Source organism: Acomys russatus, chromosome 14 (genome assembly GCF_903995435.1).
Source record: "Acomys russatus chromosome 14, mAcoRus1.1, whole genome shotgun sequence".
Lineage (NCBI taxonomy): Eukaryota > Metazoa > Chordata > Mammalia > Rodentia > Muridae > Acomys > Acomys russatus.
The window spans coordinates 5,229,113-5,373,291 of record NC_067150.1 but is presented as its reverse complement, the minus strand read 5'-3'; the positions used below and the strand labels follow the sequence as shown (position 1 = coordinate 5,373,291).

Here is a 144,179-nt window from a genome sequence, read left to right as displayed (position 1 = left end):
AGGTGCAGTGAGATTAGGCACCTCCCCTCATATTAAGGCCGGACGGGGTCCCAAAGCAGGCAAATGTGCAGAACAAGCATTTGTATCATCCCCCAAAGCCCGATGGCCTTGTTATTAAGGAATAAGAAGGCTCCAGGGGGACACTACAGACTGCATAGCTGGCCAAGTTCAGCACCGCTAGAGGGCTGCTACATGCACAGCCCAATTATATTTCCACACATTCTAGTTATTGTTACTTAAGCTCTGTGCTCTTGTCATCTCTAAGGTAGGAAAAGCAATCCCCACATCCCGGGTTTCCTGAGGGTGACATGAAACAACACTGCGTTCTTATGAGCAAAGCACCCAGAAAGAGATAGAACCATCCAGCCGATATCCACTGTGTCACTAGTTGTGTCCTCCTGTGACACTGACTTCAGCTGCACCAAGGGTGGGCTCAGCAACATGTGTCTGTAACCCCAGCACTCTGGAGGCTGGGGCAGGAGGATTACAAGTTTGAAGTATAGTTTGTGGTACTTAGACCTTGTCCCAGAGGAACAAAATAAATTCAATCACATCAAATTATCTGGGCCCTTATGTACATCTTTTTCTATTCTTTTTTTTTTTTTTTTGGTTTTTTGAGACAGGGTTTCTCTGTGTAGCCTTGGCCATCCTGGACTCACTTTGTAGACCAGGCTGGCCTCGAACTCACAGCGATCCGCCTACCTCTGCTTCCCGGCTCTTTTTCTATTCTTATTTTCATATCTACAGAAGAAATAAATGTTATTTCTTACCAGATTATGCTATTCCAAATTTTTAATAATTTCATATTAATTATGAAAAATGTTCCCAGTGTTTGCCGGGCTGACTGCATCAGTTCTTGCATGAGTTAACATGTAACATTTCTATTACTCCCCACCCCATTTACATTGTTTCCGATTCTATCTGGAGCTACATCCTTAAGTAGCTGCTTCAGCATGTCTGCACAGAAGACATTTTGTGGATACAGCTTGTGGAGACAGGGTCTCACCTGTAGTCCAAGCCTGGCCTCAGTCTCCCAGCTGCAGACATACACCCACATGCATTTCTTGAGAATTATTTCCAGGGAATCCATTTTAATGCTGTGACCATGGTGCAGAGGAAAGCTGAGTACCCCTGGCTGGCTGGCTGTGAGCTGAGCCTTCTCACAATGTCACTGTTGGTGACTATGGCCTCACATCAGGGTCATGAGCTTAATCACTCTCACTGTTGAATATCTGAATATCAAATGACTTCGAACAGCAGTGGATATGGGTTTGCCATCTTTTTTTTTTTTTTTTTAACCATTTCAGGGGAACTCATTTGAATTAATTTGTTCAGACAGCCCTGTGCCTTATACGTTCATGCCTTATCTGTCATCATTTAAATTTAAAAAGTGTGTGTGTTTGTGTGCATGTGTGTTTGTGCATGTGTGTGTGTGTGTGTGTGTGTGTGAGTGTATGTGTGTATGCATATGTATTTCTGTGCATGCATGTGTGCATGGGTGTATGTATGAGTTTGTGAATGTGTGTGTACATGTGTGTGTGTGTGTACATGTGTGTATGTGTGAATGTATGTGTATGAGTGTATGTATGTAAGTGCATGTATATGTGCATGTGTGTTTCTGTGCATACATGTATTTATGTATGTGTGCATGTGTGTGAGTGTGTGAGTGTGTATGTGTGCATGTATGTGTGAGTATATGTGAGTGTGTATAGTGACTTTTCTGAAAGTAGCCTATAAAACAAACCTTCCAGTTTCTATTTCTCCTTTTCTTCATTGCTTTTTGTCTTTTGATCACTTTTCTTTCCAAATTATGACTTTATAATTAATCAAGGACTTGAAAATTTGCAAATGCACAGTAGAATGAAGTTTACATGTGGAACGTCTGTCTGTCAATAGGCATGGCATCATTACCCTGCAGGCATTCTCTGAAGCTAACCGGAAACTCTGGCTGGAGGCCATGGATGGGAAAGAACCGGTAAGATAGTGATGTCCTCTCTAATTTGTGTTTCACTCTACAACTTACAGAGCACCTCTGCATTTTATTTTTACATGTATATAATATAGCTGAAAACATTAAAGTAAGAAAACAGATGAGAATGGCCTGTCCAGCTTTCCTGGTGTCAGCTCAGCCACTAGCCCATAACTCCTATTTGTAATTTGTTTTTCAGGAAGATTTCTAAGACTAATGTACAACTCTAAAATTACTTTAAAATATTTATAATCACTAATATGGCTGCATTCCTTGCCTCGTTTTTTTGGTTTCATATTTAGAATATGTGTGGAGCCATCCTTTGGTCCAAGCCTCTTAAAAAAAAAAAAAAAAAAAACAGCAGTTAACAAAGCAGTGAATAAGAGACAGTCACATTTTATGCTTGTAATAGTCATGTTGATGTCTGTGTGGTAATTTACATGCAAACACCAGGGATGATTATGTAGGAAAGAGAGAGCTTATTCACTACCATTGACTTCCACACTGAACACTGTTCCTAAGTCATAGAGTGAGAGCACATAGATGGCACCACCCCATCACCAGAGAAGGTTCCACAGATGGCAGAGAATCCAAGAACAGTCTGAGCTAATTGCCTGAGCAATGATACTAGCTAGCATGCTCTGCAGACCCTGAAAACCCCCTCCCACCTCCAACCCTGTTCCCAGGCCACAGCCAGATGAGCCCAGGCACTGTGCGTATGTTTTAGACTCTAAAGTTTAGAGGATCATCTAAGCACACAAGAATGTGTTTTTTAGGTCTACCAACCTAAGTAAATAATTTAAAAAACTGGCTTTGTGTTGATTCCTTTCTTCTTCTACTGTATTGTATTTTACAATGTCAATCAATCAAAAATGTCAGTCAGTGGTAGATTTTTTAAAATTTTGAGACTTTTTATAAATGGTTAAGAAATCCTGATCTGGGGCTGGAGAGATGGCTCAGAGGTTAAGAGCAGTGGCTGTTCTTCCAAAGGTCCTGAGTTCAATTCCCAGTAACCATGTGGTAGCTCACAACCTTCTATAATGTGACCTGGTGCCCTCTTCAGGTGTGCAGGCACACATGAGGCACAATACTGTATAAATAGTAAATAAATAAATCTGAGGGAGAAGAAGAAGAAGAAGAAGAAGAAGAAGAAGAAGAAGAAGAAGAAGAAGAAGAAGAAGAAGAAGAAGAAAAAAAAGAAGAAGAAGAAGAAGGAGAAGAAAAATTAGAATTGCGGGATGATTTGTGATCTCAGGAACATCATCAAGACTGTACCCATGGAAAACAGAGCCCATGCAGCTCACTGAGGAAGGTGCAAAGTCAGAGGAATTCTGCTGTGAGAGACACTGCCAGGAGAAGGTGCTGAAGCAGAAGCAGGAGCAGGGAAAGAGTGAAAGAGACTCAGACTGAGACGAGCAGAACTTAGCCCAGGCTAGACCATCAAGGATGGAACAGTAGGGTTCAGCAGACAAGCTGAAAAAAATGGTGGCACCCTGAAAACAGTTGCTGTACCTTAAGCCAAGGCCCTGAATTTTTGTTTTAGTGTAAACATCACCTTGCCAGTCTTCTGCATGGCCCTTAACTGCAGTAACTAACGGATGTCCTTTGTTTTCTAGATTTACACGCTGCCGGCCATTATTAGCAAGAAAGAAGAAAGTAAGTCATTTTTCCTCTTCCTTTAAAATGTTTGCATGAGCACTTTAGATTTTGGCTTAACAAAGATTTTTAAGGAAACTAAAACGTAATCAGAAATAAGCTTTTCTGCTATCTGAGGACTTGCAGAGTAAGCCACAAATAAAGCCAGTTAGATTTCCTGAAGAGAAATGAGAAAGCAAGAGAAAGAACAAATGAGTTCTGTGTATGTCCTAACTGGTGCCCTCCTCCTCAGCTTGGTCCATTCCTTTAAACACAGCCTCAGGGAAAACTCCTAACTCCATAGAGAAGCATGGGACAAAACACTGAAAACTACGGAGTGGCTGTAAGCAAGGCTGCGCCGGCCTGAGCAGAGCGCATGCTGAAGGCTAGTGCATGAGGCCGCGCTGTGCCGCGCTGTGCTGTGCTGGTGGAGCCAGGAGACCCTGTACAGCCCAAGCAGGAAGAAGTCCTTTGCTTTGCAGTCACCCTTGATTCCATACTTGCTCTTCATGCTATAAGTGAAGTTGTGCAATTCATTAGAAAAGGAAAGTTTGATCGTTCTTAAGACAAAGCTCCATGTGAAAAATGAAATGACAGAAACCCCATAGAGAGCTGGTGTAGGATATTGAACCTATAAATGCTTTAGTGGTTATGGGACATAATACGCTCTTCTTGAGACTATAAGATATTGTGAAAATCCACTTGGAAGGCAGTAGCTATCCTCAGGGTTAAGCGTGCTGTCCACTTGAAATGACGATGAAATGCCTCCTCAAACGGGGCCACTGGGAGAGAGCTTCACCAGCAGTTCCTCATCACCTTGTCACCTGAACTCATTTTTCAGGAAAACAAAATTTTCTTTCTTGACATAATGGCACTGTCTCAACACCTCCATCTTGGTCTTTAACAAAGAAAAAGGGCAATCGATGCGTCCCAGGTTTTCTCTGATGCTGCCTTAAGGAAGCCAAGGTGCTTAGTTCACATCCTCCTGTGTGGTCCATTCTGTTATCCTGTTATGTACCTGTTTTATTCCTGGTTTGGAAACAGAGCTACATTTCAATGGATGTTCCGGTGGGGAATGGAACCTTAAACTTTCTGGACAGCTTTACTGTTTGGCCGTTCTCTGGGTGACTTTCTCTTTGTGTGCCTTGGGGTATGGTCTTTCTAGTGTGACACAGACATTGCCCTTTCTCTCTGTATTTTAAGCAGCTGCCATCTGTGAACCGTGTTCCTCCTGAGCTTTGCACTGCTTGGGTAGTGTATCATTGGGCTTGACAGTGTCCTAAGTGGCTTGTTCCATCATTTCATCCTCCCATGATCAAACAGTGTTATTCCCATGGCCAGAGTCCTAGCTTAGGTGGATTGCATGGGCCTAATAGGTGAAGAGGAACAAGAGAAAGGTCCTGAGGGCATCAGGACCACTAGCACATGTGCTCATGCCTTTTTGTCTCTCTAAAACCCATATGGCACAGTGTTGGATATGGCTTAGTCAGAAATGCCAGATTCTGTTGAGATGACTAGCTTTGCTAGCTCCAGAAAGCTGTTCTTGTCCCCACTTCTGTTGGAATTCTGCTGAGATCACTAGTTTTCACGCTGCTGACTGGTCTCATGGAAACGTCGTTTGGATTTGAATAAAAATCTTTAGCCTTGAACAGTTTCCAATTGGGAGAAAATGCTTACACTTAACTTTTGATTGAATAAATTGACTGTATTACATTAGTCCATCTTCAGGCCAAATGCCATTGGTACTGTAGGATTTCAGTGTCTGGGAATTTGGTGGCAGCTGGATTCTAAATCTCTTATGGTGTTCTCCAAAACAAGGACATGTAGGGGTGGGGCCCAGGGACGTTTGGGAGAGTTCTCAGACTGTGCCGGTTAACAGATCCACTCTAGCCCTTGAAGAAGCCACCAAGGAAGGTGCTCACTCAGGCTCAGGCATGGTGGAGAAGGGGGAGCAAAGTGACAGCATTTGGTTGCTTTTCTTGTTCACCTGTTCTGAAGCAGCCATAGCTCCACCCAGAGCTCCATGTTTCTACCATGGAGGATAAGTTCCCTTTCTTTCTACCCCACCAAAAGTACTTTACCTTCCACCAAAGAACAGTTAGGAGAAACACTATCAGTGTGTCAGTGTGGGTATCCACGTGCCATTGCGTCGTGTGCACGTCAGAGCACAACCACCTCGGTGTTGGTCCTCACCATACTTTAATTAGAGACAAGGACTCTTCTTTGCAGCTGTGCACACTAGGCTACCCAGCTCCTGGGCTTCCAGGCCATCACCTTTCTGTGACTCCCGTCTCACTGTCAGAGTCCTAAGAGTACAGGTGTATGCGACCAAGCCTAACCTCATGTAGGTTCTAAGGATTCAGACTTCAAGCTTGCCTGGCAAGTGCTTTCCTCACTGCTATCTCCCCAGCTCATGCACACTGCCTCAATCATATTTCTTAACTTATTAATAGAGATTTTCATGGCTGTCTCTTCTGAAATTAAGGAGTAAGTACTTTTCAATTTTTGGCTATTAAAAACAGCAAGCCTACGTTAGTTGAATTTTTCGTAGCGCTAATGAAAGCAATACAATAATCCCCTCATAGCTTTAGAACACTGCTCATTTTCTATCACACGAATTTCCTAAAATTTGGCACTTCTCAAGACTATATTTTATAAACTATGGACAAGCAATGGAAGCCACACCGCAGCAGAGAATGCCGAGTGAGTGCTCTGGTAGATGCGCTGTCGAATAGACGTCTGCAGACATGAACTGGCAAGAGACGACTGCGAAGGGAGCATTTTGTTTTCTCACTAAGGATACTGATACTAATTCTGTTGGGCTGAGTTACTTTCTTGAGTCTGTGTTATTATAGCAAAAGCTGCTTATGTTACACATAATTAAATGAGAGAAGAACAGGCCAAGCCCATGTGACAGCTGATCCTTAGACCTCAGAGGCTTGCAGCAGCAAGCATTCTTATCCAGTTCATGGTGCGTGTCCACACAGGTCCTCAGTGTCTTGTTTCTACTCCAAAACTTGAGTTCATAGAACAGGCTTCTTCTGTGTCTTGCTTTTCTTATACCAGTGGTAAGAAAACGTGGCAGGCTACAGCCTCGGTCCTCTGGGAGGTGGCATAGGATCAGTCCTATTTCATCTCTTGGATAATGTTGACTGCATGGCCATAACCAGGCTTCAAGATGCTAAGAAGTGTGGTCTTCCTGAATGAAGGACAAGGCAGCATAAACAGCAGCCAGAGGGTACACAGTCTATTCAGTTTAGTGGCATATTGCATTTGATCACTTGGATTTACTGAAGTATAATAAGCCTAGAGGGACATTTCTTAATGTCCAATTTATCTCTTCAGCAGCCCCCTAGGCTGCTAAGCCTTCCCCACTATATGCTTGAGCTATGACTGTTTAAAGAAACAAGTCATCACTCTGGGTCCAAATTGCTTTTTGTTTTTTTTCTATTTTCTTTCCTTTTTATTTTAATATTTCTTATTTTTTACATATACATTTGTATTATTATACATATACAAAATAAATTATATACAGCAAGAAAAACCATGAAACAATCAGGAATATATTGATGTTACATTCATAATGTTTTGGCTATTTGTATTTGGCAGCCTTGAAAAAAATGTATTTCCTATCTTGGTGAGTCTAAAATTCTGAATGTAAATCAATATCTATCAACCTAAAACATCTATCTAGACCTAAAAACATCTTAACCCCTAAACAAATAAGCTTAACTGTAAAACTAAATTGTCTGGTCTTCAACTCCATCAGAGAATTGAGAAGAAATAAAAGTAATTACCTGAGTAAACAGCTTCCCAAATGAGAAAATGACAGAGATAGTTTGCTGTCTGAACAGTCATCCAAACCTCTGTATAACATTGGAGCATCATCTTCAGCCTGCTGGCCCACTATATCTGACAGACATATTTGTGAGGCAGGAACTATTGAGAACTTGCTTACCCTGTCTTGGCAGAATGTGGCCGTCAACTCTGCCTGCATCCAAGCTTGTTTATTTTTAGTCAGAATTCTGTCTGTGATAGAAATGAAGACATTTTGCCCAGTGGCTTGTTTGCCACATTTGAAGCCATCTCCAGAAGGAAGTTCTTTGATGCTCATCATCTACTTTGTTTGAGTAACAGGATAGCCTAAAAGATGCTTTTTTTTTCCAAAGCTGCCAAATGCAAATAGCCAAAATACTATGAATGTAACATTTATATAATTCATGATTGTTTCATGGCTCTTCTTGCTGTAGGTAGTTCATTGTATATGTGTGTAATAATATAAATGGATATATAAAAATATTTAATAAAAAATGAAAAAAAAAAGAAAATTAAACGGCAATACTAGTTGACAGTCGCTCAAACATAGTTGTTTCAGACATACCCAAAGAGGAAAGAAGACTTGTTCCATGAAGTACCCATATCTTAAATAGGAGTTTCTATTATGCTGCAGTCAACAGCAAGCATGAACACAGAGCCAACCCTGCAGCACCTGCTCTATTTAAAACACTGTTTTTATAGCTTTCCAAACGTTGCTTTAATTCATCCTTTACCAGCCCTGTAAGGAAGAGATTTCTATACTTAGTTTGTAAAACGGAGATTAAAACCATGCCAAGGAACAAACATTTTCTTCTCTTCTAGTTTCATTATGTGTTGTGTATGGGCAAGTGTCTGAGGGTTTTTTGTTTTTGTTGTGTGTGTGTGTGTGTGTGTGTGTGTGTGTGTGTGTGTGTGTGTGTGTGTGTATCTGTCTGTTTATGTGCTTGCACTTGTGTGCCACTTGGGGGCGCTAAGGCTGATTCTGGAGTCATCATTCACTGCTCTCCCACTTTATTCACTGAGTGGGGTCTTTCAGTGAATTGCAGAGCACATCAGTATGACTAGCCAGTGTCACTAGCCAGTTTAGTCTGTGATCCTCAGTCTCAGCTTTCTGAGTTTGGAATTACAGCTGAGCCACAGGTCCACCTAGGGTGTGTGTGTGTGTGTTTGTTTGTTGTAGCCTCTGGGGGTCTGAACTCCACCTGTCATGCTTGTGTGGCAAACCCTACTACTGTCATCTCCCCATCCCCTAGTAACATGTTTTAACTGAAAGAGTAAGCATCACCTTTCTTCTCTGGTTTTGAGCATGTCTTCTGTTTTCTGTCCCTAGAGTTGGTGTAAGGGGTGGACATTCCTGACCACTTCTTGCTCTTTTGTTTTCATCTCCCTTGACTCTCCTGTTTCTGTTTTGTTTTGTCATTGCTGTTAGTGTTGGGTTTTAATGCAGTCTCATATGTAGCCCAAGATGGCCTCCATCCTCCGTCTTTACCCTCCATCCTCCACCCTCCATCCTCCGTCTTTACCCTCTTCAGCGCCGGGATGACAGGTATGTCTACTGATTGGTGACCAGTGGGCATGCTCCAAGTCACAGAGCATCACACCGGAGCTTGGGTGAGCCTACAGGTTTGCCTGGCTTTACTCAGGGCTGGGCATCATCTCAGCTCCATGGCTCCAGATCTTTAAGTCAAAGTGCAAATAGTCAAAAAAAAAAAAAGCAAAAAAAAAATGCTCAGTGGTGCTAGCACTGTCTCATTTTTTTCTCCACACCCTGAATTGATAATGATCATACATTTACCCATGGGAAGAAACTAAGGGCGGGATCCATGGAGAGTGACTTTGCAGTCCAAACGTTGGCGCCCAACAGGGTACCTGCTTTCCAAACTCCAGTCTGCCTTTAAGAGATAGGCTGCCTATTGCTTAGTTCACTCAAAATGAATATGAAAGAAAACAATTCTAGTTTATATGACACTGCTCTCTTTGTTCTACATATTAAGTTCTGGGTTTAGTGAAAACATTTGAAGGTGATTTTTTTCCTCCTGTTCAGTTTATTGACAAGCTTAACAATGTATTCAACTACACAACTTTTTAAATTAACCACAATTTTAAAATTGGAAGGTTTTTAACTTTATTGGTTGGAATTATTCTTGCTTATAACTATTTTGGCACATTGAAAAATGCATGCCTTCCACATGTGATGAAAATGATTATAATTTAAAGTCTTCTCAAGTTTTTCTTCTTACTTGACATTTTAAAAAATTGTTTGTAACTAACCTAATTTAGTTTTGCCTCCACAGCTTAAAAAACTAAAGCAAATTTATTTATTAAATTATTGATTGATTGATTGATTGATTGATTGATTCTGTGGCTGTATATTGGTGGGCACACATGCCATACCACTTGTGTGAAGGTCAGAGAATTGATTCCCTGGTTCTTCCTTATGCGTCTCAGCGATCAAATTCAGGTCATGATGTTTGTCAGGAAGTGCCTCTACCCATTGAACCATTTCTTCAGCCCTAAGCCCTAAGTCTAGCAGAGAATGAAAATTATTTGCTATTTTCTACTTCAAAACTGGGGGTAGGTAAGGTCCTGCACACAGACACAGGGACTCAAGTCCTGCATACAGACTCAAGTCCTGCACACAGACTCGAGTCCTGCACACAGACTCGGGTCCTGCACACAGACGTGGGTCCTGCACACAGACTCGAGTCCTGCACACAGACTTGGGTCCTGCACATAGACACAGGGACTCAAGTCCTGCATACAGACTCAGGTCCTGCACACAGACTCAGGTCCTGCACACAGACTCAGGTCCTGCACTCAGACTCGGGTCCTGCACACAGACGTGGGTCCTGCACACAGACTAGGGTCCTGCACACAGACTAGGGTCCTGCACACAGACTCGGGTCCAGCACATAGACACAGGGACTCATGTCCTGCACACAGACTAGGGTCCTGCACACAGACTTGGGTCCTGCACATAGACACAGGGACTCATGTCCTGCACACAGACTAGGGTCCTGCACATAGACACAGGGACTCATGTCCTGCACACAGACTCGAATCCTGCACACAGACTCGGGTCCTGCACATAGACACAGGGACTCATGTCCTGCACACAGACTAGGGTCCTGCACACAGAATCGGGTCCTGCACATAGACACAGGGACTCAAGTCCTGCACACAGACTCAGGTCCTGCACACAGACTCGGGTCCTGCACACAGACTCAGGTCCTGCACACAGACTCAGGTCATGTACACAGACTCAGGTCCTGCACACACTCAGGTCCTGTACATAGATTCAGGTCCTGCACACAGACTTGGGTCCTGCACACAGACTCGGGTCCAGCACACAGACTCATGTCCTACACACAGACTCAGGTCCAGCACACAGACTCAAGTCCTGCACACAGACTCAAGTCCTGCACACAGACTCAGGTCCTGCACACAGACTCATGTCCTGCACACAGACTCGGGTCCTGTACATAGACTCAGGTCCTGCACACAGACTCAGATCTTGTACACAGAGTCAGGTCTTGTACAAGGACTGAGCATGTCTTAGTTACCCTGAGTTTAAAGCTTGAGTTTCAGAGTCTTGGGGTTGAAACACAGACTCCTAAATGAAAACAGAACACTAGGCATCATGTTGAAGACAAGCAAAATTTTCCTCAACCTGAGGAATTATGCTAAGAGCCTCATGATCTGTGATGGCCACACGGGAATGAATGAGTCTGGGAAAGGCCTTAGGATCACTTTCCACTCAGTGTAAGTGCTGACACAGCGGTGGGGGATGCTGCCTTTAGGGAAAATGGAGGGCCTCACAGCACAGAGGGCCCACGCTTCCTAGTGTGCAGCTTGGTGAAGGACCTGGCAGTCTCCCTGCTGTGTTAACATGTCTGATCAACACAGTAACAACCACAGTGCGTGCAGGTAATTCATGAGGACGTAGGGCCATGGAAAGGTGGAAAGACAGCTCCACATCCGATCTTAATCAGTCTGTCTCTCACCTGCAGTGTACTTAAATGAAGCAGGGTTCAACTTCGTGAGAAAATGCATTCAAGCTGTGGAAACTAGAGGTGAGTGTGCACATGGGTACAGGATGGCTTCCACGCAAACCTCTCAGTTAGAAAGGAAAGGGAGCTTTGGGGCATGAAAACAGAAATAATTTTGACAATAATATAAATTTAAACTGTGTGAATATACAGCCAGCTATAATTTCAATTGAATTATACTCTTTCTTTTAAATATTTAGTGTTTTTGTGTATGTGTGTTTGTGTGTGTGTGTGTGTGTGTGTGTGTGTATTTGTGTGTGTGTGTGTGTGTTTGTGTGTGTGTGTGTGTGTGTGTGAATGCCTGAATGTATATATGTGCACTGTATGCATTCCTGGTGCCCAAAGAGGCAAGTAAAGGACATTGAATACCCTGAAACTGGACTTACGGATGGTTGTAAGCCATTCCGTGGGTGCTGAGAACTGAACCTGGTTCCTACAAGAGCAGCCAGCGCTCTTCGCCATTGAGCCATCTCTCCAATCCATGCACTACTTCTTTTATAGCTTTTTCAAACATGTCACCCTGTTTACTTCTTGCTGCAGGGCAAAATACTATTTATCATTGCAAGCTCTTTCAGTTTCTCAAACCCTGGAGGCAAGATCCTAGGAGGACTGTACTCATTGCCTGCCTCTCATTCTCCACCCACACGACTTGAATGGCTGTTCCACTCTTGGTGCCCCTCAGCATCATCCCCTGTGGGAATAAATCATGTCCTCTTGAAACTGCCCCCAGATTGAGGTTACACACTTTTACTTCCTGAGACACTTGCTCAAAGCAAAAGTCCTGTTGTGCTTCAGAGTTCTTTGAGCTTGCGTTCAAATTTTTCCTGTATTTGCAAGTTTTAAGGGATGAAGGTGAATCCTTGGAATCTCTCAATCTGCTCCCCTGCCTTTGAAATAAAGACAGAAACGACACAGAGAACTCTCTCACTTGGAAGAAATAGACAAGAAATACTAGTCTTCCATTTTTGGTACATGTTTATGTTCGGAGATTGGTGAGTGGGCAGCTTTGCTTTAGGACTTTGAAGATCTTGAAAGATTTCAATCACTGTTCAGTGTCTACTCTGAGATAACTGTGTTGGGGTGTCCTGGGCAGGATGGCAAAAATGCCCCTACAAAGCTGGCTAAGAAGCTTTCAGATTCTGCTTGGCCATGGGTCTGGACTTCTAGATTCTGTGCCTGAGAAGATCCTTAAGCCATTCTCCTGTGATTTTCTCCCATTAGGCATCACCATTTTAGGCCTGTACCGAATAGGAGGCGTCAACTCCAAGGTCCAGAAACTCATGAACACCACATTCTGTAAGTTTTAGACGAAACTAGGGTGCCATTGTTTTTGCATATTTGTACAGGTAATCCAGCTCATGTTCTCTGAGGTGTATCTGATTTCTGATCTTCGTTAAATTTTACTTCAAATCAAAAGTTTGTTTTGGGATGGGGGTGGTGCTGCCGCCTGAACCTCAGACCTTGTGTATGAGAATCCACATTTTATGCCTCTGCTAAACCATTAGTTTCTTTATTCAGTTTTTAATGTTGAGCTGTAATGGATGGGTGGCACTTTTGTGAGGCTGGACTCTTTCAAGTGCCCTTTGTAAGCTATTGAGTAGATGCCCTCTATAGTTCTCCACTGTTTCCTGGCTTGGAATCCCAGCTGTAACATTTAAAAGCTTTCTGTCATCTTGCTTAGCTTCTCTGTGTCCCTACCTTCTCCATTTTTAAACTGAGACCCACTCCAAGCAATTAGGAGCACGTCCTTATCCTGTCAGCCATTAGCAAGAAATTGATTCGAGAGACCATAATGCTACATGGTGTGTTTGAGATAAAAAACGACATGAGCTTCCAACCAGACCACAAGGGCAACTTTCCCACAATGACCTTGACCGACCGGAGTCCTAAGAAGGGAACCCCACCCCCCCCACCCTGCCCCTTTGACCCACTTGCGTTGGAATGCATTCTCGTTGTAGCACAGGTAATGTTTTGAATTGTAGTTTAAACATTTCAATTTTGTTCTTTCCAGCTCCCAAGTCCCCTCCTGATATGGACATTGATATTGAGCTGTGGGACAATAAGACCATAACAAGTGGTCTGAAAAACTACCTCAGGTGAGGAAGGTTTAGTACTGGGGATTCTGGCCATGAATGCTCTCCTCTCCCTTGGGAAGCCACCGCCTGATGACGTGGAATCCACATACAGAGGCTTCATTTCTTGGGAAGCAACACTGGGGCCATTTACACATTCAGGACTCGTACGTGCATTTTCTGATAGTAGCTTAGAAACTGCGCCATTTTGTGAATCCTGACCTACTCTTTTTGCGTCCTTGTATACGTGGGGCTTTGAGTATGTTTTTAAATATATTGAAATGAAATAAATTTTTAAGTTACAGCACTCATGTTTTTGCTTGTGAGACAGCAGGGTCTCTTGTGGCCCTGACTGTCCTTCAACTCACTACATGGCTGGGCATGGCTAGGAATCTCTGATGAGTGCTAGGTGCACACAGGTGTACACTACCATACCGGGGTGCATGGTACGAGGGACCCGTTCAGTTGTTGTGCATGCTAGGCAGACACTCTGCCAATGTAACATCCTTTTTCATACAGCTGTGACAAGAGTGCAGGGGCACTGGGAGTCTGACGCCTGTCATTTAGCCCTGTCTGGAGCCCTCTTCTAGGACTTTGCTGTACTACTCAACTAGCCAATTATTTTGTTAGTCATTGCTTCATCTTTGACCGCAAAGAACAATCCCAGAATTTTTAAAAAAAGACCTGGAGATGAAGAGAGACAAAACTTTCCCTAGTTTCAGCTGGTCTTTGCTCCTCTTTTGTAGGTGCCTTGCAGAACCACTGATGACTTACAAATTGCACAAGGATTTCATCATTGCTGTCAGTAAGTATGCTTGCACCCAGGGCATGCAACAGAGGCACTTTCAGTGTCTGTTACTTACACATTTATGTTTAAATCTCCCCCACACTTTTTATATTCTGCTTAAGAATATTGCCAATACGGTATTTTATAGCTTCCATTGTGGTTTTCAAGGCAGTAAAAATCACTTGGTAAACTAAATATTTTGTCCTTTAATACGAGAAACTAAGACACCAGTGCACGGTTCCAGCCAGGACTATAAGCTATGCACCACTGATGCTATTTTGGCTTTAGACTCTGAATCCAGAGATTTTACTTCATATCAAGTGATATTTGAGCCACTGTCTAAAATTAAGCCAAAACTGTTGATACAAGTTTTAGGTGGGAAGTTTTCTTTACTTAAATCTTTGAAAAGCATCGTTGAGCAACCCGATGTTTACAATATCGTGTTAGACGCATGAATTCATGTTTGGTGTTAGACAACTTAGGTTGTCTAATGAATTTAGAGTAATCCGAGTCAAGTCTCTTTTAACAAACCTCAGTAAGAAGGGGAGTAACACTGAATTGCTAGAGCTTCCTCCAGAGCTCCCGGGAAGGGAGGGCGAAGCTGCGCCAGGGATCTCTCAAGTTGGACAGTGATAGTTTTTTTTCTTCGTACGTTTTTATTTGGTTGGGTGGGTTGGTAAGTGGGGTTTTGTTGTTGTTTTGAAGACAAGGTCTCACACTGCAGCAGCTTAAGCTGGCAGCCCATCCCTGCCTTAAGCTGGTAGCCCATCCCTGCCTTAAGCTGGCAGCCCATCCCTGCCTTAAGCTGGCAGCCCATCCCTGCCTTAAGCTGGGAGCCCATCCCTGCCTTAAGCTGGGAGCCCATCCCTGCCTTAAGCTGGTAGCCCATCCCTGCCTTAAGCTGGGAGCCCATCCCTGCCTTAAGCTGGTAACCCATCCCTGCCTTAAGCTGGTAGCCCATCCCTGCCTTAAGCTGGTAGCCCATCCCTGCCTTAAGCTGGGAGCCCATCCCTGCCTTAAGCTGGTAGCCCATCCCTGCCTTAAGCTGGTAGCCCATCCCTGCCTTAAGCTGGGAGCCCATCCCTGCCTTAAGCTGGGAGCCCATCCCTGCCTTAAGCTGGTAGCCCATCCCTGCCTTAAGCTGGGAGCCCATCCTGCCTTAAGCTGGGAGCCTATCCCTGCCTTAAGCTGGGAGCCCATCCCTGCCTTAAACTGGGAGCCCATCCCTGCCTTAAGCTGGGAGCCCATCCCTGCCTTAAGCTGGGAGCCCATCCCTGCCTTGAACTTGTAGCCATTCTCACTCGGTTCCCCTGAGTCCTTGTTCTAAATCTTCACATACTCCACACTCAGCAAGTAGGTCAGAGTCTTGGCATCTCCATTCCACCCACTTAGAGTGTCCTCAGATTAGTCCAAGCCAGGTTCTTTCCTTCCATGTAACTTAAGAAGTTTGAGAAAGGCCTTCAATAGCTGGGCTCTTATGCTATGCTCAAACTTGTTCCTGAAAATGGGGAATGTCAGCTCATTCTGAAATGTTACAGGTAGGTGTGCCCAAGCTTTAGTCAGGTAGGAGTGGGCTTGCTGAAGTAATTTCTCAAATTTCAGATTTCCCAGTGTCCTGTGAGTTCCTGTGTACATAGTGTCCACACTTCAGAAATGTCATTGTCTTAGCTGTGGTTTCTTTTGCTATAAACAGACATCATGACAACTCTTATAAAGGAAACCATGTAATTGGAGCTGCCTTACATTGTCATCATGGCAGGAAGCATGGTGGCACAAAGGCAGACATGGTGCTGGAGAGGTAACTGAGAGTTCTACATCCGGATGGGCAGGCAGCAGGAAGAGAGAATGACACTGGGCCTGGATTGAGCATGTGCAACCTCAAAGCCCACCCTCAATTACATGCTTCCTCCAACAAAGCCATACCTACTCCAATAAGGCCCCATATCCTAATGGTGCCACTCTCTATGGGCCTATGGGAGTTATTTTCCTTCAAACCACCATAATCACACTGAATTTTTTCTTTGACTATGAAATGAGAAGTGGAGCTCTGGCTCCCTCTGGTCGCAAAGGGTTAGAGATCTGGCATGTTTCTATGTAGAAATGGGAATTATACCAACTAACAAACTAGGCAATCTATATCAATATCTATAATTCACATTTTCCATATGTGTGTGTGCATATATGTATATATGTATACACATGTGTATCACATTTTTGAAAGTCTTGTCTCTGGTTGCTAAACTCAAGCAGGTAATGATTTAGGTAAGAACTATATAGTTCAGTGATGAGAAGCAAGCCCCAAAACTACTCATTTGGTTTCTCTACTTCCTAACCTTATGGCATGTGGACAAGTTCACGCAACGTTTCCTAGCCTAAAAGCTGTGGTTAGTAAGAACATCTGAAGCAACATGTTAAGGCATGAGTGGAAGGACTGGGTATGATGGTCACATGGTTAATGTTTACGTTACAGGTTTGAATACTATTAACATCTGCAACCTTTTTTACATAACAGAGTCAGACGACCAAAACTACAGAGTGGAGGCTGTACATGCGCTGGTGCACAAACTGCCAGAGAAAAACAGAGAGATGCTGGACATCTTGATAAAACACCTGCTCAAGTAATTCTGTGACTCACATTGTTCATATAATGACTTACTGATCTTGTTAAGATTTTTCATGTCTTTTAAAAACAAACAATATTGTTATATGGTTGCTGTTGTAATCAGACTCCCTTTAGTGAGCTTTAGAAAGCATTGTGTACTTTGTTTTTAAGATAAGTGTTTGTCTATGTGTCAACAAATATGTCTCCAATATGTTAATAATTGTATCCTTGTTGACTGTTAAAACTAGTGATCTCACATTTCTTATCAGCTTGGAAATATATAAAGGAGTGTATATTATCTTATAGCTTTTCCAGTTCTTTCAAGTGTGTTACAACAGTGAGTTTGAAGACCAGGGCTAGATACTACTAAGGTTACCAAGTTCCCTGAGGTCACACTAACACTGTAGGCTGTGCCTTGGGGTTCACAAGTTTTCTGGAAGGTTTTCTGATTTCAGGTAGATCATCAGGTAAGCAGGTAGGTAGGTAGGTATGCAGGTTGATGGGTAAGTAGATGATAGATGATAGATAGATAGATAGATAGATAGATAGATAGATAGATAGATAGATGATAGATAGATAGATAGATCATAGATAATGATAGTTAAACAGATAGATAGCTAGATAGATAGCTAGATAGATAGATAGATAGATAGATAGATGATTGATAGTAGATGGCTTTATTTATATGATAGGGATGACTCACCCTCTGTGGTGATGAAGTACAGTGTATAGACCTGGTGATATAATACAGTGGTAGAGCATGAACCTCACATTTCCTTGTCTCAGCCTCCTGAGTGTCTTGGATACCAGGTTTCTATCACCAAATTTTTCAAATAAAGTAGAATATGTATGAAGCTAATTAAGAACTGAGCCTAAGTAATATAGTGTCTTATATTCTGAATATAATAGTTGAATATTTTTCTAGGGAAATTGAATCTAATTCAGGAAAAATAAACAGATAACAACAACAACCACTAATATTTCTTTTCTTCAGTAATTTAGCCTTTACAGTTATTAGCTTTATTTGTCTAGAGCTATTATCTTGTGTTCTTTCTTTAAACTGTTAAAGCCACACACTTTTATTATTGTGAGGGATGGTGTGGTCATGCCACAGTGCACTTGTGGAGATAGAGGAGATCTTTTAGGAATCTTCTCTCTCTCCACCCAACTTGGGCCCCAGGGATCAAACTCAGGCCATCAAGTTTACATATCAGAAACTTTTTAACCTCCGATCCATCTTTTTTTTTTTATACCCCAACCCTTCTGAATTTTTTAAAATTTATTCATATTACATCTCGATTGTTAGCCCTTCCCCTGTTTCCTCCCATTCTTCCCTCCCTCCCACTTCCCCTCTTCTCCCCTCCCCTATGTCTGTGATTGAGGGAGACCTCCTCCCCCTATATATGCTCTTAGAATATCGAGTCTCTTCTTGGTAACTTGCTATCCTTCCTCTGAGTGCCGCCAGGCCTCCCCATCCAGGGGACGTGGTCAGAAAAGGGGCACCAGAGTTCGTGTGAGAGTCAGATCTCACTCTCCACTCAATGGTGGAGACTATCTGATCCATCTTTACACATCCCCATTAGTCATTAGTTGACCTGGACATAGCACATTGTGTCACATGATAATCGATGAGTACAATACATCATATATCATGATTAGGTGAAAGTAATTATTCCGTCTTCTTAAACACTTGTCATTTTCCTCTGTTTGGAGCCTAGGAAGAAGAAGAGATAGGAGGTTCAATAAGAAGTGCGAAAATACAGTAGGATATGGAGGATATGTCTAGGTTTACCAAATAGCAATGTGACCTGTACTGTAACTTATTATTAATCTTATAAATAACTTTCTCCCTTTTTGATCCATTTTTTAACTAATATCCATTGGGTATAGGCAATACTGAGCAGGGAAACTGGCTTCTAGTGGCATATATAGCTTATTTTATATATATATATATCTATATATATATATATCAAGTTTAATAGACAAGAACATTTACTAACTATCAAAACTTTACATTTTGAGTGTGTGTTCTTTATTTTCAGAGTATCACTACATAGCCAACAAAATCTCATGACCATCTCAAATCTCGGCGTCATTTTTGGTCCAACCCTGATGAGAGCGCAGGAGGAGACTGTGGCTGCCATGATGAACATCAAGTTTCAGAATATAGTGGTGGAGATTCTGATTGAGCACTATGAGAAGGTAGCCGAGGTCCCCCGCGCACTGCCAACTCCACTGTAGGGACACTCGTCATTGTGACCGGAGATCTTGGTCAGCTTCCTAAATCACTTCTCTACAGGGACTTGGGTTCCTGTTGTCACTTACTTGTTCAGTGTTTCAGAGTCCAGAGAGGAGCTTGATTCTTCTCCAACCGGGACTCTCTGACGTTTCCTTCTTTGGTGGGTTGTTCTCAGCTTCCTGCTCAGATTCAGAAAGTACTGATCGTCTCTCTGCAATTAGACTGCTATCTTTGTAGTAATTCCAATATTTCTAGTAAAAGAAAAAATGAGGACAGACGTAATGGTACATGTCTCTCATCTCAGCCCTTAAGAGTCAGAGCCATGGTCTTGAATTTGAAGTTCATTTGGCCTATGTGCCAGAGGCGATCTCAAAATGAGGGGAGGGGGATGGTCAGAAAGTCGAGTCTCAGATGGTGAAGCCTGCCTTAAGAAGGTTTTCCTTAAAAGTCTCAATTCTTGACGTAACTATGGAAATGGGACATTGTGAACGCTGAACTAGGCAGCCTCTTAAGCAAATTTGGCCTATTCGGTCTGATTTGCTTCTGAGAGAATGACTCCATCCTTTTCCTCCCCGGCGTCCACATAGTAACGGCCTCAGTCACTGCCTAAGGCTTCAAGCTATATGTAGCCACATCTGAAGGCTCTGCTCATCCTACTTCCTACAGCTACCTCTGTCTCCTTGACAGCCAGGGACCCCTCAGCATCTCAGGATCTCCCCCTGCATTGCAAGGGGCTGTCCCTACAGGAAGCCACAGAGAACCAAGCTTCCCTCTGCGTCACACTTTGCTAAGATGAAAACAGAAGAGAAACACTGAAGTAGGAAGAAGCAGAGTCTCTCACTGTAGGCATTTGCTCATATTGGACTGGTTTCTTAAAGTCATCAGATCTCATTGTCACCATAAGCTGTGGGGAACAGCAAACGAAGGCAACAGTTTTGTAGCAAGCATCTCCTGCACTCCTGAGCTTCTTTTTAGGACTGTTAGAGCTTCTATCATGTGGATGCACAGGGCAGTGTCAGTCTTTATTGACCTGAGTCCATTTTTCTTCTCTGCAGATTTTTCATACTGCTCCAGACCCAAACATCCCGCTTCCTCAGCCTCAGTCTCGATCTGGATCCCGAAGGACCCGTGCCATATGCCTGTCCACAGGCTCTCGGAAGCCCCGAGGGAGGTACACGCCATGCCTGGCGGAGCCCGACAGTAAGTTGCCCATCGCAGGGAGAGGCTCCTCTCGTTCTTCTGATTATTCTGACTTCGTTTCGTTAGAAATTAGGAACAAACAGATGTTCTTGTGGGTGGTTTTTTTCCCGACGCCCCTCTTTTAGCACTTAGACCGTCCTTGTCAGCTTCACCGTAAGGCTCCTTGCACAAGCAGATTCGTTATTGCTACAAAGGGAGAAAGCAGTAGTTCAGTCGCTGCTCTTTGTTCCGGGGCTGTGATTAAGGACACTGGGTGCTACCTGGGGCGGGTTTTGTCCTGTTGTCAGAGCAGCAGACGAGAAACTAGAGGATGTCAGGCTGAAAAGACGTTTTCTGGATTTTCTTTCACATTATGTTCTTAAAAAATCAGCTTGTGGATGTCAGAGTGTCCCAAGGAGAGTAAAGAAATAAAAAGAAAACCGACCACACACAGGAAATGACAAACTCCTTATTCTGAGGCAAGCCTCAGGGTGGTGTGACCGCAGCTTGAGCCTATGACAGACATTAAGCTATGGTGGTTCTTAGTTTATGTCTTTTCCATCGGCCCCCAGTGTTTCCCTGTGATCCATATTGAATAAAAAACTGTATAGTAAATTTTTACTTACATATATTTTGCAAGATTTAGTGCAATTTCTCTGACTTTTGATACTTTTACTTTTAGGAATATTAAAAATAAACCTAGTTAAACAGCCAGCTTTTCTTTGTTTGATTTTTTTTTTCACCTGAAAGGTCTTAAACCCAGGGTTTTGTGGAGCCTAGGCAAGCGTTCACCCCTTGAGTTACACCCCAGACCAACAGCCAGTCTCTTGTGTTACTCTATTCATAGTAAGAAAGTGAAAAAAATCTTCCTTCCAAACCTGTGAGCAGCTCATAATTTGCTGCTGAAATTCAGTAGTGCTTCTGAGTGACAGAGACGTAGTGCCTTGTTACTCAGGGCCACCTGTGAGCAGAAACATAAAAGAAGGCACAAATATGTCTCTAATAGAAGTGTGTCTCTTCCATTGATTTTTAAAGATAGATATATATATATATATATATATATATATATATATATATATATATATATATAATTATGAAGGGGGCCAATTTCTCTTACTTCTGAGTCTTGTATCACTCAATTTTTGTTCAATTCAAGTCAGTCCAGAAATGCTTCAAAGAGCCACACTTGTCTATAGGAGCAGTTCACAGATACATAAAAAATTATCCTAGAGAATGTATGGAAAACCACAGTCACCACCATCAAAGGCCAACTTAAAAGCCTTTCTCTAGGACAGAGGAGAGTCGACCAGGAAAAGACCCACCATGCCAGTGAAAGGCATGGAGCATGGAGTGCAGAGGGCTTTGGTGGTCCTGTGTCATGGCAATGACCCTTAGCCGCTGTCACCTTTGTCTCTTCCTCAGGTGATTCCTACAGCAGCAGCCCAGACAGCACACCCATGGGCAGCATAGAGTCGCTCTCTTCCCACTCCTCCGAACAAAACAGCACCAGCAAGTCGACTTCCTGCCAACCCAGGGAGAAGTCAGGCGGTATTCCCTGGATTGCCTCCCCATCATCGTCCAATGGACAGAAACGTCTGGGTCTCTGGACAGCTAGTCCAGAGTCAAGTTCTCGAGAAGATGCAACCAAAACAGATGTGGAGTCAGACTGCCAGAGCGTGGCCTCGGTCACCAGCCCTGGGGACGTCTCTCCGCCCATAGACCTAGTCAAGAAAGGGCCCTATGGGCTTTCAGGACTGAAGAGGTCCTCTGCTTCCTCCTCCCTCAGATCCATCTCTGCAGCTGAAGGTGAGCAGCCTGGGAGCCCGGGAGGCATGGCGTCGGCCCCGTGTTGCTGGCAGGGCCATTGGGGGTGACTAAGCAGGGGCAAGGTCAATGGGGGAAACCAATGAAGCTTGACTACTTTGTTCTTAAGCTTGGATTTTAAAACTTCTCTATACTGTGACAACCCTCCCCCACCCCCGCTCACTGCTGAATCTTTCCATCTTTGTGGGGGTGATGTCTTGTAATTGCTGTAGATTTTGATCTCCCTAAGTGATGGACTGCTGCACCCAAAGAACATTCTGTACCTTCCTGTTTCTCAGAGGAAAACGCTGCCTTTTGTTATGCACTGTACTGCGATTTTTTTCCCCTATTATTTTGGCTAATAGCACCTTGCCTGTTTTTTTTTGGGCTTTCTTTTTAGGAAACAAGAGCTACAGTGGATCCATTCAAAGCTTAACTTCTATAGGCTCCAAAGAGTCACCCAAAGTCACACCAAACCCAGAGCTGCCTCCAAAAATGTGCAGAAGGTTAAGGCTAGACACTGCCTCCAGCAATGGCTACCAGCGACCTGGCTCAGTGTAAGTTAGAATGACTATCTGTGTCTCTTAACGGTGCAGCAGGTGGGGTCAGCGGGTGGGAGGTGAGTCTGCCTTAAAAGAATTTGGGGGTCCTGTAGTTAATAGAGTCGGTCCCTTTAACTTCTGTTAGGCTTGGTCCATGTCAATAAGGAATGTGAGAGTTAGTACCGGCTCAGGGCATCACCAGCCTCGCCTGTTGTCGTTTCAAAGGCTAGCCCACTCTCAGAGCCATGGCTTAATATAGAGTGTAAGAATAGATATGCAATAGAGTGCTGGTGGCCCTTAGAGCTAGCGACCTTTCTATGAAAGCTTCCCCAGTATGGTTACTGTCTAAATGTGAGGGGTTTCTGTCCCCTCCGTCTTGTGCTTCTCTGTCTGAGGCCTCATTGATTGGAACAAGGACCCCATCAGGGTCGCAAAGGCGAAGGGAAGAGGGCACTTCTCACAAACACAGAACTACAGAGCTGGGAGAACACAGCTACATAAAAGGGGACGGAACACAGTAAGGAGGGATGAAGGGAGCCTGAAGAAATAAGGTGTTAGAATCCAGGCAGGAAGCTCCTGTTCCTCTGTGTTCATGTGTCCTGGAAGTTCTGGGAGCACTCATGGGGTCTCCTCTGAAGGGCTGCATGCTCATTTCAAGATTGGCAGTATGAGCAAAGGCCTCTTTATAGACCAGAGCAGATGCCTAAATGCTTAGGAGCCTTGGGCTCCCCAACCTCCAGGTTCTTTGTCGTGTGTGTGTGTGTGTGTGTGTGTGTGTGTGTGTGTGTGTGTTCCTGACGTTTTCAGTATTTATTGAATGTTTAGTAAGGAAGGTGTTTCACTCATTGAACCCATCTCCATATTAGAGTGGAATTGTAAATCTTTCTATGTGATATTTTTTCTACGTATTTGGTTCCTGAGTGTCCAGCATCCCCCGCCTCTCTCCAGAAGTCAAGCTGGATGAATCTACTTGCAAGTCTGTTTTCTTGACAATCAGTTAAAGCAATTAAAAGAAATTAAAATGTAGATGGATAGTCAGAGGCAATGAGAGAATAGCTCTTTAGGAGACAGAAGAATTTCTGTTTGTTTTTTTGTTTTGTTTTGTTTTGTTTTGAGGCGGGGTGTCTTGTGAGTTAGGTGGAAAGTGGTCCTCAGGATTGTTTGTTGGGGCTCTGTGAAGAGTTCTAACTAAGGGTTGGTGACAGTGAGATGGGACAATGATAAAGGTGGTTTCCACAAAGCCTGAGGACCTCAATTCCATCCCAGGACCTACATGGTAGAAGGAGAGAACCAACTCCCAGAAGTTTCCTTGTGACCTTCCCATGCATGTAAAAATTTATTTAATTAGTAATTTAACTACTTAATTATAATGATTAGAAGCAGATTATTGTAAAGCCATCTTTAGTGACTCATTCATGGAATTTACTTTTTTTTTTTTTTTTTTTTTTTGGTGAGTTTAAGAAATATTGTGATTGTCGAGGATGCTTCAGTGCCGTTGCTCCCAACTTGACCTCCCCAACCTCCAACATGCACAGTCTTTGACTGAAGCCAGAGGCAAACCAGCCAGCTCACTTAGCGGACATACCTTTAGAGTTCTTTCCTTTTTGCTTCAGGAGAGGAAGCAATCTTCTTCTGCTCTGGCTCTGGGGATGAGAACAGACCCTCCTCCTCCGCAGCTTTGGTTCCTCCCTAGGGCTTCCCGCTGGAAGCTGAGTGGAGGAGAAGGCCTCTCTTCTCTCTCTTTACTGTGAGGTGAGAAGGGCGAAGACAGCAAGAGCCCCAGGGAGCAAGCTCTGGGTTTCTTATGGTCTCAGGTTCTGTGAGCTGCAGCGAAAGCTCTTTCACATTAAAGCTTAAAGCAGGTCCACTGTGGCTCCAATTTGGGTGCCAGTTCCAATTGGTTTGCTGCGCTTGCACAATAACCCTGAAGGTCCCATTGAATGGAATGACTTTTCTCGTCGGCTTCATTTAAAAATATGAAAGCATTTTTAATTCTTTAGATATCGTCTTTAATATAGTGCTCAATTGCATTTAAAAATATTTTTCAGAGTGGCAGCAAAGGCTCAACTCTTTGAAAATGCTGGGTCATTCAAGTCAACTTCTTCTGGACGGTAAGTTCTCAAAAGCTTTAACACGTAAAGCAAGTGAAAGAGCAGCGAGGCCATTGCATTGTATTGGCATAAGAGGATTTGTGACAGCCTCGACCTCAGTTTTTCAGATAATGAAACAGAGCGGTGTCGAGTGCCTTTACCAGGAACTGTCCGTCTGCAAACAGCATCATATCAGACTGCCGCCAGGATGCCTTTCTTGTAAAGTGCTTGAAAAAAATATTCCAGCTGAGGATGTAACGCAGTGGGTGGTGGCTTGCCTGGCCTACAAAAGGCCGTGGTTGGATGCCGAGCCCACTGTGAGGTAGAAGTGGGAGGGCACACCCGTCATCCCAGCACACAGGCGGTGAGGTCATGTGGACCAGAAGGGAAGGTTCATCCTTAGCAACATGACAAGTTTGAGACCAGCCTGGGTCACATGAGATCCTGCCCCCACTCCCCTCCAAAAGAAAGATTCTAAACAAATGTTCTAAGGATGGAAGTTACTGTAACTTGTCTCTTAGTACACTTCTGATGATAGGATGATAGTCACTTTAGGGACAATTGTCAAAATATATTCTTGACTTTTAAAACTTACTGCTTCTCTGAAAGAATTTTTTCAGAAAATTCTGACAATACAGTATAGTGCTGCAGAGCCAACGAGGCCAGGTGCCTCTGTTTCTCCTGGACAGGGCATGGCTCAGTTTCCAGCCTTGTGGGTTGGCTCCTTCTCAGGTCCCTGTTTCCTCTGTCCATCCCAGTTCCTCTAATCTGCAGTGGCCTTCTGATTTTAGTTTCAATGACAAAATTGAATGCAAGTAGCCAGTGTCCCAGGGTCTCCTTGTTAGAGGAGGTCCTCCGGACAAGCATATAACTGAGCTCACTAGCAGAGCAAACCTGCCTCACCTCCTCATCCTTTCACACATACTGGGCATTTCTGAGCTTACACCAGATGTCTGAGTCTCTGCAGCAAAGGAAGCTTTGAGATCGCTGTTCCTATCCAGCCTCAGGAAAAGAGGCTTAACCTTGCATTCTTGCCTCTCTGTCCTGCAGGGCTCCTCAACCTGTGGGCCGCAGCCCCTTTGGGCAGTCAAAGGGCCCTTTTACAGGGGCCACATATCAGATAGTCTGCATATCAGATGTTCTCATTATGATTCATAACAGGAGCAAAATTAGAGTTATGCAGTAGCAATGAAACCACAGCGTGAAGAATGGCATTAAAAGGTTACAGCCTGTGGAGGTTGAGAACCACTGTGTGGTGGAATTGCTCCACTTGGTGGAGCCCTTCCATTACGAAGTGCTAAGTAGTCTTCATGGTAAATAAAAACTCAACAGCAAGCCTAAAACATTGGTTCTAAGACCTTCCCTCCAGTGCACAGAGTTCACAGCTGTTCAGCCTCTCATATGCCGTGCGTAATATTTGCGTGATACCTGTTTCTATCTGTCTTGATGTCGCCGTCACTAGAATATTTAAAAAACCTAATGTGTACATGCTTTATAAGTAGATACTATCGCCATGTTGCTTAGGAAATGCTCACAAGAAAAAGATCTGTATTTGTTCAAGACAGATGCATTTTTCACCTGAAGAGTTCAGTAAGGTTGGTTGAATCTACATTTAAGGAGGAGCCTACAGATACAGAAGCTGGGCAGAACTAGAACCACAGAGATAACCCCACGGGCGTTAGCAAAACAAACTGTTGGTTAAGCAAGTGAGAAGGCTGTCCTATGGTAGAGACACATGTAGATGTCTGACAAACAGTCTATGCATTTATAATAATTTTGTATGTTCTGAAGCTGAAATCAACTAATAGGCTTCAGCAGAGATGCTAGGTTCCCTTTGTCGACCAACCAAAGCATCTGTGGGCAATATCATTAATTTTCACTGAGACATACACACTATGGACCATGCATTACCTTCGGGGTCAGCTGGACCTACATTGAAACTTTGGAGTCATCATTTGCAGTGCCCCATAGTTATGCATCTCAGAAGTCCTCGTCCCTATCTAAAATGAAGGTCATAATTCTACACTTATCAAAATGGCTATGAATGTCTACAATAATGTTTCCGAAATATGTAGCTGAGGCCTCGGAGGTGGTCTCTACCTTAACAGTAACTAGACTGCTGTGATTGTCATTGAAATTGCTCGTGTGAAGTGTTCGAGCTTCCAATGAATGTGTTTCTGAACTTGAAATGCATCAGACTCTTCTGATGCAGTTTTGTACTGTTGAGTGAGACTGGATTAATTGCACATAGGCCCTTTACCTGACTGACCTCTCCCATACCTGCTTGGTGTTCCTTCTGAGGGGCTCGGAGAGACCCGTGTTGTGGACACTGAGGGATGGCCAAGTGATTAGAAGCGGGCAGTGTCTAGCCATCATTTTAGTGCATGGCTTTGAGCCCCCTCCCAAAAAAAGCCTCACCTCTAACTACTGTGTGGGCTCTGGCTGCCACTGAGCAAATGGCAATAATCAATAACAGATCATTCTAGTGGCTTTTCAGAGGCTGAGGAAGGGAGAGGCTAATTGGCCATTCTGGATGAAACCAGTGAAACTAAGGAGGGCAGAAATGTGTCAGTAGATGCTTCAGGGCTGTGGCCAAGATGGACATATGCCTGGAAAATGCAAGTAAGAGGTAGGAAGAGAAGAATGCCAATTGTCTGAGGCTGAGCATCATGAAAATGTTAGTTTGGCTTCTAAATTCTGCTTATATTTCTAAAAAGTGACAGGAAAGCTCTAGGCTTGGGGTTTGAAGAGCCTGGAAGACAGGTGAGGTAATGAGAAATGGATTCTGGGAGAAGAGAGTATGGAATTCTATGGAGTAGAGAAACTTATGGAAGCAGCAGTTCTGCATAGGTGAAAGGACAGAGCCCTGGCAGCAAAGCTTCTAGAGAGAAAAAAGAAAGAAAAGCAGTGGTTTTGGGGACATGTGTTCATTTCTGAACCAGGCAAAAAAACAATGAAGAATGATCAAGAGAAAGCCTCACCTGCAGTAGTAGAAGTTGCAAAGAATACCAAGGTAGCTAGGACACCACTGAAAGTTTCTGCTGTATCACACTCTCCACTCAACTGTGGAGAATATTCTGACCATTGGCTAGATCTGGGAAGGGGTTTAAAGTTTACCTCCTGTATTGTCCTTGGCTGGTGCCTTAGTTTGAGCGGGACCCCTGGGCCCAAATCTGCCTATCATATTGTTCTACTTGTAGATTTCTAGGACCCTCTGGATCCTTTTATTTTGCTGTTCTCCCATGCGTCTGTCATTTAGAGTCCCAATAGGATGCCTTCCCCTCTGTCCCAGTTTCCTGGTAAGTGAAGGCTTTCGTGGGACATGCCCCTTGGGCTAGTATGCAGATATAAGTGAGTATATACCATGTCCCCTGGAGGGGGAGACCTGGTGGCACTCAGAGGAAGGACAGCAAGTAGCCAAGAAGAGACTTGATACCCTATGAGAATATATAGAGGGACATAATCCCCCTCAAGAACAGTCATAGGGGAGGGGAATAATGGGAAAATGGGGGGGGGGAGGAATGGGAGGATACAAGGGATGGGATAAACATTGAGATGTAACAAGAATAAATTAATAAAAAAAAAAAGAAAAAAAAAGTTTCTGCTGGATGTGGCATTGCCCTCTGCATGCTCTGTAAATAGTAGGATGGCAGGTGATCAGAACAGAAAGCTAAAAGGCTGTAGCGTGCCTGGAAGCCATCAAGTCAATAAAACCAGAAATGAGATTGTCTCAGGTTCTGCTGGTGGAAGAGGTGGAGGGGCGGAGTCCGGAACGCGGCAAGTTTTTTGGAACATGACTGAATGTGTGGCGGAGGAGAAGGGACTTGCCTGGTGACTTCCTTCATGATCAGCAGTGGATGATGGAGCGTTAGTGTCAGCTTTTGTGTTTCTGAATCAGACCATACACAAAAGCCTCAAATTTAGGCTTCTCTTAAGACCCCTGAGTCCCTGGCTGCACCGTGCATGTGGTGGGTGCAGGGGTTTCCTGAGTCCCTGGCTGCACCGTGGGTGCAGGGGTTTGTTGTTGTCATTTTTAAGAGGTGATATGGATACCTTTCTGGGTTGCAAAGCCTCCATCTGTACCTGTCATCTCCCCGACGATGAGGTGACAGTTGTTGGCTGTTGGTCGGCAGCGTCAGGTGTTATTCTTCTGATAGCCCACAAACTCAATGTATTTCCCGTATCTCCTGGGTCTGAGGTAACCTGAAAATTAAAGTGGGGGAGCCAAAACCAAACCCCACTCAGCCTGTCCTGTCCAGCAGCTTTCTAACAGATCTCAGCACATTTAAAACGAGTCTATGCTATTGGTTGCCAGTTGTGTTGTCTCCTTAGGATGTGTTGCTTAGAAACCCGAGAAGGGTTTCCAAGGTGCCAGTGATACATGAGTCTGATCTGGTTACCATAGGATCACACGCAGTTTGTGATGTGGACCCACTTGTGCACATCTTTATATTACATTCTAGTTGCCATCAACGTCAATTAAAAGTGGTCTTACCTATGTTTGCTATATGTATCTATATTCACATTGAGTGTCGCTTTTATAAACTGCCTTGCTCTTTCAGCCAAGCCAAAGCCATGTACTCCTGCAAAGCTGAGCACAGCCATGAGCTGTCCTTCCCCCAGGGGGCGGTCTTTTCCAATGGTGAGTACCCCTGCCATTTGCTAAAGTGGGTCATCTGGGAGAGTGAAGGAATGGTGCCACAGTTAGACAGGGTCCAGATTCCATCCCAAACCCTGAATCTTAGATCCGGCTTAATGAACACAACACATCTTTCTAGCCTTCATCCTCCCTCATGGGAGCATTTTCTCACTTGTATCCAAAAGAGAGTGAAAGGAGACAGGCATGGTAGTGCACTCCTGAAGGTGGGCAGGAGGACTGGCAGTCTGAGGACAGCCAGAGCTACACAGTGAGGCTTAACAAGGCTAGCCTGGCAAGTACATCTTGTTTACAAAGAAATATAGAAGGAGGGGAGGGGAACTTTAGACAAATAGTTAATCTAATTGATTATGTGAATACAAAGAATCTTCCAACTTTAGAGGGGCTGTACGCCAATAACCTGAGTGCATGGATTCTTAGGTGATCGTTTAGTTTATAGAAATTATTTGAAGCCAGTGTCATCTTGAGTAACATTTGTTTCTTTCTTTAACCAGTGCACCCATCAGTGGAGCCAGGGTGGCTAAAAGCGACTTATGAAGGCAGAACGGGATTAGTCCCTGAAAACTACGTTGTCTTCCTCTAATAGTATTAGTGGATGGCAGTATCTTCATGGTATCCATGGTAACACATAATAAGTGCTATGATTTTATCTGACACAGATACGGGGACCAGCCACTAAATGAAAACATCTATTTGTCTCAAGCTTTTCACCAGCAGACTGTGCAGCTCCCGTTCGATGGAAACAGAAACACGAATGTGTGATCTTAGCCATTCTTTTTGGCCGTTTTCTTACTTTTAAAATACTCTCGCTTTTTTTTTTTTTTTTGATAAGAAGTGATTTTTGACAGTGTTTGCTCTTTAGCAGCGGCAGAATCCTAAATACTGAGCTTAATTCTGCATACCCAAAATTTGGAAGTCAGAAATCTGCTGTACCCATGTTAAGATCTGTTCCTTATGGCATGGTAGTCTCTGGGGAACCTTGAAATCATTACTTTAAATGTGTAATTTAAGTTGTTCATTTACTATATTGTCTTTTAAAATATACTGTTTTTATGTGTGATTGTTTTGCTGGTCCTAAACATTTCAAGAGAATCAGTCCTTGTTTTATCATAACTATATTTTTATTTGTTTCTAAGAAGATAATATTTGAAAGCAATAATGTATATGAAGTCTGTAAAGAAAGCCGAGTTAAGTCAAACACTGAGTCCACATGAGCAGTCCATCCACAATTCTAGATGGCTCCTGTGGGTTACAAGCTAAAGTCAGAAAAACAAGTCTATAAAGCCTGGAGGTAAATGATTTTATGGCAGGCTAGGTTTGAATTGTGAACCACAGACAAACAGCCCCTCCTTTAGAAGTCATGTAAACCCATCTTGGGACTTTTATAAAACTTCCCATTAAACACACCTGCTTATAAATCACATGTGCATATCTTTTGTTTCCTAGTAGCATTGTGACATTGTAGTGACAATCATGGGCCAGGTATAAAGGTGCAGTGTAACATACAGCTGTCGCACTTGCAGTGCTAAAATCTCCAAGTATTTTAATGATGGGGAAGTTTTGGCCTCTGAGATGGTCTTGTTCAAACAATAAGGACATTGTTTGGAAACTTGAAATTGGAAGATGTGCCTCCTAAACTGTGTTTAGTTGAAATGAAAAACAAACACCAAAGTGCTAGAACCTTAGGCCACAAAACCTGAACTTTTTTTTTTATAAAAGTTATTTATATGCATGAGCATTTTCTCCACATGTATGTGTGTGTACTACACGTATGCCTTTTACCCATGAAGGTCAGAAGAAGGAAGCAGATAGCCTTGAACTGGAGTTACAGATGGTTCTGCGTCACTCCATGTGTCCTGGGAGTCTAAAGCTGGTCCTCGGGAAAAGCAGCCAGAGCCCCTAACCACTGAGCAGTATCTCCAGCCCCAGGTCACAGAGGTTGAAAGCATGCCATCATCATTAGCAGAAATGAAATTTGCAGAGGTTTTCCTCAATGGCATTCAAAGGCATTTATAGCCTTTCCTATCAATTACACAGAATTATGGAGCTGATATGGCCAAGAAGTATTTACTCTCCATTTGTAGGTTATCAACAAAGGGTTATGTATCAGCCACTTCTTCTCTCATAATCTATTTCAATAATTCCAACATATAATTCCTATGAGTGTCTACAATGTCAAAAGCCTTTCTTCTCCACATTGTAAAAGTTGCCTCCCCTGACCCACTCCACATGGCTTTGTTATGTGACTGGTTCCTTCTGAGTTTTCTCTAGCTCAAAGATGTGGGAGTCTAAAGGTCTGTGGAACTGTTTTTACATGCTATAGCCTATAATCTTAAATTATCCTACATCACATCAGTGTTTCTAGAGCTAATATACTGATTGTACACACAACACTGTGCCTCGGTGCATTTACAAAATACAATAATGGATTAGAATAATGAGTAGAGAGCATCAGTAGACAGATGTACCAGATACATCCAGAAATAACATGAGTGAACTGAAGGCAACAGATGGAAAACACCTCATAAAGTTTCTTCAGCTCTCTCTCTTTTCTCCTGATATTAGTCCCTGGACACTGCAGTGAGCTATTGCTGAACCCCCTGGTCAAGGTGGATGTCTGGTGGCTTTTAGTACACTATTGGCATTGCTTTCTCTGATGACCTTTTTCTGGGACAGAAGGTAGCCTTTCTACTACCCTATCGCCCATCTACAGGATAGGACCCTCTGTTGCCGCCTCCTTGTCATCACTCCCCTTGCATCACATTAGATCAGGACCCATGAAGGGGAAGCTGGTTTCCTTCCAAAGACCAACTTGACAGCAGAGATCCATTATCTTTTTCGGCTGCACAAAGAAATCTCAACTTCCATTTTACTCTAACGTAGACATCACTGCCTCCCAGTTGTTTGTGCGCTAAACCCAAGGATGCTCACTGAGGGCTTCGAGCTTTTTCTATGTAGGACATGGGTATAAAACCCAGCTCTCCTTGCAGACGGCGTCATCTACTCGGTGTCGTTATTTGTTGCTCTTTCCCTGAAACAAGACACAAACATGCTGGCTCATGTTGCATTGTGCTTGAACTTGTAATCTTCTAGATTTTTTTTCCCTTCATGTTAGTTTCGTATGTAAGGGATGGTGATGGTACATTGGAGAGAGGCTAAAGCTGCCTCTCCCCCTGAAGTAAGCATCCTGCTGATGAGGCATGTAGGAGTACTGCAAAGATTAAGCCTGCACTCTGAAACATAAGGAAGGTTTGCCATGCAGGAGAGCACTGCCGGCGGTGGAGGAGTCACGTCCAGACCTGTGATACCATTGAAACGATAAAGAATCTTACCTGTTCAGAGACAGTGGAATGTGTTAGAACTGTCATACCCATGCTCTGAAGCCTACAACATGCACCCCCCCCCCCCAAAAAATGCCTATAGTTTGATCCATGTGAAGACGGCACTGAGGGTTTGACGTAATCCCCTTGCATGTTTTGTGCAGGTATCCCTGAATTTGAAGCCCTGAATGTGTCTAACAGGCTGTACCATCATTCCACTAAGTTTGGTTCATACGAGTTAGTCATTCAACTGAACGATTTTTCTAATGTACTGTGTGTCAGTATCTGAAAAGTAAAATGATCTTTCTATCTCTGCTGTATCTATGAGTGTAAAGATGCGTTCTCTCCGTGTTTGGTGATTTAGTTTGTTGTGTTACGCGTACGACTGAAATATTCAACAGTCCCCTTTGCTAACTGACTTTTTCAGGGATAGTGGGCTAAGGAAAGGACAAAGACATTTTTTATATTTCTCCTAATACCCAACTACATCGGCCCTCAAGGAGTGAAAATAAAATACATGATCCTACCTGCCTCCATTTTCTCTTTAGTAGTTAACCTTACATAGTCTACTGACTTCAGAACACCTGCTGTGCTGAAAATAAATGAAATACCTCTGTGCTTCTGTGAGGATCCACTCCTGCTAACCTCTCTCCCAATGACAGGCCTCACATCTTTGTGTCACACAGAGGCTACTTTGGAAAAGTTATCCAGACCTCAACTCAGAGACCTTTGACTCGCAGTACAGTCTGAGCATGCCTCATCTAAAATTCTTGGGACTTGAGTTCTTTTTTATTTTGGACTACTGTGCATAAATAAGACACCTTATGTTCCTGCAGATATTACAACATATGCAGTGATTACAGGGGTGAGGCCCAGTTGAAATCAGGAAATTTATTTCTGTTTCGTATATTTGCTGTACATAACCTAAAAGTAATTTCAACCAATATTTTAAACATATGTACAAAGGTAACTTTCATGGACTGGAATTTTCTAGTAATAGCACCATCCAAGTGCTCACAGTGTAGTTAGCATGTTTGGGGTTCTGGGATCTGAGATCCTTGCTTGTGGACCGTGTTTGTGCTGACCTTTGTCCTCGTGCCTTTGCCACTACAGCCTGATACGATTTATTGCCCAGTTCATTAACTAATAGCAGAAGCACACAGCTTTAGGAACAGAATTTGTCCTTTGAATTGACGATACATTTGTTGCTTATAGCTCTCACCATGGCCTCATGACACTGGGTAAGACATCAAAGATCATGTGTCTTGGTGGAGACAGCGACGAGGGTTGGCTCCTCCCCAGAAACGACTTTCCTCTTGACCATACATGTTTCCAAAGGGTCAGATTCCACTTCCTTTGTTTTTCTCTTGCTTTCCACAATCAAGACACTTTCTAAAATTGAGATTAGCCTTTCTGAGCAGTCTGACTGCAGCCAGCCTCTGTCTTTTTGCTTCACAGTTAGTCAATAACTGACATTTATCATCTTCCCAAACACATTTCACAAATCCATCCATTGTTATCATCACCTTCATGGAGGAAACGTGAGCTCTAACAGCCTGTGCCACAAAGGCTTTGGTTGTTTGTGTGCTATGGAGGAAGCAGCATTATATAAGCACACTTTAAGCTAGAGAGATGGCTTGAGGTTTAGAGTGCACACTGGTCCGAGTTCAGGTCCCAGCATAAATGTCTTGTAGAGGAACAGCAAAGTGTTAGACCACTGGCCATCTTAGACCTTTCTCTTAGCTCAGTCATCAGCTGAGTGAAAGTCTCCAGACAACTCACTTGTAAATCTGTTGAGCCAGGCTGTCTCAAGTTACTGGCAAAGTCATAAAACATAATAAATTACTGGTACAAAGCACCGAAATTTAGTCTGGCTTTTTATGGAGCAACAGAAATGAAAAGTGGTCATCATAAGGCCAGAGACCTAGATTTCCTTCAGCTCAGGATGGGGAGCTGGAGAGATGGCTGTGAAGGCAGGATACCCTCAGCTGAAATCCCTTGGATGCACATAAAACTGTGCAGTAGTCCCAGGGTTCCTGTGGAGTAGGAGGAAAAAGAAGGAGACGGCCTCGAAGTTCTTGGCCTTCCTAGCTTTGTGTGTGTGTGTGTGTGTGTGAGTGTGTGTGTGTGTGTGTGTGTGTGTGTGTGTGTGTGTGTGTGTGTGTGTGTGTGTGTGTATGGAGGTGGGGGAGACAACAAGAAGAACCTGTCTGAAGGCTGAAGGCAAGGACCCAAGGACCAGGCATAAGTTGCCTTTGACCACACTTGTATACCAAGTGCATATCTGCACTCACACACCCAACCCTTGCATGTGTGAAAGCACACCACATGTGTGTATATGTAAGCATGCACACACCATATATGCACAGATACACGGGAACACATACACACAAAAGCACATTTAAAATAATTTCCTTAACCTCTTCTGCTCTGGCTACATGTAGTAGTGACTGATGTCTTCATAGTCTCATTGTTTTCTTTTTCGCTCCAAATAGAAATATCAGTTCTTAGTAGAAGACACAAAAGCTGAAAGTAAAGCTTACATCCCTAGCCTGTTTTGGTGCTATGATCAAGTTGATGGAGAAACATATATACAACTTTCTTGTCAGTTCTTACGGGCAGGAGACCTCGCTCTACCACATTGCTGCCAAGACAAGGATCAACGTTGTGTCACAAAGGTCCATACAGTTCAGATTGGTGAAGCAACAGAATAGTACTGTGGATTTTGCACAATCCCATGGAGGAGAATGGCATATGCAACCTTATGACACTGTGACATGATATCATTTAAAGCTTGTACTTGAGACCCTCATAATAGAGTTACAAAAATGACACACACCCTCTTCTTACAATGTTTGTATTTTGTATCCTTGGGCACAAGTGGCCCATTGATTTGTTACATGAAAGAGAAAGTTGGATGTTTTATGTACTTTGCTCAGAATCTGTTCTTTATTATATGTCATATATATGCACACATATATAATATAATATGTGTATTACATTAGGATTTCTACAATCTCATCATCAAGGCATTATTACTGATTAGGAGAAGTTGTTCATGTGTCATCCCATGGGCCGCTCTTGTAGGTATTGAGTAGAACATGGAAAGATGTATGATTGGCTGCTTAGTTTGAGGAGTTACTTATGAGCAAACATGAGGAGAGCTACAGAACATTTGCTGGGTTGAGGAATAGATCCTTGAGTCTTGTCTCCTTGGCTGCGCATGGCACCCTTCACTGTGGTTCCATTTAATCATGCCTGTTTTGAGTCCACCAGGTTATGAGTTCCATATAGCCACATCCAATGAGCTTAGGCAGGAATTCTATATGAATTATCCACTCACCGTCTGAGCTCTCCTTTCTTTAAGCCTAGTATGTGGCTAAATACTGCAGACGTGTTTATTTTATGTTCAGCCTGAAAAAAAAAATGCCTTGCTTCCCTATCAGTCTATTAAATCATTCCACACCATCAGAGAAATACTACATGGAGCACAAAGGCTCTATTTCCACTTAATTTCATTTGTTTTCGGAAGATCTAGAACTCAGGTACAAAAAAAAATCTGTGTTAGTGAATTATGACTCATCTATATAATGTATTTTAGATTTCTGCTCAGCTTGTATTTCCCTCCATAGGTATGTTTGGTGCTTGAAATCATAAATCCAAAGTATAGCACAGTTGTGTTTTGTTTAAGGTAAGGATCTTTATGCATAATGACATGAGACTTTAGTAAGTCTTCTTAAAGTGCCACACACTGAAGCAAACAGCCCACAGCATGGCCATTCCTCTCCGTGCCCAGTTCTACACACCCGCTTTATGGAAGACATCTCTATTTCAGGTGGAAAGGGTGAACTCATGGACAGAAAGGCAAAGGAAGATGTTCGGGCTAGGAAAGGTCATCTTGGGGGAAGTGGAAATGAGGGAGCAAAAAAAAGGACATTTAGGGGCAGCGTCATTTCATATGAGAAGTTTTCCAGGAGAACCTTAGAGTACACAGGCACTTAGGACCCGTATGTTGTAAAATGTTGAGTACAGTTGCATATGAAGGAACCTGCCTCCTAGTTCTTATAGACACTGCTGATAGTCCCTATGCTGGTCATGAAAGTGAAACCTGCCCGGTGAGGGGCTATGCTTCTTAGCTGGTTGGGATAAAAAACACATTTCACAGTGTGACTTTAACAGGCATGTTTCCAGGAGCACTTGGAACAAGAGGTGAGCTTCTGTCACATCCCTGCTAAGGGTGACAGTGGTGATGAAGAGCAGGTTTTCAAACACTAGGTTTCAAAACTTCATGTCCTGGTGGATGAAGATGATAGTATGTTCTGCACTTGTTTAAAACATTGCTGGGGATATAACAATGGCTACATTTCCACAGTAAGCAGGCTGACTGGTAGGTAGCTAGTGTCAGAACACACTATCCTCACTTCCAAACTGGCCTGCTCGAAGAGGAAGAAGCAGGTTTAATGCAGAAGGCAAATGTAGATTTGGTCACAGGGAAATGGGACAGGAGTCAGACTGAGGCCACATTTCCTTTGATAGGCATAAAATCTACCTGAACATCATTTCTCCACCTGGGGTGGAGCAGGGGTGACAGATACCTGTTTTCCCTCAGGACTGCTTTCCTGCATGAGTGAATGAATGTGAGGGGGTCTATGCAGGAACTGGATGCTTGTGAGATGTTGGAGGTCAGCCTGGCCTAAGTAGGTGGCATACCCTGTATTCCCAGTACTGGGGAGAGAGGCAGAGGGCATAGGATCACTGGCCACATGTGCAAGGGTTTGAGGCCAGTCTCAATGCAAATATAAAGAATTGTTAGTAGTTTGGCTATAGATTGAGAGAGGGGGAAGGGGAGAAGTGTGCTAAATAAAAATATTATTCTCACAGAGTGGAATTCCCTGGGTGTTATTTAAAAACTACTTTTTGTGGTTCATTAACTAGTCAAGCCTGGACTTTCACCATTAATTATGTTGTTCTTATTTCTCTTTACCTTAAATTTAGGGATCTGGCCTAATTCCATATGACTTCCTTGTAGTTGCTTGGTCACGTAGGTAAATGCTATATGCAAAATCTTGTGTTAATGGAATAGATGCAAGAAATCCTGGCCTTATGGCCCTTCATAGGCTCATCTTCCTGTCACGAAGCTGGTATGGAGCAGGCTAGGGAGCATTAAAGGGACATAGAGGGAGGTAATGGCATATGGATATCAATATACATTGTATGGATGTATGGAACTCTCAAAAATACTATTAATAAAAAGGATATGGCAAAAAAGAATATGGCAAAAAAAGAATATGGCAAAGCAGAGTAGTGACTGGATTAACCAACACTAAGGGTTTATGAAAAGCCTTAAGGAAAGTCAATGGATAGTAAGCTAACTTCAAAAAAGGAATGGGAAAAAACTCTCCTTCCTAGAAGACATGGGTTATGAAATTAAAATGACAGTGCAAGGCATAGGATACCTCCTGAGTTATTGGTCATGGTGGCCTCAGAGGTCTCCAAAACAACATATGATATTGCCACTGCCCTTGGTTAACTGCCATAGCTCCTAGATCAGACTCTGTTGGTGATGTCACTTCACACTGTGGCTGGAGGACATAGACAAATCAGTCTGGAGCTGACTGAGAAACTTCCTCCTGGCCAGCTTCCTTAGTGCTGGAAGGTGCTATCCAGGGTGCTGGAAGAGAAAAGCTATGGTGGGCTCTTATCCAGTGCTGGATCCTGCATGCCACAAGCAACACTGACCTACCAGGCAAGAAGTGCCCACTGGTGTGAAAGTGACGTAATTGTTTCAGAGTAGCTAGCCATTTTTGTGACTGGATTTGAGGCCTCCACGGTAGGGGATTTCATGCCTGGTATTATATTTCTGGTCAAAAACACCCAAAGCTGAGAAAGTCGTGGACCCTAGGGTAGAAGTGGAGATTGTTATTTTGCGTAATGATGTGCTGTCAAGTGCCTTGTAAATATTTAGAACTTATTTGTAAAAAAGACCAATCAATGTTTAGAGGCTTAGTGCTTTTAACTCTATCTCCCATTCTCCTGGAATTGGGGAGAGGAGATCTGGAGAGCAAGTTAACTGTGTCTACCTGATAAGGTTTCACAAAACTTCCCAGATGCCGTCGTTCTGAGAGCTTCTGGTGAGCCCACCCACGTGGTGCCAGGGTGGCGTAACTCAGTTCGGTGCGGAGCATCAGTCCTGAGCTTGGTGTCTCCTGAGCCCAGACTCTCATCTGGGTGCCCTGTTTTGTGTTAAGCCGGTGAAGAGAAACGTCCCCTGAGCTCTGTGAGCTTTAGAGCAATGAGTTCACCTTTGGGAAGAGAATAGTGGGATCTTCTGATGTGTGGGAAAGTTGCCCAGAGTCCTGAGTAGCCTGGGAGCCTCTGTGTGCAGGGGGCACCTGAGGTGAGAGCAGTCTTCTGTGACGGGACTGTAACTTGTGAGCTCTGAATAACTGCACGTCCATGGTATTTAGAATTGAATTGCATTACAGACTGTTTGTTTGTGCTTACAATGAATTAGAAAGCTGACTGTGGAGGAAAATCACATTTTTTTGGTGAGGTGTAAAACAATAGCATAGCTCTACTAGAAAAAGCACCTTGCTTCATCTCCCATATCCTACAAGTCAGTGCCCGACTCCAACCCGCTCATGCACTCTGGCCTTGGAGAAGTGGCAGACACTTCTGGATCTCAGAATCTCTGTGACGTGCGTGATAGACACAATTCTCATGGTTGATCCAAGAAGATCATGGCAACAATGAGGAGCAACGTTCCGTGTGCTAAGTATGCGCTAGAGTGAGATGGGATTTCTGCTCCTTCAAGGCATGTCTACAGACCACAGATGGCGATTTCATGGACCACATGATATTTAGGGCCGGCCTTGAGGCCCCCTCAAATCCTGTGATTCTCTGGTCATATGATCATTTTATGTCTGCATAAACAGTGCACTGAGAGGTTAAGGAACCACACAGAATATGCACAAACTAAGTATTTCAAGGCAATGTGTATTTGGGTAAGAGATGTCAGTTTGGATACTACACTACAGTTTTAGAATGTGGTGAAAGTGATGAATTTGGCCTTCAGAAATGAGTAGGGAACAGTGCATTCTTACAAGAGTGTTTGCAACTGCAATTGCCATTTATTACATGACCAACTATTTCGGCAAATTTTTCTCATCCCATTCAAAATTTATCCAGAACAACACTAATTTAAAGAACAACCTAAAACAGAACACTTCAAATCAATACGGAATACGTTATCCATTTGAAATACCTATTTTGATTTCTCTTTTAGACAAGGTGTCATGTGGCCCAGGCTGGCCTTGAGCTCTGAGCTGCCTGCTGACCTCGGTAAAGAAGGTCAGCCTCATCTTTCTGGCCCTCCTGCCTCTGTCTCCCGAGTGCTGGGATGACAGGTACGCACATTTTGAGGTAATTACTTTCCTACATTTGACAGACACACTGTTCAACATTCAGTTGCAGTTATTTCACAATCATTTTAGTCAATAAAGCCTCTGTGCTTCTGTTTGACAGTTCATCCTTGAAGCATAGTGTAAAGAGGTTTAGCTATTATTTCAAGCAATTAAAACATGGGGATTTCTACATGTAGCTGGGAAGAATTAACATGCAGACAAATATTTTGGATTGTAATGCCAAAATTAGTTTTAGGAACATGTGATAGTAAATGTTACTTGTTTTTCAGAGCCAAGGTTTTATCAACAAAGATGGACAGAGAGAAAGACAAAAGGCAGTTTTTTACATTAAACAAAAAAAATTTATCAAAAAAATAGCTCAAATGTACCTAAAACAAAATTCAGAAAAATTTGAAGACTCTATGAAAACTGAATTGGGTTTGAAAGCATCACAAATCAAAATATCAGTATTTTAAGTGTTTTATGTTTAATTATGGTAGTATCCAATTTTATAACATAACAGAGAAGATGATTATAAAATTAATTGAAAGTATTATTGTTTATGACCAGAAATTACTTCAAATGGTTGGTAGATGTATAGGGAATTAGGAAGAAATTAAATGATTTTCCAATAAGTAGAATTATTCAGGTTCAAATTACACAAACTTAAACAGAAATTTGCAGCATGATAGTTAGTAAAATCTATTAAAATGCCCATCGAGTCCTTATTTAGAAGATGTCAGCATGAGCATCGGACAACAAGAGTTTAAAATGAAGTAAAACTACATTAGTGTTTTACAAAAATCAAAAGATGGCCCATTTTCATACAGAGAATATCACATTGCACAGTTTTCCAACTAGAGAAAAATGGAAAAAAATAAAAAAGAGAAATTTAAGATTTCTCCTGGTAACTAACTCATGCCAGTTCACTAGGTGTTGCTGATCACAGGGAGGTGCTCCAAGCTTCCAGACTCTGTGTATGTTAGTTAGCCACGTGGTACCGCTGTCCACTCCATCCTCCAGACTGGCAGTGGTCATGAGTTGGGTGCAGGCACTCATTCAGAGTTAAGCTCTCACATCCAGAAGGTTCCAAGGTAAGCCCAGGTTCTGTAGAAATAACTTGGGATAAGACCACAAGGAGAAGCAATTCTCCTTGACCCACAAAATTGAATTCAGAACAAACGTTAGAACATAAAAGTGATGTTACGCGAGGTTAGCCCCTGAATGCAGTCTACCATCGACTGCACTGTGTAACTGTATAGCAGCTGAAGCCACAGCACAGGAGTCTGTCACCGCAGCTGAACCCTCCCATGTCGTCTTCCTCCTTACAGACATGGGCTGTTCAGGAAGAATTCTACTATGATAGCAGTATAGTTTCTTATACGTGACTTTTAAGTATAACATTCTTTTCTTCTTAAAAATTATCCAAAGTGACAAGGGAAGAGCATTTTAAATAGCAGTGAACCTGACTTTCTATTTGGAAAGTGGGAGAGAAAAGTTCCATGGAGGTGTGCATTTTTAGTTGTCCCCCCCAAAAGCACCACATTTTCCAAAACACAGGCCCTCGCAGATCTGCTATTTCAGAAAACAAATTTGTAGAAATATCACCTTCTTGAGCAACATATGAGAGGAGAGGTTGAAGGCCCAGAGGGTCATATTCCAGGCTGCCATACAAATGGTTTTTTTCTAAATAAGCATCCTAATAGTTTTGAAGTCTGGATATTTCATGTTTTTCAGTAAATCTGAGGGCCGAGCCCTTGAAAATCATGTATTTGGTAATCCAAGATTTACTATTAACTTGTGAATGTAATATTATTATGGCGTATGGAATCACGTGGCAACCTTATTTTTAGCATGCATTTCGCAATTATTTAGGGAAAAAGAGGACATGTGAAGGTAGGGTGTTCTGGTGTGTGAAGTGGCTTTGTGGGTGACTTCCTGTGTAAACACAGAGCTCACTGCTGAAATGGCACCATCGTGTGTTCAGCAATATTGAAACTCAGAGCTTAGGTCAGGTTACTGAAATCACAATGAATTCCTATTGCAGCAGTGACACATCTGTGTTTAAGAAGTCTGGGAAGAATGCTGCTTTTCACTTACTGAAGCAAATACGATATTCGTTGGGTGATTCACAACTATCTCTGTCCTGGTCCACTAGTGTCCTCTGACTTTATTTCTATGCAATAATCAGATTATTTAAGAGTCTTGTGATTTTAATGGAAATTCTTAGCAATAACTATTTTTCCTAAGTCAATACAACACATGCATTAAAATTTGTCAGTGTGCCCAGGCTAGATGTCACCACCGATTCTCTTATATAGGAGCTGCCATTACAGAGTGGCAAGTGTGAATTTGTCAGTGTGCCCAGGCTAGATGTCACCACCGATTCTCTTACATAGGAGCTGCCATTACAGAGTGGCAAGTGTGCAGGAAGAGTGAAAGATGAGAACTCACACTGGTCTTCACAGGATCTGAAGTACTTCGATGTTAGCATTACCTGCTGATTTTGCCAGGTGGCAAATAGACAGGATCTCATTATGCAGCTCTGGTTCGCCAGGACCTATTATGTCTACCAGTCTAGCCCCAAATTAACACACATCTATCTGCCTCTGCCTCCCAAGCACTGGGATTGCAGGCACAAGCTACAAAACCAGCTTATAAGGAAAGGTTTTGTACAACTATACAGATTTCCCCTTAACTAATGGCATTTAAGGTTATAAGAATTATAAAATGCAACTTGGCTTTAGAGCTCATAAGAACTGAAATAATGCTGAAAGTTAATAATTGATTTTTTGATAGGAAGAATTCAAAACATGCAAAGCCAATAAAGAACTATGCCCCTCACATCTCAATATACCTTTGATTAATAATAACCACTGATAATAAATTGATTAAAATGGTTATTGTTAATTGATTGATTAACAGTGGCTATTGTTATGCTGGATTGTCTCCTTTAGATGTATTTCATTCATATGTGATTCACATGTTATTAGAAAAAATTTAATGTCCAGGGTGTTTATCATGTTACACAAGAAATACACAAAAGAATACTTCTCATGGTGAAGATCTTAGTTTGTCATTCTCCCAAGTAATACTGGCATACAAATGATAACCAAATCCTTCAATGACAATAAAATAAAGCTTTGTATTTATATTTTAATCTTGGTTATTTAACAAGCAGATTTCTATGTTTATTAAGCATATTCAATAAAGTGAAACTCCTTCCCTTTGTAAATATTTTCTTTAAAAATATTTATTTAATATATTAGGGGACTAGATATATCAATATGATCTTATCTGGTTGATATACATCCTCTGATGTGCTCTATTTGGGATTATTTCAAACACAGGTATCAAAAGTATGGCTGCTGATGGTTTTACTGGATTCTGTCTGGTTTTAATACGCTCTTATGTGCCCACTTTACAGGGATATAAGTGAGAATACAACAGTGAGAGGGGATGGAGTGACACAGGTTGGGTGGCCATAGGTGGCTCTACAGTGTGTGCTTGTCATTGCTGTGCCACAGTTTTCCTCTATCACAGCCCAGTCACATGCCAATGACATAAGCCAGAAAGGAGATGCCTCTGCTTTCTCTCAGTACTCGTGTTGTTTAAGCATTATGAATTCCAAACTGCTCACACACAGTGGCCTTCTGCACTTTACAAAATAACTGGATTAGATCATTTATAAGATGGGATTTGACCACTTCTGGACAGCTAAAATGATACCACGTGGTGTAGATAAGACATTGTTTTAAAATATAGACAATTTGATCTTGTGTCTCAGTAGTGGAGAGAGAGTGATAGCAAGGTGAGTGACTCCAGAGGGCAGCACTGTGACAGCAGGGCTTATGTCCCGCAACACATCCCCTGGGACTTACTGCAGCTTCTCACTTAAACTCTGAGGCAAAGCATCATCCTGAAGTCGTGGGCAGCCTAAGGTTTATGACACCGCCCACTGGCAGTACTTGTGCCTCTACTTGCTAAGTGAGCACCAGCACGCATCAGGGGCACACCCAGCAGCACATCTCCTTTCCATATATTAAATAGTTAACTTAAAGTAAAAATGATGCATCCATGGTTGTAATCAAGTATTTACAAAATACATAGCATTTGATTTCATAGGTAAACAGGAAGCTGCTCAACATTACTCACAATCTTAACTGGCTACTGTGGGGTATGATTAATGTGAAAACATAATGACAAGCCAGAAGTAAATGAAATAAGTGTTATATGCTGTGAGAACATGTGTGTGTGTGTGTGTGTGTGTGTGTGTGTGTGTGTGTGTGTGATTAAATGATGAAATAGAACATCTTGCTTTCTCCAGCCTACTATTTGGTGGAAATTAAACAAATTGGTTATTAGAAACTATTTGGAGTATCTGACATCCACTCAGGTAGAGATCCAACAAGAAATCTACCCATCACTTTTTGTCTTCACATTGACAGCCCACATTTTATTTATTGACTACCATTTATTTACAGTTCTGTACTAGATTATATTACTTTAATGAAGCCAATGCAAAATAATAATCTGAACAATTACATTATAACTACCTAAGCTTTAGTACACAGTTTTTTGTGAAAATTAATATTTGTAGAATGAACATCACATTTGATCACTGTAATCAATACACGTATATTATTATGTCTTACTAAATATGAACTATTTTGTCTTATCTTTATGATTAAAACAACTAGTTAGCTTCAGTTTAATTACCTTGGGGGTCAATCCTTGCTTTATTAAAATGCATAGATTTTCAAGAATACATATCATCAAACTATTTCAACATCCTACTTTATGCCACACATGGTTTTATGCCAGCTGAAATACTAAATAGGAATGAAAATGAGAACAATGCCTTGACTATTTACATATACCTGGTACATAATTATAGCAAGCTTTGGGGTGTTTTAATTCATTGGTAAAGAAAGTTATTCTTTACCATTACTTGGTATTACACTGGGAATTAATTTAAATTCCCAATGTTGTTTTTGAGCAACTATTTATGTGAAATCCTTTCCAAATCAACAGCCTATTTAATGCATGACTCCATTCAAAGTGAAAAGGCTAACCCAACTTTGTTGTGAGGATCACAAAACACCTCCGCTGAAATCCACCCTTAGTGGAAAAGTGGAGACAGAGTTCTCAATAGGCTGGCAATAGCACATGATGTGGCTGTGCTGCTTGTGTGGTTTTCACAGTCATCACCTGACCATTCCAGGGAAACAGCCTGCGCTCCACAGATCGTGAGACGTCCACCTTCCTAGAAATCTCCCTCATTTCTCAACATATTTCAAAACATTTTTTCCTAATTAGCAACAAGAAGCCCCAGGTATAAAATGTTACTGAATGACATGAGATTAAATATCCAAGTGTCCCGAATAGGTTTAGGGCCCTATTGTTTACTCAAATCATACCAGTAGCCAAAAGATCAGAAGGGAGCACAGGGCATGCCAGGGTGTGAGGAGCTCCTTGTCCCACCACTGTGGACACTAGGCTTACCAACACAGAGCAGTCTATTTCCTGGAGCCTGTCGACAACTCCAGGGTAAACTGTGAAAGCCATCATTCAAAGCAGCGAAATTATCCCAAGGGAAGCATGGAACAAGAGATTCAAGGGGGTGTGTTAAAAGGTGGCAGGTGTTAGTTGCCTACAGTGGGTACCCAAGGGAGAAAGCTGCTTTGCAGATGAAGGGAACAGTTTGCCCTCTTAGCAGACAACTTAAATAGAAATCCCCAAGGAACTGTGTAGTGTGTGCTTTTTCAAGCACATCCATTTGTGCGGGTTCTTTTTTAGCAATGAGTGCTTCTCGACGGACACTGGAGGAGAAATGCTTAAAAGAATTCAGTGCTCATCTTTTGATTTTCTGAGTTGGTCTTCAAGTAAAATGTACCAGAGCAAGGCAAGTCTGAAGAGCAAGGCTTTCTAAGACATAAACAGTCCCCCAAATGTTAACCATATAGGCCTTGAAACGGCCTTGAATGCTGGGCATGGTGGCATATACCTTTAAGACCAGCATGCAGGAGGCAGTGTAGGTGGATTTCTCTGAGTTCAGGGTCAGCCTGGTCTACATAGTGAGATCAAGGAGAGCCAAGGCTACCTAATGTGATCAGGTTTCAAAATAAAGCAAATGCGCAAAGCTGATCCGGATCACAGATAGCTCCTAAGAGATATGGCAAGGACTCAACTTTAGAATCACAGCCCCATGACTGGCAGGAAGTGAAAGAGAAGCAGCAGCCATGGGTGTGGCAGGTATGTCCGACTTCTACACTCAGGAGCTCATCTTAGGAAGACAATCTACACCGAGCAGGAGGAACCAAGAACATGGTGGCTAGTGTCCTACCAAGCCATAAGGTCTGCAGCATCTCAGAGATGCCTACATTCAGCAGACTGCCAGTGGGGTGAAGACATAGCAGGTTGAGAGCCACACTTCTCCTGAAAGGGAAAAATGACCCTATATCAGTGGCCAGATTAGGAAACAATATCCTATTGTGGGAATCTCTCAAGCTAGCAAAGAATAGAAAGCATTAAGCCAATAGGCAAGGTGTTCTGCCGTGCTGGAGAAGAGAGACTCAATAAGCGCAAAAGCCATACATTTCTACGTGAGATGATACTGGCATTTGTGACCTGGCTCAGCAATTGCCAGGAAGGGAAGAGGTGCCAGAAGATTGGCTGGGAAGCTCCACCTCCTACTGCTACCACACATAGAAGCTTTGCCTTCTCCTCACGGCTCTCTTATTAGTTGGAATAAGCTGGAAGGTGAGGCCTTGATAGGAACTGATAGCACACAGGGCTATATTAAACTGAAAGAGATGGACATACTTTCTAGCCTGTCACCCATCAAATTCCTTTTCACTCAACCCCTCCCCAGGTCATCAGATGATTCATGAGCTAAGACCCTATACAGGTATCTAACCTTTTTATTTCTAACCTATACTGCCACACTACTGGATAGTGGCATCTTAAGAATTTGCTACACATTGAGTGTTTTTTGTTTTGTTTTGTTTTGTTTTGTTTGTATTTGTTGGCAACTCAGTGTCTCTGTTTCCCACTGGCTGAGGCCGAAGCTGCTCTGGCCTTACCTCAGTGCCTAACGAGGACTTTGAGGTTGCATGTACTTGCAACAGTGGGAATGTTAATGGAGGGGTACAGCTTGTTTGGGTATCCATTTGGATTTTAGAAATTGGTAAAACTGAAGTCTCTTAGTTTTTGTTTGCTCTCTTGATGAAGAATTTCAGTTTCAACACAGAAGCCAAACAATTAGGCATCTGGCCTCCCGTCTAGCGGTTTATCTGGTATGTTCATCTACTTTCGTCATCCTGTCAGTGTCTCTCGGTTATGTCTTGTAAAGCGTTCTGGAAAATTAAAGAGGTCACGATCACCCCCAGCTCTTCATGTTTATGACCCATCATTTTCACAGAGTATTGCAACTTCCTTCAAAACATGCTCTTGCCTTTAGGATGAGCCCTTTACAACCCCACTGTCTTTACGACAGGAGGAAATATTCTTGCACACTCAGAAGACGCCTTTTTCTTGCTCACACAGAATCATGTCTTCATGTGATAAGATGATACCCACAGCCACAGATATTTGGGACTTGGATTTCATGCTCAGTGACATCAGCTTTAGTTCCAAGGTCTCTGTAGCACCATGGGTGTGCCCTTTCCCTTTGTTGTGCCTCTATACTTTACATGTTTGGAGTGCTTTTCCCTGCCTCTTGACTGCTTGCTAAGCTAATTCTTCGGGCATTTCACATCCATTTTTCTGGATGTCTTGACCCCGTTGGAGTCAGCTACTCTAAAAATTGCCTGTGTGTTCTCCACCCTCTCTTTCACTGTGCAATATGCAGCTATGCTAATTTCAGTCTTTCCTCTCCACCCACCTGTATGTCAGATCACGGGGAACTAGTTACTGCCACAGTCCAGCAGGGTGATAGCTGGCGTCCAGACTGGGATGATACCTAAAGGAACACTTTTCAGCTTCACCATTTTTCTCACACCACCACCACCACCACCTCCACCAATACCACCACCACCATCACCATCACCATCACCACCACCATCACCACCAACACCAACACCACCATCACCACCACCACCACCACCTCCACCATCACCACTACCACCATCACCATCACCACCACCACCATTACCACCACCATCACCACCAACACCACCATCACCACCACCACCACTACCATCATCACCACCATCACCACTACCACCATCACCATCACCAACACCATCACCACCAACACCAACACCACCATCACCACCAACACCAACACCATCACCACCACCATCACCACCACCACCACCACCACCATCACCACCAACACCATTTTGCTTTTGTATTAAGGGCAAGTTTTTCCTATACTGACATAGATAACAGAATTGGGCATGATACATTGATATAAACTTTTAGAAAGCTGGTAGTTTCAGAGTTAGAAGTGGGGCTTTGGTTTCTTTTAGGGGGTGAAATAGATAATTTGCTTCTGGCCATTTTTCTCTCTGTTTTAGGGGGATATGTTAAGATCTTTAAAAAAACTCAATTAGTTGACATCTAAATAGAGATTATGGATCAGTAACTTTCCCCTTAAACTATGTAATCTCAAATTAGAATAGGTAAACACCACAGAGGCAGGCTCTGATCATATTTACATTTTGTGTTTGCATAATGACTGGTAATTCTTTGAACCTTTTCCATATTGTGATCAGGCCACACCACCTTTTTGGGGTTGCATCACCCTGCCATGAATGTTACACAGTGATCCAGAGGGTAGTGTCTGCCTTTATGCCAGTGAACTTTCCACTTGACCTGGCAAGCAGCATCTCTCCTTCCAAGCCCTCGCCTGTTTCTTCTGTCTGTTTCAAAGCATCAATTAACAAAATGTCTTTTGAAAATGGTTGTTGTTCTTTTGAAGTATTTTTATATTAGAGGCCTTAATATTCTGATTTTTTCTTGGGAAGATGAGCCCCCGCCCCCAGAAGAGTTAAAATATACAAAATATTTGGGTCAAAAGGAGACACAAATACTGATTAAAACGATCATTACAGCCTGTGGAACTCTTTCTGTCACTGCTTATCATCTGAAATCCTAGGCAGCTTCTACCCAGAATAAACAGGGTGCTTCTCAGTTTTAACAGCTACGGGATACACGGCTGCTCACTCCCCTGACCTTTTCTTTCTTTCTTTTAAGTCTTAAAGCCTTTACAGGAAGAAAAGGTAATACCCTATAATGTTCTATGGCCTCAAACCTCTAGTTCTCAGCCTGGTTCAGGAAAGCTGTGATAGAAGTTCATTTGCCATTTTCCTGTTTAAAAAAAAAATGTTTAAATGTGTTTACCAAGTTAAGTCTACATTTAAAAAAATCCAACCACACTGAGTGTATTGTTTCATGGCTCAGCAACTCTAATTGTTATGTATTTAAATAAGACATTAAGAAAACAGAACAGCTGTATATTAATAGAAACACAGTTTGGTGAACAGATACTTTAAGAATCAGTCTTCCTAGTGCAAAGAGGATAGCAAAAGTTATTGTCAGTGACATAATACTTTAAGCCACTGCTGGTTAAAACAGCTAACCATGAAACTCAAAAGGAAAGTTGCCATCATAGACCAGAAGTGTTAATTTTCATATGTATCTTACAAGCAAACACCATATTTAAATGGGTCTCATTTACAATAATATTTGGGGTTGATGTCTTAAGAGCAATTTCAAAAGACAATTAAAAAGTAAGGTACAGTGCATTCCTGAAAACTACGTGCAATGCTACTTGCATAGTTTACTTATATCTGTCTCAGTATGGACCATGACACCGATGTCACCCCGGACAGTTAAGAATACGATGCAGCTTCCCGGAAGTACTGGGCAGAGCGGCATTTCATGGCTCTCATTTCCCTGAAAAGTGCCTGTCGGTTAAAAGCTCTCAACGAGCTTAAAAGTAATGCTTTCCCCATTTCGCCATGAGTCGTAAGAAGGCAAACAAACCTGTGTTTAACAATAAGGTCAGCGTGACACGAGGCAACCAGAGCCAGTAAGTCGAAAATGAGGTTGACATTCTGGGACTCATCCAGCAATCCTGCCAGAGTTTTCCAGACTCCCCAGCTGCACTGAGCTTGAGGGAGCCTGGGAGTAGCCTCCAGTCATGGCCAGAGCTCTATTTTGGAATGTCGTCAGCTCTAGGAGAGCAACCTCCCTTTGCAATGCCCATGCTGCTATTATTTAATGTCATTAATGCCCCCATAAACACGTAAATTCTTCCAGAGAAGAGAAGAATAAGTAATTAAGGGAAGCTACTCTTCACTTTTTATTTTAAACATTGGGGACAAAGCCTAACTGTGTGGCCCAGGCTGGTCTGGATTATGCAACCCTGCCTCAGCCTACACAGTCCTGTGGCTCCAGGAAGGCATCAACACACAGCACTTAGCTTCAGTTTTGAAGACCTAACTCTGGAGAGGGGGGAGTCCAGCAGCATGGTGATCTGCAGGGTTTTCCCTGAGTCTAAGTACATGTGCCATTCCACCTGAATCTGGTTCTCCAGGTCTCGTTCAACTTGGATTCATATCACGGTGTGGAGTGCAAGTCATAATCATTTGGACTTCATCTTGTGGATGGGCAGTCGACTCCTCCATGGTTTTTACTCAGTTTTACTTTAAAGAAGTCACAGGTTGAAGGTAGAGGCATTGCACCTGGTGCCCAACCTCAAATAAAGACAATGGCAACAGCATGGGGCCCTGGCAATCTTCTGTTAGTGAAAATTATGGTGTGACCTAGTTTAGAGTGTGTGAGAAACTTGGGGGTTGACACACATTTCCTAGAGTATCTGCCTTTGACTTTCGTTTTTGAATTCAATATGTTTTTTACATCTGAGAGGCAGATCATGGGAAAAAGAAATCTGTGCCTGCCCTAGAGTCTTCCTCTTCTCTAACTCACTGTATCCTTAGGAGTTGCTGAATTATGGAATGAAAAAATAAGGTAATATGTAAAAACATATTTTCAAGCTTATATACAAGGCTATGGAGTTTTAAAGATATTCAAAGGGTTCATATTTCAGCCTGAAGTCTGATTGATAAGGGCAAACATAAGTGATCCTAATGTCCTAGGTGTTCATAACAAAAACCGACAGCGATCAGATCAAGTGGGCAGGGAGAGCTCTCAGCATGATCAGAAGATGAGTTCTGGCTCCCATTGTCAGACGCAATAGATGGAGTTAGAGCCAGGACAAGGATAACATTTAGTACAGAGGACTGGCTCGAGGAGGAGCTGAGCTCTGCTTAAGCTGTTGGAGTTTTAAAAGTTAATGGGAAATATCAAAGATTAATACTATTGCTATTAGACATTATAAGCAAAGGGTGTACACTGTTTAGGTTTCTTAGGAATCAGGACCTAAACTCAAAATACTATATTTTTTTCAGGAAAAGAAGTAAAGTAAAAAAGTCCAAATTAATAAAAGATTTCATAAGAAACAGTGGGAGAAGGAAAACAACCAGATTTTCCAGATTTTTAGTGTCACTAGTGAGTAGAACTGATTAACTTGACAAAATTATTACCAAAACTATGGCATGATGAAGATGGAATTATGGAATTTGCCATTTCTAAACACACACACACACACACACACACACACACACACACACACACACACAAAGAAATTAGGCACAGTTTAATGAAGTAGCTCTGTCTTACACTCATGAAGCCAGCAAATGTCCAAGAAGTGAGCAGAGTCTTACGTTAACACTTTATGTACATCCGTACTCCATCCCTAGAGTTGGTAACAATTTAGAAGCCACAAGTTGATTTACTGTGGCCATTTAAATATATTTTATTTTATGCCTGGACAGTAGTAAAATTTGAAGTTAGTTGTGAAAAATACAATGCAAAAATCTTGTCTCACTAAAGGTGCCGTGGTTTTTAAACACCAGAAACAAAGTAGTTCCACAGCAATTGATACTGAACACACCATCTCTTCAGACACAAATCGTTTTTCTAACTTTTGTAAAGGAAATATGTCATTAAGTAAACAAATCTGCTTTAGTAACCTTCAAGTATTTCCTGTGTGCTTATGCTTTAATTTAACTTTGGTGCAACCCGAAGACCGTGACCTGCAGAGTGGAGATAAAGGTCACAATGACTACACAGGGACAGAGTCATTGCAGTTGGAAACTGTAGAGTAAGAGATTCAGAGATGAGATAACTTCCGTTTGGTCATGCCGTGCTCTTCTGGGAATGTTGTTTCTTTCTAAAGCTAACCTTAAATATTAAATCCTGGTGTTTAGACATCTAAACTCCGTTTGGAGATCAAGATCAAGAATGCTGAATGGTTTCAGGCAGTCGCAAAACAAGAGCTACAATAAAACCCAGCCCTGGGGCCAAGACACTTTATTTCCCACAAGTTGAATGAAATTAGAAATTTTTCATTATTTTGAAAATAAAACTGTGCTAGTATACAAAGACAATTACTATCCAATTAGTTTCTCAGTTCAAAGGAAAATGATTGAATAATGATTGTATTCAGTGTTGCAGGGCCGGTTACCTGTGTAAAAGAACTCATGGCATTGAACTTAGCTACATTCATTCACCAATCTCTCACAACGCATACAACTGACACAGGAGAAAAAAATTCCCTAAGTATTCTATTTGGAACATCTTAAAAATATTTTATTGTTATTATATTTTTGGAAAGTGGCATTGAAAGCATTTCCAATAAACAATTGTACACAAAAATTTCAAACAGATGAATTGCTGACAGTTGCCTACATTAAACAATTATTAATTTTAAAATACTATCTTTTATAGCACTTATCTCATTCAAATTATACACAATTAATGCCTTGTACCTATAAAACTTTGAGAATGTAGTTTATATGCCACATATATTTGATAGCCCTCTACTTAGCAGACACTAGATTTATACTACTATTTGGCCATAACTTCTTGAGTTATATAAAATTTTTCCTTAGCTCCACATTCTAATAAACCTTATTCCCATGTTTTCTTATGCAAACAGTAGGTACTCAAAAATATTTGTTGACTAAAATCAGAAATGAGGGGAAAGTGTTACATTGAGGTTTGCCCTATAAAAAACAACGTCAGAGAAGTTGATTCTTTGTAGAATCTTTTCAAAGGGAAGGAAATAACATTCTATTTAGTCTCTTGTGAAGTTCAGAACAGGAAACAAACCATTGTTCTGAATGCGTATAAAACGTGCTCCTATGTGGCAGTCAATAAAAGGCAAGGATAAGGAAAAGACAGATGAGATAGAAATAAAGCTGCCGATAAAATGAGCGATAAAGCCATGAGGAGTGGTTTTTCAGTATCATCCAGGAGACGGAGAGCAGCAGAAAAGATGTGATAGTCAACTCTCTGTAAGAAACACCATGACTCTCCTTAGCACAGCCCCCCAGACCTATGGACCATCAGAATAGTGCAGCTACATATTATTGTAATGTAAACAGCCACATGGAAACAGGAGCTATCAAGTCTCCTGTAAGGAATGACCTTACAGAAACGACACAGGCGACTCCTGAAGGTTGGTACATGCATGGGCCTGGCGTCAGACTGGAGAAGCTACAGAAGAAATTATTTTCTTTCCTTCTTTTTTCCTATGTGAAGATTGGCACAGCAGTAGTGTAACAGCAGCACAGTAAGTTGACAAATGAAAAGACAACTGTTAAGGAATCAGATCTTTTCCCCCAGAAGATGCTTTGAAATGTGGAATGCATGTGCGTGCGGAGATTATAAAGAGCCAAGCACAAGTCAAGCGTGTAATGTTTATCAGACATATGCACAGGAGAGCGTGTACACACTAACCACTAGGAAGAGCATCTGTTCACCAGTGCTGACTGTCGGTGACTTGGTAGAACTTTGATCGAATGCTCTAAGCAGGGCACTGCTGTGCAGGCAAGCCGTGATGATCTCCACATGCACGAAGTGAACACAAGCCAAGAAGCCTGAGTTGTCCTTATTTTAATGCCTATTCCAACGGTGCCAAAGAACTCCCTACTTATGGATACACCATAGCCCGTTCTTATTTTTTTTTTTAATTTAGAGAATTTATTGTTAAGACACTTATAGCAACATGCGTGCTAAATTTTAGATCAGATGAAAACGTCTTTGCTTTGCTTTGAGGGTCACATTAATATTTGTTGGCAATATTTATCTGCACTGTCTCTTGGTAAACTAAGCATTCATTGGCTGAAACTTAAAACTGAGTTAAGAACCAGGAAGTGTTTTGCACTTTTTTAATATTATCTTTAAAGGTTAATTTTTTCGTTGATGTTCATGTTTTATTTATAGAACAATAACAAAAAAGTATTTAAAGAAAAATTGGGGAAATCACTCTAGAAGTTTCTCCAAGCCTTATATATTAATATTATATATACATATATATATATAATGACTGGAATTGATATCAATGTCAATAAAAGCAAACAGTAATTGACTTCTACTGGATTCACCATTGGTGTGAACTTGGTATGCATATATGTGTGAGTTTTTTTTAAGCTAACACATCTCCAGTGACTCATCTCAGAAAATAATCGTCTGTCTTTCAAAGGAATATTTTAAGTAGAAGTACAAAGTGAATTGTGTGTTTTATCATCAGTGTTCCTGGTTGCATTATTTAAGCAAGTATCCAGGGTTCCCTGAAGCAACTCACTTAGACCTGGGTCATAGGCACACACGGCTTTCCCACCTGAGACTTTCTACCTCTGAAGCATCTCGTTCAGATTTAGAAGCACTAAAAGTATTTTCCACCTGAGACTCACTGGCTACCTTTCTTTAAAGAAAAACACCATCCTCAAGAAAGGAATGGTATTACCCCGCCCCACCCCCACGCTCCTCCCTCCTTTTCTTTCTCTCTCCTTCCCTTCCAGCCTTCTTTGATGAAATGTGGATAAGAAGGTATGGCCAAAGGAAGCATGCACCAGGAGTGATGCTGTCATCCTTCTGTGAAAAAGCAGGGATGCAGAACTAGCAGGGGCGACTGACCTTGCAATGTCAGCCAACAGTGGGGATTCTAATGAGAGACCAGACCTCCTGTTCAAAGGCCTAGTAAGGCACTGTCTCCTCAAACACACCCTCCATAACGTCACAGCAGCTCTATGGTTATTTTACCTCTCTCATAAATCTGCTTCCAACCAGGCACCACTTTAAAACAGTAACTTATAACTCATTTCATCTCTGTGTGTATGTATGTTTCAGATTACAGTTTTGTCTGACATTTTAAAGGTTCAGCTTTGGAAATATATGCAAGGAAACCAAAGGAACTAATAACAGTAGCCTGTGTGGTTTCCCCCTCCTCTAAAGAAGATTAGTTAGATGAAAAGGATGAAATAACATGGATGAGATATAGTTTAAGTATACAGTCAATTTTAGTCCTTTTTAAACCGTGTAAATTCTCAAAGGAAATATGGGTACACAAAACACTATAAAGGCTCTGCTTGGGCAGCACAAAGGAAAATCAGAATGTCCCACATTTTCCCATGACTTAACAGTGTGATATGTATACATGTAAGGCTTTCAGAAGAACATTATAAAGACACAAGACCTGACCATCCTAACTGAGACAAAGAAGACACACCACAAAACTCAATTCAAGGAAACAGAAACGTCATCACTTCTTGTGAAAGAGGAGAGGCTTCACCATGCCCGCCAGGATCTTGGGCAGCTGTGCAGCAATAACTTCAGACATCATTTCCGGAAACTCCACAGCCAGTGTCCGGGACTGGATGAACGTATTCAAGCAGTACAGGTGGAGCTGTTTCACAAGCTGTCGTTGCAACAAGTGGGTAGAAAAAAAAAATGAGGGAAGCAATAGACGCACACACTGTTCAAACATGGTAATTATTTTTCTAATGCTGCAAGTACTTGTCTAGAGGTTTGTTCTTAGCCACATGCAAGTGATTCTCTCCATGCCCCCAAGATAATGTGGAAAATGTTTTATACTCATCATGGGACATGCTGATAATATGGCGTTTTAAAGATTCATTTCTTTTTGTCTTATGTATCTGAGGGCCTACCGTTTATGAATAGACATGTATTACCTGTAGTGCCCATGGTGGCCAGAAGGTGGCATCAGATACATTGGAACTGGAGTTACAGATGGGTGTGGACCACCAGGTAGGTGCTTGGACCTGAACCTAGGTCTTCAGCGAAAGCAGCAGTGGCGCTAAAATGCTGAGTCATCTCTCCAGCCCCACATGTGCAATGTTTTAAAGTAATTAAAGTTAGCTTCATTCCCATGGTCTAAAGTAAACACTTTGGTTTAATTTCAGCCCTTTTTCTTTCTATGCATGTATGAAGACATCCACATAATGTTGCAGCCACCTAAAGGTATGCATTTTCAAAATGCAATCATTTCATAAATCCTACTTGTTAACCAGGCTTTTCCACATCAATGCACTGCTTCTATGTCAATAATCCAACTTGAACCATGAGGCCCAAGGCCTCAGGCCTATGAACTAAGCAGTGCACTATTGAGCAATACAGCCAGTATCTCTTTAATATTTACTTTTTATTATAAGAAGGGGTTTTGTTAAGTGGCCCAGACTACTAAAGTCTGACCCATTAGGTCGGAGGAGCCTGTGAGTTTATAAGCTTCTTGCACTGGCCTCCCAAAGGCCTATGCCAACAGGCTTAATGTCTACTTTAATGAAATGTGTTATACAATTTTAAAACTCCCATACTAGTACAAGATGCATCAAAAAAGAAACACCAGAAACAACATCCAGAAGTTCCTCTTTAGGCATCTTCCTACCATTACATCTCCATTTATGGCAAATCAGTATCCTATGTTTTCACTAGAAAGATTGGTATTGTTTCCTGATAGATGGCATTTCATGGCTTGCACTGCCCATATTTTCCCCCCCGCAGGACCTTAATCACCTTGTATTTTCTTTCCTTTATTTTTTCTTCATTTGTCACAAAGCCATCATCAACTTCTCTGAAGGTCCGTGAAAAATCACTTCAATAAGACTGTGGGCACTAGGAATCTTCTGCCTTCATTTTCACTCTGCAGCTGGCGTGCGTGCATGCATGCGTGCGAGCGAGAGACTAGCGCTCTCTTGCTGGGCCAGCAGAGGCCTCCTGGAGCATCACCAGGCATACCTCCTGGCCTGAATTCTCTCTGCCTCCAGGAGTTTGTGCTATGGTAACACATCCTAAAGTATTTCCCTGGAAACGTCATACTTGAGAAAAACTATGTAAGAGTTTGCAAGCACGCAGGACATTTATGGGGGCATTGCGATTGTTTGACTCTTTGGCTGGCGTCTTGCTTCTTCGGGATCCTGAAAACACTCACCAGGCACCGCCATAGAGCCAGTGTCGGTCAGAATGCTGGTGATTTGCACGTGACTTGTCTCTTTTCTCGCTGATGTGCTTGGATATTCTTCTCGTTCTTGGTTTGATAGACTTGAATCAGCTGTGCAGTGTTCATATTCTAAGCCCCTTAGTTAGAAAACCCACGTCTTTAGCAAAGAGCAGGAACACAAGCCCTGAGGACTGCTACCAGGTGAAGGGCAGCATGGGCTACACAGCATGCCCACGTCTCAAAAACGAGAAAGAAAAGTGCAAAGAGACAACTCATATGCTTCAAGTTGAGCAACTTTTATGATACTTTCCAGCCTTTATTCCCTCTTTCCCCTGTAAATTCCTATTAATTTGAGTTTGTGGATGACATATGAAAGGCTGATCTCCTTTTCTCTCTGATTTATCATGTCTTAGGATTTAAATTATTTCCCACTGAGAATGTCCCCTGTATTTCATGACTTTTGTTGAATTTTAATGACTTCTATTTTGAACTTAATTATCCCAAAAGTTTTATTTATGTATTTATTTCTGTTAAATGTTTCTTTTTTAAGGTTCTCTGTTCTTTTTGTGACACAGTACCACTGTGTCTTTGGGGCTTTGTGACTTTTTCTTCTGTTGTCTGTTCTGCTGCTTTTCCCCTCAAGTTGCTTACTTCTCTTAAGCCTATTTTATTGTCTGCTTTTCATTATAAAGGTTTAACTCAAATAGCTCATTGTCTTTGTACTGTATTCATAATTCAAGCTCACAAACTAACCGGGTGAGTGGGTAGCTTTTTATGTCTTTGACCCTCATTTTTATATGGTTTCTTATTGCTGCTGCAATAAAAGCTTAGGTCTTATATGTCTCAGGTTACCATATATATGAGTGTATATATATATATATATATATATATATATACACACACACACATTTGTGTATATGTATTATATACACATATATGTATGTATATATTTGAGTGTGTGTATGTTTCCAGTTTTATTAATCTAGCCCTGGTGTTGGGCATTTCTGGACTGCTTATCCCAGCAAAGTATAAAAACAAGAACCTAGAACGAATTTAAAGACCTTAATTTATTACTTCTCTATGCCTTTGAATGGAATCTTGGAAAGCATGGAGATCTTGCTTTAGTAGTTACAAACACACACAGAATGGTACAACAGCATTATTTTCTATGCTAATATTTGAAGCAAAAACATGTTTTAGAACCTAGTCTGAAAAAAATGTATGATAATTTATCTTGGCCATTAAATTCGATATACATTATACAAAAAGGAAAATTTGAAGTTCACCATCAAACTCAACAGTGTGATATAGTCTTTTAAAACCCCAGTACAAACAAGAATTTGGGGAAAGCACATTGTGATGACTAATATTGGTCATCAACTTAACAAGCCCTAGAAAGAGCCCTATGGTAAGTCTAAGAGGGGCTGTCTGGATTCTCTTAGCTTCTAGGCCTCCTGCCAGAGAGTGTGTCGATGGTACCACTTCCTAGGCTTGGGTCCTGGGCTGTCTGAAGTGCTCACCAAGCCTCAGAACTCAGCATCTAACTAATTAAGACAGTAGAGAAACTCACAGATTTCTCACCAAACAATCTGAAAAACAAAATTACTCACATCATGCAAGCTGTCGAGAAGTTTTGTAAGCTGATAGAAGCGCTGTGAACTGGGGACCACCCCTTTCTGTCTTAATCCTATCGCCTTGATCAATTCTCGGATATAGCTTGACCTCATCTCTTCAAACTGGTTTTGGCTCCTCAGTCCTTCCAAAGGAACTGCGCAAAATTAACAAGAAGGGACAGTTATGTGAAAAATATGACACTAACAATGAATAAATTTCTGAGCCCGACAACTAACATATTTCTTAAATAATTACTAAGTTATACATATATAATTATATATGCAATATATAATTTTAAATAGGAACAATTTAAATAGAAAAACAATCGTGAAATTGGTAAATATCAGAACACATTAATCTTTTAATTGCCAAAGAATATGTGAACAACTCCAGACTTGTATCTATGAACTATGTAATTAAGGTACCATTTGCTCAAAAGAGGTCTTGGTATTATATAATCTTGCTTCAAATACCTAGTTTTACTTAGTTTATTGCTCTATTTTTCATCTTCTGGTTCCATTTCTGTCTTTAAATAACTATTTGTCTTTCTTTATATAGTTTTTTTCTGCTTAAACCTCAAATATTTTTTTAAGAGTGATCTTATAAACTACCTTTTTGTTGTAATTTTAACATTGTTCCTTATAGTTTATACTGCTTTCCTGGTGCTATGGGAAAAGCTGGTCATATTTGAGCTCTTATTTTCTATCCATTGACAACTATTACACTCAGCTGTTTTTTTCTCTTGGTATATTTCTAATAGTGTTTTTATTGTCTCTTTCCTGTAACTGTAGCTGTCAACTGTCATTCTCCTTCCTTCTTTTCTTCCTTTCTTCCCGACAGGGTCTCATGTAGCCCAGGCTGGACTCAAACTCACTACAAAGCTGCAAATGACCTTGAGTTCTTGATTCTCCTGCATTTATTTCCCAAGCTTGGGATTATAGACATGACCCAACATGCTCAGCTCTTCTAGCAATCATTTATCAATAAGTTAATTGTACTGTTCAGCACTTACATAACAATATATTAACTAATAACAGTGATGGTAGACATATGTGCTTGGTTATTTATTTAAAAGAGAGTTAACTTTGTCATGAACGTTAGCTAACAATTCGCCTCTGGCCTGCCTTTGTGTGTATGTGTGTGCTTGCACTGAGCTGAGCATCGCCATGGCTACTGATCCGAGTTTAGCGCTTTTCCTTGCAAATCCTCCATGCACCTTACATACACCTGCCAGGTCTCCAGTCTTCACTGCACTCCCCGTGCCCTCTCTCTGCTTCCAGAGTCCACGGCTTTGTGCCTTCCCCTCTTCTTCCATTGCGTTTCTACACACTTCAGCCTCAAGCAAAGCTTTTCTGAAGCCATGTGTATAAAAAAATACAAAACCTCCTCAATTTATGGTACTATACATTCGTGATGTTTACTCTGGACTTGTTCTATGAAGATGTGCAGTCAGCATAAAAACATTGCATGTAGCTAGCTTTAAACCCTGGCTGCTTTCTATTTCTCTTGGATAAGGATACACCAAAGAGAAAACAAATAAACTTTTGCTTTTCTGTTTGCAGCTGTTTGGATCCTAAATATACAGGGGTTTCTCAGGAGTAATTTTTGAAACATTCAATGAACATGTAATTCTTGTTTGCACTTCTGTATGGGTGTGCAGCATGCACACCTACAATACCTACCATCTCTTCTCTCCAGTCACTTCAGACCCCAGTTATTTCAAAGTCGGGTGCTTCCAGAGCTCTCAAAGAAATCCCTCTAGTTAACTCACCCAGACACATGAGTGCGAAATTACTTTTCTTGGTAAATCCCTTTACTAGGTAATTTCTGAGAGCATGTGTGCAATCTGCTACCTATTCCTGGAGAGTTTTGTTTGAAAAATTTCATGACACAAAGGATTATTGAATTGTCAAACGTTTCCATTTCATTTATTTTTAATTTGCTATTATTTCTCTGTCTCTGTCTCTGTCTTTCTGTCTCTCTCTGTCTCTCCGTCTGTCTCTCTGTCTCTGCCTCTCTCTGTCTCTGTCTCTGTCTCTCTCTGTCTCTGTCTCTGTCTCTGTCTCTGTCTCTGTCTCTGTCTCTCTCTCTCTCTCTCTCTCTGTGTGTGTGTGTGTGTGGGTGTGTGTGTGTGTGTGTGTGACAGTATATTCACACCTGTGTGTGAGCACTTGCAGAGACCACAAGAGCATGTTGGAGCCCCCTGGACCTGAAGTTACAGGTAGCTGTGAGTCACCCTACATGGATGCTGGAATCAAGCCGTGGCCCTCTGTGAGAGTGAGAGCACTCTTTTGTTTTGTTTGTTTTTTGAGATAGGGCTTCTCTGTGTCATCCTGGCTGTTCTGGACTCTCTTTGTAGACCAAGTTGGCCTCAAACTCAGTGATCCACCTGCCTCTGCCTCCCAGAGTGCTGGAATTAAAGGCTTGCGCCACCACCCCCGACTTGATCGTTAGTACTCTTAATTGTTAGGCCATATCTCTAGACCCATAGATTTTGTTTGTTTTTGCAAAGGTATTTCCTATTTGAGATTTTAAAAGCTTATATTTCTTCAGTAGTTTTTAAACAATTTCTGAATACATAGCAATAAAGTATTTTTCAAAAACATAAAGTGATTTCTCTTAATACTGTTAATTTTTATTATTGCCTTATGATATACTCAGTATAGTATTTAAATTTCTGCTTGACAGAAAAATGTAATCATCCATGTTGAAGACAGTAAGAAGCAAGTGGCATCTAATTCTCCTCAGATCTTTGTTAGGCTAGCTTATGTATCCTCTTAGCTTTACAGAGGCTCTTCCACACACGTTGTATGCTTCTCCCCACTGGCCAAACTGTTATTCAAATTTTGATTAGGATGCGTAAGATATGTAAGTACATTCACATGGATTCTTTTTAAAAAATACTTTCATTTTATTGCACATGTATAAAACAAACTACCTACAGCAGGGAAAACCATGTGACAATCATGAGAATAATGAGTTCTATACATGTTACATTCATAGTGACTTGGCCATCTGCATTCGTCCCATTTGAAGTAAGTGTCTTTCTTGTCTTGTTGGGTCTAAATTTCCAAATGAAATTCAGTATCTATCCTATCTCAACTCTAATAGCTGAATTTCTTTAACTTAATCTAAGACAATCTTGTCCCCTAACCAACTAAGCTTGGTTGTAAAACTATACTATCTTGTCTTCAATGCCCCTCAGAGACTTGAGAAGGAATAAAACTTAAGTTCCTGAGTGAAGCAGCAGTGTGGGTTAGCAGTTTCCAAAATGTACAAATTGACTTAAGACAGTTTACTGCCTGACCAGTCACCCAATACACTTTATAACGATGGAGCCTCATCTTCAGCTTTCTGGTCTAAAATATCTGCCAGACTTGTTCACAGGGCAGGAACTATTGAGGACTTGCTTACCCTGACTTGGCAGAGTGCGGCCGCCAACTCTGCCTCCATCTAAGTTGCTCATTTTTAAGCAGAGTCTGTTTGTGGTAGGAATTAGGACATTTTGCCCAGTGGTTGGTTTGCCACCTTTGAAGCCGTCTCCATAAGGAGGTTCTTTAATGCTCATCATCTTCTTTGAGGTTGGCTGGGTGTTGTCAGGAGTTAACTTGTCTAGTTGTCGAAGAAATTTAGGATTGTAAGAACAACTTTAAATGCCATATTCTATGTGTCTCTGAGGCTTTTGAAGACCTTATTCGACTATTTTACCACGTATATCGATAGTCATATCTATCTGCTAGACTTAGGATATATGTTCTTGTGTTTAAATCTGCCAAGTATTTGACATGCTCATGTTTTGTATCAGTATACTAAATTTTATGGCAATGACTTAGTTATAACCTTCCTTATAGGTAACCATTGAGGCCTTGAGTTAAGGAGTAGGTTCAATCATCTAGCTTTTGTTCTATCCTCCCTCTGTGTTCCTAAATCTCTTTCTTTCCTTTCTGCTCCCATCTCCTTGTAGTTTATTTATTTTTATTTTATGTGCATTGGTGTTTTGCCTGCATGTATATCTGTATAAGGCTGTTGATCCCTTGGAATTGGAGTTACAGACAGTTGTGAGCTGCCGTGTGGGCGCTGAGACTTGACCCCGGGTCCTGTGGAAGAGCAATCAGTGCTCTTAACCCCTGAGCCATCACATCACCCCTTCACATGGATTCTAAAAGACTGACTTCCACTCCCATCCCAACCTCCCTTGCTCAGCCAGCTGAGATTTGTGCCATTAGCAGAAATCCCTGAAAGATGCTGCTGAGAAAGACAGTCACCTGTGGGAGCCAAAGTGTTAGCTCCCTGGGACTCTCGCAAATCCATTATCCAGCTACAGGCTGAGCCTGCTCTGTGGGAAAGGCACAGAAAGGGTCGTGCATGCCTGTGTCACCTGGCTTTGCTCCCATTTGTTGCCTTCTCCCCTTAACTGTCCTGCACCTTTCAAGTCTTGCACGCCAACCAAGACCCTCTCCTTACGTGTGCATTTCTAGTCAGATGCAACAGAAGCCTCCAGGCCACATGATGCAGTGTGACCACTATGTGGGAAGAAACTGAGTCTTTCTTGCTTACCCCCAGGGACTGTTTGAGTAAGATACACACACACACACACACACACACACACACACACACACCATGCATCCAGTCAGTGATCCCTGTGTGTATGTGTAGTAGGTTTAATGGGAAGCATAGCTTGTGCTCATATAATATCAGTTAGTTTGTAAAACTGAGTAAGCAAATACATTTGTAATATTATATCCTTTAAAATAAAGAGATTGGTTTTTTGCCATTTTAGTCTTTTTTAAAGCTTTTTTGTAATGTTTTTTAATTGAAAAATAAAATCATTCATATCACATTTCAATTGCTATCCCATCCCGTGCGTGCTCCCATTCCTCCCTCCCTCCCGCTTTCACCCCATTCCCCTTCCCTATGACTGTGACTGATGGGGACCTCCTCCCCTTGAATATGATGCTAGGGTATCAAGTTTCTTCTTGGTAGTCTGCTATCCTTCCTCCGAGGGCCATTGGGCCTCCCCATCAAGGGGACATGGCCAAATAAGGGGTACCAGAGTTTGTGTGAAAGTCAGTCCCCAGTCTCCACTTAACTGTGGAGAATATTCTGTCCCTTGGCTAGATCTGGGTAGGGATTTGATGATGACTGCACATATTGTCCTTGGTTGGTGCCATAGATCGAGCAGAACCCCTGGGCCCAGATCTGCCCATCACAGTGTTCTTCTTGTAGGTTTCTAGGACCCTCTGGATCCATCTATTTCCCTATCTCCTATATTTCTCCCACGTTAGGATGTGCCATTTTAGTCTTATGTGGCAGAAAGACATAAAAAAAAACCCAAATCACTTAATTTAGGTCAATGGCGGTATATTGAAATTTTTCTCCTTCATAGTTCCAATCTAGCTTTATACCTTGTGTATAACCATATGATTGTGTCTTCGACGCCTACCTTGTGAAGTCAATAGCAAGGGGTTGCGTGTCTCTACACTTGTGTACTCACTTGTATTGAGAAGCAGTAAGACTTTCATGCAGAGAAACTCCTCGTGGGTCACCTGGAGCTTGACAAACTCCTGTGGGATTTGCCACATGGTAAGGCACAATGAGTAGAACGATGACTCCTTCATCCTTTGCCTGGAGAAGCCGACACACAGCACATAGGAGAGAAGCCGACACACAGCACATAGGAGAGAAGCCGACACACACACAGCACATAGGAGAGAAGCCGACACACAGCACATAGGAGAGAAGCCGACACACAGCACATAGGAGAGAAGCCGACACACAGCACATAGGAGAGAAGCCGACACACAGCACATAGGAGAGAAGCCGACACACAGCACATAGGAGAGAAGCCGACACACAGCACATAGGAGAGAAGCCGACACACAGCACATAGGAGAGAAGCCGACACACACACAGCACATAGGAGAGAAGCCGACACACACACAGCACATAGGAGAGAAGCCGACACACACACAGCACATAGGAGAGAAGCCGACACACAGCACATAGGAGAGAAGCCGACACACAGCACATAGGAGAGAAGCCGACACACACACAGCACATAGGAGAGAAGCCGACACACAGCACATAGGAGAGAAGCCGACACACAGCACATAGGAGAGAAGCCGACATGAAAATAGTAATCAGATCCTGTGAGCCGGGCAGTGATGTAACCTGTTCGTGAACAAGATTTCAGCAACTGTCTTTTCTGTTGTTGAATTTACTGACATATTTAATAAGCAAACCTAATATTTGGAATTTTAAATGTCTCCAAACTTTTTCAGCATAGGGCAGCACTCAATTTTTAAGGCAAAGAAAATTTAGACATAAAAATGATATTCCATACACACCGATCAAAGTCAGTGTTGCTTCTTGCTTTTACTAGAACATTGTTAATACCTACGTCTAGTCAGTGCAATGTTGAAGGGGTTGAGCATCTGGAAGCAGGAAGTGCTTTATTTACTGAATAGAATGTGCATTTGTATGTGTAAATGTAAGTTTGTGCACAAGTTAATAGGTTACTTCAGTTCATGAAACTTGAACAACATTGTGACTTTTTCTAGGAGGATATGTGTGGTGACACAGACAAACAAATAAAAGAATGGTAGTAAACATAGTTGTAAATGTTAATACAAGTTCTGAAGATGGAGGCCCTTACTGGAGACATTCTCTCAGCCATGTGCTATTTTGTAATGTCAACATCAGTCAGTGCAGTCAATAGGCATAGTGGGATGAAGACAAGATACCCACACCAAAGGACCAAGATTAAGCCTGGCCCATCAGGTCTCAGCCAGGGTACCCAGTTTCTTGTTAAGATGATTGATGTTAAGCCCTTGCCTAGGTCAAGGGATTGTACATTTAAAAGGAATGAATGATGTGAGAAGATTGTCGACTGCAAAGACATTAGACCATGTCAGTTATTAGCTCAGATGCATACAACTTGACATCCACCATCAGAACAGTGTAGATATTACCTTGTACAAAATCTAAAGACTATTTGCAGAAATAATATTTAAGACATAAGAATATTTATAAATAAATAAAACTATATGTAATATTTATAAATAAAAATACTTAGGTATAATAAATCAAGTTGGAATAGTCATAGAAAATTTATGTTTAATTTTTAAAAGTAAATCAATATTATCAAGCAAAAATATTTCTGATTTACTTTACTATCTCAAGTACATTATCACAAGTACAAACATCTGAAAATGTAATTTCATATGATAAACATTTAACTTTATATTGAAATGTACATCTCAGTTTTTGAAAAAATAAAAACAAAACCACATTTCAAGACAAGAGAAAAGGGCTCCAAATATCAAATTAGTGACTCAAATGATTTAACTAAAAAATTTAAGAAAATAAACATAGATAAAATGTTCCTGAAAAGGACTCTAAATTATCAGGAAATAATGCCAAAAATTGGCAAAATGGATTGCATGAAATTAAATTGCTTCTGTATAGCAAGGGAAAAATTGAATAAGGATAAAGCCCAAAGAGCATGAGAAAATCTTTGCTAACTACACTTGTCAGAGGATTTATACCTAGAATATGCAGGATCATAGACTAAAAATCAAGAAACTAAATAACCAAATCAATAAATGAGCTAATGAAATAAGCAGACAGTTCCCCAAAGATAGAGTATAAATGGCCAATAAATACATGAAAAATGTTCACCCTTATGAACCATCCAGGAAAAGTTAATTAAAGCTGCACTGAGACTCCATCTTACCACAGTCAGCATGGCAGTTAGAAAAACAGCATGCTGATGAGGTCGTGGGCAGAAAGGAGCCCAGACACACTGCTGCTGGAAATATGTACCAGCCCAGCTGCCATGGAAATCAGCATAGAAACGTCTCAAGCACCTAGAAATAGATCTACCATGTGAAACACTCCTGAGTCCACAGGGACCCTTACATCAATGGTTCTTGCTGATAGATAAAGAAATATACATGTACTTGCAGTTATGAGCCCATCTGCATGAGTGGTGTGTGTGTGTGTGTGTGTGTGTGTGTGTGTGTGTGTGTGTGTGTGTGTGTGTGAGAGAGAGAGAGAGAGAGAGAGAGAGAGAGATTTCATATGTATAATGGACTTTTAGTCAGCTAAGAAGTACAAAATTATGGTCTTTTCAGATAAATGGATACTAGGCAACATCATATTAAGCAACTTAAGTCAGATTCAGTAAAACAAATGCATTTTCCCTCATTTGTGCAGCCTAGACGATATATAATATACATTAAATCATGTATTATATATAGCACAAGAGCAGAAGAAAACTGTTCCAGGAATGAAGAGCTTACTGAAACGTTATCTCTACGAACCCCAGCACGATGTACAATGGATGTAAATGAGGAAGTACTGGCAAGATGGTTTAGCGAATGAAAATCCCTCCTGCCAAGCCATGACAACCTGAGTTCCACTTTCAGGACTAGCCGCCACCCTTTCCTACACACTCGCACTACACAAAATCAATGAACAAATGAATACGTAAAATATACGCACATATATACACATGTGAAAACAGAAGGATGGCCTTAGTAAGTGAGATAGTCCTCGGAAACTATTTCAGGACAACTTCTCCCCTTTAGGACACAAAACCCGTGATTGTCTATTGCAGTGTAGTTTTCCAACTCATACTGTGGCTACAGCAGTGATAATAACAGCAGCGCCAAAGGCACAACTTACTCATTTAGGATTAGGTCAGGTGCAAAGTACAGCATCTGCCCACTGACATGCTTGTAGGACCTCCACCCCAGGCCAAACACCATCAGACTCATCCAGGAGTACTGAATCAGTGTTATCTGGTCGTCGATATGTAAGTTCCGGAAACCTACAGACATTTTGAAAGAAAACAATGGCAGAAATCGTGTGAACAATGTTAAAAGTTGGTAGGAAGTCAAAATTAGATACTGTTGCCCTTAAAAGTCAGGGAGCGCTGCTCACAAACAGCACAGTCTAAAAAGAGACAGGGGACAGACACTCTGTGATTCGGGAACATCAGTGACTGATTCAGTGCTGGTGGGGATTGCTAACTGAACTAACCATCCACTCTGGATGCAGTAGCACCGATGTACTGGGTCCCTTTTCTGTGCTAGGCACAATGTTAAAACGATGGGAATCAATGCAAGGGTCACACATGGGTGAGAACATGTGACATTAGTCTGTCAGTGTCTTCTCGACATGATATTCTGCCCTCATGAACTCAGGCTTCTGTGGAGCTTGAACTAGACCTGCACAAGATCAAGCCTGTGAGTGAGTTCCTGGTGCCCTCCTGAGGTGGTTTTCTTTCTTTTCTGCTGGAGAGCCCAGGGTTTTCTTTTTTCTTTCTTTTTCTTTCTTTCTTTCTTTCTTTCTTTTTTTTAATCATTAGAATAGTTTGTTTTCCTTCATTTTGACGCTGTTGACACCCACAATCTAATTTATTCTGTGGCAGAAAGACTCCACTCTGGCAAGAAACAGTGTGGCATGCAGAATTTACACTTTCTGTTTTCCACATGATTTAATTACTCTGTCAAATGCATTTCTATGTGGTATGTCATTTTAGAAAACAATGTGACTCTTAGCAGGACATATCTCGAACATAAGTATTACTTGTCACTGAGTATTCAGCTAAATGGATAATTCTTTGACTTAACTCAGAAACAATTGTTGAGGGACAAATGAAATTTTCTCCTTTTTTAAATATGAAGACTCCCCAAAGGGTGCAGAGAGTTCTGTGTTGGTTTGGCTTCAAGGGCTCTGCAGAAAGGCCTAAGTTCCCCTTGTGACTCTGGCAACTAAATGCTACCTTGAACAAGTAAGGCCATAAGGAAAGGATAAAGGTCGCTAACTCAACCAGTTGCCAAATATTCAGAATAACTGTTCATTGTTTGAGGAATATACAAATATTTATTATCCCAACAACAGATCCTGTGACAGACTACTCACTGGATTAATGGCTGTAGAAAAACCACTAACCAATTTGGGAAGAAATCTTAAATTTACAACAAATGAGCCACTTGTGGTAGTGTGCTCTGGCAATCATAGCCTTGAGCAGCTGGAGGCAGGAGGAGCAAGTGTTCAAGTTTGTCCCTTGGCTACACAGTAGGTTCTAGGCCAGCTCTGGCTATGCAAGAACCTATGCCAAAATAACAATATTAAAAGAGAGAGAAATGGAGAAAGAAAAAAATGTGCCCCCAAACAAAATGAGATCAACATTATAAGCTAGAAAGCATTTCCTTTAAGTTACAGAAAACATAAACATATTAAAATGATGAATACTGTGAACGGCAATAAAATCAGAAGACAAATCAGGCGTCACTGGCAGCAAAATGCTTTTCACACAAGCATGAAGAACTAGGTGTTTATTCCGAACACTCACATAAAAAGCCGGGCACGCTCTGTGTTGCACATTCCCAAAGCTAAGGGGAAGCCCAGACAAACGAATGCTTCGAGCTTGCTGCCAGCTAGATAGACCAGTGTGCACCAGTCTAGAAATGCCATCTTCAAATAAGGTAGAGAACAGCTGGGAAGACAGTGTCAACGTCTGACTGCCACACATGCACACATAGACTTCCACATGTCCACATGCATAAATGTATGAATAGATTCATACGAATTACATATATGCATAAAAGTAAACATTCTTAATGAAATGTACATTTGGAATATTTTTAGAATATTTCATGTGTGATATTATTCTGTATCATATAAGCATATGAATTTTATCATATATAAATGACAGACTTGTAGAAAGTGAAATTCAATTAATTACACATTATGTATTAACAGAATGCTCATTATGATATCTGATAATTATCTGATAATTTACTCATTGGTTCACTCTGGAATACTTCTGTTCACTTCTAACCTTTCTAATATATTTTAAAATATCTAAATATTTGACATAACTACAAGATTTTTTGTTTTAAGTTGTTTTATATTAATCTCTCATTAGTTTTAAAATTTTACAGCTGTACATATGATTCTTTTTTTCTTTTCTGATAATCAGATTCTGTTTGTTTATCTTTACTTTATCCTTATTTTTAACCTCTTTTTTTGTCTCACTCTTGCATTCTAGGCTTAGTAACATCTTGAAATAAAGAAGCACTTTTGCTTTCCCGTAGTATAACAGGCAACTTTTACTGAAATATTTCAAAACTTATTCGGTTACTAACACTCATAGCAGAGCCATATTTCCATCTAACAGAATACAATTCAGAAAACAAGCACAGACACAGCGGTGTATCTGTGGAAACAGTCCAATGTTAAATAGACTTGAACATGCTGGTTCAGAAGTCCAAAGTTTCTCCCATTAACTGTGATAGCATTCCATTGCTTTATACAAAGCCAGGAACACAACATGGAGATCAGATTCCTGTGGTGACAATGATCACAGAGATTTAGTGCACTTCAGATGATAATCAACTGGAAAACCTTGTCATTGGGAAGTGATGGATGGCCGCTAATTGTGCTTAACAAGTAGTGCTAAAAATGTATTTTTCTTTAAGTGTCTTGACCTAAAAAGCTGTGGAATGTCCAATTCTCAATTCTTAAAAAAAAAAAAAAATAGAGAATAAGCAAAGGCTTGTGAGACTTTCTCTGACTTCCAAGGTTCTGATAAAAATTTACAAGTTGTATCTCTGTTTTAAAAAAAAAAAGTGTCACATAGTTGAAATAGTGAACCTCAACCAAGGTGGAGCATTAACATCTCAGGGCCTTGAACAGCAAGCTATAAATGTCTATACGTGTGTGCATTTTCAGATCACAGAGAGGCACGGGCGATGCATCACCAACACATTTAATAGCTTACCGTGATCAAGAACGTTAGAGTTTGTCTACTATAACTTAGCTCTTTATTATTAATTACACACATTAGATTTCTACATCCTTTTATTTGCCTTTTTTCAGGCTCTTATTTGTAGCAGAGGCTGTTCTTGAACCTAACACCCTCCTCTGCCTCCATCTCTTCTAAAGTGTTGGGATTCCATCTGGGAAGATGCAGGACAAAATAGATTAGGGTGTGGATGCTGGAGGGTTGTCAGGAGCCAGGCAGGAGAAGACGGGGGTGAACGAGAGAGCCTCCAGGGACAGAAGGCAACAGCGGAAGGGATATAGGTGGGAAATGGAGCAAAGAGTCTTTCAGCAAATGTACCTTAGATTCTGTGGGATGATGGGACAGGAAAGGGAGTGCTGCCAGGTCAGGAGCTGGGTGACATAAGGGCTTTAAGGCCACAGAACTTAGACTTTATTCTGAAACGGAAAAGGGAAAACATGATTGGGTGTAATTGTTTTCGAAAGATGATGGGATTAGAACGGAGGACTGTTTGAGCGCTGCGACCTAAGTAAACAAAGAAAGGCTGATGACAAAACTAAGCTGGATCAGTAGTCACGGAAGTCGTGTCCTAGCGAGGGAGCCATGTATTGATAAGAGCTATTAATACAAGCAACAGCCACTCACACAGAGAATGAGGGAGGAGAGAGCCAAAGATGGCCCAGAAGGGGCTGCCTGACGTGTTGTTCAGGATACAGAAAATTGCTTTTGGCATATGAAAAGAAAGGTCACATTGACTTGGGAGGTCGCCTGAGTGGAGATGTGCTATGAGCATTTGAAATAAATGATTGAAGGGGCTGGACTGACGCTATCATTCAAGTGTCACGGGAGTGGAGTGAGAACATCCGGGCTACAAACATGCTCATCAAAATACACAGCACAACAAGCCAGTGGAATAGAGGACAGAACTCGGGACAGGAAAATGGACAGTGTGGATAGAAGAACAGACATATAATAGCTGAAGATTTGTGGGAGAATCCATGTACCTGGAGGAAAATGGTGATGTCAAAAGATGAATTTCAGCAGGAAGTGCTTACTCTTCCCATAGCCCCACAGGCACCGCCAGAGTGTGCCATGGGCTGAGAACAGACATGCAGCTTGGCAGTTTTAAAAATTCAACACTAGGGATGGGGATTTCAGTGAAATAAAGGTGGGAGATGGGTTTTAAAAGTCTTCATAGAATCTTTGGTCAGGCCCAACTTTACTCCCAGCAAGCCACTTTCCTTCCTCTCTCATCACATTTTTGAAGGCAATAATTTTAATTATTCATTTCATTTGGGAAAAAGAAAAAGAAAAAAGTCCTTTGTCCTACAGCCACTGACTCATGCTTCAGAGCTAGAAAATGAAGGAGATATCGTCCTTGTTTTCAGGTTCTTATTATTTCAAGCAGTCTGGTTAATTGAAACCACAAAGGATGCACTCAAATGGGCAATAGCTAGAACTTCACAGCATGGCCTTGGATAGATACTTCATCAAGTAAGGGAAAAAGGCAAGACAAACTCATGACAAAGAAATGTTTCCCTTGCACTCTGCTGTTTTAATGCTTCTACGGTTTGCTGATAGAGAAGGTGAGCTTGAGGTTTGAGTGAGTGCTTACTTAACTTTTGTCTCACTGTGACTTCAAGCCGCAGGACTTGAGCTGCCTACGATTTTCCTCTGTGCCATTACCTTCCACTGCTGATCCCCAAATAAGTGTATGATCTTTGTTTCTGGATGACTGGGCAGCTCGTTCTCAGCCCCAATCCTCAGAAGGCCAGTACTCACTACAGCAGTATCCAAGAGTTCATCTACACTGATGTATCTTCTCAGTAACTACTGAACTTTCCATTGCTGAGTAGCTTAACTTTTGATGTTATTTAAGCATCCCCACATCGGAAAGATGGAGCATCACTGCTTCCTGGTTTGTTTGTTTGTTTGTTTGTTTGTTTTCCAGTTCATTACTAACCAAATGTCACTCATCATTTTCCTTTCCGATATCTGCAGGCACACTAGTTCTTCTAACCAAAGTGCTTTCTCTTTTATACAATTAATTAAAGTCTCCCTTCTCATTCCTTTAGAAACCAGTGCTGAAAGCATTCACCTTCCTTCTTTCCTTTACTTCTGTGTCTTATGCTATTGTCAGGAGCCTTAGATCTCTCTCTGGGTTGAAGGTTATTGGATAGAGGAAATGTGAACTACTAAGTTTTGAAATGTTGTACATAATGCATTGCTTCAGGCTTTGGCCAGGAATACAGCGCTCAGTGAAGAACAGATAAAATCACACAGGAAACCATTCATAACCAGATGCTAAATGTTGAGTGGAGTGTCTCTATGAGACAGTTTATAAATATGACATCTTGAGGCTGCAACATCTTACATGTTCCCATTAAATTTGAAAAAATATTCTCTGAAATGTTACTGGAGAAAAGTATAATCGTCTGTAATTATGGTACCAGGTCAATAACAATGAAAGTGAAGACAAAGAAAAAAAGAGAAGAGCCCCAAGGCACCCTCAGAGTCATGCCCTGAGCCCTTGTCGATGAGCCCTTGCGCTTGCCTTTGAACGTGAGCTTTCAATCTGACTCTGATGTGCACTTTGCTGTCTCAATATAATGAGCCGATCTGGCAACAGGTTTCCCAACAGCATATGTGCATGGCTAACAGCAGCTACATTTTCACTGTTACTATGTAATTTCACAGTCTGGCTTATTGTTAAGGCTCCTTTAACAAAAGTCCTTTTTACCCGATTAATGATATCATTGCAAATGAGTAACTAAATAAAATGCTTTTGTTCTGTACAAAATCAGTGCCCAGATATGATTGTGAGCTCCCTCTAGTGCCTTCGTGCTGAGAGCCTGCCTCCCATCCCAGCAGCATTACTTAATTGCTGGGGTCTGCCCTCAGCAGATATGTAGTCGGCATTCACTGAGTCACTGGAGAACGGTACCCTAGGTAAAGGCAGCAGTATCTGATAACACTGGATCGTGGTGATGGGTACTCGTGATTTACTAACCCCTGCACTTAGAACCAGGTAGGAGGCCAAATCCCCTACCTGTCGTTGAGGACATTTCTGCAGTTTTAACTAGAGATAGGAGATCCACTCCACACCAGTGTCATCATTCACGCCCAAGAGTCCCAACTGGACACAGAGGAGAAAGCAAACTACACCCTAGCATCCATCTCTTTCTCTTTCAAGACTGTGGGCTCAATGTGACCATCGCCTTATGTTCCTTCCCCCATGTTTCCCCTCTGTGATGGGCTGGACCACCTTCTGAGCCAATGCAATGAGAAAGGCAACCAGAACAGTATTAAATTCATGTCCCTTTCAGCTCTCCTCAGAGAAGAACTAGTTTCGGGTTCCTTGACCCTCTCTGCACCCATTTTGTAGTGTTCCTTTTAAATTTGCTGTTTGAAAATATGGTTTAAAGAGAGCACAGGCCACACAAACTCTTAACCATCTCACTGGTGCCTTATGCTTCATTAATAGAAACAGAGGGCCTCAGAAAGGTGTGGCAGTGCTTTGATTTTTCCACATATGTATCATATTATGCAGCACATAAAAAGCTGCCACCAAACTCAGTCTACATATTTCTTCTCATTGTTTTTTAAAGCTGTGCAAAGGTCAAAATATCTTGACTTTTTATATATAACCATTTTAACTTAAAAACAGCTTTTATCTATAATGAATAAATGTTCTTTTTAATTGCTTTCTTTAAAAATATTTTTAAATTGGTTAAATCTTCTTAAACAATAAAGAGACCTCAGAAATGCAAGCAAAAGTAATAATGGCCCACAGTCATGACAGCCACAGAAATCACTATTTCCATAATAAAAACAGAAAATTAAAACCAAAGCTAAACACCTATTTTAAAAACAGAATTATTCTATTAGAGTTATGATAGGCTTAGTAAAGATCTATCAAATTTGATACCCACTCAGTAGGTTTTAAATATTCAATGCTTTTTTTTTTTTTTTAATGGAAAAAGTTACCTGTCCAAGGCCTGTCAGCTACAATGAAATGTCAACGAATGAAAACCTGGGCACTCTGACTCATCCATAGAATTACTTCATCTCCATTAGAATAGCAAGTTTTATTAACCTTTCTCAATACATATCCTTTTGAAGGTCTAACCAGCAAGAATCTGTTTTCTGTTTCATATAACCTTGGATGCTTAATAACATATCATCTATTATATTTCAAACCTTTCAGGTAGAATAATAGCCAAGAGATGTATTCGGGAAAATTGGGAAGAAATTCTTTTTTAAAAACTTATTAAATTCTCCTAGGACAAAAAGGACATAATGTGGTTAATTCTTGACCATGTGCAAAAAGAAGAACAGTATGAGGATGTCATTGATGTGAGAAGCACGTGATATTTGAAATAATTATTTTGTGTCTAACCATGATGTTAAGGCCACAGAAACAATTGCTAGTCATCGCCTGTCTCTGCCATATGATACTCAACCAAGTGAGAAGTTCATGCTTATAACTCTGCCCAGCACTCGGCTGCTAAGGAGCTGTACTGAGGGACAAATCTTGCTGGTAAGGGAAGTAAAACACTTCCACAAACCACCCACAGGCTCTCGCTATAGCTGGGCCATGCACCCTTCCCTCGGTGTGATGAGACAAAGCAGTGATTGAAGCCCATGCTAACTTCAGGAATTTTGTGTTCGCCGCTGACTTTAGAAATTATAGATTCTCTCAGCACTCGAGTAGGAACAGCCAATTATATCTTTAACTCAAAGCTTCAGTTAGGTTTTAGAATGAACTACACACTGTAAGGAGATGGTGAACGTCTGGCACATTTGTGTTCTAACACATACACTGACACTGTTCTTTACCTGTGTCATGTGGTTAGCTATCAGCCATCCTCAATGTGCTCTCTACTTCTGTATTCCATAGTCTTCAGGAATCTTGGGCATATGCCGGTGCTGTTGGAAATCGATCCCAGGAGCTTATGTGTGCTAACCTAGTGCTCTACCCACTAAACCAAGCACACATGTGAGACTTAGAGCACATTTTGAACTGCTAAAACGTAGGTGCCGTTTACACAGTGGTGGACTTTCTGTGCAGACTATGTTGGTGCCACAAGCACAATGCCCTTTAATGCATGTTACCACATACAAATTACCTGGCAGTGACTTAGACCACTTGACCACCGAAAGCAGTTGCCTCTCGCCTAGTTGATTGAGACTGGTCAGCAAGGAGCTAGAAGTGTCCGGCTTTGTGTTGTCATGCCCTGCATAAATCACATCAGGCTCGATGCTCATGAGCAGGTTGATGAGTGGGGGAACCAGCTGTATTTCTTGGTTTGGTGAAAATGTGATTCTCTGGCCCAGGGTCTGGCTCTCGTTAGGGAGGCCCACCGACTGAGGGAGAGCAACACCATCGAGGGCTCTCATCACTCGGACTTTATTGAACTTCTTAAACTTCCGACCTACAGAGAAAAAAAAAAAGGAAAGAACTTTGTATAATCAAATAGGAACTTATTATCCTAGCAATGCATTTTTTTTCTTAAGCCTTATAATCACTGTGCTGTAGACTTTATCATCACTCTAGAAGTGGTGGCCTGGTGACGCAGACCTGTAGTCTCAGCACTTGAGAGGTGGAAGGAGGTGGATCAAGAGGACTTCAGGCATCCTTCCTGAACTACATGGATTACATAAGACCTCAGAGAACAAGGAGAGGGGGGGCAGAGACAGACAGACAGACAGACAGAGAGAGAGAGACACACAGAGAGAGACAGAGAGAGAGAGACAGATAGACAGACAGACAGACAGACAGAGAGAGAGAGAGACACAGAGAGAGAGACAGACAGACAGAGAGAGAGAGAGACACAGAGAGAGAGAGACAAATAGACAGACAGACAGACAGAGAGACACAGACACACACACACACACACACACACAGAGAGAGAGAGAGACAGAGAGAGACAGAGAGAGAGACAGAGAAACAGAGAGACAGAGAAGAAAAAGAAACAGAGAGACAGAGAGAGTCTACATGTTAGGCATCAGACTTTGATTAAAGAATAATAGTATTCTCTGGGTTAGAGTATGTGTGTAGTCATATAAGGACCAAGCATATGAAGCTCTGAGTGAGAAGATGCATGTGAAGGCAAGTAGAGTTTAGAAGACAAAAAAAATCAGGATTGGTCAACTGTGGAACAGGATTGCCTTCCAAAGCTGGTGATCAAGGCTACATTCGTGCAAACTGAGTTTTATCACAACTGTGAATCTTCTTTTGGATTTTATTCTCTTAAGAATCATTATAATTCATGCGCTTTATACAAACCCCACAACACCTTCCATATACGTGTAGCAGATTTATATGTTTCTTGAAGTCAATCTTCATGCTGCTGCAAGATCTAAGTAACCAAAATTAAGACTGTATTTCTTAAATTAGGGGAAGATATACTTTTTACCGTGTGATCTGTCCTTGCAGAATGTACATGTTTCTAGTCACCTTGTAGAATTCCTATTTGGATGAATGCTTGTTTATTCAGAAGGAAAAGCCGATAGAAAAGCTCTCAAGGAATTTGCATTTGAGGGGAGATAGATGTGTTGCCAGCCATACCACCCTGATCGCATTCATCTTCATCTGCTTTCAGAAATAAGCAGAGTCGGCCCTGGCTAACGGTTGGATGCAAAAGCAAGCAGATTTATGGACACCTGGATGTTTGTGAAGGCTGCTACTTTGCAGACATGTTGAGAGTGAATCAGAGAAGGCATCTGTGACTGAGGACAGGTTGGATTTCAGCCTGAGCCATGTTCGGTCAGGCATAGCTTTTCAGTGTGAAGGGTCTCAGAGAGGCCTGGTGGCTGTAATGGTCCAAGCATGACCACCTGTGGCCAATAGGTTATGAGTGTTCTAAATAGTGGCCACTGCATCCTGACACATCTATACATGGCAGGCTATTGTGCTCCAATCCTTCTAAGTGGACACATTCCACCCTGGAGAAGGCTCATGAATGACACTGAGGAGGTAAAAACTGTATTAAGTCCAGGAGAACTGAAAGGGAAAGATGGAGGACATTCTCTATGATACAGATGCAGTGAGCAGCCACCACAGGTGGCTCTTCCTAGGTGCCTAGAAGAGGAACTTTCCAACCTGTTGAGCTGCCTGAAGCCGTGCAGAGAACTTTATGGTTCCATGTTTCCTGAGTTGTCATGCTAGGGTGGTGGCCTTTGGTGATGCCGCTGCCTCTGGGTTGTCAACGCTTCTAAAAACCCAGTGGTTCACCAAAGTGCGCTTTGGAGGTATCATTCCTCTTGTCTGCTGTCAGTTTCTTCCTGGGGTAAGCAGGCATTTGTTCATGTCTCCCTGGGAAGGTTCCACACAACACACATCCACAAGGCATGGTGTAATGCCCAAAGGTTGAATGTTCCTGGAGCAGAGGAGGCAAGATCCTGGCTTTTGTACTTGATGTGGTATGTGTTTGCTCCTACAGCACTGAGCTGAGGTAAGAGAGCACCCCTGAATTAGGCTTAGGCTTTAGACTGGGAGACCTGAGTGGAAGCTACTGCTGGAGGTGGTGTGGCCACCACCCTGTTTTCCATGGTAGCCCTCTACCCTTAACTTTCTACTACAATTCATTCTACCCTCTTTATCTTTTTCATGAACCCCCTTTTCTGGTTTCATCAGTATTTGATTAAACTGTGAAAACCATAGCAAACATTTTGCACACTAGGCAGATTGCTTCTTAAATATCTTCCACAAATAAGAACACTGACTTCTTGACATGATGGTTACACAAAATAGAACTTGAATCAATATATAAAATACTAATAGTTATGTTTGTGGCTCAATCTCTTCATGAGTCAAAGAGGGATCCAGTGTTAAACTGGGCCACTCAGGTGTCCTGATTAATACATCAAAGCTTTGAATAAACATTAACGTTTACATTTTAGAAACGGGGTTTATGGAAGTCTAGTGATCTGCCAGCTTCATGAGGCTAATATACAGCAGAGCGCATGTGTCAAACATAGGCTATTTTCACTTAGTCTTTTACTTTCTAGTGAAATTCTTAGGGTACCATGTGCTAGGTCCTGATTAAGACTGAGTTCACAGTTTCGAGTAACAAAGAACCGTCTTTATGGATCTCTTATTTTGAAGGTAAAAGAGAGAGTGGGTCCTTAAACAAGGAGGAAATGCATGCTAGTCAGTGGACACACTACAAATAAACAAAAATGGCACAATGCACAGTGAAGTGAGAGAATATGGCAACATTAGTTAACACAGCCTGCATGTTACTTTTCCCTTTTTCTACTGTGTGTGTGTGCAGGTCTGTGTGCATGCAGGTCTGTGTGCATGCAGGTCTGTATGCATGCATATCTGTGTGCATGCTGGTCTGTGTGCATTCAGGTCTGTGTGCATGCAGGTCCATGTGCATTCAGGTATGTGTGTATGCATGTCCATATGCGTGCAGGTCCGTGTGTGTGCAGGTCTATGTGAGCGCAGGTCTGTGTGCGTGCAGGTCCAAGTACAAGCATATAGAGGCCCAAGTTTGACAATGTTGGAATCATCCACAGGTGCTCTTCCACCTAGTTCACCAAAGCAGAGTCTCTCAGTTGAACCCAGAGCTTGCTGATGTGGCAAGTCTCATCAGCCAGCCTGAGGCTGCAAGCACAGCAGGATCGACTACACTTCCCGGAATGTTCACTAGTGCAAGGCATCTGAACTCCAGCCTGTGTGCTATGCAGCAAGCTCTTTAGTTTCTGGGCCATCTCCCCAGCCCCCTTAACTACATTTGATGCTTGATGGGAAAGAAATGAGAGATGAAGGAAAATCGCTTATGTTGCTTTTTCATTTTCCTATTCACATGTGTTCTCCACCACTCACACACGCTGTGGCATTTATTGTCATAGGTGAGCAATGTCTGATTAAAGGAGGCATCTTTACCTTACCTTGATCATTCAATGCATGGCAAATATACAGTGGCACCTACGTTTTAAGAAACTGAAGGGAAACAAATAAAAACAACTACAAATGAGAATAAGGCAAAAATGAGGTGGCAGAGCTAACGAAGGGACCACCATGGACCTAAGAACACAGTATAAAAACTAAATGAGAAGTATTCAGTGTTAGAAATGATGTCAGTGATGTGAAATTTAGATGAGAAGACTTGCCAGAGGCCTCTGTGGAGGGACCAAGACTAGTGTGAACACAAGGATGACGATGGGTACAGAACCAAAGGATGCTGATACTGAGCCAGAGAGAGCGGGGCGGGGGGGGGGGGGCTGTCCTTAAGGCAAGCACTTACAGCATCTACAAAGACTTGAGTTTTCGGATTGAAAGTGCTTATCCTTGCTCAGGAAAAATAATAGGCCAAGGCAGAGCTGAATCTTGACAAAGTCATCTCCTGAACTTCAAGGATTAAAATATATATATATTTGACAAGATACAGCAGCTCACCAACAAAAGACAATAATATATATTCCTGGACATTTGCTCAGTAGTATTAAACACCTGAAAGGCAATGTGTAGATGTAGGAGATAGAGGAAAGGCAACACCGTGCACTTCTTTCCAGTAACATTAGTGGAGATGTGGGAAGTGGTAGAAGGAGCCACACAAACATTTCACCCTTACCTGCTTTTTTGCTCCTCCCCCAGCAACATAGATTCCAGTCTTCGCTCCCCACCCCCCTCCCCGAGCCCCGCCCCAGCGCAGATGAAATTGGCAAATACTTTTTTTAAACTTCAGCATGCTCCTGGAGTTGTGGACTTTATTCTGAGCAGCTCATCGAAGCACTTCTAAAGTCAAAATGTATGACACTGTCCTCTAAGACAAAACACCAAATAGAGTAATCAGAAAAGAAAATCTTCCCACCACATACTAATCAAAACACAATATGTACAGAACAAAGAAAAAATATTAAAAGTGGCAAGGGAAAAAAGCCAAGTAACATATAATGGCAAACCTACCAGAATTACACCCAACTTCTCAGCAGAGAACATAAAAGCCAGAAGGGCCTGGGCAGTGGTCTTTCAAACCCTAAGAGATCACAGATAAAAGACCAGACTATTATACCCAACAAAGATTTCAATAGCTATAGATGGAGAAAACAAGATGTTCCATAACAAAAACAAATTCAAACAGTACCTATCCACAAATCCAACCCTACAGAAGTTACTAGAAGGAAAACTCCAACCCAAAGTGTCTAGCTACAACCAGGATAACACAGGAAATAGATAACTTCACTTTAGCATAACAAAAATGATACAAACAAACAAACACACTACCACAACCAAGATAAAAATCAAAGGACACAACAGTCACTGGTCATTAATCTCTCTCAACATCAATGGTCTCAACTCTACAATAAAAAGACACAGACTAACTGAATGGATGCATAAACAAGACCCAAGATATTGCTGCATTCCAGAAATACATCTCAGCCACAATGATAAACCTTACTTCAGGGTAAAAGGCTGAAAAAAGGTATTCCAAGCAAACAGACATAAGAAGCAAGCTGGCATAGCCATTCTAATATCTAATAAAATAGACTTTCAACCAAAATTAATCAACAGTGATGAAGAGGGACACTTCATACCCATCAAAGGAAAAATTCAACGAAGATGACAACACAATTCTGAACACCTATGCCCCAAATACAGGGGAATCCACATTTGTAAAAGAAACATTAATAAAGCTTCAACCACACATCGGTCCCCATACATTAATAGTGGAAACTTCAGAACCCCACTTTCATTAAAGAATAGGACAATGAAACAGAAGCTAAACAGAGAAATAATGACACTAACTAAAGTCATGAATCAAATGGATATAACAGATACCTATAGAAATTTCACACAAACACAAAAGATTATACCTTCTTCTCAGCACCTCATGGAACCTTCTCCAAACTGACCATATAGTAGGTCACAAAGCAAGCCTCAACACATACAAGATGGTAGAAATCATACCTTGTTTCCTATCAGATCACCATGAACTAAAGGTGGACTTCAACAACAATTGAAATAACAAAAAGCCTACATACACATGGAAACTCATTGACTCTCTACTCATTGACAACTGGGCCAGGGAAGAAATAAAGAAAGAAATTAGGGACTTCCTAAATTTAATGAAAATGAAGGTACAACATACCCAAACTTATCAGATTGAAAGCAATGCTAACAGCAAAGTTCACAACACTCAGTGCCTTCATAAACAGATTGAAAACATCTCATATAGGCAACTTAATGACACATCTGGAAGCCCTAGGAAAAAAAGAAGCAAAAACACCCAAGAGGAGTAAATGGCTGGAAATAATTAAACTCAGGGCTGAAATCAAGAAATTAGAAACAAAGAGAACAATTCAAAGAATCAACAAAACCAAGATATGGTCCTTTGAGAAAATCAACAAGTTAGACAAACCTTTAGCCAAACTATCCTAAAGGCAGAAAGAAACTATCAAAATAAACAAAATCAGAAATGAAAAGGGAGACATAACAACTGACACTGAAGAAATACAAATAATTATTAGGTCTTACTTCAAAAGCCTATGCACCACAAAATTTGAAAATCTAAAGAAAATGTCAATTTTCTTGATGGACTCCACTTGCCAAACTCGAATCAAGATCGGATAAACAATAGTCCTATTTGTACTACAGAAATAGAAACAGTCATCAAAATTCTCAAAAAAAAAAAAAAAAAAAAAAAAAAAAAAAAGCAAAGCCCAGGGCTAGGTGGTTTCAGCACAGAATTCTACCAGACCTAGAACAGCTTATATTGATACTCTTCAAACTACTCCACAAAATAAAAATGAATGTATGGGACATTAGAAAACTCATTCTATGAGGCCACAGTCATCTTGATACCTAAACCTCAAAAAGCCCCAATAAACAAAGAGAATTTCAGACCAATTTCTCTTATGAACAATGATGCAAAAATACTCAGTAAAATACTTGCAAACCGAATCTAAGAACACATGAAAGATATCATTCACCATGACCAAGTAGGCTTCATCCCAGGCATGTAGGGATGGTTCAATATACAGAAATCCATCAATGCAATCCACCATATAAACAAACTGAAAGAAGAAAAATCACCTGATCATCTCCTTAGATGCCAAAAAGGCTTTTGACAAAATCCAACACCCATTCATGTTAAAAGTTTTGGAGAGATCAGGGATACAAGGCACAAACCTAAACACACTAAAGGCTATATACAGCAAGCCAATATCCAACATCAAATTAAATGGAGAGAAATTCAAGGAAATTTCAGTAAAATCAGGGATTAGACAAGGCTGCCCACTCTCTCCTATCTCTTCAATATAATACTTGCAGCTCTAGCTAGAGCAATAGGACAACAAAAGATCAAGGTGATCCACATCGGAAAGGAGGAAGTCAAATTATCCCTATTTGCAGATGATTCGATAGTGTATATAAGTGACTCTCAAAATTCCACCAGAGAACTCCTACAGCTGATAAACACCTTCAGTAAAGTGGATGGATACAAAACGAACTAAAAAATGTCAGTAGCCCTTATGTATACAAATAAAAATGATGCTAAGAAAGAAATTAGGGAAACTACACCCTTCACAATAGCCATAAACAGTATAAAGTATCTAGGTAACTCTAACCAAATAAGTGAAAGGCTTGCATGAAAAAAACTACAAGTCTCTGAAGCAGGAAATTGAAGATGATATCAGAAGATGGAAAGATATCCCTTGTTTAAGGATCAGGAGAATCAACATAACAAAAATGGCCATCTTACCAAAAGGCAATTTACAGATTCATTGCAATCACTATCAAAACGCCTACACAATTTTTAAAAAACCTTGATAGATCAATTCTCAACTTTGATGGAAAAACAAAAACCCAGAGTACCTAAAATAATCCTGTACAATAAAAGAGCCTCCAGAGGAATCTCCATACCTGATCTCAAGCTGTACTATAGAGCAACAGTAAGGTACTGGTATAGAAATAGGCTGGTTGATCAATGGAATCAAATCGAAGACCCAGAAATAAATCCACACACATATGGACACTTTATTTTTCACAAAGAAGCCAAATCCATCCAATGGAAAAAGGACAGCATCTTCAACAAGTGGTACTGGTCTAACTAGATGTCTACATGTAAAAAAAATGCAAGTAGATCCATATTTATCACCATGCACAAAACTCAAGTCCAAGTGGATTAAAGGTCCTAACATAAAAACAGATACACTAAATCTGTTAGAAGAAAAAGTGAGGAAAAGCCTTAGATTCATTGGCATCGGAAACAACTTCCTGAATAGAACACCAACAACCCAGGCTCTAAGGTCAACAATTTATAAATTGGACCTCATGAAACTGAAAAACTTCTGTAAGGCAAAGGACGCTATCAAAGAGACAGTCTATAGACTGGTAAAAGATCTTCACCAACTCTACATCTGACAAAGGACTAATGCCCAAACTATATAAAGAACTCAACAAATTAAACACCACCAAACCCAATTAAGAAGTGAGGTTCAGAGATAAACAGAGAATTCTCAACAGAGGGATATCGAATGGCTGAGAAACACTTAAAGAAATGCTCAGTGTCCTTAGTCATCAGAGAAATGCAAATCAAAATGACTCTGACATTCCATCTTACACCTATCAGAGTGGCTAAGATAAAAAACTCAAATGACAGCACATGTTGGCAAGGATGTGGAGAAAGAAGAACACTCCTTCATTGCTGGCGGGAGTGTAAACTTGTACAACCACGTTGGAAATCAATCTGGTTCTTTCTCAGAAAACTGGGAATAAGGATACCTCAAGATCCAGCTATTCCACTCCTTGACATATACCCAAAAGATGCTCCACCACACAACAAGGACATTTGGTCAACTATGTTATAGTAGCCTTATTTGTAATAGCCAGAATCTGGAAACAACCTAGATGTCCCTCAGTCAAAGAATGGATAAAGAAACTGTGGTACATTTACACTATGGAATACCATTCAACTATTAAAAACAAGGAAACTTTGAAATTTTCAGGCAAATGGAACTAGAAATGATCGTTCTGAGTGAGATAACTCAGACCCAGAAAGACACACAAGGCATATACTCATAAATGGATATTAGCCCAACATGGATGTCCTCTGAGAGTCTTCACTCAGTAGGGGATCAGGACAGCTATTGGACTTCAGGTGAGAGGGGTATGTAAGAATGGGGAGAAAGAAGGACCCAGAGGGTCCCAGAGGTCCACAAGAATACCATCATGGCTGGCTGATCTGGACGCAGGGCGGCCTGTACAAGCTGCTGTACCCACAAAGGACAATACCTGCAGTAAACCCAGAACCTCTGTTCACATCTTGCCAATGGACAGCTCATTCTCCATGGTTGTGGGGAGTGTGAGGACTGCCTACGACATGAACTCTGGTATCCCCTATTTGACCACTTCCTTTTGGTGGGAAGGCCTGGTGGCACTCAGAGGAAGAAGAAGCAGGCTATATGCATGAGACCTGATAGGCTGTGGTCATATGGTGGGGGAGGGGAGGAGGCCCCCTTCTGTCACAGGTCTAGGGGAGGGGAATAGGCTGAAAGAGGGAGGGAGGGGAAACTGGAAGGTACAAGTGAGGGGATAACAATTGGGATGGAATCTGGATAAATTCTTTTTTAAATTGTCTTTCACTGACTTAAATACTTGATTGCTAGCTTTTCAAGAACCTTAATGGACTTATTGTTTAATATCCGAAGTCTCCAATGGACACCAGATAGAATACTGACACCACTGTCAGTGAAAAAATATAAGAAACTATGATGTATTTAGTTTTTAAAGTAAGAAATAAATTGGGTTAACCAGCATGCTAGTGTGGTGCTAAATATATAACTGGTTTTTGGATCTTAGAATTATTGTTTGTAATATAATTAATCAAGAATTAGAAACACAAGAATGCAAAAGCTACTCCCAAAGAAAAAAGAAGAATTTCTGAAGTAAACAAGTATAGCATCTCATATAAAAGAAGCACAGTGTCTGGACAGATAGCTTGCTGTATCTCTAAGTGTAAACCAGGCAGGCATGGTGGAGGCAGAGCCTGGGATCCCTAGGGCAAGATGGCTAGCCTTCAGTTAAGAAGCTCAAGGTTCAATAAGAGATATCAACTGAATAAATTAAATGGAAACTGATTGAGAAAGCTAGCATGTGTCAATTTGTGGCCTCCACAGACACATATGAAAGCATGCATATAAATATGCTTACACACATGATACATACATACACATACTCATATATTTTTAAGGTCCACATTAAGAGAGAAGAAACAAACAAAAACAAAAAACAAAGTATACACCTCATAGAAGAATCATGAACCAGAATACAGGACTGACTGAAGTATACAAAGAGTAACAACTTGGGCAATAGCAAAATGAACAACGAAGGATGACAGTTAGACAATGTATCTAAGCATCCTCTGAACGAGGCCACCAATCAGGACGTGATATAGAAGCATGCTGGTACGGAGTGGTCCTCACACTGCTTGGCTGTGAGTGAACTGAGCAAGAGGGATGATCAACACAGTTCAGAAGTGACTGCTGTCTCCTGTGTACCTACATGCCCTCTGTCTTGCTGCTGCTTTTCCTTATCCCTGCAGGAAACATTTGATCTTGAAAGAGTGGGGTGAGATAATCATGTGACAGCGCGTGATGCTGTTGTAAGAAGGGAAGGACCAGCATGATGTCAGACAGGACAGGGACAGAGGATGGGGTTCAGCAGGCATTGAGGAGGGGTGTGAATCCTTTGATGTCATGAATATCATAATGCGCATCATTCAAGTTTGAAGACTTTTTAGGCTTCTCCTCAGTGCTTGTAAGGAATTATAGAGGAGTGTTTTTGCGAAGATTGTGATTTCAGATTCACAGAACACAGTTGCCGCTGTATAAGGCCAGTACCGCTGCCCCAGACTAAGGTCTACCAACAACTACTACCCTGGTACCTCTTGGGTTCCATTTTCATGTCAGAATCCACCTATGATTTCCAGTCCCAACATTGGTCCTCCATATATACATCAAAGGAAACATAGATGTCAACATAACCATTTGTCCAGCTATACAAGAGTTGAGCTTTAAAAATCCATGTTGTCTGAATTACTCAATGTCACCTGAAAAATAGAAATTGGAATCCCTGAGTCTGTACTCAATCTGGACCTGGAGAGTAGAAAGTTTCAGTAGATACTACAAAAAGTTCTTGGCAGAGGCAGCCACAGCCACAGGAGCTCCTGAACCCAAGGGTGTGCAGCACAAAGGTGAGACGGAAGCTTGGTGGTCTCCTGCTAACATGTATGAGGGGGTGTGTAGCAGGCACACCCAGTTAGTCATCAGAAGACAGCACGAGGTTGCAGAATTCAGGACAGTGGGTGGGGATCAAGATCTGGGATGTGATCTTCTGAACTGCTGGCTCAAAAGCAAAGAAGGAAGAAGACGGGGTGAAATCCAGAGACACAGGAGGGAACTTCATCCAAAGTCATTCTTGCCTTAGGAAGGTGATGTGTGTGGCTTTAGGTTTTTTGCTTATTTTGTTTGTTTGTTTGTTTGTTTGTTAATGAAGAAAGGACTTCAGAACTGAATTCATATTTAGGGGATAGTCCACAAAAAAGCACAGATGGCAGTGAAGAGTAGGGAAATGTCAAAGAAAATAACAAAAGCCCTGCTATACAGCTCACCCTCTTATCCCAGGATGCCATTCGGTACATGAAGAGAAGTGGGGATGAAGGAAAGTTGGGGAGAGAGCAGCAGAAACCGATTTTTTCATACAACTCAAAAAATTTAGTTGTATGATTCTCTACAAAGCAAAACAAAACAAAACAAAAACAGAAACAGAAACAAAACCCTTTATCTACAACAACATTCCAGAAAGCATTCGTTTCATGAGTATCTGACTCATTGAAATGGTCCTTTATGAAGAGAACTCCTTATTTTTCAAAGAGCTAGTTACCTTTGTAGTACTTTAGCATTCTTTCCACAAATGTAAAAGAAATAACTTTATCCCTGCCCCCCCACCCCGTGTGTGTGTGTGTGTGTGTGTGTGTGTGTGTGTGTGTGCGCGCGCACACACATCATCATGCAGAAATGTCTTCTAAAGGCAAGAAGCTAGCCACATGAAGTCTTCCTGGGATGATATATTACCGTCCTTAGGGTGGAACTGTCTTCCTACTCAGTAATGCAGAGCAATGAACTAAATGTAAAAGTTCACTGTGACCTGTGAAGAGCCAGGGAAGTGATTCATAAAAACAAGATCACATGCACTGAGAGGACCAACGAGCTTCCCCATTACTCCTACGATGAGAACACAGTCACTGGGGCAGAGAGGAACAAGCAGCCCATTAACAGAATCTCCGTCTTGACATGTCAAAACCATATTTCTTCTGACATTCCCCTCATAGGATTTTAAATCCTGGGCAAGATTTTCCAGTATCCTCTCATATTTCACCTTTATTCAAAAGGTCTGTATATTAAATGAGAAACCTTAGGAAGAAGAAACTAAGGTACTGAAGAAAGAGGGAGGGAAGATGGAAGGAGAGGAAAGAAGAAAAGAGAGATAGAAGGAAGGAGGAGGAGGAGGATCCCAGGCTCCTTCAGCAGGGTGAAAACAGTTACTGTGGAGGACCCAGCTCCTAACAACCCAAATGTGACTCCAAAGAGTCACGTCTACTACAGCACACAACTATAGCCCCTATCCTCTAGAAACTTCAGCTCAATTGAAATCGTGCTGATGCTCTGAATCTAACCCTTTTCACTAATGACCTTCTTCCTGGGTGAGGAGTTAGTTATTTATTCTGCAGAGTCTTGTCAATGACTCTCAGAAAGGTTCAACTATGTTTGAATCCCAGCGTACCTCCATGCCCTGCCCACTTTTTCCTGATAAACTTCTGTGTGGATCCACTTAGGATATAACAAGGTACGGTACTGCTGTATGTCTGTTCCTCATACTTTCCTTGAGTCACCACTAGATTTCAATGTATCTTTCTAATAGATAGCCAGGAAATATACTGTTTTTTAAATCCCAAAATTATCTTTCAAGAAAATGTTCTATGCCTGATACCGGAAACCTACCCAATGACTCAGTACTAGTAAAATTTTGGTTGTGGGAGAAGAATCTACAATCACTAGTTTACTAACCCAGCAGTCTATAAACATTTGTCTCTAAGCCCACAGTTAAGTGTAGTTACTTCTCATGCAGGAAGCTTCTCTTTGCAGCAGATAGAGAACATTACAGAAAACTACAACCAACCAAACTTCAGGGTTGCGGTGCTGACCTACAAAACATTCCCAGAATGCTCAGAAAGCATTGTGGAAGAGTGGGCAGGAAGATTGTAAGAGTCGGGGGCGGGAGAGGGGAGAGCAGGGAGATTATGTCTTCTAGCAACATCAAACGCTGTACCTGTTAAAGTCTCACCAACATGACTGCCCAAATGTGAGTTGAACAGAGATGACACCAACGAACATGACAAACTTGGTGGGGAAAAGCCCAAGAGACCTCCACTGTTCCCAAAGAGCTATAGGCAACAGAAGAAAGCTAGGAGTGGGAGAGGTGGTCTTCTGTAGAAAAAGCACACCAGTTGGTCCACTGTCAAATGGCCATCCCTGAAACATGTGGAGAAGTCACACTATTTGGACTGTAGAGGCTATGTTGAGGAATGTATGTGTATAGGTGTATGTATCTATACAAATACATATATGCATGCAAAAACAATTAATGAAAAAGAGACCATGAATTTGAAGGCAAGCAGGGAGGGGGATTTGAGTGGGAAAAGAGAAGGGAGAAACACGCCAACTAAAAAAAAAATGTGCTGTATTAGGTTAGTCCTCAGGAGCCACCCACACCATGAAACACATTTGTTTTGACGGCATGTTGCTTGGAAAGACAAACTAAAAAAAGACAAACAACTTCAGTGGTAGTCTGGGACATCGTTGGAGATACATGGTTTTAAAGGGAAAGTAGTACATAGTTAATTGTTTCTGTGCTAAGAACTCATGCTTGGTGTGAGCAGTGGGGACTGCTTACTAAAACATACTTTAAATGCAGCTTTAAAGGATTAATTCCTGAATTTTATCTACACATGCCTATTTAATTGATTTTATGCAATAGATATTAGGAAACAAAACACTTACATTTTTCCATCTGTCCCCAGGAGACTGTATATTTGTTTTGGTTACTTGTATGGGGAAAATGGAGGACCTGCCCTCATGTCAGCTAGCCCATAAAAGTTCCCATTTATATCCCTTGGCCCATTTTCAATATTGGTAGTTTCTCTTCATTCTCAAAAGGCCACTTCACATAAAAGGAGTTCACTGATGGAGACATGCTACGCAAAGGGATTAGCTTCTCAAGGATTTCAGGAGATCTGGGACACAGGATGGCAATAAGAAACAGGGATCAGTGACCAGTGAGCAAAAACAGGGACAAAGAAGCTTAGCCAACAGTCTCTTAGCTCTGCATGTCTCTCTAATCCATGAGGCTGCATCCACTGCCTGTGAACTGTTGGATCCTAACACAAAAGCAGCCCCATCTGTAAGCAGGAGATAAAACAGTTGGCCTTTCTATTGCCTCTGGTCTGGGGCCACTTAGCATAACAGTGTGGCCCTTTGGTCACTATGCTGGCCTCTTGCAGAGGTGGGAGAGTTGGAAGTAGAGAAAGTTATATAAAGACCAGCTTGTGAGAAACCAGCTTGCAGAGGCAGCCCTTATTTACCTGGGCTTCACTGCCTGGAGAGCCTCTGAAAGGTGAATCCTAGGAACTTGGATGAGGTGGACACTGTAATAGTGGCTCACCGACGTCCAAGTGGCTCTTGCTTCCCTTCTCTCCCCACTTTTAGTTCTCTTGAAACCAGGCCACAGTCAGGATATGGCATATGTCCTGGCTCCTCTGTATCTTCCCCTCGTAAACCCTGCCCCCTGCTCTCCAGACTTAGCCGCACACGTTTTACAATTTCACTATCTTAGGCAGTAAAATCATAGTTTAATTATATTAGACTGTTCTGTGGGCAAGGGCAGCAAGGACATTTCCAAGTAGGGTATGTAACACACTAAAGTATACATCTAAACTGTTAGGAATGTACTTGTTCTGCTCTGGAAAGTCATCGCAGTCAACCCTGTTATTTCAGAAAGAGATCTGCTTAGAGAGTGAAGATGTGAGCCAGAATAAGGTTCAGGGACAAGCTAGCACCCTAACTAACACTCACACGCATCTATGCACTTGCTTAATGTTGCTCAGAGAACCTCTATCCCTCCGCATGTGTGTCACCTCCCCCATTGCAGAGCACAAGCCCTATTAGGGCTAGAGTCTTGTGAGGGACAGTGTCTGTTACAGCCCTGGAGCTACCAAGTAGGCTAGACTGGCTTGGTCATCAATCCGCAGTGATGTGCTGGTCTTAACGCTTAGTCGTTCTAAGAAGTTGAGTTCTGGGTATCAAGCACAATGTCCTCGTGCTTGCAAGACAAGTATCGTGCACCGTGAGAAATTTTATTTTCTGCTGTTATCAAAAAAAGGGAGGAGAAAGGGGGAGTGAAAGAGGCAGAAAGGAAGAAAGAAAATAAGGAAGATGGAAAAGGAAGTGAGGGGAGAGAAAAGAAGTCAGGAGGGGGAGGGATCTAAGATGGAACAGTGGTGATGCAGAGCTGTGAAAATCTGGTGGTAAGTATGGAGCTGTTGGGGTATGGCTTGAGCAGTATTTGAATAATGAGGTAAATGGCCAAGAAGCTTGTATAGTGAAGGCAAGGAAAGATTATACAAGTTTGGATGACAGGCGGAGCCTGAGAACATTAGGAGACAGCCGGAGAGTCTCTAGGTTAGACAACACATCATCAGGCATACTCTGAAGATTCTGTCCACAGCTCTGTTTCTACTCTGTGGTCAAAGGGAAGACTCTTTTAAAGACATTTGAGGACGAATCCCAGATTAAAGTTCCTGGTAGATGGGTCTACCAAGCTTCAGTGGATGACATCATACCCATTATGGTGCGGGCAGGACAAACTGGATTATTATTTTAAGGAGGGGGTATATAAAGTTGGCTAGGGTAGATCTAGGAACAGTGGGAGTTAAATATGATCAAAGTCCATTATGAGATTCTCAAAGAATTGATAAACCAGTATAATCCTGATGGTGGTAGGCCATTGATTAGAGATCCTGGTGCTCTCTAAGGCAATCATGCCATAGAAGAAGACAGCAGCGGAGCCAGGGAAGGGCCGCAACATCTCCAAGCCCTTTTTGTGGCTCCAAGAGCAACATGTGTGACTCGTGAGAAAGTGCTGGCTTTCTGAAACATGGGAGGTCACAAAGTCTTATGAACTAAAGTTGAAACAGAAAGAGGAGGAAATTGAGGTGCAGGACTTGGAAACTACTGACCGTGGGTGTACTGATGTAGTCACTGCCTTCTGAGAACCTCCCTGGCCAGGCATTGTATGGGCACATTTGAGACCTGGGCGTTGACTTGGGGGAAATAGTCACTAACCATGAAACCATAAAATACCAGGAACGCTGCCACTCAGTGAGTTACTGCAAAGCGGCCAGCGTTTTGAAGGGGTGTGAATTTTGTCCAAGAACATTGGTGAAAAATTTAGGGAGGAAATAACACTTGGGCGATGTTTTAAATTTGAAGAATATTGGTATAAAAATAACATTCCCCAGAGGAAGAAAGAGAACACTGAGGGAACACAAGCAAGCTTGTTTTAGACGGCACCAGAAAGAAGAAAGGTTTCAATCTCTCATGCATGTTTCTTCATGCTGTTGACAGGTTTTATCCACATACAAAACTGATTCCTACATATTTTTGTGTAGGATATGACTATCTCCCTCCCAGTGGAATGAGAGTGAGTCTATCTGCTGCACTCCAGGGCAGGCCCTGAGCTCAGGAGCAGTCAGCCAGCACAGACTGGATCCCATGGCTTTTTATTTTTAAGAGAGAGAAAAAGAGGAAGGGAGGATGAGGTAGAAGTTGTGTGGGCCGGGAAGTGGGAGAAACCTGGCAAGTGTTAGACAGGCAATGAATCTCATCAAAATGTATGAAAATGTCAAAGAATAAACACAATCATTATGCTAAAGTCTTACTCTAATATTTGTGTGTGTGTGTGTGTGTGTGTGTGTGTGTGTGTGTGTGAGAGAGAGAGAGAGAGAGAGAGAGAGACGGAGACAGAGACAGAGACAGACAGACACATACACACACAGACAGACAGACAGACAGAGAGAAAGAGAGAGAGAGAGCATGTGTGTGTGTATGTGTGTAAGAGCGTGCATGCTTTCTTGTACATGTGCTTGTGGAGGTTGGAGAATAACCCCATGGGTGTTGTTCCTCTAGCTTTTTTTTTTTTGTGAGACAGTCTCTGCTAACAGCTTTGAAGCTTTCCAAGTGGGCTAGACTGGCTAGTCACCAAACCTCAGTGACGTTTTGTTCTTTATGTCCCTAGAACTTGGGTCATAAGTTAGTGTTACCATACCCAGCCTTTTAAAAAGGATATATTCTGGAGATCAAACACAGGTACTCATGCTTGCAAGACAAGCATTTTATTATCTCTTCGGATCATTACTTTAGTATGTCTGACTGAGTATGTCTGTGCACATGTATGCACATATGTATATTAGTCATACACATGGCATGCTGCACTTATGTATAACAGAGTAAAACTTTGGAAAGTTAGTTTTCCCCTTCCACCACATAGCCTCGCAGTTCAAATGTCAGTCATTAGGTTTGGTGGTAAGCACCTTTGCCTGTCAGGCTCTGCCAGTCCAACTTTAATGTATTTACTGCTATATTATTAAAAGTCTTAGAGAGTGTAGGGAGTGACTGCCACATGCCCATCAAATGGATTCTCGGTCCAATAGTGCTGACTTGATTTTGTTTGTTGTTTAATTTGCATCTGACAAACCTTCAGAATCAAGTTCTAAGCTCCAAGAAACCTCTGATCTCTTATTCTATACAGTTCAGGAGCCTAATATCCCCAAAAGGCTGGTGGATCATTTAAAATCACACAAGCAGCAAGCAGGAGAGCCTAGCTTCCAATGCACACTAGCTAAGAAGAGGTCCGAGCACTTCCTTACAGTCTACTGACACATAACACAGATGGGCTCGGCTCCCCCTCCCAGCACAACTTAGCGTGCTGAAGGTATGCGGAGCTAACAGGATTGTATTCTTGGTGCTTCAAACTGGAGCATGGAATGTCACCTCGAACAAACAAAACAAACCAAGAAAAAAAAAAGAAAGAAAGAAAACTGAGGAATAAAAAGTTGAGGTTGTTCTTACTCAGTGTTGGATGTATGAGACACTATCCTACTGATGAAACATCCACATTACCTCCAAGAACCATGCCCGCCTGACAGCACTTTCTCAGGCGACATGCAGGGCAATTTTTTCTCCGGATTTTATCAACAATGCAGTCATTTCTTCCAGCACATAAATAGTTGTGCTGCCCTAAAAAAGGAAAAAGTATGTTATTCATGTGTTCCAAAGACTCCAGGTCCAATGGTAGACACAGGGTACCAAGCTCATGGCTGCTGTAGCTGGCCTCTTGCTGCCCACCACTGCGTCCTGGGAATGGGGTGCTGGTTAGTGCTAAAAACAGTTAAAAACCATTTAAACAGAAACAAGCGAGCTGTGGTCATCAAATTGAATGCAAGTTTTATGTCATGGCAGGCAAAGAGCTGCATAGTTCAGCATTTTATTTATTTTTATTTATTTATTGTGTGTTTGTTTTCAAGACAGGGTTTCTCTTCCTAACCACCCACGCACTCCTGGAGCTCATGTTGTATACCAGGCTGGCGTCGAACTTACAGAGATCCTCCTGCCTCTGCCTCTCTGAGTGCTGGGTTTAAAGGCCTTGTGCCACCATGCCCAGCTCCAGCATTTAAGTTTAAGTAGGTGGGGGCATTTCTGATAGTCGAGCACACTCACGTGAAATAATCACCATACTGGGTTGACATAACCCACATCTCGTGTCATGTGTCCCTCCGGGGGACACCCATAGAAGACTGGAATGCATGCACAAATGGTTTTAGTGGCTCCATAAGATCTGGAAGCTCAGTTCCTTCTAAATCATGACCATCCTTGGGACTCAGTGCTGGGCCATGAGAATTGCTAAGCAGACACATCACCAGCCTAGTAGTTTCAGGTTAGTCTCCATGGAGTCGGCTTCCCTCAGGGAACACAGCAGTTGCCTAAGAATGTGGCATGGAGCCCAGACACTGCCTCCGTGGCTCAGTGCCTACCTGGGATGTCCAACCATTAAGAACGGGGGGGCTTTCATCACAGTGTCATTCCTTTAGGTACACGAGTGCATGTTTAGGTATGGAAGAGTCAACAATCGATGTACTGGCTTTGTCCCAGCATGATTATGGGCGTGACAATCCTGTAAACCATGGGTTGCCTCCACTTTCCTACCAGTAATCTTCCCCAGCTTCCATTCAGGTTTTAAGAGTGTCCCATGCTCAGGCCTATTTGCTTGCTCCTTATTTTAATGTCTCTGGTTATACACAATTGATTCTCCTTGGTCCAGTGGTCCATGGTCACTCTGCAAGTCTGCAACAAGGCAGTCTATGCAACTACTCAGCTATCTGCCCATATATTCTCCAACAGAAGTTAACAGCATGCATGACATAATGACAAACTTAATAGGAGATGCTGTCTAGCTCCCAATTAAAGATCACAGCATCTGCTCTGTTGAAACCGGTGGAAAATTTTTATGAACTGTATAACAGACTATGATGATATATTTCTTTCTCCTGGGGAAATAGGAACTATTTATTACATTATATTATGCCTTTCTTTATATGTGTGCCAGTGTGTGTGTGTGTGTGTGTGTATGTGTGTGTGTATGCGTATACATGGGGGTGCAAATGTACAGGTCCACATGTGTGTGTACGCATGGGGAAGTCACAAGTCAACCATTAGTGTCACTCCTCAGGAGCAGTCTAGCTTGTTTTTGAGGAAACATCTCTCCCTTGGACTTGGGGCTTGACAATTAGGCTAGGCTGGCCAGCCAGTAAGCTCCTGGGATTGACAGATCTTTGCCTCTCCAGCACACACCACCATACATGGCTGGGTTTCTATGTTTATGCAGCTAGTACTTTTCCAGCTGAGCTATCCCCAGCCCCCTCTTTTCTTTTAAATTATTTATACCTCTTTATGCTCTTCGGAGTCTCACATGCTGAGCATCCCTGTCTTGCCAGTGTGTCTCTCTCCCCTCCCCTGACTCATCTTTCAAGGCTCTGCTTATCTTTTTCCATCTGGTCTAACCTGGCGGATGTCAGAAAACCCTAGGTGCTTTCCTGTGGACCACATGCTCATGTCATAAAACCTGCATGCCTGTTTTTCCCAGTGAAAGCTGAACTTTCAATGCTTTAACCTTTTTGTCTAATAAGAATTTGACACATTTTATTGGATAAATACATGCCTCTTAATGTTCACTGTTCACTTGTGGCGATTTGAATACAGTCATACACAACAATAAGACCTATAAATTTTATGTATTGCTTTGCATAGTAAATTAGAATGATCATTTTTATTATCTTCAAGAATTTTTATTATATAACACTTTTATACATAACCCATTGCCTTTTACACCATGAATTAAATGTATAATATAGCAAGCTTCTCTCTCTCTCTCTCTCTCGTTCTCTCTTGCTCTCTCTGTCTCATGTGTGTGTGTGTGTGTGTGTGTGTGTGTGTGTGTGTGTGTGTGTGTGATTGTGTCTGCATCCATTGGCAGATGGATGAGTACATGCATTTGGAAGTAAGATGACAACTTTGGGTTTCTCAGGTATCTTTTTCACTTTTTTCACAATTGATTATGTGTTTACTCTTTAAAAATCTTTTTTGAAAAGCATTTAATAAATCTTTCTATCTGCATAGAGCATTGTAGATGTCTAAACATTCTTTTTACCACAGTGTTTTTGAAAATTCTATTACTTAAAACAATTTTAAAATTTAAATATGTTTGATTTATTTCCCCTCCCTGAAGTCCTTTCAGATCCCCTCTTTCTCTCAACCCACTGAAATTTAAGTTCTTTCCCTCAAAACAAGTAAAAATCCTACACAACAAAAAGCCCCAAACCACAAAGAAAACAAGAAAACAAAATAAAACCACACCTAAAAAGAAAAGAGAAAAAAAAAAACATAAAAAAAATCCAAAAAGCCAAACTGTAACAAAATAAAAGCATATGAGTGCACACACACACACACACACACACACACACACACACACAGAGAGAGAGAGAGAGAGAGAGAGAGAGAGAGAGAGAGAGAGTTCATTATTTGTTGGTTAGCTACTTCTGACACACAAGAAGGGCTGTCCTGGAATGTGGTATACTCAGTGTAGCTCTATTGGAGAAAACTGATTTTCCCTCTCCCTGCAAGGATACATGACAGTTCAGCTGTGAACTTTTACCCTAGTGACTAAGTTTTCACTCATTTTTTCATTCATTTAAAAAATATAGCAAAATAAAATACCATAAGACAAAACAAAAAGTATCCTATCAAAGTAGGACAAGAGAAGCCATCAGAAGGAAAAGATCCCAAGAGAAGGCACTAGAATCAGAGGCTCTCTCATGTCATACAAGTAGGGAGTGGGAGGGGATGGGCGTTGTGGGAGGGAATATGAGGAGAGACAGATAAAATTGAGGGGCATTCAAGGGGTTGTATGGAAAATGAATACAGTAGAAACATCCTAAAACGTTCACACATGTGAAGGTGATCTAAATGACATTTCCAAATAATGGGGAAGGCAGAGTCCCCACTGGCCATCTTTTGTCACCCAGAGAAACTCTCAGCACAGGGATTGAGTTACATCTAATTAAGTTGTTGGCCAAAGGGGCTCATGGGAATCACCAAACCTCAGGCTGTTTCGAAGACAACAGGGTTGCTCTGGACTAATTGACAGCAAAGTCCCATTGCTGAAGACAGCACGTATAATGAGCATGATGTTGAGCTGGTGCCTACATAATGCCTTCACCTCTATGGTCCAGCTTCTTTGGTACATTATCAAAAGAGTAACAGAAATACCAAGGCCACCACAACCCCTTTTTCTACAAGGGGTAACTGTCTGCAAGATATTCTAGAGCAACAGTGGCACAAAGCTTGTGGAAGTAACCAACCAATAAACTGATTTGACTTAAGGCCTATGCTACAAGTTGTAGCCCATAGCCAACACTGCATGGGTGACCAAGAACTTAAGACTAGATAGGCCAGAGACAGAGGGAAAAAAATTAAATAATACTACTATAAAAAAGGAAAAAGTGTAGAGATAAAATGGCTCTTAATGATAGTCTGCTATACTCAAACACTCAGAGAAGCCTCCTCCTGCAGCTCTGGAAACAAATATAGAGACCCACAGTCAGACATTACACAGAGAGTGAGAGACCTTGGGACACTCAGCCCTACATGGGATGTCTTCATCAATCCCTCCCCTCAGAGCTCAGGAAAACAGATGGGCAAGGAGGCAAAAAGAGTATAAGAGCCAGAGGAAAAGAAGGGCACAAAGGAAACAAGATCCTTTAAATCACAGAGACTGAAGCAACATGCACAGGGCCTGCATGGGTCTGAACTAGGTCCACTGAACACACACACACAAACACACACACACACACATACACACACACACACACACACATCTAGTTTAGTGTTTTGTAGGAATAAGAGGACCTTCTGCTCTTTATTTAAGATGGACCTAGAACTTTTCCAAATAGGATAGGGATATCTGGCCAATGAATTTCCAAGGATCTGTCTGTCTCGTCCTCCCATCTTGCCATTTTTGGATGATAAGAATGGGCCACTCTGACCAAAATTTTGTGTGTATTCTTGCAGCTGAGCTTAGGTCTTCATGCTTGAAAGGCCAGGGCTTAACTGACTGAGCCCAGTAATTCTTTATATTGCTATTGTCTACAGAAAGAGAAATCTTCATTACTCCCAAAGAACGATGTTTAATGACCTGCAGACTAGATAATGCTGAATAATTGTACTTGGATATTGTTTTTGACTACTCTCCATATTTAACCTTGTGGTGTTTCAGTTATTTAAAATGCCCGTAGTACAAAAAATTGCAAGACTAAAACATGAGTAGGCAACATAATTGCCTAGTGACTGGTAATGTTTTAATTATGTTACATGGTTCCATTTTGACTGAAATGAAACTTTTGCATTGTAAAGTAGAAAATAATTTCCTGTAAAATGAGAAATTCGTATTGTGTTGCCTATTTTTGAGGAGTTTTTCTTTTTTTTAAGTGTTAGGAGAATATGCGTATGGGGGAGGAATGCCCCCATGAGTACAAGTGCCCTCAGAAGCCATGGGCATTAGGTCTCTGCAGTTGGAGTTACAGGCAGTTGTGAGCTATCTGGCGTGGAAACCAAATTTAGGTCACCTGTAGTTGTAATACATGGTCTTACACATTGAGCCGTCTCTCTAGCCTTTTAATAAGAGCACAGTGAGAAATGTTCATTCGTGTATGAGAGAAGTCACAATATTTCATGCCACCTTTTAAAATAGGAGGAAAATATACAGAAACGAACCTATGTAAACAACTGTGGTATATCAGAGGAAGTACAACTCAGGAAGGGGAGACTGAGGCTGCGTGAACTGTCACAGATGGAGAAACTCCTCCAACTGCAGAGACACAGAGATCCTGAGCAAAATACAACAGAAGCAAGTTGCTTATATCCAGTCTGGGATACTTTTTAAAAATAGTCAATTTCTGTAACCCAGAAGTGGAGAAAGAAAAAGGGCAGAGATACAATCTCAAGTGGTACATATGGAGCCTAGGAGCTAAGAACTGGGGTTAAACTCCATGAGTGAGTGTCACTGGGTTTTATCAACTATACCTCAAGGCAGGCTCCATGCCCAACAGCTGTTGGCCAACACAAAGTGAACTCCATAGTTTTTTGTGTGTAGAATTTTGTTTCATTTTGTTTTGCCTGGGCTTTTTCCTCCTTACTGTACTTTTAGTTTGTTTAGGTGTGTGTGTGTGTGTGTGTGTGTGTGTATGTGTGTGTGTGTGTGTGTGTGTGTGTGTGTGTGTGTGTGTGTGTGTTTGAAAGAGCAAGTGAAAGCAAGAGAAAACAAGAGAGGGGAATGAAAGAGAAGGAAGAGAAGAGAGAGAGAGACCTAAAGTTTGGTAGGTAGGGAGATGAAGAGGATCTGAGAAGAGTTGAGGGAGGGAGAAAAGGCATGATTTTATATATACATATAATTAGTTTTTAATTTAAAAAAAGGGTTAAGGCTAAGATATGACCTGGGTAGGCCTAATGAAGAGCATTAAAAACTGAGCTCTGCTTAAAGAGTAGACCCTCATAAAGCTATCTTGGCCACGGAAGCAGGGCTAGAAGACACAACACAGCAAAGCCTATAGAAAACAAGCATGCACCCAAACTTCAGGTGAGAAGGCAAATTGTCTAGGACTGAAACGGAGACAAAGGAAAACTCGGTTATAGTGGGAGGTGAGGCTGCACGTAGTGGGTGGCTGGAAGTGTGCCTCTGAAGGTTATTCATGACTTTCCCCAGCCCTTTCCATTTTGTTTCTGCAAGATGAATGCCTTACTCTTCTGTGTGTCCCTCTATCATTCTCCTATAATTTCGTATCCAACTTGGGCCCAGCTTCCATGTGCTGACCCTCCAAAACTGTGAGGCAAAGCAAGCCAATCTTCCTTTAAGTCCTTCTGTCACTTATTTGGTCACAACTGTGCAAAACAGTAACAATACAGTGTTTATTTATTTTTTTATTAATTTATTCTTGTTACATCTCAATGGTTATCCCATCTCTTGTATCCTCCCATTCTTCCCTCCCTCCCATTTTCCCCTTATTCCCCTCCCCTATGACTGTTCCTGAGGGGAATTACCTCCCCCTGTATATGCTCATAGGGTATCAAGTCTCTTTTTGGTAACCTGCTGTCCTTCCTCTGAGTGCCACCAGGTCTCCCCCTCCAGAGGACATGGTCAAATGTGAGGCACCAGAGTACGTGAGAAAGTCATATCCTACTCTCTACTCAACTGTGGAGAATGTTCTGACCGTTGGCTAGATCTGGGTAGGGGTTTAAAGTTTACCGCCTGTATTGTCCTTGGCTGGTGCCTTAGTTTGAGCGGGACCCCTGGGCCCAAATCTGCCTATCATAATGTTCTACTTGTAGGTTTCTAGGACCCTCTGGGTCCTTTTACTTTGCTATTCTCCCATGCTTCTCTCATCTAGAGTCCCAATAGGATGTCCTCCCCTCTGTCCCAGTTTCCGGGTAAGTGAAGGCTTTCGTGGGACATGCCCCTTGGGCTAGTAGGCAGATATAAGTGAGTATATACCATTTGAATCTTTCTGCTTCTGGGTTAACTCACTATGATCATTTCTAGCTCAATCCATTTATCCACAAATTTCGGGAATTCCCTGTTTTTAATAGCTGAATAGTATTCCATAGTGTAAATGTACCACAGTTTCTTTATTCATTCTTCTACTGATGGACACTTAGGCTGTTTCCATGGTCTGGCTATTATGAATAAGGCTGCTATGAACATGGTTGAGCAAATTTTCTTGTTGTGTGCTGGAGCATCTTCTGGGTATATTCCGAGGAGTGGAATAGCTGGGTCTTGAGAAAGCTCTATTCCCATTTTTCTGAGATAGCACCAGATAGATTTCCAAAGTGGCTGTACTAGTTTGCATTCCCACCAGCAATGAAGGAGTGTTCCTCTCTCCCCACATCCTTGCCAGCACGTGGTGTCACTTGAATTTTTGACCTTAGGCAATCTGATGGGTACAGTGTTTATTTTAATGCTACTAGAAATATAGATATTTACCAAGAATGTTAACTAAATGATATGTTGTAGAATTTTACAAATGTATGCAACCTTAAGAAAAACTAGAGCCACTAGAGGCAATGCCCTCAACCCTTTTCAAGACATTCCACAGTGGACGGACACAACATAGGTAGGGGCTTATGGAGGAGAGTCTTGACCTTCTGACAAGCACTGTACAGTAGACTGAACATCCCTCGCAAGAAAGAACCATGTGGTCCCTAAACATCGGTCAGATAGTATTGTGAAATAATGATTTAAATTCTTGGCCTCTTGACTTTTTCAAAAGACGTATTTTCTGGGTCTGTCCAGAGTTGCCTGCAACAGATACTGGGAATCAGATTATTCAAATCTTGTCTCTTCACCCTGCATTCCTTGGAGAATTCACTGATGAAATAGTGGACAGGAGAGGGGATGCTGTTCTGTGGCAGACATTTGACTTTATGGAAGGCTGAGAACAGTGTGTCAAAGCCTTGTTGATGCTATGCCTTAAAGGCAGCTTGGGCCCTCCAAAACACATGCTGATATTTAATACCATAGAGAGACATCAGGAGGTGGGAGCAGGTAGGATGGGTGATTACAGCTTTGTCCTAAGAGTGGGTTAACCTGTGCATGTCACTCAGGGCTTAAGAGACAGTGACCTCATGGATTACCTGAGGAAAGGGTCTGCTGTAATATTCATTTTTCTGGGTCTCAATTTAGTTCATTGTCTCAACACATATCATCCACGGTCTCCAGACTGAGAAACTAAGAGGGAAGTAGGCGTGTCCCCTCAACTTAGAACGGAACTGTGAGGTAGAAATAGATCACGTTCTCATGTAATTCAGTCAGCCTGTGGTATTATGTTGTTAGCAATGGAAAATTGACTAAGACACTGACTGAAGACAATATAAATAAGTTCAAGTAATAAAAACACATTAAGCGCAATAAACATCATGATAATGTAAAAAGGAACAAATGAGAGAGGGACACAAAATTCACTGGAAAGCTCTATAAGTTTCTAGGAGACAAACTGGTCACCTTAAAAATTGATAATTAAAGTTAAAAATTACACAGCTCCTGACTTCCATTATAAATTGTATTTTAAAAATAGAAAAGTTCCTTTAGAAGAAAGAAACATGAGAATGATTTGTAAGAGATAAAAATCAGAAAGGATAATAAAAGTATAAAGCCATCCTTTTGCAGTCTCTAAAGCAATAACGACTACTTGTGATGCTTAAAAAGACCATCAAAACACCCATCCATTTTACAACTGTGTGTCTGTGTGGGACTGCCTCCTTATAGGCTTCAGCCAAAATATCAGATTGGATTTGGTTGCAGACAGGAGACTCCAGATGTCTTCTAAGAAGGCCCATTAAAATGACTTACACACTTGTGAAACATTGCCATTCTTCACTCGGCTTATGACTATATAGTAACTTCATTTTAAAATAACAACTAGGATTTGTTGTGCATATATCCTGCCAGAGATTCGTGAAACGTGAACAAAGCGATCATACTAATCATCAGAGACTCTTATAATCACAATTTCATTTGCCATTCTTGTCACTGAATTTCATAAAATTAATATCTAATGGATTATTATGTTTTCAATGAGGAAAGCAAAGTTTCAAAACCTACAAGTCACTGAGCTGGAGAGATGGCTTATTGGTTAGAAGTAATTCCTGCTCTTCCAGAGGATCAGAGGTGGGATCCCAGCACCCACATTGGCTGGCTCACAACCAGCTATAAGTCTAGTGCCAAGGGAATCAATGCACTCTTCTGACCTACACAGGCACCCACACACGCACTTGGCCGATAGTAATACAAGCACACACACACCCATGGGCGTGCACACACAGAGAATATATATATATGTATATTATATGCATAAATATACATACACACGCATATGCGTGCAGTGATCCAGTTTATGAAATATTAGTTTTAGCTTCTAATAAGGGCAACATTGGTGGGTATAATCCACATATACACTAGATCTTTGGATATCTTTTTGGGGGTGTAATCTTGAAGTTCCTAAAATGCTCTGAGTCTCTTTGATCTACTAAATACATTTTTTTTTTTGTAGCTACTAAACTTACTTTTGCTATCCAAGTTCCAATTTCTCCCACCTGTTTTAAATCCATGGCCTTGAGCAACTCATTTAATCTCCTAATCTATAAACTCGGAGCTCAATGCACAATGCTGTAAATAAAATGTGCTTCAGCTCAGCAGATGCATTCTGAATGCTCATTGGGTAGTAATTCCGATGGATCCATAAGCAAATCCTTATTGACTATCTACTATGTACCTGTATAATTCAATTTGAAGATACCCCAGGGCTTTATTTTCTATAACCACTGAATGTTTTGGCTGGGTCTTCTTTTCATTATCTTCTTCAGAGACCTATCATTTAATGAGCTAAACATCCACTTTCCGTTCACCAGATTCGTTATCTAATTACAAAGTGAAAACACCACATTCATTACAGTCAAAGAGATTTTCAGTCAAATTCAGTTCAATTGGTATCTACTCCCTAAGAAAATTAGCTGTTCAGTCTGTTTCCCAATTGCGTCGTAGAGCTGGAAATAATGTTTACATATGGCCTCTGTATTGAATGGAGCTACATGAGAGAGGTGATCACAATGCCTGATCAATTACGTAGAGCTGGAAATAATGTTTACATATGGCCTCTGTATTGAATGGAGCTACATGAGAGAGGTGATCACAATGCCTGATCAATTATTACATAGTTGCCATCAGCGGGCTGAAGTAGCGCCTTCGCCTTAGCCTTCGCTGTGAGCATTTTGTTTAGTGGTTAGCCCTTTCTTTGGGGAAGAAATAAAAGGGAAGGGGAGGGGAGGGGAACAGAGGAGAGAGGAAGGGAAGGGAGGGGAAGGAATGGAGGACAAAAGAGGGGAGGGGAAGGGAGAGGAGAGGAAGGGAGGGGAGGGGAGAGGAGAGGAAGGGAGGGGAGGGAAATGGAGGAGAGGGGAGGGGAAGGGAGGGCAGAAGAAGGGAGGGCGGAGGAGAGGGGAGGAGAGGGGAGGGGAGAGGAGAGGAAGGGAGGGGAGGAGGAGAGGGGAGGAGAGGGAAGGGGAGAGGAGGGAGAGGGAAGGAGGGGAGGGGAGGGAAGGGAAGATTTCCAGACAATGCAGAGAATGAAAAGTCCACTCACCTGGAAAGATCCTTACTTAAGATGTTAATTTTTAATGTCTCCTTCCCCCCAAAATTAGGCAGTGGTAAAAGTCTCCCAGGCCATGGGACATTTTTGTGCTAAGTCTTGACCAAACAGTGCCCTCTTATCTTTTTATAGATGCCAATGATAAGGCCTGCCCAGGATTTGCTCTGGCTCCACTAAGCATCCGATTGAGACCTAAGAATTTCCTGTCATAGAAGATTTCCTTTGTGGGTGTGTGTGTGTATGTGTTGGCTTAGAATCATTTGTACAATAAACCTTGGAGTGGAAACATAAATCAAATAAAAGCACAGTGCAGAGCCACTCTGAGCAGAGAAAGGATTAGGAGTGAATTAAGGAGCACAACTCTGAATCCCAGGCTCCAGAGGGAGGCCATGTTTACTTCTGAAAATATAACTAATATATGTTCAAATGTAAATAATCTGGTGAGACATCAGTGAAGTGGGAGTTAAGAGACAGAGGCAACATTAGAGTCACACTTAATGGGAGGAGGTAATTCTTTGTGTATTTCTTGGTAAAACTCAGATGGAACATAGTATCTCTACCTTATTGTATTTATAAAGGAGTTAAATGTTTTAAGCCAGTGCCCAGATGATAGGCAAGGCCAGTCAGGGTCTGTTAGATGAGAGGACTCCTTGTGGAACCTCAGATGTTGCTGAGGGACACCCTACCTACATGCCTCCTCAGTTCCTGCAGTGCAGTGTTGCCTCCTGCATCTTCATGATGCCCCACACCAGAGTAGCATGTTCTCTTCATAGAATAATTTGTGTGTGCATATGTATGCACGTATGTGTGAATGTATGTGTATGTCTGCATGTGTATATGTGGACACGTGTGCATGCTTCTATGTGAACATGTGTACACATTTGTGTGTCCATGTGGAAGTAGAGCTTCATGTGTGTATGCATACATATGGTTTTTTGCATATGTGTGTACACTAGGCAGACTAGATTTGGTTGTTGCATTTGAATTTCCTCTTCCTACTTTTGCAGCAGTTGAAGGCAGGATCACATACATATTTCTTTATATAATCCCAATATGATCCATCTTTAAATGAGGCATAAGTAAATAACTGAAGGGAATAAATGAGTGAGTGCAGTCATGTTGGCAGCAGGAGGATTTAGTACGCTAGAAGCATCAGCAAAAGACTTAACTCTTGCAGAATGGAGCGACACTTACCAAGCACAAGAAATGCTCCCTCCGGCAATGCCTGCAGACGGGTTTCATTCTCCAAAGCACTACAGAGAGCTTCAAAGAGCAAGCTAGAATTACAGTCATACACTCACACATGTGGCACACAAACATAGCACACACAAGCATACACACAAATGGATGTGTATGCACAAACACATCCACCACAAGCCACACTCATGTATGAACACACACAGGCACACAAATCGTCATGCATGTTATGTATTTATATACATTATCACACAGAAGTACCTACATATGTAAGCACCTACACACAAATGTCATACACAAATTAATGAATACAAGCTTGTGCACACATTGGGGTAGCTTAAATATGAATGGCCCCCATAGGCTATGTCTTTGAATGCTTGTTCATCAGGGAGTGCCACTATTTGGGAGGGATTGGAGGTGTGCACTTGTTGGTGGGCTTTAGAGTTTCAAATGCTCAAGCTGGGTCCTATGTCTCTCTCTTCCTGCTCCCTTCAGATCCAGAAATACAACTCTCAGCTCCCATGTCTGTCTGTGTGCCTCCATGCTCCCCACCATGAGGATAATGGACTAATCCTCTGAAACTGTAAGCTAGCTCAAATTAAATGCTTTCCTTCATAAGAGTTGACATGATCATTGTGTCTCTTCATAGCAACAGAACATGACTAAGACATGCATGTATATATACACATGTACAAACAGAAGCACACTTGTATGTATGCATGCACACATGAGCTTCCATTCCTACACAGGCACACATATGTACACATATATTCATACAGAAGCATGTACACATGTACATATGTACACACATGAATACATGCATATGCATATGCAAATGCATGTGCGCACACATCATTATGCAAAAAAGGAATATGGATAATAATACCAATGATACATACATTCTAGTAAGTGATGCTTTATGTTTTAACATTTCCTGATATATATGCATATATATATATTATATATACATATGCATATTTTAAAGCATTGAGGTAGAGGCATTGAAGAATCACCATGATGGGAGAAGATTAATGTTTTGATTATAAAGACTTAAGCTTTAACAGTAATGTTTTAATTTTTTAAAAATTACAATGTATTGTCATGTTTCTTGGGTAGTTAGAAGAAAATTCAGGACTCAATGGCCTCAGCAGGTGCACAGCTGCCATAGTTAATACGAATGTCTGGTAGCACTGCTTTCCTACATACAGTGTATTAATGACACATAGATGCCAAAACGCCATCAAGAACTGTCAAACACATACCACTCAATGCATCTTTTTACTTCCTCCTTCCTTCAGTATGTCATAGCTCTAACCGTGTTTATTCATTTCCAGTGTTAGACAGAAGAAATTTGCTGTGGTGTTTTGACATGAAGTCCAATGAATTACTACACATTTATTTTTAGGGCAGTGGGAAAACTAGCCAAATGGTAAACTTTCTGAGGGCACATTAAACCAAATATGATGATGGGTGAATAATCTTCTCTCAAGAGCCCAAATGTTAATTACGTAGATTGTAGCAGAGGAGATTGTTGGGTAATTGTGTGGACTGCAGAAGATGAAGCCTCCCTGCACTTTACAGGCAGGAGAAATGCAGCTTATGCTGTTGCCGGTGGACACACTACTATCATTGCTCTTCAGGAAATGGTATCAAGGAAAGGTTTGATCCTAAGGAAAACTTAGAATCTTATTGCTGCCCTGCTCTCACTGTGCTCCATCCCTGAGAGTTCTTCTCTCGTGCAGAAGTTTTCTAAACTCCCTTGTTTCTAACAAGGCGTCAGTACTTCAGGTAGCCAAGCACTGCATGGGTCAGTCACGTGCCATATGTGTACTCAGTTATGAACATATATGGTGGCATGCACTTTTCTGTGTGTAGCCAGCTCTGTGTTCCGAGTTATCGGCCTCCCACCTGTACCTAGCATAAAGTCGGGGCATGACAGGTACTCAATACTTCAGTGCATAAGCTAATGTACTTCTGGAAATTAATTCATGAATAATGAATACTGAAATCATAATGTTATGATATTACAAAATAATTACAAATATATCATGCTATGTAGTCTTGAAATAATACATTTCAATTATGTTATATATTTTGTGATATAATATTGTTATAATACTATGTTCAATTACGTTATGTGATATAATGATGTGTTATAATTCTATGTGACAATGTTGTCACATAGTAAACCGTTCAAATAATAAGAGTGTAGCATAATTAGTTATGATGACTTGCTCATAAAGCAAAAGCAAAATATTTATTTACTGTCTAGTATTTTTTCTGGTCTTTGGGCACAGAGAATAAGCCAATGAAATGCCTCTGTCCCCATAGGACCAGATTGCTGGACAGCATAAGTAGAATTGGCAGGGTTTTCTTTTTTCATCTTGTTTATAGACATTGTGTGATTCCTGACCACGTCCTGGTTCACACTGACTGTCAATTTTTGGTAAAGGGGTTTAATAAGCTTTTCAACAAACTGGATTCACTTAGCTTAAGAGAAGCCATTTCTCCTCATTCCTATTCTCTATTTCCTGAGGGTTAGTTATAACCTCCCTCCCCCCTCCCTCCATCCTCCCCTCTTCCCCCTTCCTCCCTCCCCCTCCATCCTCCTCCCCTCCTCCTCTTTCCTCTCCTCTCTTCTTCAGTACTCTCTTCTATGTAGAACCAGTAAAATCAATTAAAACAATTTGTCCTAGGTGACACTGTGTCCCACTCTTAACCTGGGAGAGGAACCACTCAGAATTCTCTCTTGGCACTTGAGTGATCCTTTTCTTCAGGAAACTCCACCAAATGTAAAGTTCATGTGATGTTATATCATACATTTCCGTTCACCCTAGTTTTACACTCTCTCTTAATATTCGTGTTTAGCATTCTAGACATTCCCTCACTTGGCAAACACACTTGACTATGTTTCCTATTGTGAGAAAGGAAGCACTGTGGTTGAGGGCTGGGACCTGGAGCACACCATCTGGGTTTGAATCCTGACTTTACCACTTCCTAACTGTCATGCAGGCAGCTTGATTTCCGCCTAAGTGAAAAGGGAGTAACAAGTTGCCTCTGTTGTGGGGATGAGATGAGTCCAGTGGAGCCTATGAAACAGTCACTGAGATGTAGCTTCCTAAACCTCCTTTGTTGTTTACTGGAAGCCTCCCCTCATCACTTCGTAACGCCAAGGTTGTCATTCACGTCACTGGTTCAGTTATCTCATCTGCCATTCCCCTTCTGTTCCCCCTGGCTTATACACAGCCCTCCACCATGAACTTACTCAGAGCCAGCTCAGTTATATCTTCTCCTGGTTATCTCTCACTCCTGGAAACTCCTAGGAGCTTTTGTCTACTCTCCTGCATTTGATTACTGATTCCCAATTCACCCAAACTCTAGCAACCTAACTATGTCTTCCCTGAGTGCCTGCTTCGAAACCTTTCCTCAATGCGTAGAACCCTTGTTTGCTCTTTAGCCAACTGAGCTTCATACTTTACCTGAAGCACCGTTCCTGTTGTTATCCTAGAATCTACAAATCCCAGCTCACAATCTGGCAAGATGGCTCAGCCATTTCAGTGCTTGCTATGCAAGCCTAGTAGCAGGAATTTGATCATTAGGACCTACGTAAAAGTGGGAGCAGACAGAGAATGTACTCTGCAAACTGTCCGCTGATGTACACATGCATATGGAAGCCCCTCGGCATTGTTATAAGCTTCTTAATGGAGAAACCATATCCAAGGACCTTCCTTGAATACTGTATGCGTGAATTCATTTAATCTTCACCGTAAAACTTATCTGCCATTTTTTACCCTCATCTTGTGTTCAAGAGAAGGGAAATGAAGTCTAAGAAGAGGACCCTTATCTGACCACAGAAAGCACATAACTATTGCTACATGCAACATGCCACAGAGAATTACAACCTTACTCTAAGTTCATGAATAATTTATAAATATCTGCTTTAGTTGTTCCTTGTCCATATTGCTAAATAAGGGTGTTTTATTTCTGCTACATCACTTTTAAAATAGGGTCTTACTAAGAATGTCTTTTGAAAGTCCATTGGAACACTACTGTGATGACAATGACAGTAGGTGACCTTTATTCTGTGCATGCACTTGATGGAGTAACTTCTGAAAGGTAACAGCAAACATTGTGGATACCATCCAACTTACAGCATTGTAGTTAAAAGCACTTAATATGTGTCCACTAGAATCAGCTATTAACTATGAAGATCTATGTTTTTTGAGACTTGCTTACATGTAAAGTGGAAGTAAGATGATAGAACAGTTGGCCTTTGGAGAACTCTAGTGAAGGGGCTGCTCCACTGTAAACCTATACTGTTCCGGGGATGCTATAGAATACAGGGACTCCTAACATGGGATGGATATTCAAGACCCCACTAACAAGCCCAGAAAGCTAAGATGCTCTCACTTCCCCCGTTCTCAGATGCGCTGTTGGATAGGGCCACAGTGAACTCGGGGTCCTTGAAGCTGAATGCGTTCAATATCCCTTAAATAAGTTGTTACTTATCAAGAAAACAACCTTATGAAGTGCACAAAGCACACACGCATCTCCATGCAAAGCCCCTCTGGGCGCCACTGAAGTCTGACCGCTCCAGTCCCTCACTGCTGCTTATGAGTAGAGGCTGTTAGAACTGGGAACCCTTGGAAGCAGGAGAGCAGGCAGCTGACGGTCAGGCTGCAGCTCTCCCACAGGCCACCTCAGCACTCCATGTCAGCTTAGAAGATACACTATCTCCAGCATCAGAGTCTGACACCACCTCTACAGGCATTCTTCTCTTCAAAAGCCAACTCATTTGGCTTCGCGTTTACTGAGGTGGAAGAAATTTTAAAATGTTTCTATGGAAGGTAAAGTCTGAGAGCTAACCTGCAAACTAACGCAAAACCATTCCCTAAATATGTTACAAAAACGTTCTTTTAAAATGTGCAAATGTTACTTAAAGCAAGATATTTTGGGGGAAATTGTGTCAGTGTGAAGTTCAGGTTGTTCATTTATTCCAAGCAATTAGCCCTGTCCTCTTCTACACACAACACTATGATAAGCCAAAAGACAAAGTAAAGTTTTGTTTAGAATTATCATATATTATATCAATATGCATTTATGGAAAGGGCAAACAGGTAGATAATTTGCAATTGTATCATATGTTCATCTATGTGTATATTCAAATGTATATGTCATATATTTGTAACTACACTGCAAACATGTAACATATATATATGTATGTGTGTGTATGCACACATACATAAATTTGCACACACATGTAACTTTAATTACTATCTTTTTAAAATCAAAGCCCCAGTGTTTTGTTTATACAGTCGATGCATCTGAACGCATCACTAGAGTGAAGCTCCATCTTGAGCGGAGCGGAACGGCCCAATGTGAGCACAGTCCTCAGTGTCATGACTTGAGTGTGCTGTTGAAGTTGTGAGCCACAGAGCACTCAATGATAGTACCTAGCTACGTTCATCCCTAGGGATTGTAGGCAATGCATACTATTAAAATACGATCAAAACAAGGAATAACTAAAATGTATAAAGTATTCACTGATCCCCGCGACAATGAAATGGAGAGGAGGAATGAGGAAGAAAGAAGCTGCCTACCTTCCATGGCCCTCTTAAAGAAGACCTTGCAACTCCCACAGGTAAGCACGCCATAGTGACAGCCGGAAGCTTCATCCCCACAGATTAAACAGATCTTCTGAGGTAAGGAATCAAAGCCATACTGTGGGCTCTGGCTGGCTTCTGAATCTGGTCTTGAAATGCAAAACAGACTCCATTTAGTTTTAGGCACTGCTCTCTGATAAAGAAAGCTTTCTTAAACTAGCATTGAGGAGGCCAAAGATTTTTTTTTTTAAATAGAACCACAGTATTTGTGTTTTAGTTTTTTTGTTAATGGTCTCATGTAGCCAGTTTGTCTTTAAACTTGCTACATATCTAAGCCTGGCCTTGAACTCATAAATGTCCTCCTTCCAAGTGCTGGGAACAGAGGCATTTGCCACCACGCACAGTTTATGAGGTGCCTGGAATAGAACTTTGAGCTTAATGTATGATCGGTAAACAACCTTTCTAGGAACCGATCCACATACCTAGCTCCCAGGACCATATGCATTACGTATGTACATACATGCATGCATGCATGCATACATACATACACACATATTCGCATACATGTGTATGCATGTGTATTTGAAAGTCAGGTGACTAAACTTGGTACTTGATACCATAACTACCCATGACAGATTCATTGGACCTGCAGATTATTAGCCGTTCATTAGCAGTAATAAAAGGAGAGCCAATGCATCCTTTCAGGTTCAAAAAAGCTAGAAACTCTTGTCTAAAAAGAGCTCCTCCATCTGCCTTTGGCAGATGAAATATGACATCCTTCCTGAAGGCTGGGGCACAACAAATATGGCTGAGCTTTAGGAGTTTAACCGGACTTAGCAGTGGTTCCGTTTTTTGAAAACTCAGCCCTGAAAAGATTGATTGTTCCAAGAGATGTTATTTTAAGGCACTGTTAACACACTGCCATTATTTTGCCTAGTCACAGCATGCTAGACTAGAAACGCTGAGCATTTTTCCCTTCACGTTCTGTTACGTCAGTACGTGAAGTTAAATGTTCTTGAAACTGCATCCGAGGAACGTCAGGGTGTCTGAAACAGTATGAGGATTTGATGCTCTGGTTGTGCTGCTTGCTTTTCAACTTGATGCTCAAATCCGCCATTCAAACACTTCCTTCCTGCAGGTTACTGCGCACTTGAGGTTCCAGGGAAAATCAGGGCCTGCCCAGGTGCCTAAGGTGTTTCTGATTTCAGTTCTGAAGCCACACTTAAGCCCCACCCCTCCCAGAGGAACCGGGCTTTAGTGCCTCTGCCTCTGCAGCACATATACATCCGGGTCCAAAGCCCTTCTTACAAAGTATTTACATAAGTCCTCAGCCCATCCTCAGCTCAATCAAAGGTCTTTTTCCAGTGATGCCTCAGGTTTTGAGCTAGGTTGCTCCTGCTTCAGAAAGTTTTCAGACAATGTTTGGAAGAAAGGTGCACAGCAAAGAGGTATATCTGCACTCCTTTTTTTTTTTTTTTTTCTTCATTAATTTATTCACTTTACAATCTAACTGCAGCCTTCTTCCTCTTCTCCTCTCAGTCCCACCTCACATCTCCTCCCCTCACCTCCCCACCTCCCAGATGGGTATCAATCCACCCTGGCACAACAAGTCATTTGCACTCCCTTTTCACGCAAGATGTAAGAAGTCAAGCACTAGCTAGTGGGTGTCAGGTCCCTAAGGCCCAGCGCTCCCACAGACACTCAGCTACCAGGAGGGGCTAGAGGAGTGGAGCAAACAGGGCCACAGTGCAAGTACTCACCTCAGGTAGTTGAGGTACGGCGGGTAGACCTGGGGCAGGCTGTCCTTGAGCACTGCTGCCTGGTAGCCCAGCTGCGGGATCCCGTTGAGGCCCAGTGTCGGGTAGATGGCGGGTGCTGCGGAAGCGGCCGAGGCGGTGGGCAGGCTGTCCCGCGGGTGCAAGCAGGAGCCGGCGGCCGGGGGCTTGCAGGGCAGCGGCGGGAACGACCCCTGCGTGGGCGGCGCGCCCTCCGCTTTGTACAGGATGCACTCCAGCGCGGACCCTGAAGAAGACGCAGGTGACACCGCTGCACTGCCAGGGCCACTAGCCACGGCTGCCTCTCCCGGCCTGGAGGAGGGCGCTCGAGGCGGCGCCGGCGCCAGCGGGAAATCTGGGAAGGTGGCGGAGCTGGCTCCCGTCAACAGGTAGGGGCGAGGCGAGCGCGCTGCAGCCTCCGCGCCTTCCTCCTCCTCCTTAATCTTCAAGCCTGGCGGTTGGAAGTCACTGTAGAGAGGGAACGCGTCCTCTTTGGGGTCGCCGTCTGGGGGGTAGGTGCAGTCTGAGAAGTCGCCGCAGGGCACCGGCGGGGATGACGCCGAAGGCGAGCCCCGAGGCGGGGCAAAGGAGCCCTGGACTGAGGCCCCGCCGTCGTAGCTGTCCCCCTCCAGCAGCTGCCTAGTGCGGGCGGCCAGGAGCGTGTGGTTCAGAGGCAGAATGGGCACGTGGATGAAATCCACCACAGTAGTGGCCAGTGGGGAGCGCCCGGGCGCCACCGGAGCGTCTTGCTCCAAGGAGACCCTGGGAGCCAAAAACCGGGAATCTTCCTTAGGAACCAGGGCGACGCTTCCCGGAGCCGCCTGGGGAGCGCTGGCTGCGACTCCTCCTCCGCTGCCAGCGCCTTCTAGTGCCCGAGGTTTGCTCTTTAGGAGTGGACCCACAGAGCCCTCGGTCTCCAGGCCACCGTCCTCCTCCACCTCTACAGCAACTGGCTGAGGGGACGGTTTCACCCCTGCCCCGGCCCAGGGACCAGTCCCTGAGGTCGGGAGCAGCCCATGCTGGGGTGGTGACAGCCCCTTGGGCAGCACCTTCTGTCCCGCTCCTGTCCCGGAGCTGTCACCAGCCTTGCTCTCTGACCGGCTCATGAGCGGGGACAACTCCTTGGTAGCAGGGACACTGCGGGGGTCTTCTGGCAGCTCTGGCTCAAAGAGACACCAAGAAGTGATGGCCTCGCAGGCTGGAGGGCTGGCGTTGTTCTGCTCGGTCCCCGAGGGCGCCAGCAAAGTGTCTAAGACACTGTCTAAGAGTCTGCTGTCCTTCTCCGGGACTCTGGGATTACTGCCTCCTGCCCTACGAGTGGCTTCGACCCCAGAGAATGCTCCCTCCACGTCGGACAGCAACCGCTGGTCCTGTGTCTTTCCAACTGGGCGCTCCGGACCCTGGCAGGACCGAGGGAAGAGCAGCCCGTCCAGGGAGATCGGAACGGGCGAGACTACAGACAACTCCTCCGAGGGTTGACTCCCCTGGAAGGGTCCGGAGTCCAAACGCCCAAGCAAGGGGGACCCAATATGGGTGGGGGAGGGCGCGACGCCTGACGCGTGAGGAACCCGCGGATCTTTTGCCTGTAGCTCAGTCATGACGACCGGAGCTCCCCTTTTCTCCTCCCCTGTCTCTAGGGAGGAGGGAAAAGGGAAGGAGGAGGGGGTACTGGTGATATAGGAGCAGAGGGAGGAGGAAGTGGGTGTTGAATCGCAGGACCCGTGGGATCTCCACCTCCTGGTCGGGAGGGGCGGTGTTGGTCAGCTCCTGTCCTTACCCTCCACCCAGACGGAGAGGAATGGTAGCAGGCAGTCTGCTGTCCAGGCGCTGGGGTGAGGGCAGTAAGAAGTAGCTGGAACAAGCTGGTCTCAAACTGAGAGAGTTCTTCAAGAGACTTTTTCCCGGTGTCCGTCCATAGATGGGAGACACGGAGATGCTCACCCGTCCTGCGCTCCAGTAGCCGGTGCTGTGAAAACGGCTCCTGCTATCTCCGGAACTGGTCCATTGGTTGAAACCTAAGCATCTTAGGAAGTTTGCATTACTGTCTTCAGGAAAGTCCTGGAGCTAGTTGGACCTTTTAGAAGTTGGCCATTCTTATTCCTTTGCTGCTGCAGCAGTCTCCCTGGTCTCTCTGCAGTCCCAGCGATCTCTGGTTGCAGGTTGCTCTGGGAAAGCTATGAGAAGCAAGTTCTTATTGGGCTTGCTACCAGAAAAGCAGAATCCGCACAGTCCTAAATACTACAAAGCCTAACTGATAGTGACAGTCTGGACTGGCTCCATAGCTTTCTAGCAAGCCTCCGCGCTCTAGGAAGGCCCGCCCAAAGCCCCTCCCTAGCCAATCACTGGCTAGATCCAAACCTCTGGGGTTGGCATTCCTGCTATCCACTAATCTGATTTCCACTTGGAATATCAGATGCTTTGGGAAGAAATCTCCCAAAGCATATCAGATTTTATACTGTCAATTGAGAAATACGCCAGCCCCATAGGAGAGGAAAAACTATACCCTGTCAAAAGCAAAATTGTTGGAAGGATTTGACATTTGTAAAAACTCAACACAGACAATGACATTTGGTGGCATTATCTTTTAGAATAAATGTATAGAAAATGGTCCCTGATATATATATATATTTTTTTAATGATGTGTATGTGTCTCTGTGAGTGTGCGTCACATGGTTACTCAGAGGCCAGCAGAGCCCTCAGAGGTGAAGTTATAGGTGGTTGTGAGGAGTCTAATGTGGGTGCTGAAAACCAAACTGGGGTCCTCTGAAAGAGCAGCTACTTTTGTGTGTATATGTGTGAGTGTGTGCATGTGACATTGTGTGTATGATGGTCTGAGACTAGCCCAAGGGCGTGGATTTCCTCCTTTCACCTTGTGGATTCTGGAGGTAGAACACACTGTGAGTTTGGCACCAAGCACCCGTAGGCTGCCCTTCCAACCTGTCCCTAAACCTTAACACATTCAAATTATTTTTGTGACAGGGGGATCACACTCCTTTTGAAGGCCACCAATATGACTTAGCAAGTAAGGAAGGAAGACAGTTGGTAAAACATCTCTATCGGTGTGAAGAATTTGGGTGTTGTGTGTCATATTTGGTTTGCTTTAATGAAGGCATCTCTATATTTTCAAAAAGTTCCCTTCTGCCTTAATTAAGTACCCTGCATCAGGCTTTAAAGTATCCAGTGTGGAAGCTAAACACTATTTTCTCCCTTTAATGTTTCTCTAATCTTAGAATAAACACCACCAAGCTTTAAAACTAAATCACACCAACACTGCGGAAGGGAGAGAATAAAACGATACACAGTCTTAAGCTAATAACGCCCGCGATCAACCCGTGATCAGTGGGCATCTCAACACTGTCTTCAATGTGCCCTATTCAAAACTGGTTAGTCCTTTGTAAGAGCTCCTTGAGTGTGTCCAGGTTCTGTTTATGCTGATGTCTTGCAGTTTTTCCTCACCCAGCTCTGGAAAATACATGGAAGACTCCAAAACTCCCGGCCTGGTGGGGCTGCTAGAGGCAAGGTGTCTGCATGCCTGAGTCACCAGGGAGGCACTCCACATGAGAAGTAAAGCTCTTGCATTGGGCCACTGAGCTTGGGCGTTGGCTATTGCAGCAATGAGTTGCCACTGACTAATTGTAGATGAGAATTCAAGGAAGCAGTTATTGTATGTCTTTAAGGCGTCAAATGGTAAAATAGGGTGTGGGACCTGCAGGGGGGCATTTACAGGCAGTACATAGAATAAGTATGGGAGGGAAAGAAACTAGGCTAGCAGGTATGTCACATGTATGTAGTGTGTAAATGGAGAGCCTTGACCACAGACAAAGTGAGACATGGAACATTTGCCTCCAAAAGCGAACGCATTCCCTGTAAAAATCTCTGCAAACTGTGCTTTCCCATCTCTTCCTTCTAACATCACCACCCACCCCAGTAACTGATGACCTGCCACGGTATATTGGGACTTTAAAGATCCTTGTCTGCTTTACTAAATGTTTTGTTGGGTTATTCTATATGTCTTGGATATAATTTTTTTAAACTTTATATAATAGGCATTCCTTTTCAGAATGCTTTTAGATTCATAGCAAAATTTACCAGAGAAAACAGAGTAGCTGTGTGTTCTCTGTGTAGCTTCTTGTACACTAATACAGAATGTATGTTGCCATTCGTGAGCTCAGGCTGGTATATAGCTACTAACTAATACCCAGGGTATATACAGTTTTCCTTTAATATTCATTTTTTCAAGAGTTTTCCACTGGGGCCACTTTGTTTCATTGTTGTCATGGCTTCCCAGGGTCCTCTGGGCTATAATGGCTTCTCAGACTTCCCTTGTATTTCATGACCTTGGTACTGCTGAGAACTCATGTATGGTGACACTCTCTAAGTAGTCATGGCTCATGGGAAAGAAAACTAAAGTTGGCAAGTGCATAAAAGGTTCCCACTGAACAGGACTTTTGCTGTGATGTTGGCCTTGGGCACCTGTGTTTCTCAGAGTCTTGCACATGGATATCAGTTCCACCCCTCTGAAGGAAGTCACTGTGAGACATTTTCGGAAAGTGCGGGAGTAGGAAATTTGTTCTCTACTCCAGAATGGAATAAATAACTGAAAGCTTTATTTAATTCTGCATATGTGAGCACCCTTCACCCCTATTAACACTTTATTTTGGGTTTTTGTGTGTGTGTGTGTGTGTGTGTGTGTGTGTGTGTGTGTGTGTGTGTTTCAGCTTTGAGCATGAGGCATTCTTTCTTTTGTCCTCTGTGTCACTTGGCATCCTTCCCTATGTATGGTGAAGACGGGTGGTCATGGAATGAAGTATTTTGAGCACATTTTTTGTTCTCTGGGGTTACAAACTTCTCCAGACATTTTTTAAAACTACACGCACCCTTGTAGAATCAGCCATTTCACCTTGGAAGTTTACTCCATCTGGTTGAAAAACAATATGGTACTAGAAATGAGTACTTCCTTTCTAGTTCATAATATGCTCTTTTTTTTTTTATAGTTTCTACAATATTTTGAGTTTCAACTCTATTGTAGCCCTTTGTTGCAGAGTAGAAATCCAATGAATGATTAGACCATGGCGTGTTTGCCTATGCACCAGCTGATAAACAGTTGTATGATTTATCTTTTGCTAGAAATTTACTATCAAAATGTGTATGCCTGTCTTTGTATACGTATATTCTACTTTTTGTTAGGTAAGTATTTAGCAGTGGCTAAGTATGTTCATATGTGCAGTGGTCTGCTTATGATCTTCGCAGGCTTCATACATTGACTCTGAATTAGCTAGTATGATGATCCTTGGAGGTGGGACTATTGGGAGTGCGATGCTGTCTAGTTGCCTCAAGCCTCCTACCCCAAGGTAAGAAGTAAAATCTATGACCAAAAAAGAGAGAATAATCTCACAAGAAACTGAGTCTGCCACTTTGATGATGCCCTGATCAGTGCAAGATAACTTCCGGTTGTATCTAAGCTGTCCACTGAGTGCATAGTGTTTTATTATATCATCCAAAATGGACCAACACCATTGGTATGCATACAACTGTCAAACCATTTTCCAAAGTGGCTGCACCATTTTTTATTCTCCCTAGGGTACTGAAGTTCTAGTTATGCCACAACCTGAAAAACAGTTGGTCAATATTTTTTATTTCAGCAAACTTAAGAAGTGTGTGATGGAATCTCAGTGGGGTTTTGGTTTTTCTCTAGAGACTTAGGACGTCCACCTTCTTTTCTTGTGTTTGTTTTTTATATATATTCTTCCACATATCTCTGGGTCTGGTTACATTTTTATCAGCTTTTAAAAATTCCCTCCTTAACATGCCAAGAATAAGTGACAGACATATTTCTGATATGGATGGATGGGGGAGGGGCTTGTAAGACCCCACTCCTAGCTAGGGGCTATTAGCAATTGGCAGCTGCTGGGTATGTGTGAGTAATTTGAGGTGGGCATATGGGCAGGGATAGGTTACTCGTTATCCAGTGGATGGATCCACACCCCTGTACATGTGGGGAGCAGCAACTAAGCTCACTGCATATAAAACAAGAGACCATGATTGGCAGGGAGGTTGCTGGTAGTTGAGACGAGAGCTGGTGTGTGGGTGTGCATGTATGAACTTCTCAAAGGATAAGTCATGTGCTATTAAAAAGCCACCTGCCAATATAATGTTTAGTTCCTTTTACAATTGATACAACTCATTGATATATATATATATATATATATATGACCGAGAAATACTACCTCCAAACATATTCACCTTTAAGTTCCTTGGCAATCAGAACTGGTTGATATTGATACAGCTTGTTTTCATTAATTTATGTTTTTGTGAATTAAATTTTCAGTGTCAAAATAAAAAAATTTTAAGTCACTTTAAGTTGGGTCTCAAAAGCTTTCTGTCATGTTTATTTTGCATTATATTTATGACATATTTTTGAGGGGATTTTTGTTGTGGTTTGGTTTGGGTTTTGGCTTTGTTTTCATTTTTTGAAACAGGGTTCCTCTGTGTAACCTTTGCTGTCCTAGAATCACTTTGTAGACCGCACTGGCCTTGAGCTCATGGAGATCTGCCTGCTCCTGCTGCCCAGAGTGCTGGCACTATGATACATTTAAAGTTGGCTTTTCATATGGCATAAAGTCTATCCCTATGCCCTCTTCTTGTGTGTGTTGCTATCCAGAATTTTTAGTACCATCTGCTGAGCAGAATATGATTCATTAGTTATTGTTCAATATGAATTGAAAATCAGTACCTGAGAGTAAAGCCGCTCTGTGCCATAATTGCTGTATTCCACAGTCCTTATGGCAACACCACAATACCTTGCATTGTTGGATCTGTAGAGTGTTTAGCATGTCAGTTGGGGTTGTTGCTGTGGGATCTTGTTTAGGCAACCACCTTCTCAAGTCTTCATGAGTCTATCTTCTCTTGTCACATATAGAAGACACTACCTCACAGCAGACACTCTGGGCCCTTGTCTCTTACAATCTTTCTATTCCTTCTTCTGCGATGTTCCTTGAGCCTTGGGTGTAGGAGTTGCATTGTAGCTACACCAACTTTGGCACTCCATGGTCATTTGTCCTCTGTTGACTAATATGATTACCATTAAAAATTCACATGTGCAAGGACTAATTTAGAATCAGGAAAATTAAGCAAATGTAAATTATAAAGACTTGTCATAACTTACGCCTGTTAGGATTCATGAGTCATGTGAACAGAAGTAAGATAGGGTGAGGAACTGCTGGCACATGCTGGCAGACACACAACCAAGGCACAGGAAGAATGTGGTTTCAATTAAGGCTAGACTGCACCATAAGACCCTTGAGGTCATTCCATGGGTCTGTCATCTGCTGTGGACTTCTAACACACCAGGTTTGCTCCAAGGCTTTGCTACCAGTTTTGCATTCCATGGTATTTGTGCAAACTTTGTTCCTTGAGGCAGCTTCTCTGTCTTCTGCCGTTATTGAAGATTAATTTGCCTTGTTACTCCATCTTCCTTATTTTCTTCCACACTTGTTCTTCTGATGCAGTGGTATGATTCATACCTAAGGTGAAACCAACGTCTCAGTGGGAGTTAGAACATGATTTACAGCCTCTCTTTTCTGTGTTCATGGCTAGTTATTTAAGTGGATTGTGCAAGGCTTTACTTATTGTCAACGCAGATTAATGTATGTCTGTTAGGATGCTATATGGCCTTCCTTGCCACTGAGGGCTGGAATTAGTATAATATTTGATACAGTAGTAGGTACTTGCTTAAATGTGTTTCCTCCAAGTTCATAGGTTGAAATACTCACCCACAATGTGACAGGTTTTAGCTCTTTCTCCCCACACAGTCATAGTTGCTCTCTTTTTTATTTATTCTCTCTCTCTCTCTCTCTCTCTCTCTCTCTCTCTCTCTCTCTCTCTCTCTCTCTCACACACACCACACACCAACACAACTAATACACACACATACACACACACCAACAGAGGGAAGGAAGGAGGGATAGTGAGCAAGAAAGAGATAGCTGCAAAGTACACACTGAGAAGGTTGTTATCAGCAAGTGAAGAAAGGAAGCTTCCTAAGAACGCAGCCTTAGCACCATGACCCTGGACTTGCAACCTCCAAAAACTGTGAGAGACACAAGAACTGTGGGCAAGTTATCTGGCCAGGGCTGTTTGGTTATAGTAGTCCAAACATTGTGCACTTTAAATTGTAATCTGCTAAAAAATAGTGAAATTGACAATTATCCAAGAAGTTCGTGTCTTCCTGAAATAATAGAAGGCTTCATTTTTTTTGTTAATAGGGCATTTTCAGAGGAAACATTTAAACATCCTCTTCAGTTATGCTTTTATATCCTCTTTCATTGAATAGATTTTTCCATACAGTAATATGATAGCTCATCGTGGGCATGGTTATTTGGCATTTGTTGCTAACTGCCATGGACAGAACACATGTGTATCCCACAAATCCATCTGATGAAACCTCCTCATCAATGTGATGTCAACAGGAGGTGGAGCTTGTGCAGGTAGAGCTTTATGAATGAGTGTATTGTACTTCTGAAAGAGACCCACAAGGAAGGTCTCACTATTCCTGCCCTGCCTGTACACAGGTAGAAGGTACCATCTATGAACCAGGGTGCAGGTCTTTAAAAATGAAATTCCACTGCCTTGATCCTGAAGTTGCTTCCAGATTCATGACAAATACATCTCTGTGGTTTTCGTACTGCTCTTTTCAGAGTATTTCCACAGAGCAGCCTAAATGGGCTTAGACATATCCTTTATTTATGCTCTCACCACCGTTACAGAGCCCTGTGCTATTGGCCTGAGTCTGTGATGCAAGAGGGAGGAGAAGGAAGAAAAAGGAGGATAGAGAGGAAGAGGAGGAAGGGGGTGAGCAGAACTAGGGAGAGGTTAACAATAGTGTTCTCTCCTGACTCTGAATGTGAGGAGTCCATTGGCTCTTCTGATCCTTAATCCATCAATATAAGGCTTTTCCTAGATGTCTTGTCCCCCATCATGTGTGTTTCCCCATCTGAAGATAAAGCAAAAACTTTTATCCAAACACATAGCAAATACAGTATGGGTCTTCCCAACTTTATATCACATATGTAGATCTATATAATTCCCTCCCTTCCTCCCTCTCTCCTTCCCTCTCTGTCTCTGTCTCTGTCTCTGTCTCTGTCTCTGTCTCTGTCTCTGTCTCTCTCTCTCTCTCTCTCTCTCTCTCTCTCTCTCTCTCTCTCTCTCTCTCTCTCTCGCTCTCTGTGTTGTGTATTCACACTTGTGGGTGCAACTGTATATGTACATATTTCAAAGCAAGTCTCCAAATAGTGTGTATCATATCACTTTCTGAATTTATGCCACCAGTGTAAATGACAGGTGTTCAAGAAACAATAATGTCAAATAAAGCAAAAAAAAAAAAAAAAAAAAAAAAAAGCCCCACTTAAGACAAGGCTGGATTTTTTCACTAAATTTGGTGTTCACAAGATATTCTGTGACTATATCAAATTAAGGTAAACAATACCAGGTAGAAGGCTGAAAGCAATATGAGAATGTGTGGAAAACATATCCCTCAACTCTGTTTAACTTGCAAATATTTAATTTTGTACCCATGGTTAATACCATGATTTTTTCCACAGAAGGAAAAACATATGAACAAAGGTCCTGTTTTAGCAAATTAGAACAGAAACACAGGCGAGCACACAGTAGGCACTTGGCTTTAACATCCAATCCAGAGAAAAGAAAGGGGATCAATTGAGGGGGATTCAGCTGAGAAGAGAAGACATGAATAATGGGAAGGCTGTCTGTTATTTTTCTTTAAAAAGGAGAGACACTTGAGAATGTGTAAAGGAAAGAGACCCATGGAGAGGAGACACTGAAAACAGTAGGTGAAGAAAAATTAAAACCTACCTGGCATATACCGTATGGCAATAAGACAGTGTTATAGCCAGAGGCTGCAAACTGAATATCAGTTTACATTCAGGTTTTTTGTTTTGTCTTGTTTGTTTGTTTTACTTTACAAACTCAGCCTTCTTCAACTCACCAAGGTTTTATATTCTCAAGACTATCTTCCTCCCAAGACAATGAGAAACCAAATCCTTCTGCTTTTAGCATGTAATTATTGTGATCAGTGTTTGGTATTTGTCTGGAATTCCTTTTGTTTGAACTTTTTTATTGGTTCTTTGTGAATTTCACATCAGGCACCCAGTCCCACTCATCTCCCCCTCCTCTGGTACCTCCACTCTCGCAACCTCCCTTGCCACAGAGAAAAAAAAAATCTCGCTATGGAAGCTGTAGTGTGTCCAGAGTATATCCTTTTACCCACACTTCTTTGTTTTCAAATGTTCATCCCAATGACTTGTTGGTCTGGTACAAAACCTCTGGCTTCTGTTATCCTACCAATACAGGAACCTCACTGGGACTTCTCTTGGATATCCTGTTGTTGCCCTGTGTCATGGAGATTATGCAGCTTCGGATGTACAGGGCCAGCTACCTCACACACTCCAGAAGTTTATTGATGGGGTAGATGTTGGGATTGGCCAATTCAAAGCCCTGGATCTGAGCCTGAGAGGCATCTGAGCTGGTCAGCCCACTGGCTCTCTTGTTCTTATGCCCTAAGGGCTGGATCAACAGAAACCCTCACTACCAGTGCCAGGTCTCACCCTGCTGCCCAAGTGAGATGCAGGGCCTGCTCTTCCAAATGTTGCAGCTGGTGAGGGAAATGGGCAGTCCTCCCATTCTCATGACCCTGGGTCCAGCTCTCCTGCCTGCCATAGATGGCAAGGGAAAAGGAAGGGGAGAAGGGCACTTCTCTCTCATCTGCACCATCACCCAGCAGACAAGAGGCAAGCCTGGCTCTCCCACACTCACGCCCTCTGGGCCAGTTCACCCACAACCCCCATATCCAGGTACAGCTCGACTGTCCTGCCCAAGCAAGGTGTAGGATCTATTCTCCCGAGTGCTGCAGTAGATGAGGGGCAGGGACCAGCTCTCCTGAGCTCATGACCCAGTCTGGGCCAACTCTCCTGCTCACCACCAGTGGTGAAGAGACAATGGAGAAGAGGATATTTCTTTCTCACTGTCACCACTGCATAGCTGATAAGAGGTAGGGCCAGATCTCCCATACTCTCACCTTGGGGCTGGCTCACCTGCAACCCATACCATCCAGGGACAACTCTTCTGCTGTGATGATGTCAGGGCCAGCAATCCTGCCTGCTGTAAGTGACAAAGGGGAAAGAGAGGGAGGAGGTGTACATCTCTTGCTCAGGTCACTGCACAGTATACACGTAGCAGGGCCAACTCTCCCACACTTACACCCTCAGGCTAGGCTCACCCACAACCCTACAACAAAGGTCAGCTCTACTGTGTTGCCAGCTGAGGTGCAGGGCCTCCTCTCCCAAGTGCTGCAGCTGGTGAGAGGCCCTGGGACAGCTCTGCTCCTCTCATGACTGCAGGGCCAGGCCTCCTGCCTGTCACAGGTGGTGAGGTGCAAGTGGGAAGGAGAGTATCTCTCCCTCATCCATGACGCTGAATGGGAGATGAGAGGAAGCGCCAGGTCCTAAGCTCACATCCTTGGACCCCTGGCTCACCGGCAATATGCAGAGCTGATCTTCAGAGTATTTCAGCTGGCTAGGGGGCAGGGTCAGCTCTTCTGCTGTCATATTCCAAGGCCAGCTCTCCCAGGATTCCCAGATAAGGAGTGAGACTAGTTCTGCACACCTCTCAAACTTTAACATGTCCCTAGGCTGCAGCCCAGACCTGGGACATCTGCTTGGCATTTTAGTGGTAATGGACCTCTGCTCCTTCAGGGCCACAGATCCAGACATGAGCCTCTGTGGCAGCACAGGCCAGGATGGTACCATGGTCCTAGGTGGCATCACCAGCAACTCACATCAGGCTGCTCCTCACTGCCCTCGGATCTCCTCTCTTCATTGTGCCCACATCCTTCTGCTTCTCTTTCTCCTCCATTTCTCCAGCACTTACTTGTTCCTTTCAGGGGTCCCCGGGGTCTGAGTGTCTGGGTTTTCTCAGGAGTGGTCTCAGGGGTGCTATTCCTTGCTTGTGCATTATGAAGCTAGGGTGCTGGGCAGGGCTCATCTCAGGCATGGTCTGTTCCTCCAAGCCTGCAGGGCACCAAACTGTTGGTCATCTCAGGATCCCCTTTTAAAGGAAATGTTGGGCTACTAATTATTCATATGTTCATAGTCAGAATACTGAGTGTAGACATAGCCTCTCTCCTCTCTGTCTCCTCCTGAAGCACATGTGACACAGCAGCCACACCTGCAATGCTTCTGGGGTGGGGGCAGGTGTTTGAAATTCTTATTTTTCTCTCCAACCTTCCTGGCATCTAGCAAAGCCACCAGCACATGTCATGCTCAGTAAAGGCACATGCTGCATTCTGAGGGATGGCTTTCCTACCTCCTTTACTTCCCTTGGTAGGGCTCTCTCTCTCTGCTTTTGGCTGCAATTCCATCTTTGTCTCACACCATCCAAGATTTCGGCATGTTGGGAGTCCCAATTTTATCTGTTCATTTGGAACATTACAGGTGGGACCTTCACTCAGGGGCAGGGACCCTGCCATTCTGCTTGACTGTAACTGCATCATTCCTGCTTTCTTCCTGGCCTGATTTGAAAATTAACATGTTATTTTCCAGCTTTGGCTACCACGATTCTCAGGAAGCCTGGGAGATGGAAGTGTTAGCAGTGAACTCCAGGTTAGGGGTTACTCAAACCAGGAGACACCTTCAAGCGGCCTGTATTCAGCTACGAAGATCATCCTAATATCATATATTAACTTATCGTGTCCTGTACCAATCTCACTGTTGAGAAAATAGGCATCTGTTTTCTTCTACTAATAGATTTTCAAATGAAAGTGAATCATTATCAATGCAATGTAAGACACCTCAGACAACCTGTGCACTTAACCTCACAGCTTCCTATTTATGCAGAGGGGCTTTCACCTGGATGAGAATATTGATGAGATTAAGTGAACATTAACTGTTTTAGTACCTAGAAAAATAGTCAACCATTTAAGTGATGTACGAGGTACACTAGGGATGGCAGAATGGCTCAGCAGGTAAAGGCACCTACTACAAAACCTGCAGCCTAAGCTCAGTTCCTGGGACTCACTTGGTGGACAGAGAGAACTGACTCATGCAAGCTTCACTGTGACTTCCACTCATATTCAGTGATACACACACACACACACACACACACACACACACACACACACACACACACACCAGAAAGAGAGGGGGGAGGGAGAGAGAGAGAGAGAGACATGGAGGGAGGGAGGGAGAGAGGGAGGGAAGGAGGGAGGGAGGGAGAGAGAGAGAGAATAAATAAAAATGTAAGGAGAGACATTCTAATGTTAGTTCTGCTGCCTTTGCATGCTCGAAATCAGTGAAACATCGAGAGGAGAGAACAATCATTAGCTTCACTTAGAGTAAGAAAAATATTTCCTCGCCCATGAAGGCCCATCTTTGTAATGGTGAGGAAGAGGAAGGAGGCTCTTCCTGTACTGTCAGAGCCGCAAGTCCAAGACAGCTCACACACCCATTTTCATACGACGACTTGATGAATGCTATAATAATGTAGTGTCCTAAACTTGCCTTAGCCTTTACTTTGTATGGTGCATCAGGATTTGGGACAAGTTGCAATGAGGTGCTTTTAAAACCACATATCTTTTTCTTATGTATGTATGTATGTATGTATGTATGTAATTTTTGCTGCTGATTGTTTCAGGGTCTTGTGCATTCTAGGTAACTATTTAAATACTAATTCATAATCCTAACAAATACTATATTCTACCTTGATAGCAGATCTCCCAACAGATTAATCTGTTTGATCTGGCCTCAAAATGCATATGTATATATGTATATATACATATATATCCATTTTAAATTTCAAAGCAACACAAAAATATTTATGAACAATTTTAATTTTTATGTTAAATGCATACAATAGAGGAAATCTCAGCTGTTTTCAGAGCTAAATTCAAAACTCACTGAAGATTTTAACCTAAAAGGGAAAATAGCCTTGGCTTACTAATGCCTTACCTCTTTAATAAGGACGGCACCTGACCATCTGACTTTTCCTTCATTCCCTCCATTTCCTCAATAATCTGATTCCCTCTTCATTAACCAGGGAACCTCAAGACTTTGAGATGAGCTATGAGAAACATGTGTGTCGAAAAGCTCAAGGTGGAGTTTCAGGATGAAGATGCAGAGAGACGGCAAACTGCATTGCCTGGGTGACAGGGTAGAGCATCTGCTCTGACATGTCCCCACAAGATGCAGCCCCCACGAGAAGCAGATGGTGGGTACAGGACACGGGAAATGGAGAACTTCCATGGGCTCTGTAGCAAATGTGACTTCAAGGGCTTGACACTTTCTTTTCCGTGGCTGACTTCTGCCAGTAGGAGTTGGCATCGCGGGGAGCCATTTGTAATAAGGAAAGTGACGTTATGTCCTGTCTATAAAGGCTCTAGATTTTTCATAACTTTGGGTTTGCAAGGAGATAATGACATATTCCCAATTCACAGATGCCTATATTCAAAAGTTAGCTAGTGTTCCCCAAAACTAGTAAATGATAAATTCAAAATATCTTTGTAGCTAATGGATTTGGCGTTGAACTGGAAGGTGTTCACAATTAATCCGAACAGTGACATTGTGTTTCCACATCTACTTCATATTATACTTTACTACTCCTTTAAGCACATTCTTTGGCCTCATTGAAAATAAGAAGCACATGTACATTTACTTGCATGGAAAATTAGCAGAGATGGTTTTATAAGGAGTCCTGCACAGTGCAGAATATCTGGTAATCTACTGACTAGGCAGCACATCCTGCAGTGGTCACGCCCCAGACTTAAGTGGAACGTCTACAGCACAGTTGACACAGGACTTCAGGATAAGAGTCCCCATTGTCACTCTTTGTCCTTATCTTGGGAAAATGTCTCCCCGAAGATGAGTTTTGTCAAACTGCTCACTATTGTCTCTGCTTAATGCATTTCAATAGGCACCTTCATTCACCCTGAGTCAATTCCAGTAGATCCATTTTACTTAGAGATGCTTCCCCTGACTATTTCAAACTAAACTTAAATATGACTCATCCTTGTTTTAGGGATATGCTTTATTCTTCTTTTTCCTGATAGATTCTGTTCTATTCCGCTCTCCTCCCGTGTGCAGGGGCACGCAGGTCCTCTGCACCCTGGTCCCTCCGAACCGTGGAGCACTCCCGCTGCCGTGGCGTGGGGACCTTAGTGTTCCTGGCTCAGAAATTTGTGAAATTCCCTGAATTGTTCACTGGAGCCTCCAAACACGGTCCACTCTGCTCACTGCCATCTTGGATCCTCCTGTTCTGTTCCTTTATTTGCAACTTTCCATTAGAGAAAACTCTCATTATTATACGCGTGACCTTCAAAGCATCAGGAAAATGCTATCACTGCAAACAAGGTACCATAATCTAGAGGCTCTCCACATAAATTTCACTCTTACTAGAAGTCCATAAATGGAGGACAGTCTCCCTCATGGGTTTCTATACAGTCTACTTGCACCTTGGGATTCACCCTGTCCTCTGATTTAGCCTCCAGATGAGGAAATGGATCAAACATGTAAATAGGGCTTACCATTTATGCTCCCCTTATACCTTTCAGAGTTTAGCTGCTTGGCCATACCAAACAGTAGTGCAGATTGGGAAAAGTGGTCTTATTTAAGCATCCACAAAAAAAGGTTGTAATATGGTGAACAGCTTGTAAATATCCATGACACTGTGCCTTCTCTCTCTTATTCTTTTAAGAATAGTTTTTAATTTCCTTTTATTTACTACTGTATTAAATAAACAGACATTTAATGAATGTATATTGTGTGCCATGCCCATGCCTTTGTGATGGGCAATTGTGAAGCAAGAGTGAGCATTTAAAATAAATTTTAAATTTTATTTTTAATTTATATATTCACTCTATATCCAGATTGTAGCCCCTCCCTCTTTTCCTCCCAGTCCCTCCTCCTCAACCTCTTCCTGCCATCTCTCCTCCCTTGCCCTCAGAAAATGGGACCCCAACCATCAATGTACCCTAGCACATCAAGTTGCATCAGACTGAGCTCATCCTTATCCACTGAGGCCAGGCAAGGCCTTTAGGGTGAAGTAATATAAAGCAGGCAACAAAATCCATGCCATAGATGATAGCCATTCAACTTAGTAGGGGACACACATGAAGACCAAACTGCCCATTGGTTACATATATGTAGGGGGCCTAGGTACAGTCCATGCATACTCTTTGGTTGGTGCTTCTGTCTCTGTAAGCCCCATGGGTCTAAGGTTAGTAGACTCTGCTGGTCTTCTTGCAGTGTTCTTGACCCTCTGGGTCCTTCTATTCGCCATCCCCCCCCAACACATACACATACTTTTCCACAGGGGTCTCTGAGCTCAGCCTATCACTTGGCTGTGATTTGACCAGCTGCTGGGTAGGGCCTCTCAGAGGATAGTTAATTTAGGCCCTTGTCTAAACATAGCAGAGTATAGTTAATGGTGTCAGGGCTTGGCTCTTTTCCATGGGATGGGTCTTAGTTTGGGCCAGGCATTGGCTGGACATTCCCTCAATCTCTATCTTTATCTCTGTACATCCTGTAGGCAGGGTAAATTTTTGGTCGAAGGTTTTGTAGGTAGATTGGTGTTCCCCTCCCACCAATATAAGTCCTGCCTGGCTAGAAGGTGGCTTTCTCAGTCTCCATGTCCTATGCTGCTAGAAGGCTCAGCTAGAGACATCCCCATATCTTCCCTGTAGCCTATTTTGTCATAGGTCCCCAGTTTGTCTCAGTGAGATCACACCCTTGGTTTTCCTTTTTTCTCCAAACCCTCTAACCTCCCTTCCCCACTCTCCACACATCTGATCTCCCCACCTCATTTCCCTCCTCACACTCTCTCCTACCCAGCTCCCTCTGTACTTCCACTCCCTATTCTATTTCCCCATCTGAGTGAGATTCAAGGAGAGCCTCCCTTGGGCCCTCCATGTTACTTAGCTTCTTTGTGTCTGTGGTTATCTCATAATATATGACAAATATCAACTTATAAGTGATTACATGTCATGTGTGACTTTCTGGGTCTGGGTTACCTCTTTGAGGATGATCCTCTCTAGTTCCATCCATTTGTCTGCAAATTTAATGATTTCCTTGTTTTTGATAGCTGGAAGTATTCCATTGTGCAAATGTACTGTATTGTCTTTATCCAGTCTTCAGTTGAGGGACATCTAGGTTGTTTCCAACTTCTGGCTATTATAACTAAAGCTGCTATGAACATAGTTGAGAAAATGTCCTTATTATATGGTGGATCATATTTTATTATATATCTAGGAGAGGTATAGCTTGACATGGAACTATTCCTAATTTTCTGAAAAAGTGCCAGATTGATTTCCAAAGTGTTTATACAAGTTTGAATTCTCACCACCAATGAAGGAGTGTTCCTATTCTCCATAACCCCACCAGTGTGTGCTGTCACTTGAGATTTTGAGCTTAGCTGTTCTGGCTGGTGCAAGACAGAATCTCATAGTCATTTTGATTTGTATTTCCCTGATGACCAAGAATGTTCAACATTTCTTTAAGTGCTTCTCAGCCATTAACAATTCCTCTGTTGAGAATTCTATTTAGCTGTATGCCCCATTTTTTAATTGAGTTATTTTGTTTGTTGGTGTTTAATGTTTTAAGTTCTTTATATATTTTGGATATTAGCCCTTTGTCAGATTTAGGATTGGTGAAACATTTTCCCAATCTGTCATTACTGTATATTGACAGAGTCTTTGCCTTACAGAAGCCTTTGAGTTTCAAGAGGTCCCATTTATTAATTGTTGATCTTAGAACCTGAGCTGTTAGTGTTCTGTTCAGGAAGTTGTTTCCTGTGCCAATAAGTTGAAGGATCTTACAGATTTAGTGTCTAGTGTTATGTTGAGGTCTTTGATCTACTTGGACTTGAATTTTTGTGCAGGGTGATAAATATGGATTTAGTTGCATTTTTCTACATGTAACCATCCAGTTAGATCAGCAGTTGGGAAACTTATGATGACTACTTCTATTTCATTAGAGGTTATAAGTCTATCTAAATTCTTTATGTGATTTTCATTAACTTTTTTAGATATTCAAAGTTGGGGGTGTCTACTCTTTTGAAGTAAGACCTAATGAATTTTTTTATTTCTTCAACGTCTGTTGTTATGTCTTTCTTTTCATTTCTTTTTTGATACTTTCCTTTTACCTTTTAGTTAGTTCGGCTAAGGATTTGTCTATCTTGTTGATTTTCTAAAAGAACCAGCTCTTGGTTTTGTTGATTCTTTGAATTATTCTCTTTGTTTCTAATTTATTGATTTCACACCTGAGTATGATTATTTTCCGTTTACTCCTCTTGGGTGTGTCTGCTTCCTTTTTTTCTAGGGCTTCCAGATGTGTCATTAAGTTTCCAATATCTTTATGAAGGCAGCTCTTTCCTCTAGCACTGCTTTCACTGTGTCCCATAAATTTGGATAAGTTGTATTTTCATTTTCATTCAATCTTAGGAAGTCTCTAATTTCTGTCTTTATTTATTCTCTGACCCAGTTATCATTGAGTAGAGAGCTCTTCAGTTTCCATGTGTGTGTAGGCTTTTTGTTATTTCTGCTGTTGACATCCACCTTTAGTCCATGGTGGTCTGATAGGATACATGGTATTATTGCAATCTTCTTGTATATGTTGAGGCTTACTTTGTGACCTACTAAATGGTCAATTTTGGAGAAGGTTCCAGGAGGTGCTAAGAAGAAGGTATAATCTTTTGTGCTTGGGTGAAAAGTCCTGTAGATATCTGTTAAGACCATTTGACTCATAACGTCTGTTAGTTTCATTACTTCTCAATTTAGCTTTCCTTTTCATTGATCTAGCGTTTGGTGAGCGGGGGTGTTGAAGTCTTCCACTATTAATGTATGAGGATTGATGTGTGGTTTAAGCAATGTTTCTTTTACAAACGTGGGTAACCTTGTATTTGGGGCATAGATGTTTGGAACTATGATGTCATCTTGGTTGAGTTTTCATCTCTTTTGATTAATTTTGGTTAAAATCTATTTTATTAGCTATTAGAATGGCTACTCAAGCTTGCTTCTTGTATCTATTTGCTTGGAAGATCTTCTTCCAGCCCTTTACTCTCAGGTAATGTCTATGTTTGTGGCTGAGGTGTGTTTCTTATATGGAGCAGAATATTGGGTCCTGTTTACACATTCACTCTGTTAGTCTGTGTGTCTTTATTGGAGAGCTGAGACCACTGACATTGAGAGAGATTAATGACGAGTTACTGTTAGGTTCCTTGAATTTGATGTTGGTTGTAGTAGTGTGTTTGTCTTTTTTTTTTCTTAAATGAGGAAAAGGGAAAAATCCTGGCAACCAAGGGGAACTGGACTCTGCAAAGCTCCTCTTGAGAATCACAGAAGACTATGTCTTCTCACCATAAGAAGACCGAGGGACATATCCTTGTTCGACAAGCCTTAATGTGCTCAAGGAAGCCCTGCATTTAGAAGCAAAGAGTCATTACCCCAGTGTAAGAATGCAAAGATGTATATAATGTCCCAGAAAGTAGACATTCAGAAGACAAAAGAAACAAACATTAGCCCAGAATGCCACTATACCACAAAGACAAGGAAGAGAATAGTGAGAGGTGCAACAAAAACACAAACAGAAATTAACAAGTGATGGAATATAAAAAATAACCTGTAACATAAACAGAATAAATGTGCTAATTAAAAATTGTAGGTTTACTGAATAAATGACAAACTTCTCGCTCTCATCTCTCATTGGACACAAAAATAAACTAAAAATACTCCAGAGACCTACATATAAGGTACAAAATGATGATGCTACAAGAAGAAATTATGTGCTTTAAGATATAAATATGGAAAATAAATTTTATTAACAATTCATAAGTATAGACACCAAGTATGAAATAAATGATACTGCATGCACTTAGGAAGTTGCCATATAATTTAAGAAACAACCAATCGAAAGCTAAGAGGCAGCTAACAAGATGGCAAAAAATATTTACAGACTATGACACTTGACAAGGTATTAATATTTAATAATTTTTTGACAAGTTTTATTTTTGCATAACCCCAGAACCCAACAGTGTGATTCTATGTGTTTGTCAAGAGCCACATAAGTTTTTTTCTAAGTCACATCTTCGATTTAAATTTCATAGATTCATTTGATGAGCACGGGTATTATACTTTGAACACTCAATAGGCTCTCTAAAAGGAGCCATATGAGACAAATAATTTTTAGTAAGACATATATTTTTATAAGAGCACATTACTACTTCAGAAAATATCTTAAAAGCTTTTCTTTTCTTCCCATCTGCTATGCACATTATAAATTTGGCCACAAACGCCATCTGTGTTAAGGCTAAGAACCATGTCATTTCTGCTTTGTCAGAGTTTAAACAACACAGTTCATGTAAACATGGCTTCATTTGATCTTTTTCCAAAAGCACGCACCATAATTTGCATACATAATTTCTTTGATAATAATAAAAAGTTGATATTTTTTATAAATTTAAGATTTTAAAAAGTTTGTTTGAGAATTTCAAACATGAGTTTATATCATTTCCACACCTCCCTCTCCCCTGCAGCTCCTCCTGTTCCCACTCAAGTTCATACCTCTTCAACTGTTATACACATTCACACACACACACACACACACACACACACACACACACACACACACACATACACACATGCACACAGCCTATTGCTTGTATGTGTATTTGTTTAGGAGTTAATATTTATATAAAGGAAGGCATTTTCCTGACTAGAGTAGTTCTGACACCAACCACCATAGTTATATTTATGTTAAAATTAAACCCTTTTCTAATATGTGAGCTGTCAGATCCCTGCACCCCCTTCAACAGGAATAGCTTGGCTAAATGAGAGCCTTGGCTTAACCCAATCTCAAAAACGTCAGAGATTTGACGTTTGGCCATGAGAGTGTTATTATTTCTGGGCCATGTTTTATGTTTGTCTTTTAAGATCCCATTTCCTCTGTTAGTAATCTGGAAAAGCTAGATTTTTCTTGATGCAATAAATGGCTCTGCATGGATAATGTAGCCATAGCATTCCAATGACTGCACCACACTTTAGCTAATATGGTATCATCCACAGTGACCTTACAGAGGGTTTCATATGCTCACAGTATTTTAAGGCACGAGATTTATTGCTGTTCCTTCTGCCAGTATGCTGTTGCCCAGGGCTCGGATCTCTGAGGCATGATGATTTCAGTCCTGATGCTGTGCTATGCAGTCTGTGTGGAGGAGAAGATCTCCAGAGTGACATCTTCCCACTGGTCCTGTGGGGGCCCTATAAAATGAGCACAGCCTTGTGGAATGCTTTGCTTCAGTCCCACCTCAGTCTCCTCCTTTCTCCCTGCTGCATTGCCTGCTCCCATCTTAATTCCCAGAGCCCTTATCCTAGCATCACCATCCCTTCCTATGTTCTCCTTTTTCACACTCCCTTTTCTGCACAAATGTTGTGATATCATCTTCAAACACAATGCTTAGGGCATACCTTTATCAGCTGCACAGAAATGCATTGTTTAAGTAATAATATTTGAGTGTGTGTGTGTGTGTGTGTGTGTGTGTGTGTGTGTGTGTGTGTGTGTGTGTTTATGTTATGGCTCTGTGCACAGAGGCCAGGAGACAAATTTCTGGAGACAAAACTCCAGGTAGTGAGTCTTGGCAGGGAGGTCCTTTACCTGCTGAGTCAGCTTTCAGACTAAGATCTCCTTCCCTATTAGAAACAATTTTCCAGGCTGTACTTCAGACCACTGTAGTGACACCCTGCCTCACGTCATCCTGACTCGCCATGTCTTATGGATTGGCATCACTTTGGGTCTCAGTCTTTCCGTTTTCCTTTTAGTTTCTTCGCTTTGTTGTTCTACTTCCATAGCTTAGTCATTTCAGACTTTCTGATTTTAATCGCCATTCCCCTCCCCCCACGCTCCACTGTGCCTTAACATCATACCTAGCACTGGTTTAGCGAGAGCTACTTTTATGAAGACACTTGTACCCCTCAAAAATCAGCAAGGCAGATCACATTTTAAACTTGCTCCAGGGAATTTAACACTTGAAATAAGCTCAATAGAAATTATTCTCTTTGAAAAACTGAAAGCCCATTAAAGGAGTGAAGTTTTAAAAACACTTTCCCCTGTTAATTTGAAGCTTCTGTTCTTAGTTTCCACATTCTAATAAGGGTTAAAGTATCATCAAAACTTAGTTTTAAAGGAAACTTTATCTTAAATTCTTTCATTTAAAGAAATTAAATTTAGTTGTAGTGGTTTTATTACATGTCATATATGTGTTGCCCAGAGCAGTGATGTGAATGTGTGTTCCCAAACACGCAGTGTTGAAACCTCTGTGCTGCTGAGGGGTAGGACATTGGATATAACTAGACAAGGAGGCTTGAAGAATCCACACTGACAGGGAGAGTGCCTTTATCAAAAAAGCTATGGGGAGTGTCTTGACCGGCTTGCTTGTTCTGCTGTATCAACGCACAAAGAGGAGTCTCGGAGAGTGGCCGCAACAGACACCAGATCTATCCTGAAGAGCTCATGTGGTTGTGTAACAGATGGTGGGAGGGGATGGCTCGAATGGAAGCCTGTGTGTGATATGCTCTGAAGTGCACACTGATAAATTCTGCCTTGGCTTACTATGAAAGGAGACATCGTTTTGAACCAGTGGTGAGCGATGATGAGTTTGATCCTTGGGACCAATGTGGCATAAGGAGGTCTTGAGTTTCCAGCCTGTAGATCTGTAAGAAACATATTTCTCTTTTTCTCTTTTCTGCCTCAGGTTTCTGCCTCAGGTTTTGCAGTCTTTTGGCAAAGAATGTTTCATATTCTTATTTTGTCTGCCTGTTGGCTTAAGCATTTTGTGCACCTGCTAGCAATATTGTCATCCATTCAGCAATCTACACCAGAGACCCAGACATCCTCAACTAACTCAACGTTACTCTCTTTCACTGCACTGTGAATCTCTTGGGGGTCAAGGTTAAAATGCATGCTCACCAGTTTTTACTCCTGAGCATACACTAACCATATGGGAGCTAACAAAGAAATACTGAAATTCATTAGTTAAAATACCCGTTGTGATTGTTATCTTTAAATATTAACTTAAAACAACCTAGAACCGTAGGCAAAGGTTCCCACCTTACTACATGTGGAGACCCTATGGGCGTTGACCACAGTATTCCAACCTGCCTGTGTAAGGAGAAGTGATGGAGGGTGCTGACAACCAGAATACAGGAAAGCAAGGTAGACCAGTGAGGCAGATTATGTATCAGGGTTACAGACCACGATTCTGCAGGAGCCCCCTCGCCAAAGACAGCCTAGAGAGGATGGCAGTGAAGAGGACAAAGAAAATCAAGGAAATGAGACCCCAAGCTAAGCAGCAACCTCAACGTCGATGTCTGTGCAATGTCAATTACAGACACAGACGCCCAGAGAACCCTAAACCACAAGATGGCAAAGAGACAAAAGCAGCTGATCCACCAGCTGAGAATTCGTCTGCTCTCGGGGCTGAGCAGGACAGGGCTGGGTAAATGCCGGCTTACCATCTCTACCATCATCCGGTTTGGTCATCCAACAAGAAGAAATGAATATGAAATTCCAGCAATAAGAAATGAACAAAAATTGGAGATGAAGACCTGAAGTGCTTGTTTTTTGCCCAATGACCAGATACACTAGAACTATCCGCATTGTCTATGCAGCATGGGGTTTTTATTATTTTTACCTAAAGATGTATGTTTTTTGTAATGATAAACATGTTTTTTGAGAAAAAAGGCCTGGTTTTTCTCAATACATCTTTAATGGCTTTTAAATTGTTTCATATCTGGTCAAGTTGAGATTTTTAAGAACTTCATTTTTAATTTGTAATAAAAGTTTACAACTTGATTTTTGAAAAAGTCAACAAACTGCAAGCACCTGTTAATAAAGATCTTAAATGAATAAAAAACAAAAACAAAAGCAAACCCAACAGCAACAACCTGGAATCATCTGGGAAACAAGCCTCAATGAAAGGTAGTCTACATTTAGTTGGCCTACGGGCTTGCCTGTGAGGGAATTATCTCATTAAGTTAGTTGATGTGTAAAGACACATCCCAATGTGGGCAGCACCACTCCCTAGGCAGGAAGTCCTGAACTATATGAGCAGAGAAGTCTCGCTGAGTCAAGCAAATGAGTACACATGCGTCATTCTCTGCTCTTGACCTTTGATGTCATGTGACTTTTGGAATTACACAATGACGGACTAGAACTTGAAATTGTAAATCAAATAAACCCTTTTCCCCACCAAGTTGTATTTTTGTCAAAGTACTTTGTCACAGCAACATGAAATTACCGCACCCTTCTCTCTACTCATATCTAAACTATTATCAAGAACTTTGGGGCTCATGTTCTAAGTAGCTACTTAGTAGGTTCCCTCTTCTCACTCCTGTTATACTCAGATATATATTGCCTCTCATCTATACGACTTCAGTAGCTTCTAGCAGTTTTAAAAATTGGAAACATAGCAAATTGTTCACTTGAACTACAAGCGTGGTGCTATGTGAAGATGCTTTTGTGGTAAGTAGTGTAGTTAAGTATATGACCCTCACTTACTTAGTCATTCAGCACTTATTCACTAAGTTTCTTTTATGTGCTACACACTGCTTTACATTAAACAGGAAAAGGTGTGCAAGTGAAATGTGTGGTCTCACCTCATAAAATAGTAATATCCTCCAAAGTCTTAGTCCAAAAAATTCTCTAGACTTTTTGATTGATCATTAACATTCTAAAGATGTGTCTTTACCTTCCTATTTACTTTGCTGTTATACTGATTCAATATGGAATGAGTTACAGTTCAGGTATTTGCATTAAAGACTTATGTATTTTATTTTATATCTATGAGTATTGTCTGTGTATATATGTATACTGTGTGCATTCCTGGTGCATGAGGAGGCAGTGGAGGGCATCAGATCCCATAGAACCAGAGTTATAGACAACTTCAAGCCAACATGTGGGTGCTGGGAAAAGAGCCTAGGTCCTCTGCAAGAGCAGAAAGTTCTCTTAACTGCGGAGTCATCTCTCTCCAGCCCCTAAAGTTCACTTCTTGATGGACTGGTGAGAATAACAAATGCTTTAAACTATTTTCCAATGAGTCTACCTTCTAGATGAGTCTTTTTTCCACATTTTATTTCTTTATTGTGCATGTCTGTAAATATGTATGTGTTTGTGTGCATGCATGAGTGCTACAAAGCATATACAGAGGTGAAAGGATGAATTGCAGGGATTGGTTCTTTCTTTTGTCACAAAGGTTCCAACAACCAAACTCAGGCTCAAGGTTGCTAGTGATGGCTTTACTTGTTAAGCCCTTCTAGGTATGAATTAGTTTATTTAGATAGTAAAACTGTGGTCAATGGACAGTCGTATCTTCAAGCACAGAACAAGTCATAGAGCATGCCCAACTGCTTTTAAATTTATGTCAGTATCACCACAGTTCTTTTAAAGATGGAATCAATGTTCAATATAGGAACCTTAACCGCATCCTTAAGAACCCTCACTGGATGCACATGGTAAAGGTGATGTGGTCCCCATCCTGACCAGGTATGGAAGTCAGAATAAGACACAAAACTAGCACTGAACATCTTTGGTTTTGATTCATCAAAGAGTTTGACGATAACTCAGACCCAGTCCATTCAAATAAAATATGGATAGAGCTGTCTCCATTGGTTTATGACTTTGGTTATCTGCAGGCAACAGTAATCCAAAAATACTAGCCAGTAAGTTAAAATAAAATAAAAACTCATGTTCTAAATCATGTTCTGTTCTAAGAGCGTAGTGTGTTCACTCTCTCTGCTCTGTCCAGAGCAGGATTCTTTTTTTTTTCTCAGTATATTCCTCCTGTGTATGCCACCCAACTACCAGTCACTACATAGCTCTCCTAGTTGTCCAGTTCACTGCCATGGTACCAACGTGCTTATGTTTTAGTGGCTCAATAAGAGCCACTAAAAATAATTTCCAAAATGATGACAGCAAAAGGAATGATGCTGCAAATACAGACAAGTAAAAGAAAAGGCATAAGTATTTTGTAACTGAAAAGACAAAACATCTAGGCTTAATTAGAAAAAATTATGTGGAGGTTGAGATCAATAGTAAAAATGAAAAGCAGTGTTTATATGTCCTGGTGCTATTTTTAGTTTGAGATGGGCACTGCTTGTAGATAAGAAATGACCACTAGAGTATAAAGCCATCTTATGTGCCTGGTTATTTAATACCAGTTTTAATATTATTAATTGATTTATATAACCCCAGCATATATTCATAGGGAACATTATAGCTCCTCTGCAAGCTTTTAATTTGATATTTGTTTTAGGCTGTTCCTGCTACTATGGAAAAAGTGGAAAAGGTTGCTTTGGCTTACTGTTCAAGGTTAAATTCCATGTGGCAGAGAAATCCTGACACCAGGAGCTTGAGGCAGCTGGTTCCAAAGCATCTACAGTCAGGAACCAAAGGATAATGATTACAGTGCCCAGCTTACTTTTTACTTTTTCTATAGTCCAAACTGCAAGTTCACTAATGGTGTCTCCACATTTTAGAGTTGGTCTTCACACTTCAATTTAGCAGTATAACCCATCACTGCCTGTCACAGGCATGGCCAGAGGCTTGTCTCCTGGGTGATTCTAGAGCTAATCAAGTTGATAATCAATACCAATCTTCAATATGTGATGAGATTAGTTTACTTTATTGCTTCACTGCCACATTTACAACATCCAAAAAGAAATCTTTACCAAATGCTTTCAGTATTTCAAGTTGCTATTCACTCCTTTCTGAAGTACACTATGAATTTATGCTTTTAGGTATACTTATGTGGAGATTTATAGTACGTTCTTTTATTCATTGTAACCATCTTCTTCCTGAGAAAAACAGACCAGTCTGGCCACATTGTCACATAACTAAGGTTTGCAAAAAAACAACATTAAGATATAACCATGGAAAGCATGGGAGAATGGTGAACCAGAACCTGGGTGGGTGGTATTCTCATCTAGGAGCTGAAGATAAACGTGGGTTACAGGGATGTCAGAGAAGATGGCACTCCAAACACTGGAGAATCAAGTCTTGAGTCACCTACACAGCTTATAATGTTGCTCCTAATCAACTTTGCCAATAAAAAGGACATCAAGAATTCAGGTGACCATCAGATTGAGTGGTGTGAGCATGCAATAAACATTTTACATATGATTGGTCAATGTTGGGTGTAAGCACACAATAAACATCTTCATGTGATGATTGAGAATGCTGGACTTGTTGGCTAGAAAATCAGGTCGAACTGAGCTGGCAGACACACCGTGTGGTATGACAAGCCCTCTGACTGCCATCAGCATCGCTCTGACTTCTCCCCGACATGTGTGCACCAGAATGTGAGCAGTCGCACATCCATGGCTGGTTCAATTGACTGCGCATGCGCTGGCTTCCTCCAGCCTCTCACCACTATAAATAACCAGGCAAAGCTGGCTCAGCATTTCTTTGAATAAAAACATATAATTTTGTATTTTCTTTATTCTTCTACAGGTGGTTAGAGTGAAAGAGAACCCCACTGATGTGCAAAAAAAATTAACAATGATGTAGAAGAAAAAGTGGCAGAAACCAAGAGACCATCTCTAATTAGGAGCTCAGATGAGAGAGAAAGCAAAGCCAAGGTGAGCCTAGTGTATGAAGAGAGTTCCAGAATAGTCAGGATCACACAGAGAAACTCTGTCTTGAAAAAAAAAAAAAACAAGTAAAATAACTAAAGAATATGAGACTTCAATGAGGAAAAAGTGTGTTTAAGGACTCGATTATAAAACATGATGACTACAGTTAATAACATATCCCTGAAAATTAGCAAGAGTAGATTTCAATGCTCCTGATAAAAAATGCCAAGCAGATAGAACAACATATATGTCAAATAGCACAACTTGGCTGTTTCAAATGGAAACTTGTTTCAAAACAGCAAATGATGCCAGAGGCTGAGTATGCACATTTGGTACTGCTTGTAATTGTCAAGTATTACAACCAAAGCAGCGAAAACTTTGGATTTCTGAAATAAATTATAGTAGAGTGAAATGTTTTTCAACAATACATTATAGAGAATAAGAAAGTCAATAAAAATCTCATGGGAAAAGCTAAGGATGTGTAGTGCATTGTCGCAAGGAAATATTGGAGCTGTGTGATTACATGTGTGCTTATTATTTTAATTTTATTATCTTATTTAGTTAGCTATTTGTGTTTGTGGACACATACATGGCACACACACATGTGGAAGTCAGAGGGAAACTTGGGAGAGTTGGTTGTCTCCTTGCACCAGATGGGTTCTGACGATAGCACTCAGGTGCTCGGGTTTGAAAGTGAGTGGCTTTTCCTGCCGTGTTATGTCATCGGCCCATGCATTTATTATAAAGTAATAAAAATATGTGCACAAACATTTTGGCAGCTTTTCTTAGTTGTACAAGGGTTTGTGGGTGGCACCCGGGTTATCCAAACATTCCGTATCCTTACCATAGACTTTGTATGCTGTCAGAACATGGCCTACGATTGAAGCCATGTAAGGAGAATTTTTGAAAACTTATGAGAAAATAATCTCCGTTCTTCCATAATGTGGGTTGTTCTTGTAATGTGCCTTTGTGTCCCTCCCGATGTAATGAATAGGAGTGGGTTTACTTTAGATTATCCAGCAGCTTACTCGTTATCATTTGAAGGATGTTTCCAAGCATGACTTGCCCTTGTTACTGCACAAGCCTGAGTTCATATGATCTTGCCCTTCTGTCTCTGTGACTTGAACTCATGTGGACTTTGCTCACATGATCTTGCTTAGCTCTCCCTTTTTGGGACGCACTCTGCCAGGTTCACACTGCTAATGGGAGCACTAAAGCATGCTCCCTGAGGAGCCCTTGTGGCTGAAGGTCCACTGTTCAGTGTAAAGGGCAGGACCGAGAGACTGCAGCATGGCACACTGACTATATTCTAATAGTGTGCTTGGTGTATGTAACATCTCCAAAAGTCAGTTATGGCTGCTTCCTTCATGCTTCATTTCACTCCCACTATATTTCCTAAAAAGAATAAAAAACTAGAGTTAACAAAACACAGTAGTAAAATGCTAGCCTAACGTGGGAAACTGTAGGTTTTGTTTGTATAACCACCAATGACCAACTAATCAAATTCAAATAAAATAAATAAAAATTAAATTAAACCAATCAATTCAGTTGAAATAAAACCTCAAATATTTTTACTTTGTCATCCAACTTTCACATGTTTCTCTTTCCGAGTTCTTTGCCATATTTGATGTTGTAATACTAGATATGTTGGGAAATTATACCAATAATGTACCAGTGAATAATAATTTGTGTTAATTTGCCTGTTTTTATTATATCCTTTTATTTAAACTCACCATGATTTACAAGGAACATTCACCATGTACATGAATTTTCAAAAAAAATAAAAAATGAAGACTTAAACAAGAGGATGATGCAAGGTTTTAAAGCGAAGCTTGGAATTGCTCATGAGACTCTTCCTTTATGACTGTACGTGAGCTAGTAAGGGACCAAGGATGTGGGGTGAAGACATGAAGAATCATGTCAGAGGATGCTTTGGCCCAGAACCCACGAGGGTGTTTAGAAACACAGGCAGCAGTGACTTTGGTTTGTTTGTTTGTTTGCTTTGAAAGGTTTGTCCTTACCCTAAGTTCTTCCTGTCTCTGCCTCATAAATACAGGCATGACCACAGACATAGGGGAGGGGAGAAGGGGGGAAGCGGGAGGGAGGGAGGAATAGGAGGATACAAGGGAAGGGCTAACAATTGACATGTAATATGAATAAATTAATAAAAAAGAATGACAATAAAAAACAATAACAACAGCAGAAACATATCCAAGCCCTTTCATCATTAATCCAACCTGGTTAGGTCTGTTTTGTGTCCTACAGAACTAACCATAACCAGGCTTTCTCTAATAAATAAAATGCCTTGTGTAAAGATCCTCTAAAAAAAAATAAATAAATACAGGCATGAGTCTATTTTTGAATGTGGAAGGTTATAAGAATAATGCTGACTTGTTTGAAAGCAGTGGATTGAAGACCCCAAGAATGTATCGAAGCTAGTCTTTCTTGTGTCTAATAAGTGTAAATTTTGGCAGTGGACATTAACCAAGCAGTAGACCTTGAGCTTAGTAAGATTATGTGGACCAGAAGTCCCCTGGCATGGGGGCAGGAGAGCTTTCTGAGAGTACAAAAGTGTTGGATGGTATAGAGCATGTGATGAATATTCTCCTCGCTGTTTCAAAAACTGGGGTTTGAGTCAGCACGGAGCATCATCCTGATAACGGCAGAATGCGTGTAATCATTTTTCATGTAAACACGAATGCCAAGATAAGAGGTTGCTGCACTGTGCATCACAGCTGTTTATCTGAGACACATCGGAAGAGCCAGGTCTGCCAACAATAAGAGGATCATCCCTCATGTGCTATGTGCTTCATGGTTGCTTTGTTTTGTTTTACAAGCAAGGTCAGTAGAAGTGTGTGATTAGCTTAACTCACTCCAGTGTCCTTATCTTGCTGAACACAAAGCACAGATTTAAGAAGAGCAGCTACTCTTAGTTACTAGGCATCAACCTCACTTGTGTACACGGCACAGTTATTTCTCTAAACAGTAGACATACCTGGGGAAACTGAAGTCTTATCAAGGATATAGTAAATGCCAGGTAGCACAAACTTTTCAATTTACTAGGACAGAATTTCAATTTTTTTTTTACTTTTCATATATTTATAATTCACTACAACGTCACATAATGAGGTGCCTCTTTTTCCCAAAGTACAAATCCAT

The 144,179-nt window shown here is 41.8% G+C and overlaps 2 protein-coding genes and 1 non-coding gene across 3 annotated transcripts in view; 1 reads left to right on the top strand and 2 right to left on the bottom strand.

Annotated features, from left to right (window-relative positions):
* Positions 1-31,149, top strand: part of Arhgap42 (Rho GTPase activating protein 42) — a 237,266-nt gene extending 206,117 nt beyond the window's left edge. The window contains exons 11-24 of the mRNA XM_051155902.1: positions 1,897-1,975; positions 3,586-3,625; positions 11,431-11,493; positions 12,691-12,765; positions 13,481-13,565; positions 14,288-14,346; positions 16,841-16,946; positions 18,973-19,132; positions 20,225-20,369; positions 21,771-22,154; positions 22,552-22,708; positions 24,742-24,804; positions 29,346-29,425; positions 29,935-31,149. Coding sequence (XP_051011859.1) covers positions 1,897-1,975; positions 3,586-3,625; positions 11,431-11,493; positions 12,691-12,765; positions 13,481-13,565; positions 14,288-14,346; positions 16,841-16,946; positions 18,973-19,132; positions 20,225-20,369; positions 21,771-22,154; positions 22,552-22,708; positions 24,742-24,804; positions 29,346-29,425; positions 29,935-30,023 — 1,585 coding nt within the window. The 3' untranslated portion in view covers positions 30,024-31,149. The remainder of the gene's footprint in view (positions 1-1,896; positions 1,976-3,585; positions 3,626-11,430; positions 11,494-12,690; positions 12,766-13,480; positions 13,566-14,287; positions 14,347-16,840; positions 16,947-18,972; positions 19,133-20,224; positions 20,370-21,770; positions 22,155-22,551; positions 22,709-24,741; positions 24,805-29,345; positions 29,426-29,934) is intronic.
* A 24,345-nt stretch (positions 31,150-55,494) lies between these two features.
* Pgr (progesterone receptor) lies at positions 55,495-115,337 on the bottom strand. The gene is made up of 8 exons (XM_051155901.1): positions 113,324-115,337; positions 111,561-111,712; positions 94,136-94,252; positions 76,018-76,323; positions 67,780-67,924; positions 64,586-64,716; positions 59,088-59,245; positions 55,495-55,938 (listed from the first exon to the last, which is right to left on the bottom strand). The coding sequence occupies exons 1-8, from the start codon at positions 114,934-114,936 to the stop codon at positions 55,783-55,785; spliced, it is 2,778 nt and encodes a 925-aa protein (XP_051011858.1). The 5' UTR covers positions 114,937-115,337; the 3' UTR covers positions 55,495-55,782.
* A 10,132-nt stretch (positions 115,338-125,469) lies between these two features.
* On the bottom strand, positions 125,470-125,605 carry LOC127198818 (small nucleolar RNA SNORA17). Its single transcript, XR_007831864.1, has one exon. It is a non-coding gene; the product is annotated as a small nucleolar RNA SNORA17 (small nucleolar RNA).
* Between the last annotated feature and the right edge of the window lie 18,574 nt (positions 125,606-144,179).

Coding starts and splice junctions, on each gene's coding strand:
- Pgr (XM_051155901.1), bottom strand. CDS start 114,936: ATGACTGAGCTACAGGCAAAAGATCCGCGGGTTCCTCACGCGTCAGGC. Junction 111,713..113,323: donor CCGTACCTCAACTACCTGAG/GTGAGTACTTGC, acceptor TTGCATTTCAAG/ACCAGATTCAGAAGCCAGCC. Junction 64,717..67,779: donor CCTGACCTAATCCTAAATGA/GTAAGTTGTGCC, acceptor CGGCTTCTCCAG/GCAAAGGATGAAGGAGTCAT.